A 102,688-nucleotide genomic window follows, 5' to 3' on the forward strand; every position below is an offset into this window, starting at 1 on the left:
AGGTGGCATTTTGTTTCTCCGTTAAATAACTTGTCCTTAACCCTTTACCGCACAGTGGCTCATATATGAGCCAAACCATAAAAAGCATTAATACTTTAAAGTTTGAAAAAAAAAATCTAGTTTTGTTTATACTTTTCGAATTAAGTAATATAAGGCCCATAAATATCATTATAAAACGCCATCTATAATGATTTGGGCGAGCATAATTATCTGCTAAAGTGGCCAAACTGGTGATAGGAAGGACGGAGCATATTTGAAAAATTGAAAATTGAATAAAAAATATAAAACAATGAGTAAGAACTAAATATGCCAATAAAGGATATAATGTGATTATTATTATTGCTAATATATATTTTTTTACATTTATCAAGTTTAAGTCATTTGAAAGTGGCATTAAGTGAATGGATCATATATGAGCCACCGTGCAGAAATGTTCCTCTCTTGTTGGTCCATACATGAGCCATCATGCAACAAGGGAACAAATTCTCTTTTTTTCTTATTATCTACACCCGTTTTTTTTTTACGTTTACGTGGGGAATGGTATAAATTTAGTTTTAAATAGATTAAAAGGCCTTTTAATCTATTTTATTGAGACTCATACAGTTCCAGCGCGTAGTTTTTACGTATAATTAATTTAATTTAAATTTTTTTTTGTTCGTTTTCTGCTCAATGTGCCAAATATGATCCAAACCGGAAAACCCAAAATTTTCCGACTTTTACTCAAAAAATTGAAAATTCCTGAAACACGTGTCTTTTTATTTAACATAATCTACCATATACATTTTTTTCACGCAAAACAAAAAAATCATGCGGTAAGGGGTTAAGGCCTAGAAATATCTGATACAAAATTGTTTTTTTCTGGTTAAGAGACGTATACTGAACTCTCCAAGTATAGATTTGGTACTTTTAATACAAAGTGAACAACTGAATCGGTTATTTTAAGCAGGAGATAAGTCCATTTTATATAATTTTTTTCGAGAGAAACAAACTGTTTCAAGTTATTGCGAGTTCAATATAAAAAATTGCCACACGTAAAAATAGTTTGGTGAATATTCTTTAAAAAAAAAGTTTTTCAATTTTTTTTATTTCGCCTGAAAAAAATTAAAAATTAAAGATTCAATTATTTTGCACACTTTTATATAGGTTTAATAGAGGCAGAATTATTGGTTGGGAGTCGGACTCTCCCATAACTTCCATAAGCACGCGTTTTCCGGTATTTTAACATCTACTCACGGACAAATTAATTCTTTAAAAAATATAAATTCTCAAAAAATTTAAGGACCTTGAAAAGTTTTTTAAATGTCTTTGTTAAGACTTTCTATAACTTACTCAGTTGCGATGTTCAAGGTCCAATGCAAGATCATGAAATTAAAAAAAAAATATTTTTTTGTGTGTTTTAAACATGTGACAGATGAAATCAAGAAAATTTTTAATGACGAATTCACAGAGACCTAAATCAAGAATAATTTGGCTGAAAAAGAACATTTTAGATTACTCGTACATTTATCATTTTACATCAATCATTTGATTTTTTCTCACTGAGAGATTTTGAATGCAATTTTTAATTACAAACATTTTTAAAAAAAAAAATATTTTAAGCAAGAAAAGCCTATTAAGCCAAGCCATGCATAGTAATAATTGTAAGAAATTGCCTTTATTTTCTGTTTGCATTTTATTTTCTATTTCAGATCGTATTTCAACGGTAAACCATTTTTACCTATTTCTAAGCCAGTACCTTTGTACATTAATTAATTTATATGAATTATGGCCTATATGCAACACCGAAAATAAAATGCTACAAGAAAAAAAAAAAAAACAGTGAAATTTTCTCGATAGAAAATGAAACTCATCAGTAGCTATACTGCCCATCAGAATATGTAAATCAAACCTTCTAATATTTTCCCATATTTTTTTATAAGGTTTCTCTCAAAGAATAATTCGCTATAGGAAACTATTTTTTTTTTGTAAATCGCCCATCGTTAATTCCGTTGGAAATTATGTTGTCCATCATAACCATTTTTATTTTTATCCTCATTAAGTTTCACTTTTAAACAACAACTATGAATCCTAAGGTTTGTACATAATTTTCCCAGTCATTACCGTGAAACGAAACAGTGTGATGGCACAACAACCATGCGATATAGGTTTAGTGGGGGCTTAAAAGAAAAATAGTGTATACTCTTTTGAAATCCAATGTTTTGTTGAAAAAAAAGATTAAAACAAAAACAACAAAAATAAAACCAATTCTAACCACCACTTTAATGTGTGAGAAACAACAATGGAAGAAACTGAGCCGCTTTGTCGCGTTCTGTATATTGCAAGCACCAACCATGACTCCTCCATGTGCTCCATAGTTCTCAAACTATGCACCCCCACTTCTTCGCGGCGACCACATCATCGTGATATCGGACGGGACAACGCATTAGCATAAAGCCAGGGAAGGAAGAAAAAAATAAAATAAAGGTTTTTCCATGCGCCGCCCATTTTCTTGTACCCTTTTGGACGCGCTTGCAATTGGCTGCAGGACACTGGCTGTGCGGTCATGTTGCAGTTGCATTCCCCCTCCCCGGTAACGACCTGACCGACCACCACCGCTTGCTCTCTTCACTGCGTCCGCATTAATTGATTCCGCGAAGGTGTGAGCCTTTGTGCAAGAAATATGTTGTGTTCTCCTTTTCCATTGCTTTTGGTTTTGAAGTCTATACGCTCTGTTATTATATTGCTGCTTGGGGTTTCGGGTAATGCACTCTGACAGGTCGGTCTTTGGGTCTCCTCCAAATCAGAGCCAGCTTGGTGCAGCTTTGATTTCAAGATGCTTATCTCTTTCTTTCGTCGTGGATTGTTGTCCTTTCGTACCTATTGTGGGGGGAGCAAACAAAAAAGTGCAGAAGTCTTGGTCTCGGCAAGTCACCCACTGCGCGAGAACTCCTACTGCTGGGGCACCAAAACAGTGGTTCATAGATGTGTGCAAGTAACACAGAGCCTGGCTGGATGGAGCGCACAGCTTAGGGCTTCAGGCTTTCAGCCCATGCCAATGTCACGACTTTATCGATGGAAAATCGCCTCTTGTGTTGGAAAAGTCATGCTTTTCGTACCCCCAAAGATGTTTTGCTGCACATCGGAGATCACCTTTTTTTGTTGTTGTTGGGTGTACTTTATATATTTTCTTTAGCTACCAGCAATTACTAGTGTTCCTCACCCAGCTAGAGCTAGAGGATGCTGAAGATATGTTTTTGTTGAAATCAGGATCCCAAAGGCAGCTTAGAGATTTAGTGCGCCGATAATGCACCCAGCATCAGCTTGAGGGAGGCACAATAAGTGTTTTGGCAACAACATAACTCTGAACTCTTTTAGTAGAGCTCCTATTTTTTTCTTTTTGGCATCAACATAGATACTTCATAGCGCATTAGAATTGAAGCAAGACAAGGAATTTTTAACCAAAGTTGTCTTAGCACTTGCTTCGAATAAGAAAAGAAAAACAAAACTTGCGATTGGAATCAGTTAAGGTATACCAACTTGTATATAGCAGCTTTTTTTTAGCTTCAGAAGAAGGCTGGCATTTGGCACTGATGTGTATCTATCAATCGGTTACAATTTACAAAGGCATTCAATATGTGTGTGGCCTAGCACTGCTTGTTTTGGGTGAAATATTCTTTCATCATCATTCATTAGATACAATGTGACAGAGCGAGGACATCTAGGTTAACACACAGTCAATTGTCCATCTTTGGTGTTACATTTGTGTATTCTCACATTGCAACAGCATTTTTATAAAGATTTGAAGATACATTATTTAAGATAAATGACAAATTATTTAGGTTGAAGACTTCGTTTCAAATTTTAATAAATTGTCATTCATTTGATTTTGTGTTTTTATAATAAATTGATCAAGAAATTCGTTTACTTTTTCGAACAATTAGTACCTAAAATCATTAGCTGCGTTCCTTTGGAAATATTTATCTACTTTTTAGTACTTAAAGCTGCTTTGAACTACTTTTTCAGTATAGCAAAGTAGATCAAAGTAGTTTTAAGTACTAAAAAGTAGATAAATATTTCCAAAGGAACGCAGCTATTGTAATTGACACCCGTCTTGAAATCGTTTTGAAAAAATCCGTTTTATTTATTAAAGATTTACAAAAATATTAGTTTTGTAAGCCTCTTAAATAAATATGATACTAAACAAGTCTTCACAAAAAAAGGTTCAATTGATGATTCCTTGAAAAGTTGACCTTTAATTCACACTATTTTGTCTAATCATTTTAATAAGTATAGCTGCTTTTATCTGACCAAAAGTTCAAAAACTTTTTAATTGAGTTATAAACATGTTTTTTTTTTTTTTGGCAATTTTTTTTTTCAAATTCAGAATTCTTGAAAAATTCATTTATTCAAAAATTATTTTTTTTTTAACCGAAAAAAAAAATTGATAATAACAGCTATCAAATTAACATTTTTGTGTGACAAAAGTCGTCCAACAATTCAAAAATATCAATTGGTGGATAATGAAAACTTCACTTTGACTATTCATTTAAGTATTTTCTTTAAAATTATATTTCTTTTTTTTTTCTTTTTTATTAATTTAAATATTTTCTGTCTTTTTTCTTTAAAATGAAACAAAACATTACTAAGTGAATATTCTTTATATAATAATGGTGATATTATTTTCTCTATACGTGATTTAATTGTTTTATTTTTTTTTTAAATCGAAAACGTTTAGAAAAAACGCAACGCTCTCGTCTCGTCGTCTCGCAATATTGTGAATCAAGCATTTATGTAATTCATACATTTTACTTCGAAAAAACACAAAGCGCCTTTAAATAAGCACAAATTGAGAGTTTTTTATTTAATATTTTTCAATCATTTGGAATGAGAAACAAATGAAAAATTCATAGGATAAATCGATATAATAAAATATCAAAAAAATTCAAAAATGTGATATTTAAAATTAAATATCATCCTTATAATAAAAATATCGTTTTGATATTTTAATTATCATAAAACACATTTTTCCAGCATTTTTTGCTAATATTTGGAAAATGTTAAATAATTGATACTGGTTTTTTTTCGGTTTAAACATTTTTTTTTTTCTGGTAAACCTAAATTGCTTCCCCACCCTTAAATTCTGTTAAGTAGCTTTTAGCACTTCTGAGCATTCAAGGACCTTTTTTCTATAGAATAAATGGAGTTGAGTGCAAGGCCGTAGTCAGGAATTTTTTTTTCGTTGGTACATATTTGATTTTTCAGAATAAAATTTTTAATATGAAGTATTTAAAGGTTATTAAATGAAGAAAAAAAAATTTTGTATTTGAATGTCGAACTTTGACAAAAAAAAATTTATATATAATTTTATGTTATCACCCGCATCCACATAATTCCATGTGGGTCCTTTGTCCATCATGTGCATATGGCATATAAACTTAGGGTATTTTTCGATGCTGCATCTCATGGAACTAAACAAACACAATTAGACTTCCCTGAAAAAAAGTTTTGGCCGAAAAACACTCTATAGTTTAAAAATAAGAATCGTCATAGGTCATAGCAAGTTCCGGGGATGGTTTTTTGAAAAAAAAATCCATATTCGTTATCTACTATCTATTGATGTCCTTTCAATGTAATGTGAATTTTTTCTCTTCTGAAGTAGAAGTCACAATTAATTTGTCCAAAATATTTTGAAAGGTAAATTTATGTTATTTTTTTTTTTCAAATTCTATGTTTGAGGGCCAGTTTTTTAAAACCTGAACTGAAATACAGTTTTTTTTTTTTTAATGTATTAAATTTTAGTTGTCGTTTTGTTCAAATATTTTTTGTATGTCAATTTATGAGGAATTTGCTTCTGCCGCATATAATTCTTTTTTTTTTATATATTATTTAATTTATAAAATTTAAGTAAAGTTTTTTTAAAAAAAATTGTTTGCGATCACAAAAATTTTGTTTTTAACTAAAAAAAAAACAATACGGCAGAATTTTTAACCTAAAGAGGACTTGTTTTCAAGTTACATGCATACTTGAGACATATTGTATGATATTTATATTACCTACCTAAAATTTTGATAATAAGTAGCTTATTCGGTTAAGCTAACCCAAGTAACAATTTTGGCTGTCATAAGGTCTATTTTGTTCGATTCGACAAGCTATAGTTTGTATACTTCTAGTTTAAGGCTTACTTACGCAAGTCAACTATTTTGGAAAAAAAGGTGGTCTCCTTAAGGCTATCTATAATTGTTTAGAAGAAGCCTTGTAAATATCAGTCAAAGAAGGCTTTTATTAAACCTGTTTGAACCTTGTATTTTAGAGTGACAGAAGGCTTTCTATAAGACCTGTTCCAAGAGATTCTTGTAAGAATGCAATGTTTTCATCTTGTAAGTATGCAATGTTTTTCACATATAAGTATGCAAAGTTTTTATCCTGCAGATATGCAATGTTTGTAACGCATTTGAAAAAAACAATGCATTTCAATGTGAGGTTTCAATTACCTCCCTATTTTCAACTCATGTTTAATGTTCGAGCATGGTCTAGTGGTAAGGTGCTGGCTTGGATACAAAAAAATAAAAAAAAAAATAAAAAATACAAAAATACAAAAAAATACAAAAAAAATACAAAAAAATACAAAAAATATAAAAAAAAAAAAAAATACAAAATTGCTTGCTGTGGCTGTTCTAGTTTTTAAGTATTTTTAATTAGTTTGTAAGTAGTTTAAGTAGTTTTAATTAGTTTTTAAGTTTAAAAATAAACAAAAAAATGATCAGAATCCAAGTTTTTTTAGAAATTATTTCTTGGAAAAAATAAAACATTGAAATATTATTTGAATTAAATTAGTTTTAAGGCGAAAGACATTAGTATTAAGAAAAATGAAGAATAACTTAGAGTGCCCGTATAGGGCCAGTAAGTTAGTTGTAAGTAATTGATAAGTAGGCTAGTTTTTATGAATTTATGTCTAGCTTTAAGATAGTTTTAAGATGATGAAAAATAAAAATGAATTTAAAATTGAAAAAAAAGGTGCTGGCTTGGTATGCATAGGTACTTGGGATCGTTTCCTGGCTGGGCCTTGTGAAAATAAAAAAATTTGTTTGTTCTTTTTCAATTAAAATAATATTCCTTCCATTTCAGAACAACAGAAAAAGCTGTGGAATTTCCAAAAAAGGAGAAAAAACAAAATTTAAATTAAAATAAATAAAATTAAATAAAAAGTATAAAATCGAAAATAGAAAAAATCAAAAGAAAACAAAAATAATCAAATAAAATTCAATAAAAATATTTTTTTTTGTATGCATAAAATCAACAACTTATAACAGCCTCTATAAAGTCTTATTATAACATCCTACGCAAGTAATCCGGTTCGTGCATTAGATAAACCCTCTTAAAGACGACCTCCATAAGTCCATTTTAAGCTGTTTGTCACAAGCTATTAACTTGTGGATTACCTGTGAAGGAAGGTCCTATGCAATTTCGGTAAACTGCGCCAAAATGATTTGTATAAGACTTGTCCTTCTTGTTATGCAAGCCAAAAAATAGCTTGCATTGACCCTTATGAAAGCTAAATTGTTACTTGGGAATAGCTTGGGGGGTATAGACCAATTCGCGTTTTCAAAAATGGCATATTTCGCCATTTCGGGGGTGCTGTCCTCAAAAACCAGGACTTAAGCTTATCTATCACCCTTCTTCAGTATTTGAAAAATCAGCTTTCCCATATTTCGTTCCACAAAATGCCTGTTTTTTACTTACCCGTACAAAAAAAAAACAAAAACACTCAGTTGACTTAATTCGTGCTACATAAACTCTTTTTTTAGAAAACTTACCATAGTAAAACCCATGATTTCTTCTAAAACTTAAAAGAAAATCGGAAAACCAACTCACATTTTATAGGAATTTTCAATTCTATATACCCATTACCTGTACTTAAGTAATTGGGGGAAATAAAAATACAAATAAATCAATCTCCTTTGCTATTCAGGCTATCAAACCCAGTACCAAATTTAGGTTGCTTTATCTCATTGATTTTCTTCCAGTTTTTATTTTTGTTTTTATTTTTATTTTGTTTTTATCTTAATTTTTATTGTTTCTGTACAAAAGATACTCGGATCGGAATACTAAAAGATATATCATGACTTGATAACGATTCTTAATGAACTGTGTCCAAGAGTAAGCAAGCAATGCGGCGGCGGGCGCGACGGTAGAATGAGTTTTGGTTTGATTTGGGTGGTAAACGGGCTCTCAGTTTCTAAAAACAACAAATCAAATATCCTAAGGATAATCGACTTAGTTAAGCTTTTGAGTAAACGTTCCACAAAGTCCCGCACTCCTCAACGAATCTCTCAGATATACACAAACACAGCTAGCTACTCGAAAGATATATTTTATATATGTATATATTTTGCTTATGGTGGTGGTGGAGGTCGTGGGTGCAATATACTTACCAACTTTAACACAATAGACACCCACAAGTATCTATTCATCGAACATTGAGAGTGGTTGAAGAGGTCCTGGGCTTTGAAAAACAAGTGAATATATATATATTTTATTCTGTTTTTCTTTGCTTGATTGCAGACTGGAGGCGCACTGGCACACTGGTGTGGCTGGAAATCCGATGTGGGAAACAACTTATACCCCCCTTCGGGCCTTTCAGAATAATCAAGATCAGGATAATTGCAGTGGCGAGAGTAGGTATTGGATTTGTTTTCTGATGTCTGTGGGTTTGATGCCTATAATACTATATATGTCCTGTCCAAAGTTAAGATTTGTTTACGAAACCAAAGAAACCAAAAAAAAAAAAAAACAACACGAAATAATAACAAAAAGGACTCATCCTTGAGGGGCTATTGATACCCAGGGAAAGCAAGCAAAATTCGTACGTGTGTTTGTGAATTGTATACTGTTAGGTATCTATACATATTTGAAGACATCATTAGTTGAATAAACGTTCTTAATTTAGCTTTGATTTTAAGTCTGATAAACAAATCAAAACGAAGGAGGAATACACAATGTGAGAGCTATAAGTTGTTTCCTTTCTCTTGTCCTTTCAGATTGTTTTTTGGTTTTTGATTAGTGGATTTGGATTCACACAGGATGATTGCGATGCGATTGTGAGTTAGAGGGTTTGGGTGCTTTGCTGTGCTGTGTATATATCCCTTTGTGACAAATAATCAAATTAAACCTATGAGACGTGGTGGTTTAAATAGGATGCAAATGAATTTGTTTAGTGCAGTGTATTCGGTTGGTCATTTTTGTTCCCTTTTTTGTTTTGTTTGCTCTTCATTATTTTTGATGGTATAGTGAAATTGACATTTATACAAACCATTCATCTTATTTCAAAAAAAATACAAAACAGAATTTAAGATAAACCAAGGAAAAATTAAAAGTTTTCAAAAAAAGTTAAATTTTGAAAAAAAAAGCTTATTATACCATTTTTGGATATTTTTCCTAATTTTGAAAATTGTTTGTTTTTCTTTAGTTTATCTAAAATTTATACGATATTTATCAATAAAATATCAAAAGAATTTGATTTTGCTCATAAAAAAGTTACAAGAAGTAAGTCATTTAGAGCTGCAGGAATATGGTGTTTTATTTCATCTCAAAAGTTCAAACGCTCACAACAGAAAAACTGTTCGATGAATAAATCTGTAACTTTGCAAATTAATTTCAAGTATTTTAAGCTTCTATAATAAAGCCTCACATTAATCTTATAAACGATAGAAATAAAATAGCGGTACATTTTCTAAAAAAACGTAAAAATGCCTATTTTGATAGCTTTTCTAAATTAATCTCAAAAATAAGAAAACATTTTTTTTTTAACAAAGCAAACTTAATTTCTTTGTAGAAAATTAAATGAAGTTTTTAAATGTGTCCTTGAATGTTTTGTATAGTGATCCGTTGTTGAGATATTGATAAACAAAGTCAAAAATATGGTTTTTGGTTTGATGACTGATATTGCAGTCTAAAAAAAAACGTAAAAGTTTGAAACAAAATGAATCTTAAAGTTAAATAAATAGCCTTTTTAAAAAATTAATGTTTTTACCAGAAAAATTTTCCCACTTTCTTAAAAGAAAAGTAAAAACTAAAAAAATTTGAAAATTTTGGTTTTTGAACAGTTCCAACGATTAAGCTATTTTACCGAAATAAAATATTTTAACATTCAATCCTAAAACTAGAATATCTTTAAAATGCTTTTTATTTTGTCATGATACGATCATTTTTTACTGAGATACAGGCTATGGAGTATCACTAAAAAAAAATCACAATTTTTTTTTGTTCCTTTAATTTTTTGGGCTAGTGTATATCCTGGAAAATTGCTCATTTTTGGTGAGTGAATTTCCTGAGCATTCTTTTTCCTTTAAGCTGCAATTTTGAAGATAGCTGCACCCTTGTCCATCTTGGCATATCACAGATACAGTCTATCGGGGAAAAACTCCAAGAAAGGAAAAGCGCTTGGTCCAGACCAAATACCCTAAGTCCTAGGAGTTACCTTCTCCAAATCTACAAGGAAAATGAAAAGGACACATTAAACTGCGAAAAGTACCGATCTGATGTCACATTTCACACACCACGAAGATCGTTGAACGGATCTTGGATGGCGAAATATAATACGGCTGTCTGAGGACCAGTGCGGGTATGTCTCAGGTAAATCAACCACAGATGCCTTACAGAGTTTAAGAATCCGAATGGAAAAACACCGTGATTTCTCAATGGATCTGCCTATTGTGATAGTTGATTTCGAAAAGGCTTTCGATAGACAACCACGAGATCTGATATGCGTTTCTGAGTTAATCCCGGGATTTAATTAAGGAATATGTATATTAGACAATATATGTATGTAGAACTTACGTAAGTTTTAAAATTTCGTTTGAGCAAACGGCTCTTTATCTATTTATTCAATATTATTTAATTTTTATAATTTCATTTTGAATTCTAAACTAAAAGTGTGGTAAGGTTATGGGAGATGATGGAAAATGTTTTATTGTTTAGAATGATTTATTAAGGGACATTTGCTGAATCGAAACTTAAATAATTTATGTTGAACATAAACTCTTTTTCTCTACTTTTTCCTCTGAGTAAACTGTCACATAAGGATTTATTATGTAGAACTTTAATGCTTCAGTTTCGATTCAGCAAACGGGTCTAAGAGCCATTTGCCCAAATAAAACTTAAGAATCTAAATTCTATATTAATCTTAGGTATGTGACAGTTTACGCAGAAAATAATAAAAACATAATTTTTTGCTGGTTTGTTGAGCCTCTTGCCTTGAGCCTCTTGCCCGGGGCCTCGCGCAGCAACTCAAACTAAATTTTAAAAATATAGTTTTTTTGTTTTTTATATTTTTTTGTAATTAAAACTTTTAATTAACTTTTAATTTAATTAATCAATATTACTTGAATATTGCGCCTTAAAACACTCGAAGACCGGCTTTTATTCGCATATCAAAGATGCGTTCTTTTTCTAAGACAAGACAAACTTAAACGTTTTTTTTAATGCCAGAGAATTTATTTTAAATAAAACACATGGTTTTTTGTTCCGAATTTAGTTATATTTGGTTATTTTTGGCCCAAGTCTGATCCCAATTTGAAAAATTGTGCTATTTTTCGAAGATAGAAGCCCTGCCAAATTTTGTTCCAAACATTTTTTGGGGCAGAAAAATGTGTTAATTTTGTAAATCTTTCAATATAAACTATTTTAAAACTTAAATGGAACTCGTCAAACATGATAAAAAAAAAACTTAACCAAACGACTAGACTCGGCTTCACAGCACATATAGGTACTACTTATCAAGGACAAAGGGCTTCGCAAAGACCTGCCGCGCGCAGCCTCGCAATGGGTAAGGCCGCCGCTACCTCTTGCTACTGAACATACATTATGTACGTTCATTTGATCCATTATAGCTTCTAAACCACTTATTGTAATTTGACAAATGAAGAATCTTTGGAGGCGTCAAGGTCATCCGCTTGTTATAGGATATATGAAGTCACATTAAGTTGAATATGGTGCCAATAAATCGTCGCCGTAAAGCAAAATTGTTCTAAGTCACAAAGAAGCAAATTTTACAGGGGACGATTTTTAAGTTTCAAATTGGTTTAATACGACAATTTTCTGCTCGTTTGCCATTCAAGTTATGTTTTTTATAAAGTTTGTTCTTTTCTCTTGAATAAAATATACAAGTTTACCTCATTAGTAGGTGCATACTATTTTTAAATATTTTTTAAATCTAATAACCTAAAATTGGACATAGAACAATTCCTATACAAGTACGTTTTTTCCTTAAAAAGTGGACTTAGAAAAAAATATAATGGGACTTAGAACAATCAAGAATACTCGGGCTCATTTTCAAAAGGTTACTTCCATGTTCTTATTGTTCTATGTCCCATTAAATTATATTATCTGCGGAATGAAATTTTTTTGACAAACACGGTTTTCAAATTCGGAAAGAGCACCCTCAAATTAGTAAAACTGCATCGTTAACTCATTTTCGATAAAAAGTGGATTTAGAACAATTTTGCTTTACGCCGACGAAATGTAAATAGGTTTTTGGCCACGTTAAATACCCCAATACAACTCTGTGCTTCGTATTGCAAGATCATTTATTCGAAGATTAACACCTATTTCTTTGATGTCGTGAACCAAATTGAGAGGCTGTTATGATGACTGATGACATATAGCTGCAATAAAAGTATATTTCGGCTTCTTGCTTTTTTCTACAATTCCAATAATTGTTGCTTTCGTTGATATATCTTATGTAACAGCGGTAAAACCTCATACAAACTTCGGTTTCTGTATTTAACAAGTGCAATGCAAGAAAAATTGGTATAAAAAATTATTTATTCCATGAACACACATAACCTGACATTTATTAAAAGGCTTTAAAGTTCTTTAACGAAAATGACAGACTAAAGCTTATAATTCACAAGTGAATTAAAATTGATTTAGACTTGCTGGTGAGTGTTTAAAATTGCGCCCACCGCTGCCGCCATTGTCTATGAAGTCATGCTGTCAGTCATTAGTATATGGTTACACACCTTAATACATTTTTAATCACCTTAGCCGTCACTCAAACAAACTTGCAACATAGCTTTTTTTTTTGCTCTGCTATTATTTCGTTTGATTTGAACTGACATTGCATGCATTTAACACACCAAATACGTGGTAGATAGATATAGTGTGTGGTCAATAGGGAATACCTATCGAAATTTCCTTATACGCGCCCTGAAAGAGAGACGCAGACCAGCACGAAATTTTACACCCTTTTCCGTAACTAATTGGCTTGCGTGATGCACCTATTTATTTGTGTATTAAAGGATAATGCGCATTCCTATCTCCATCTGTCTGTCTGACCACAAAACTCATGTTTTTGTGTGTTCTTTTTCTTCCGACTTGTCAAAGATGCATGTTTGACCTCCAAGAACAATGTCAAGAATAAAAGGTCTTCTCTCTTCGAGCTGTATGCCATGTGTGGATGTGGTTTCTGTGTGTCTCTTCTTCCGGACATATGCTCCTCTCCAAAATGGATAGATGAAAAAGGTACCAACACCGGTTGGATTTTTTTTTTCGTATAGGATCTTTAATTTAATTGATAAATTTTCGAAGGACGATGTTTTGATGTTTTTGTTTGGAATGACATTCAGCAATTTATGATATCGCTTCGTAATTTAATTAGAGGCCATAAATGTCCTCTTGTCAAAGTCAAAGGCTGTGTGCGACTTGTGTTTTGATTTCAATTGGATTTTATAATGAGAATATCAAAATCCACCCCCGCGTGTGTCAAAGTACAAACATATACCTTTTAAACAATTGAACAGCACTCGATACGCGCTGTTAATTCGTTATAAATTTTACAACTTTGTCAAAACAAAAACAACCCTCTAGTCTTTATATCATCGAGAGACTAGACAATTGAGGATGGTTTATTTGAAATGGTTAATGGCGACTTTGAGTTCCGCCAAATAATGTCACTTTCCTTTCTAAAGAGAGTAGTAGGAGTATAAAGGTACTCGAATATATACTAGGTAGGTTTTGTGTGTGTTTGCAATTCCTTTTGACGATTAATGATATGACATGAATAACAACATGGGTTCTATTGAGCTTCCTCTTGGAGAGATTAAAATTCTTTGTAAACGAATGATGGGCATTCGCATTCTGGAATTCTGCCATTCACCCCCGCAAATCGACCTATGCCGAATGGGATTCCATTAAAAGTATAATTTTCTAAGGGTCAACGTCATTAATCGGTATTGATTTCAAACGAAAGGCAGGCATTTGTTTTGTTATAGAGGCTTACAATAATAAAATTGTGTTTTGAGTTTACCTTTTGAATTGAGACCTTTTAGTTACAAAAAAAAAATATTACAAAGAGAATTTTACGCGTACCCATATTATAAAGCAATTTCTGAAGTGATCTATAAAAACAGAATCGTGGATCTGAAGTTATATTCATTGTAGTAATAAGTAATTTAAAGTGGTTTAATGAATTGCGAATTGAGAAGTCCCTTTCGCAAAATAAAAATCATATACCTACCTAAAAATATTTTAAAACAAATAATATTTCAAAATCAAAAGTCTCGTTAGTATCTTAGGTTAAAGGATATTATTTCTAGGAAAAAAGCAAAAAAAAAAAAAACATGAGATAAGCACAAAAAAAAAAAAAAACATGAGATAAGCACAAAAAAAGTACAACAAGGCCTTATAGTAAAATCAACCAGTTTATTCATTTAAAATTTGTCCGAACGTTTTCGTTTCCAACTTTACATTTATTACAATTTACCGGACAAAAAATTATTCAAGAAAAACATAATTTTTTTGTTTTTAATTTTTGCTCTGATGTCTAATACTGATTTCACAAAATTGTATCATTTTTTTCACCGTTGTTGGTGTTTTTTATATGTATCGCACGCAGTTAGTGCACTAAACACTTCTGATTAAAAACACATTTTTGTCCTATATTAACATAAAGATTTTTTTGAAATAGTGTAGATCATGTTTCGCATGGTCAAAAAGTATTTAGGCCAAACCTTATGGGTTTTCTGTGATAATTTAAGAACTGGGATACTGAAAATATACTACATTATGTTAACAACGGCAATACAATTAAAGCGTCGCGTCGGTCGTCATGATTGTTCGTTCGTCTTAATTTTGTTCTTCAGAAGCCAATACTGCGCTTAATTTTGGAACTTTGATTAGTCATAAGATCATCGAATCCAGCAAGGAGTGGACAAGTTACAATAATTAAACCATTTGAAAGATATTCGAGGTAAAGGTAAAAAAAATTTATAAAAGCATGGTTTTTCAAAATTTTCTAATTCACTTAAAAGTCATTACTATTATATTAGCAGAATATGTTCTTGTAGGATCTTTTACAAAAAAGGTTCTTGATATTAAATCGATTGCTTTAACCATTAAGAAGATATTCGTAACCAAACTCTAATGGCCACTGATTTGAATGTTTTTTTTATGACTAGTTTTTTTTTTTAGATGTTTAGAGTATTATAAAATCAAAAATAAAAAGATAATCGATTTTTTTGACCCATTATAAACATAGAACCAACAGTAAATTTTCAAACTTTCCTCAGTTAAATCCCATCTCCAAAGGCTCCAAAGGAGGCTTAAATCAGCGGCGATGCACAGTATGCAACGAAAGTATAGGAAAGAAAGACCAAGTATAGTTGCTCTTTCCTAAACAAAAGAGCTGAACATCGAACTTTATTTTCTTAAATTTTGTTTATTCTTCATTAAAAAAAAATATTTTCCCTTAAAATACGATTCATGTTCGCAAACGATTAGTTTGAAAGGGATTTAAATTAACTTAAGCCATAGTTTCAGACACAGCATATTTTATTTAAATCTTATTTACCTATAATTTATCTTTTAAAACCACTTTAAAAAATAAATAAAAACTTTGAAAAATCATATGTATTTTTAAAATCTTTTCCTAAAAAATATTATATCATATTTTTTTTGGGTTAGGGTCAAAATTCAGTTTGAAAAATATTTATGACGGTTAAATAGCAAACAGTTAGGAAGGTACCAAATTGAAATTACATTGATGAGGTATTTTTGGAAATATATGCCTACACTAAAGAAATGAAAAATTGGGATTAACACAGAATTGACAGAATTATTTTGTTCAAAAATATGCTGCTAGAATTTTGAAAATTAGAATGGGCACGTTCAGGAAATATTAGGGACTAGATATTTAGGCAACGTCATTTTCCGAACGGAAATTTGAGCAAATTGACTAAATTAGTTTGGATACGCCATTATTGTCAAATTTCGAAATTTACTTGAAAATTTTATAGAGCGCATGGGGCAGACACCAAATTTCAATTCATTTTAATATTAGTTACAACCGATAATGCACTTTTCACTCGTTTTTCACACAAATAGATTTAATTCTGTTACCGTAATTCTATAGTTAAAAATAATCAGCTGTCATGTTGACAAAAAAAACTTTCCTAAATATTTAGGTAAAATTTTCTTGCCTAACTTTCCAGTCAGCTTTCCAATAAAATTACCTAAATTGGAAGGATTTTTTTTGACAGCTGACCAATCAGAGACCGAGAAATTACCTAAATATTTAGTCCCTAACGTTTCTGAACCTGCCCAATGTAAGAAAACAGAATTTGGGAAGACAGAATAGAAAAAAGCTGAATTTTGAAAAACAGAATTTTTAAGTCAGAATTTTGACCCGCTCCCATTTTGTTGTTGTTTGAGTTTGAGCAGTTTGAGCAGGTTAAACCTTATTAAAAGATATTATTTTATTATACTTATGTAGGCAGGAATTAAAAATCATCAAAGAGATTTTTGGACGACTTGAAAAGTTTGACTTGTTTGACTCGTTCTAGCAGACATGCGGTGATTAAACTTTCGCAAATTTCTATGCGCTTTCAAGTTCATCCTTTAAATGATATTCCCGCCATTAATCTTAGATCAATATTTGCTTGTTTAACATTCGTACATTTTCAAAATTTGAATAAATCACACAACAAATTTGTGGTGTGATCTTGTAAACAACATCAAAACCACAAAAGTCTTCTCGATACCTATGTCTCTTCTCTTTTCAACCAAAATATTAAACTAACTGCTACAAAAACATATACCTCCAGCCTCTACCATATCATTGCTACAAATCTTAATATTGCATAGGATTGTTCTTTAGCCGACAGAACGCGTTGCATATTCTCCACAATGTAGGTAGAAAGAAGGTATTCCTAAAAACAAATAAATTCCAAGCCATGGTCATTCCGGGAACAAATTTTGCACGAACATTGGTGGGTTATTGCCATTGTTCTGGCTGCGATTGCGACTCTGAGTTCGATCGACGGCGACGACGTAGTCGTCGTCGTTCTTCTTTAAACCTGACGTGGAACAAGTGGAGCAGTGGCTCAGTGCCGCCATGGCGCCACTTTATATTTCCCCTGTCCGCATAAATCAAGACCACCTACAGAATTGGAGCCAGAACCCTCCTGGCCACAGACTCGCTTCTCTACCATCATCTCTTCTATACTCTTCTGCGCTACTCGCTGTGTGCTAAATGCTAAATGTCAGCGTGCAACTCTAAAAGTTGTCATTTCTTCACCTCGCAAATTTTCGGTAGTCGTCGGGCATCAGAGGTTGTTATTAAATCCTGTTTATCTCTTTAGTGTGTTATGTCCCGCTCCCGATGAAAACATTTGTTGATGTTGCACGTACAACAAAATGTTACATGTGAAGTGGCAGGAGCTCACATTGATGTTCGACACAGTCACGTGAAACTCTCTTATCAGATAGAAAAGACCTGGCCGCAAAAATGTCAGGCCCAACTTAACGACCAGGATAACCAGACCGAGGTGTGGACAAAATGATGAAGATGCTGCAACTCGGAATGGGAAACTTTGACCGGACTATCATAAAAAAAAACCAATGGAATTAGTTAAATTAGCTCTGGGGATAAAATAAATGACTACGACCACGATGACGACCAACAAAGTAGGTCTTATGTCTTTTGAGTTTTTGACAAGAGAAAAAAGAAAATAGCGCAAAAACAAGGATCTTCCGTTTTCTTTTTGATTTCTGTTTTTTTTTTTTTTTTGCTGTCGGATGAGCAAAATATTCTTTTCTCTTCTGTTTTAACTGTTCTACTGTTCGTTTTGAAACAATAGCTAGAGAGGAAGATGGTGAATGTTTTTCCTTAGCGGACGGATAGCATTTGCCATTTTATGCTCCAGAAAATAGCCATAGAAAGTATGTCCCTTTTATAAGTTCCGGTTAAAACGAACCATGGAGGCAATTTAGGTTTTTTTTTTTAAATAAAATCGGTTGTGAATTGAAAGCATTACAATCCGGAAGATACCTTACACGCATCGGTTATTTTTAAAGGAGTCTTATAATGTTGCTTGTAGAATGTAGATATAGTTTAAGGAGACCAGGGACATTTTTCAAAAGGATTCTTTTCACTATTCCTTTAAGTTATTAGTCAATTTAATACGCAACAAATGCTGTAAAAATTTGTCATACAGTTCTTCAACAGAAAACAGAAACAAGAATTATTTGGAGCAGTTACCTTTTTAGGTCTTTAAATCTGGTAACTACGATTTTCACTTATTAAACTTCGATAAGGGTCATTGTGAAAATCGCCCACACGGTAATATCGGGAAAACAAATATTCGTTTCGAAAACAATTTTTGAAAATTGTTATAAATTCAAATTTTTTCAGAAACTTTTTTTTTTAAGAACTTGATTTTTTCAATTTTTGAAACTCAACTGACCCTTTGTTATAAAAATGCAGCCAGCGTCATTTCAAATTCTTATTTAAGCCTGTTTTCGAATTTCGTTTGCGATTGGGCCTAATGGATAGCACGGATCTAAAACGAAAGTCGGCTTTAAAACAAACCTTAACTACTTTTCGTGTGCTGATTCTGAATCCGAAGTTAAAATTGCACTAGCTTGACACGTTTTTGAAATACTCATATATGGTAACATGTCAAAAACGCGGTTTATTGTACCTTTGAAGTCGAATTACATCACCTTTATACAGGGTGTCCCAAAAGTTAACGTCGAAGCGAAAACGGTAGATAGGGTAGGTGGTGAAAAATAATAAAAAAAAAATCGCAGCCATAAATTTTGTGAGTTATGGGGATTTGAAAAAAAGTCGACAAAATGGTCACCCTGTGAGGGTTTTTCATGTGCCGTGACTACAAATCTAAATTTTTCACATTTTTTCCTTTTGTTACGGAACCTTGAATAACCCTGCTACCAAATGCATTCAAAAATTTTAACTCAGCTGCATCAGTTTTAAAGCAAATATTACTTTTTTGCCCAACTAAGTAACATTTTACATGACTCTAATTCAATGAAACGTAGTATAAAAAAATGCACTACGATGTTTCAGCAAGTTACCTTAAAAGTTGGTGTGTTCAATTCTCTTTTCAAAATGGTATAACATTGTTGAGAATATTCCATAAATAACCGAGATAAAATTTTTTTTCTTAAGAAGTCCGACTTTTTTATGAGGTCATTTTTCCATGTTATTTAAGTTTTTGTATTCTGAAAGGTTCTTAAAGGAACTATGTATTACGGAAAAATATACTTTGTAAATTAAACATAAAATAGAATTTAATTTTTAAGACTTCATAGCGAAAATAGTGCTGAGTAAAGGCTAATACGTAGATGAAGCGAAACGAAATATTTCCTATCTCTAAGGTCGACAACAAAAATGCCAACAAAAGAATATCATCGAGCATTCTGTCAAAGTTAAATTAAAAGAATTCCAAATCCAATTTAAATCATGTTACTCGATCAAAAAAAAAAAAGAAAATAAAAAAAAACATGCACAAATTAATTTAATTAAAAATGAAAAACCTTCAACACAACTCTTTTGGATTAGGAAAAATGTGCAGGACAGTAAAAAGTGAGTGACAAATGAGTGAAAATGATCCAAATAATGGAAAATTTCGTTTCTCTCAAGTTGTGTACTAGGCTGAACACTCGTTGGCGTACCTATTTATTTTTCGAGGAGAAACTTTTCGTTGGGCATTGAAAAAAGTTTCTAGAATTTTAGTTAAAACTAATTTGGAAATTTTTAACCCATTTATTTTGATAGAAATAATAAATTAAAAATGTCTTTGGATCATTTTAAGGCTAGGCTTTCGAGTTAAATATGCATAAAACAAAAAAAACGGTGTATTTTTTTTCAGAAATGCACTGATTTTTGGCTGAAGAATGTTTTTATGGCAAGGAATCATATTCAGCAATAAAAATTCTTGAACGAAATTATTCTATTTTTACTTGGAGAAAAATGATAACGTTTTTAAATCAATGATCAAATTGTGTGATAAATAAATCCTCTTTTGCACATTCTTACATTAAATGCAGTTGTAGAAATTTTTTAGATTAAATACATTTCTTTATATACCTATCTTCCATTCCTCCTAGAAAATATTTTTCGTTTTCAAACATGTGAAAGGGTAGAATGTAGTAAGTCACTGCCATAATTATGGCAACTTAATTAAACAATCTAACCATACAATTTAAATCACTTACAATAAAACAAATATGGTTGTTGTATCAACTACAATAATAAAATAAACCGAGCTATAAAAAATGTAAATTCTAGTACTTTATAGGTTGTTATTTGAGATGCAATAATATCGTTAAAATTGTAATAAATATTGACTATAGTAGACCATTTTTTGAGATTGATACATTATACATATGTCAAAAATTGAAAGCAATCAAACCTTTTCCATTCTGTAGAGAAAGACTTACGTCAAATCTGCGTAGTTCTGCAAAATTTTCTTTCATGATATACTACAAAAATATCTGTCGTTTCAAACCCATTTTGCTATATTTCGAATATTTTATAATTTGGGTTTTTTTTTCTCAAGGTCTACTTAACTATAGCTTAACATTTATAGAGCTTATTTACAGCTGAGATTCTTACTGAAAACAAAGATATTTTTCTTAATAAAATTACAGTTAACCAATCATCATCATTCAGAGCTATTGTCTGTTTTTTTTTTACGCAGAAACTGTAAAGCTATTTAGCTTATTCCAATTTCAAAACCATTAATTTTTTTTATCCAGTACATTATATTCAAACTCGTATAAAAGTGAAAAGTTCTGGTGTAAAAGTTTTTAAAAATAAAACGTCCAAAGTAATTTTTGTTGGTATTCCTTAAACCGGTATTTTTTCTCAAAAATATTCAAATCTGTTTGTACAACTTACAGCTACTTAATCGCTAAAAAAACAAAAACCTTTTTGATTAGTAATTATGTGCATTTTGTATTATAGTTGCAACTTTTCTCCCTGTGTACCTGAAATTTAAAAAATTAACAACGAAAATACCTATATATTTTTTTTACTGTTTTTCAAGTCAGTGAAAAAAACTATTAACAATGCTTCTCTAAACATCAGTTACCAAATACAACGAGCCGGTTTTCTAATCTTATCACTACACAGCGTTACACAAGCTTCAAACACTGCATCTTTTGTCAATCAATATGCTTGCCATCCTAGTTAAAATTATTCAAAATATTTCTTTCATATGGATTTAACACAAAATTATTAGAATAATATCATTTCGATATCATAATTATTCAAGTAGTAAATTTTTCAACATTGAATCTACGTATTACATTATAAGTTTCGTTTTTTTCTCTCAATGTAGGTGAATCTGAGATAAGGAAAAATGGTAGGATAACAAACAGGAATGTGTTGAAGTTTTGTTTATGAACTTAAGTATTTACTACCAACGTAGTTACATGGTGTGCCAACCCAACCGATACAAAATAAATATGTACATAAGATTGTTTGGTCATCCGTAGAAATTTTATATCCCCAGATTATTTTGCTAAGAAAAAAAAGTTACGCATTCGCCACAGTGACTCGTACATCAAGCGATTTGCCACTTGAATGATCTAAATGAGAAAATTCATCAAATAGGCAAAACTAATATACACTGAACCAAAAAGGTACATAAAATTATTGAATTTGTTCATTAAATTAATGTAAAAATTCATGGGAAATGAGCCAATGTACAAATTCATTCAATTTAAGAATCTTTTTATGAACAAATTCATAAGGGAATGAATCTTTATTAAAAACTAAGAATAAGTTCTTAAATTTTAAGAATTCTGTTCATAAACGAATTCGAAAATTTTTGAACATGTTTAAGAAAAGTTTCTTAGATTTTAAGAAAAGTTTCTAAGTTTTTAAGAAAAACTCATACAATTTAAGAATTATTTCTTAAATTTTTTTTTTATAATTTAAGAATAAAGTTTAAGAAAAGTTTCTTTCAGTTAATGATTATTTCTTAAATTTTATGATTTTTTTCATAAATTTCATAAAAATTTAAATAAAATTTTGCTTAAATTTAATGAAAAAAATCATAAAAACTATGAATTTTTCTTAAAGTTGTATGATTGTTTTTATAAAATATAATACACTTTTCATTAAAATGTATGCATTAATTTATATAAATGCATATAATACATTACCATTCCAAGCCTTTAATTTGTTCCTAAAAAAAATTGTATTGCAGCAAAAGAAAACAACCCAAAATCTAAAACAAAAAGTGAAAATTGTTTTTAAAAATAAAAGAAATTATTAAGTTTAAACATTATAAAAATGTTTTATTGGTAATCACTATCACTATAAATTTCACTATAAATTTAATTTTAAATTTAATTTTACTTTTTTTAATGGATGCATCATCTGGAAAGATAGGAAAAAGTTTGTATTAGTAAAATTACTATGTTATTATTTGGTTTAAAAAATCGAAATAGAAGGTTAAATTATCTTTCACCTTATTGTAATCGGCAGCACAATACAAACACAATACAAAATTGAATAAGTTGGGGAAAGATAAATAAAAAAAAATTTAGGTTCCTACATCATATAGAATAGTATAGAAAGTAAAAAAAAAATTTAAATATTTAGAGAAATAAAATAAAATGCAACACTTACTAAATTCTATGTTGTTTTGCTTTAGTTTTCAATTACAGGATTTGTTGAAAATCGATTTTAATATGATTTTTATTTTGTGTTGATTTTCCCCCTTTGCCGGTCCAAAGTTGAAGATTACCTACGTACGTGCCTCCTTATTTCACAAAAATATCAAATTACGATTTTAAATTTAAAAATATGCACCTATACCTAAAAAAAAAAAAAATAAATAAAATATATTTAATATATAAAAGAAAGCAATTTTTAACATTCTATGTTTTTATACTTATCTGATTATATGGGAAAGAGGCAAGGGGAACCAACAATATTTAACACTGAAATGTACTTATACTCTTCAAAATTGTGTACTTGGTTATAGAGTAGATGAAGTCAGTAGAAGAGTAGATAGAGTAGAAGAAGTCAGTTTAATAGAAACTATAACATTCCTTCACTCATGATATTTTGAAAAAAAGGTTCAAACCTTATAGCCCTCCTGATAGAAATTTTCTCTGTTCTGAAAAAAAGGTCTCAGGAAACTACCTATAAGTTCTAAAATGATCTTAAAACATTACTCTTCCATCTAACAATTCTGAAAAACTGATTAATTAAAAAAAAAAGTTCCTAAAGATCCTAAATTTTGAAAAACTCGATCAATTAATTTGTAGGAAATTTATTGCAATTTGCAAACTGCTGTAGGCTACTGAAACATTGGTCAAAGCAAAAATTCACAATTATTCAACGAAATTTTGTGTTAGAAAGGTTTTTAAGAAGCCTTTTTGTAAATCAATTGGATTGATTTTTTTGGTTTTCAACGTAAGTATGATTTTTTTTAATATAGGCAATCAAAGCAAAACAAATGTACAACTTATATATTTGATTGAACCATTTAATACTGATACACTTCTTTGAGTTTAAACCCAGTTGGCAAGCTTACTTATTGATATTATTATGACGCTTTCTTTAAATCTTATCACTATTTATTTTTACGTTTCTTACGTTCTTCATACATTCTTCAACCACAATGAAACACTATTTAACATGATAAGATACCCCTACCTATAATAGTTTAAGTGTATCTCTTTACTTTTTCCAAGATATCAAAAAACTTATCCATTGAGTTCAAATAAGCACAAAGAACCACATTTACTGTTTAACTATTGCTGAGAAGATTACAGAGTAAAAAAAGTACGTCTTGTGGACTTTTGTTTGCAAAAACATAACAAAAGATAAAACAAAAATAAAAAACAATTTAAATAAACAACAACAACAACAAAAAAAATAAAACAAACTCAAGTACATATGTGCTGACGGTTACAGCGATAAGCAAGCTCGAAAAAAAACGTGCCCTTATCGACAATGTATCCAAATTCAGTCGAGAAACGCAACAAAACAATAATGAACTGTTTTCGCGATCGCAATGGAAGTCGCAAAGATCTCACCGATCCACAGAATTATAGTGAGACATTTCGGAAATACCCATTGACCAAAAGTTCAAGTCAAAAAAGGATCATCTATCAGTGCGATGGAAGTTGTGTGCAGCAAATTCAAGAGCTCTCTAGGAAAGTTAGCTTTCTCGAAAAACAACATTCAGATGACAAAACATACAGAAAAGATCTGGAAGAAAGAATTATTGAATTGACTAAAAAATTGGATCGATCACAGCAGTCTTCGACAAGATCAGAAGAATTGGTAAGAAATCCAAATATCCCTTCAACAAAAATGGGAAGAACTATGAGGAAATTAGCGAATTGGTGCAACAACAGACCTACGATTGAAGCTCTCAAAAAGAACAATATTTTCCAAGGTAATGTGAATTTCAAAACTTTAAGAACTAAACCCACTTATTGCATGTTGGATTTCTTTTAGATGAACCTTGTTTTGATACCGAACTTGAAAACACTCTTAAACACGAAGTTTTTACAACAATTCCAAAAATAGTAGTAGACTGTGTTGATCTAATTGAAAGTCAATTCAAAGCGTCATCGTACCCAATCGAAGGGCTTTACCGAGCTTCTGGAGACTACACAAAAATTCAAGCACTTCGATTTAGTATCGACTCGAATGATTATGATTCATTGAAATCGGTGACCAACATTCACACACTGACAGGAGTTTTAAAGCTGTTTTTGCGTGAGATTAAGAGCCCCCTGGTTAAAACAAATGAGATCAAGACTTTTATTGGACCATCTAATAAATGGAGTAAGGATATTTTTCGAAAACCTTTAGTGAATTTGTCTGATTTTTGTTTATTTGTTTTTCTGTTTAAAGTGCTTCAAACAATGACGAAAAAAGTTGAAATACTTCAAAATCTGGTAAAAACGTTGCCCGAATGTAATCGTGACACTATGAATTATCTATTCTCTCATTTTCATCGTTTGACAAAAGTTCCACTGCAAAATGTATCGTCAGAAGTGTTGGCGATTTCGATAACTCCATCGATTTTGCATACAGCTTCGAGAGAATTACAACCACAGGATCTTCTTATTGTTTTGAAAGAAACAGAAGTATTTGCAGATTGTTTGGGTCTTATGATTGACCATAGTACTAAGATATTTGGGTGAATAATGACTAATTTCCTGTGCTGTGACATATTTTTTTCTTTCATAATTTTTCTTACAGAACACGAATTGATGATCGCAGTCGCAGACGAAATGGGAAGTGCTCAAGTTTTCGTAGAAGTTTATCTCAGCCTTGTTTGGTGGTTTCAAAAGTCTTTTCATCGGTTTAGATGATGAGACAAAAAGGAAGGAGAGAATTTATTGGACTTTGTGTTGTAAATATTTTGTTAAAAAAAAAAAGATTGTGTACTAAGAAATGAACAAAGATTTAAAGAAGAAAATGATTAAATTGTTGAAAATTTTTCTTGTAATTTCTGGTTTTAAAATTTAAATTGGAGTGAAAAATGTGAGGTTTTGAAAAGATATTAAAGACTTTACTCATACAAACTTTCAAGTACAACGTATTGCTTTTTTCCCGAATCTGATTTCTTTTTCTAAAAAAAGACTTTTTCTTGAAAATATACAGGCTGTCCGGTAAAGAATGGATAAGCCTAGAACAAAAGTTTAAAGCTTGCATGTTTTTTTTGTTTTTGTTTACGTTTGTGTGTACAAAAATAACGACCACACTGAGATAACAGAAACAAATCGTCTTTGTAGGTCAAATACCTCGTAACACAGAAAAGTCGATTTTTTAGAAGATGCAACAAACTAAGTAAGAAATGTTTGAGGGCCAATACAATTGATTACACAAAGCTCTGAAAATATGGATTTTAGGCAAACAGGATCTTTTTCATTACCCAAATCGACTTTTTCTGATTTCGAGGTATTCGATCTAAAGCGACGAAATATAAAATGGTATGGAGATAGAGACTTATTAACTTTTTATTCAATTTTTTACCAATCCGCAATCTTTTTTGGTAATCATCACTTTTACAAAAAAGACAAACATGTCCTGACTAAACCCCTAGCCCTAGAAAAATGGTTTATACCTTTTTGAAAAGGGTACCTATAAATAGAACCTCATCAGCCTTACATTAAGGCTTTATCTAAAAAAATGGCCTAATAAGTCAACATATACCTATTTCAAATGAGAAAAAACTTTAACCCTCTTGGGGTGCCATCTAGCGTCAAAATAAAAATCTGAAAAATTAGGTGATTTTTTTTATTATTTAGAAACAGTTTTTCCACTTAGGAACTTGATTCCCGAAAAAAAAACCTAAATAACGAACGCCCTAATATACATACTATAGAATAGTGCAAGTTTTGGTTTCGTGGCAACAAATTTTCTAACTCTTTTTCAACCGAGGAATAATTTTTGAAACAAAAAAAAAGACACATTTTTTTAAATTTATGATTTAGCTCATGACTCTTTCATTCAACTTGAGTTCCATATCTCCCAACTTTACTCTGCCTTCAAAAATTATTTTGCTGTTGTGAAATAAGCTTCCGCGTTTGACTACTGTGTCGAAATGATTTTTATTTTTTTTAGATTTTATTTCTTCAAGATAAGATAAAATCTTTTATTTTGATTGAAAATATTCTGACCTATTTCACATACATATCGATATAATTCAGAACTTTGTTGCAAAATTTATAAATCGTATCTTGTGACTCATGGAACAGATTACCTAACGGATTTAAACTGATATCGATAACGTTGTAAAATATTGAAACTATACATTTGCAAATTTTGTTTCAACATTGCAAATCAAAAAGAAAATATTAAACATTTCTAAAAACAAGGATTTAAAAAATATTAAGTACCAAATTATATAACGGTGGTTATGGGAAAATAAACATTTTTCATTTTCTCGACTAGGGGGTCAGTTCCCAATCTGTGAAGCTGTGAAGTGATAAAAATAATATCATTTCAATTTTCACTGCGTTTTTGAATTTTATCACTTCACCACAGGCATCCCTTATGCGAAAATTTTTTATATGTAGTAAAAGATTAAAAAAAATAAGGTTTCTATTAATAAAAAAAAATTAAACAAAAAAAGGTAATATGATGAAAATTATAATTTTGCACACCAATATTTTCGAAATTCTTGATTGTAAAACATAAGTTCAGTAAATTTTTGCATGTTAAAAAACCAAAAATATGATTGCCAAAGATAAACAAGAGTATTTTTTTGTTGTGTTGGCAAATAAAATGATGTTCTAAACTTATTTATTCTTGACCGTTTGACAACAAAGCTCAGCTCAGTACTGATTTGAAATAAAACACGGCTATAATTTGTTTTGAGTGTAGGTCTTGGACGAATACAAATTTAACGGATTTCTGTACCTATAGTTGAATAAAATTGGCAAGTTATCAATACCTATTATTTGGACTTTTAGATTTAGAAAGAGCGATATCGCTAAATTGTAGTTAATATTCCCAATATCTTAATTATTTTTTAAGCATTATGTTCAACCAATTGTTCATATGATTATGATTTATTTGTCAGCAATGTTAATCCAATCTTGATTTCCACATCAAACTTTATACGCATGTTTACAAGCAAAAAACTAACGAATAAAGTAAGTAACATTGTCGCACTTACTTGCTTTTTGATGGTCAAAAAAGATGCAGTTTATTTCCCTTATTAAGATAAGTTTTTAGAAAAATAAAAAAACAAATTGTCAGAGCCGTTTTTTTAAATAATAATATTTTGAAAAAAAAATTAAGTAGAATTAGTGTATCATTTTGTAATAGTTAAAAAATAAGACATAAGACCAAAAGTATTTTTTGAACCGTTAATAAAGCCGCCTCTCATAGAACCATTTTCTGATTTTCTTAAACGATTTAAAAATTTAAATATAAATTTAAAAAAAGTTTTAAAACAAAATCAATACCTATGTATTTTTTGCAATATAATTTATTTGGCAAATGATTCGATCAATTTTTTGAAACCTTGCTCTTATTTGTCGATTTATAATTTCTAAAAAAAATGACATATAAGATTTTTAAATATTTAAAATATTTTTTTTTTAATATAAACCTCTCTACCGTTTTTTAAATGTTTTTTTTTGTCTGAAATTTTGTGTTGTACAAAAAATTAAGTGGCATACTTTGTAAGTTAAAATCTGTTAAAAGGATGGTTTTTTAATGTAGAAACAAATTTTATGTTTTTATTGTTTATTTTTTGTTTTTGTTTTATAAAATGAAATTAAATTTGTCCCTTGATACTCTCTCAGCTACAGTGAAAGAAAACAATGCATATCTTGTTTGAAATAAATCGATTTATTGTTTAGGCTGTAAGTTATATAAGCGTCGTAAAAAATTATTTATTTGTTAATAAAATAATAAAAATAATATTGAAATTCGACCAATTTTTGCATTTAAAAAAATTAAACCAAATTGAACATGAAATGTTATTTTTACATTGAAAATGTTATTTTTACATTGAAAATGTTTAATAACACTGGTCGGCAACGAAAAAGGAGCTAGAACAAAACCATACTTTTCTAAGAGATTATTGCTGAGTCCGAATCCGAAGTCAAAATTTCACTGGCACATCACGTTTTTGAAATATTTGAATATTAACATGTCAAAAACGTGTTTATAGGTACATTTGACGTCGAATTACATCACTGTAAAATTCTTGTTTTCCAAATCTTCTTATGCAATCTTAAAACGCAATATTTTATTGTTCTAAATATATTTACTTTTTTTTTCAAATTAATTTTTGCTAAAAGAAATTTATGATACTCGTATCTCAAAATCTTACTATACCTACATATCATAATGAATGGTTTTTTTTATCCAAATTCTGGTTTGCGACTTCTGATTTGGATTTTAAAAAGCAACATATTAAGGAAAAATGTATTTTTTTTGATATAACATCAAAAAGAAATTAATTGAAAATAAGTTTTTGAGAGTTTTTAGTGAAAATTGTTTTGAATGTAGCTCAAAAACTAGATGTGATAGAACAAAATTGTAAACAGTTTTGAATTCAGCACACTTAAGTTAATTCACCTTACATAGTTCCTGCTCCCGACTTTTTTTTTTGTTTTTGCCGTTTTTAAAATCTAAAATTTCAATTCAAAATATTTGTTCACGAAGTCTTTTTTTTTAATTTAATTGTTAATGCACAATATTTACGATTTGCAACAAAATCTTCCTGAACTTGAACTGTTTTGACCAAAAAATATGAACAATTTTCAAAGCAGTTCTAATTTTAATTAAGATAATTTTTTTCATGAAACCAATACATCCTCCACAAAGTCATAAAGTAGTTAAGGCAAACGTACAAGTGTCCCTTCCCTTATCGATTGAAAAAACTTCTTCTCATCTGACTGTGAGCTGAGCAGAGTTCAATCCATATCCGATAGCAACTCTGATATTTATAACAAGACTAATTACACAAACACATGTCTTGGCTATGGGGGCTATTGCAAAGGCTATATCAGCAACGCAACTCAAGGTATACGAATGTGTACAAAAATAATAATAATTTTTAGTTGGTACATCAGTCAGTTTGACTCTATACAATTTGTTTATTGAAAATCTTTCGTCAGTACGAATTCTATTCACAATGGGTCTGGTCTTAATTTTTATCGGAGTACTTATTTTAGTGCATTTTATCCAGAAATATTTTTATATCTTTGCAAGTGCTTATAAAATTCCTGGGCCATGGTTTATACCATTCGTTGGGAATGCTCAATTCTTATGGAATTTACAACCAAAGGGTGAGAAGAAGTTAAAATTATAATCGAAAGTGTTTAAAATATTAACCAACAGCACTTTTTAGAATGATTGATGAATTAAGGCAAACATATCAAAGCACATTTCGGATACTTTTGGGTCCTAATTTGTGGGTCTTCTTGCACAGTCCCGAAGAAACTCGTGAGGCACTCAACGAAGATTCTCTGCTGAGAGCAGATACTTTTCAAAAATTGAATGTTTTGTTAGGAAATGGATTGCTTTTGAGTGAAGGTACATTTATAGCTTTTGTTTAAAGAAAGCCTTTAAAATATGAAAATGTGTTTCTTAGGGAAACAGTGGTATAACCATCGAAGGTCACTGGCACCAGCTTTTCATCCGAATGTGTTAGCAGGCTTCACAGATAGAATTTACCATCATTCCGATGTTTTTGTAGACAAAGTATTGAAAAGAAAAGAACTTGAAGTATCGGAATACATTTTTCCATGCATGTTGGATACTATTTGTGGTAAGTTTTGCCAATTTCATGGTCATCAAATTAATATAAAAAGATTAAATTGTATACAGAAACATCAATGGGAAAGAATTTACGAACACAAGAGGAGGAATGTTCAGCTTATGTTCATGCTTTTCATGAGTAAGTTTATTTATGTAGATTTTAAGAAATTATTATTATTATCAATCCAAGGTTATTTGTTCAGTTATCATTCATTTATTTGAAATAGCTAGCTATTATCGGTAGCAACCTGTTGGACAAGCAATGTCTTTCTTATATTTTTTTTTATTGTCGAAGTCAAAAAAAAAAATATTTATGTATTTATAGAAATTGACTTTTGTCATTATAATCTTCATATTGATATGAATTGATATATTCCACATCAGAAAAGCTTTATTTTATAGGGTAGTGCAAATATGTGTATGCAAATTTTTATGACGGATTGAGATCACATCAATTAAAATTAATTAATTCTCATTCCCATTTATTTTATGCAATGAAAATCGACGCGTTGATATTCGGTTACTGAAAAAAAATGCCAATAAGCAAATTGAAATCAGTTTGCGCAAATAGTCCCAACTACATTATTATTGTTTTCAAACCACAATAACTGGATTTGATTTTGATAATTTTTTATGTTTGGTATAATACTTGGTGAATTACGATGACTATTGAATCATAATTTAAGAAATTAAGCTTAAAGTTAAAAATGTTTTTTTTTTTTTTGCACATTGCCTTGTCTTGTTGACTAATTTTGATTTTTGTGTGCAGAAAAGTATCTGCCGAAAAAATAAAATGCACAACTGAGTCGCTTGCAGGGTTTCAAAAAATATTTTTTTTTGATATATTTCTTTTCCATTAAGTCAAAAAAAAGTAAAAATTCAATGCAAAATGTTTTCATTACCTAAATTTTTTTCATAATATTCGCCAAATTTCTTACATTTATGGCTATGTACATTAGGGTGTCCGTTATTTCAAAAAGTGATGTTTTCGGGGGAGACACCCCCTAGATCGAAAGTTTAGGGCCTAAATAAAGGGAATTTAGCAAAAACAAATTTTTTGGAGGTCATTAACCCGTGCCTCTAGGGTCATACTTTTCCCATACATATTTGTATGGGAAATTTTTAACTTTTACATAAAATCTATTTTTAAAATGTTTAATAATTCTGGTTGGAAAACTGGTACTTTAAAAGATCACATTCAAAATTTCCCGTTAAAACATTTTTTTTTATACTTTATTTCGGTTTTTAAAATTATTAGCTGTTTTCGTTGTTTTTGCTTTCACCTATCACATAATTTTAAATGCAGTTTTATTGGTTTTTAACTCTTTTCAAATATTGCATTCAAAAATTTGTGTATAAATCAAAAATTTTAATTTTTTTAAATTTTTTTTGGAAATTTTTGCCGTTTTTATACAAAAGATATGTTTACAATATTTTTATTGAATTTTGTTTAAAAATTATTCACCTAAAAAATGACATCAAAAAAGTTGCAAACAAGAAAGGGTAAAGTATTTAATAATATTTATTTATTATAAAAACGGCAAAAATTTCAAATAGAAATTTTAAAAAATGAAAATTTTTGAATGCAATATTTGAAAAGAATTAAAAACCAATAAAACTGCATTTAAAATTATGTGAAAGGTGAAAGCAAAAACTACGAAAACAGGTAATAATTTCAAAAACCGAAATAAAATATAAAAAAATTTTTAAACGGGAAATTTTAAATGTAATCTTTTAAAGAAACTATTTTGCAACCAGAATCAACAAACATTTTAAAAATAGATGATTTAACTCGAGAGAAAAAAAAATTTATGTATGAGTTAAAAATTTCCTATACAAATTTGTATGAGAAAAGTATGACCCTAGAGGCACGGATTAATGACCTCCAAAAAAATTCCCCTTATTTAGGCCCTAAGCTTTCGATCTAGCGGGTGTCTCCCGAGAAAACATCACTTTGGGAAATAACGGACACCCTAATGTACATCTATGGGCTTAAGTTATTTATATCAACCATAATATTAAAGCTTAAGTAAAGCCAAATAGTCAACACTGTAAGAAATTGGACCGAAATATATTCAAACAAAGTATTTAATGAAAATATTATGCATTGAATTTTTTTCAGTAAAAATTTGCAAATTATTTGCATTAAAATTTTTTTTGTTTCAGTGGATTAGAGGAGGTTATCAATTCGTCTGTATTTTTTTTTATGGTTGTTACCTCTTAACTTTGGACTGGGTGAACCAATTTTGACAATTCTTTTTGTGTTCGAAAGCTGGTACCTGCAGTGTGGTCCCATTTCAATTCGTCCAGTTCTGACTGTAGAATCGATGAGGAAACTATAAAATTCGATCCGTACCCTTCTTTGTCTGTGTTTTTTATCTTTCTTACATTTTTCTAAAAACATTTTTCAACCAAATCTTGAATTTTAAATGCTTAGTGGGTATTTTATAGCCTGGTGTTACAAGAGAAACTTCAAGACCTGCATTTAGTTATTTTTCAGTCTCTACATTTGGTACAAAAGGGTAACAAAAAAGTATCAATAACCTACATAATATGTATTTATAGCAATGCAGAAAAAGATTTTATGGCAGAGTTGTAAAGAATTTTAAGGTAAACAATCTTTTCTCGGAAGTTTTTTTTTCAAAATTTTGATAAAAATTTTTTTGGATTGTAGCTTTTTTAATATTCAGAATATCGAAAAAGTTTTACATAAAAGATGCGAAATTCAGTTGTCTACGGTTGTTGTATAACCAACTTTTACCTAAGATGAACAGAAGTCAAAATATTTAATAAAAACCTAAAATCCAAGATGGCGGCCAAAATGTGAATTTCACGAGTGTGAAAAATCAATGTTATGATATTCAGCCAATTCTCTATTGAATGAGCAAAAAAAAATTGAGGTGTTACAAACTGCTGGTTTACCCATATATGGGTCTCACAGCTGAAAAGGACCAAGTCAAAAAAAAGAAAAAAATCTATTGCCAAAATCTGCGCGAAGTTTGGCTCTACTAAGGTCACCATAAGATTCAGTATTTACTTTAAATCGTTATGTGTCCGAATTCACTTTTTGTGACTTGGTTCACTTCAGCTTTTAGCCCTCTATATGAACATCATAAATACACTGTACTATACAGAGTGTCGCAAAAGTAATTTTTCAAACGAAATGAAATAAAATATATAATAGGCCAACTTGAGGGCTTTCAGAATTTGGTAACTTGTTCATCCCAAATCCCTACGGTTTTCAATTAAATGCAGTTCTTGTGAAATTTTGAAAAATCCCTACTTTGTAACAGTATTTTGTTTCCTCCACCCATAATTGATTTTTGGTTTTCACAATTCTTTCATTTAAGAGTAGCCTGATAACTGAGAATAATTAATTATTCAAAATATTTTTTATTTCACACACCATTTCGCTACAGATTAATGAATAAAACAGATCCAAGTTTCATAAAACATCTATTTCTGAAACTTATTTGAGAGCAACATCCCGAAAAAAATTTATATGTGTGACACTGGTTTATTATTTAAAAAAAACTTGTCTTATTATTGCAGTTTTCAAAAGTATAAAAGTTTCCAGAGTTGAAGTATAAACAAGAAGATATTACATTCTCAATTCAACAAAACAAGGTTTTTCAGAGCGGAAAAAACATAAAAAAAAAAATAATTTGAACTGTTGTTTGTTTATTTATTTTTGAACAAATGTATCCATTTTTGTATGTGTTTTCGCTGTGAAAACCACTGTTTCTCCAAATTTTTCAACTGTTCCAGGCAGTTTATTCGTTTCGTCTATGTATACCGAAATTAATTTGCTAGGTTAATTTTCTATTTCTTTTTCGATTACCAAATTAATGAATTTTTATGTTTTAATTTCGAGCATTTCGTTATTTCACATATGTATTTAAATACTTGGACTCTTGATAGAATTTTTTTTTTTATTTTATTCTAAAAAACTGTATTTTTTTCTAGTGCAAGTGAAATACTATTTGAAAGAATGTCATATCCGCTTTTCTTCTTTGATTGGATTTTCAACCTCACACCATCTTGTAAAAAACTTCAAAACGCCATTACCATGATTCATAATTTAACAGATGAAATCATAAAAGAAAAAGCCGAAGATCTCAAGGTGCAAGGCAATCAAACCGTTGGCAAATACAATCGAACTTTACTCCATATCTTGTTAACAACCGAAGTAGACGGAAAGTCAATGTCATTTCAGGAAATCAAAGATGAAGTAAATACATTTTTGTTTGCGGTAAGATGATTCCACTTTTTAAATAATTTTTATAAAATCTTTTTTATTCTAGGGAGTTGATACAACAGCAGCTGCAATGAATTTCATTTTGTACTGTCTCGCCAAGTATCCCGAATGCCAGGAGAAACTCTACAATGAAATTTCTTCCGATACTGAAAGCAACTATCCAAACATCAATGAAATGAAATATCTTGATATGTTCATCAAAGAATGCCTCCGATTTTACACTATTGTCCCTCTGACTGGTCGACAAGTAACGAAAAAGATTAACATTGGAAATTATGAGATTGTCCCCGGAACAACACTTTGGATCAATATGTATGGATTGGCTCATGATGCCAAGCGATTCCCAGAACCAGATAAATTTGATCCCGAACGTTTTGGCAGTGATGGACCTGAAATTCCACCATATGTATTTCTGCCATTTTCTGGTGGGCCACATTCATGCATTGGCAAAAGATACGCTATGCTGATTATGAAAATTGTAACTGTAAGGACTTTACAAAGGACGAAAATTCAACTGCAAAATCCCAATGAGATATTGGAATTGAAGGCCGAAATGGTATTGAAATCAACAAGTGGTATTAATTTGATATTTGAGAAGAGATAAATAGTTAGAATAAGATCAAAAGGTTTTTTACTTAGTTAATTTAAGTTTATATAAAATTCGTTTTAATTCATTAGAAATTTTAATAAAGATATTACTTTAAAGAATTGCTGTTTTCAATATATTTGTATGATATAATCCAAAATCAAAATCTCATTCATAATCTAAAAACAACTTCTCATTTAATCTATAACTCTTCCACGGAAAAGACGATATTGGTGTACAATGTACACTGTGGCGTATACGCGCTTTTTTTGTTTATTTTTTACTAATCGGCTCCAACCAATAATGCAGTCTCGGTGTTGATTAAAAGGTAACTACTCGAGGCATATGATTTATTAAACTGGGTTTTGGTGGGTTGATGGATTCCAAAAAAAAAATTCTGTTACATAACGTTTTTGAATATTTCAATTTAAAAATTACCGTTTTGAAACTTTTTGAAAAAAAAAGTGCAATCAATGCATTTTTAACACTTTTTATGCAGCAAATCGACACGAAAACACGGTAAAATTGTGTACTGAACTCGAATCCGAACTCATACAAATTGTATCACGTCCCCATGTCCCTGAGCGTTTTAATTTGTTTTAAATGAATTTGCGACGTTTTCTAAAAGAAGTTATTTTTACTTTTAAAATCCGTTTAAATCTTTTTAATATTATGTGTCTCTTTTCGTCTCTAATAAATCTTAAGTTGAAGTCAAGACATTTAGTATACCTTCTGTATACAAAAAAGAATCTTGTGTTAATTTATCTTTTATAGAAAATCTCGAAAATTTCTTTTCCGATAGCTTCCAAAATTTGACACAACAATCTATTTGCATTCTTAGTTTATAGTTAAATTAAAAAAAAAAAAAAAAACCATTTCATTATTTTTTTTAGAAATGTTTAAAAACATTTTTTAACTTGTGTTTTTTCAAGGTTCAATATTTAAATATAAAATTATGCTTTCTTCATTCAATAACCTTTGCAAAAAGTTTGAAGTTCTATGTAGTTGTTTTATTCATAAAAAGCTCACATATTTTGAGCTTTAGTTACTCCACTTTAAGCTTCTTTAAGGGTTCTATTGTGAACCTCCATCGGGTTTTTCTTCCCTAATTAGAAAAATGTTTTTCTTTTTTAAAGAAAAAAATATTCCACATACGTCACAGTGACCATCTTCGTTTAAACTCTAAAAATGCATAAAAGATTTTCTATTAAATTTTCGTTGCAAAACCATCATCTCAAGCGTTAAAATGCATAACTGCAAATCAATTTTAAATAAAAACACAAATATTTATATTGAATTAACACATCGACTACGAAAATGTATATTTAATGTTTTTTTTTTTTTTTTTGTTTATTATAATTTTTTTTGTTTATTATTATCATTCCATTTTTGTATTATTATTTATGTTCGTTTTGTGTTTTTTTTTTTCTTCTTTCAACTTTAATCTTATTATTTTTTTTAATAATCAAATACAAAACATTATTCATTATTTTATTACATAGCTAAACTATTATATTGTATTGTATGTAATAATAATTCATTACATCATTTTGGCGCACTGTTTACATAAAAAAAATATATTCCACAAACGTCAATTAAATAATTTTGTTTTGAATTTATAATTAACAAAAAAAAAAATAACTAAAATAAAATAATAATACAATACAATTTAAATTTTATAACAACGTTTTATTTTTTTAAATTTATAATTTCATCAAATAAATATGAAAAATAAGATTGCAAATAATTTTGCCTATTTTTTTTTTATAAATTTTCTTTTTATTTATAAATTTATATGGCTATGTAAATTACTTAAATAACAAACAAAATTATATCAAAAAAAAATTTGTTCTTAACATTCAATTTTTGCTTTTGTTTTTTTTTTCTTCGTTTTTTTTTTACTTTTTATTTTGTTTATCAAAAATCACAATTGGTGCTGCTTATAAACTAATATTGTTGTAGTACATAATAATTATGTAAAGTTGTATGATCATCAAATTTAAACAAATTTAAAATTACTTATATAATTAAATGGTAAATAGTTTAAATATGTTGTATAATTTTTTTGTTTTTTTTTTTCTTCTTTTCACCATCAAGCGACTTAGCAAAAAAAAAATGCGTAAACATAGAAGATGATATTTTGAAAAATATGTAAAAAAAAAAAACAAAATTCAAAAAATTTAACTTAATAACTTTATTTTGTTTTTTAATTTTGTTTTAGTAATTTCTAAGCACATTTAAAGCTACGAAAATGTATATATGCATATTTTGTTTTGTTTTTTTTTTATTTAAAAAGTGTTTTTTTGAGTCATAACATAGCTTGATCTTAATTTCAGATTATGAAAGTTATGAGTTCGAGTTTTAAACGGCCTTTTATTTGTAAATATTTTAGGCGATATCGAGACATGCAGTTGGTCTCCAAAAAATAAATTTGGAAAACCATGAGATCGAATCATAGAGAGCGCCTCAGTGCCATATATTGGTATAAGATTACAATTTTCTTATATTTTTTCTCGTTTTGTTTTCTTTTTAACTGAAAAGCGTTCGAAAAATTGGGAATCGTTTGATTTTTTTAACTGAAGCTTATACCACTTAAGTTAAATTAACAAAAATATATATCTTACTCAAAACTGGCATTTGAAAGACCTGTGTTGTTATTGCAAAATCATAATAAATTTTATAATCAACACTTTTGGCATCTCTACTCAAGATTGGCACTAATTCGGATCATACAAAGTGATCCCTTTTATTTGGCAACATTCTGATAAGTTACTGTTTTTGTTTTAATGAATCTTCAAGTTTTGAGTGCTTTTTTAAGATTACGAGACATATCTTGTCTCAAAGAAATAAAAAATTCAATCTCAAAACGATTTTTTATGAACCTTTTCTTAATTTGATATTCAGTTGCATTAAAAAAATTTCTCGTTTAGAGTCGTGTTATTTAAATATACATTATTTACATATATTTCTTTTTTAATTTCCCTTTTTTTTTTTGAAATTCTTACCTGCAAGCAGTCTAAATATTTTAAATCTAGGCTCTGAGATGTTTTTGTGTGTGCTCTAGAGAGGCATACTTTTTAACACACGTGTCGCCATCGTACGACTATAGAAATTCATCTCAAACTCCCGCTTTATTGCTTATTGGATCTAGTCTGAGCGAGCGAACGAACGAACGCACGAACGGGGAACAGCTTTTTTTTTGTAACAAAATTTTTTTACATACCGAAAATTATTTTGCTGACACGACGACGTATTCGTTTGAATTTATTTTTGTTGTAATCAAATCCATTTTAAGGAGTACCGCCGCTTAAGTAAATAAGAAAGATGCCCATTTTCTGTAATTATATAAAAATGGAATCATTCTAACTGTCTGGCCATCATCGAGAAAATGGAATTTAAGTTAAGAAATAACCAAATTTTTTTTTGTAAGTAATTGTGGCATGGTGTGTAAAGAAGGTACCACAATATAAGAAATAGTATATTTTTATGTATGTATAATTTATAAAGCCTGATTTATGGATGTAGATCCTTAACTATTCCCAAAAAGACTTGATTTCGTTAAAATTACAGATAAAATTGGGCTTTTTTAATGTAAATTCATAAAAGTCACATAATACAACTTGGAAAAGTTCATTGTTCCGTCACCAGGTTCGATTAATCATCAAATTCAAATTGAAAGGAAACTTAAGTTGCTATAGAGTTTGGCGACAAACAAATACAGAACATTAGAAATGAAACTGTATAGGTCTGAAAGAATTTCAAAATCAAAACCACTTACTTCAAAATCACGACCATTCTTTAGGCGCAACAAAGAATGCATCTAAAATTTTTACAATGATTCCATGAACGAGAAACTCTTTGCCTACCACAAAATGCATTGGTCCCAATTACAAGGATGTGTTCGAAACCCACAATAGCGATATGATGATGAATTGAACACCAAAGTATTGAGTCAGGAGCAAGCAGGAGTAGGAAATTCAATCAAAGCAACACCTCAAGCTTTTATAGAAGTGATATGCAGCGGGTTGCGGGAAAAAAGCTTGAACAGAAACTCTTTTAAATAGCAAATTGAAGCATTTAACTTATAAAGAGAAAGCAATTCTCCTTTCAATCATGATCCCATCCCGGCGCCCAGCATGAAAGCTTCGAAAAGACTTAAGAACAACTTCGAAGCAGTATGTGGCAAACCAGCGCGCGTGGCTTTTTGGAAGTCAAATAAACCATAGATCAAATCATCTTGTGGCTCAAGTCGATCTTTTCATACAATTCAAGGCCTCATATAACAAAATACGTCCTTCGAAGCTATTTTGGAAGATCAGTCGAAGAGTTACTCTAGGAAATAATTTCGTTATTCAAAAGACGAAATGTTTGCTCTGCCTCTGCCAAAAAGTTTTCCACACAATCCCGCTTAATGGCGCTAAGAAAAGAAGAAAAATTCTTCAAGGAATTCAGACATTCATATTTTCTAGGACGTTAGTCAGCGTCTTGAGCCAAGAGTTTTTAAGATCTCAGGTCCAATGTTTCAGATGAAATGTAAGTAACATTAACTTCAAAGAAGAAGCTAAAGCCGATGCTTGGACGTTTAAACTGGTCGAAAGGAGACATAATTTTGAGGATCCTGAATGTTCGCCGCAAATCAGGCAAGTATCAGACAAAAATATATAAATTTGACTTTTTATCTTCTACTTGTATGTACAGTATCTTTGCTTATCAGGTAAGAACTATATTTTGTAACAGACAATATTCTCCAAGAACAATAAATTAAACATAGAATGTAACTTAACATGAATAGTAACAGATCTTTTAAATTAATAACTTGCCAGAGCACAAACTCAATACTTTATTTTGATCTCAACATTAAATTTTTTGTTGTTAACTAAGCTGACTCAAAACACTTATTAGTTTCTTTTTTTTTACAATTTAATTTTAACCAACTATTTTATTTATAAATTCAATTACATTGTTTTTTTCTTTTAATTTTAATTTTTTTTATGTTTTGATTTTCATTTTGCAGGTAAATCTACGTTACAGTTATAACAGCCAAGTGGATTTTATCCCTATGGAGCGTATTCTATACAATTTTATTGATAAAAATAATCTTAAAACCAAAAAAAAAAAAAAAAATACAAAGAGAAAGTTACATACTTATGAGGGGAGTTGGGACAAGTGTGAGAGGCGAGCTAATTTTGGGATTTGTGTTTATTTTAGGTTAAACAAAAAAAAAATGGTGCGTAAAAAGGACAGAAAATATTTAAGAAAACTGAGGAATTTTTTTGAGGAGTTCTTGGACATAAGTTTTTCTTTCTCCTTTTCTTAGAAACAATTTTTTTTTTTTTGAAAAATAAGATAAAAAAAATGACTTTAAAAATTTAACTGTCATGTTTTACGCGGTGGTGTAGGAGGCGGTGGCCTCATGTCTTTGGGAATGTTTTCGTAGGCTGAAAAATTATTGGAGTGAGCAATTTGAGTAAGCCGGACCTAGGGGACATCTGCTTACCTGTTTGATGGTGATGATGTTGTTGTTGCTGATTGCTGGCATTCGATGCTGCCGTTGCTATAGCTGCTGAGCTATCGTTGTTGTGTTGCTTATTGGCAAGTAAATTTGCCTCGTTGACTGGATACCGCATCGGTTGTTTTGGTGCTGGTTGTGGTGGAAGATTTTGTTGTTGTTGTTGCTTCAGTGAATTTGGCATATTGTCATTTTTACTGGCCAAACTAAGGCTAGATATTGCTGGTGGTAGAGGAGAACGCTGGCAATCATTGCCTATTTCACCAGTATACCTGGAAAACAGAGGAATAATAATTTAGTATATATTTTTTTTGGTCAAGCTTATAAGCACATGCATACAAGGTGCGAGAAGTATCATTTTTTACTGAAATGTATTACAATTCAGAAGTAAATTAATTAAATAAATAAGTCAATGATTTTAAATTGAGAGTATAATTTTGTGTGCAAATGGGACAATTAGATATTCAACGGTCTAACAATTGCTACTTAAAAAAGCGTCAAGTTTGGATGCCACGCTCTGTGTTGAAAATATTAAGGTAACTTATATTTTCAGGCTCGTCTAACGGAAATTCCAAGGCAAAGCGCAGGGAAATTGGGAAAATGATCATGTTTTGGAATGGAGTATTCGAAAAATAAAGAAGAATAAACTTGAGAACAAGTCTAAAAACCTGTTACGAAAAGTTCGAATCGAAGAAAGTTTGCTTAGAGATGGTTAGTTTCAAAATTGTATTTTCTATGGGAAAGATTTTAACCTTTTTGGAATATGTCAGCTAACAAAATGATCGTGTTTGGTTTAAGAAAAAATTCGTTATCAGAAGTCAAAGAGTGCCAGAAGATCTAAATGTCTAGCTCATCAATTTTGTGAGAAAATACCCCAAATACTTAAAAAAAAGTACTTGTTAGAAGTTTCAATGCACTGTGATCTTGAACAACTTGAAAGAGACTATGATGGAAACTGATCGAGGCTGGAGATTAAGGTTTTTGACACATCCTCTGTATTGCCTTTACTACGCTTTGATTGTTTGGCTGGAAAAACACCAGTTTCTTTGATAATGTAAGCTGAATATAATTCTAAAAGCCGCTTTTAATTTGTTGTAATTCAACAAGATGACAGGTCTATAAAGATTAATAAGAGTTATCTCGAAAAGATCTAAAAAACAGTTCTGCTACCATACGGTAATAAAAAATTCCAAGGTTTTTGAGGTAGGCGATATTTTCTTTTAGTAACATTTATTCTCTCGCACCTTGTGTAATGTACTTAAACCACCAAATTTTGATGCAAATAGATAGTATTTCAATATTACTGTTGTAATTGTTGTTTTTGTCACTTACTTAATATTAGTGTATTCCCTGCCAACTTGTAAACTCTGTTCTTCAGCGCGTTTCCTTTGAATTAAAGTTTGAATATAGTGCTGGACAGCATAGTAGACAAATTTATATTGTGCTTCAGTTTGTACTAGACCAGAACGTTGAGAACGAACCATTTGGATTGTGCGTTGAATATCAATCTCTGTATCTAAACCTGTAAATGTTTATATATTTACATATATTTTCCATACAAATTTTGTAATATTTCCAAATAAATTTACCTTCTCGATCGATTTGATCTAAAATCATATCGATAACAATAAATGTTCCTGTTCGGCCAATACCAGCCGAGCAATGGACACAAATTGGCCCCTAAAAAAAAAGACATAATTTAATATTGTTCTCAATTTTAAGTAAGAAGTATCGTTTAACTTACAGGTTTATCTCCTGCTTGAGTCAACTGACTTTGTTTAGTGTTGACATCTTGAAGGAAATTCAAAACACAACCTGGATCGGCGGGCACTCCATGATCGGGCCATACTTGAAAATGATAATGAAAGATTCGACGTTCGGGTTTGCCACGCCATGAGAAGAAAAATTCCCGCAACGTGTAATCACTGGTTGAGCTCTCTGAAAGGCATGTTATCTTGGCATGTCCCCATTCCTTGGTGTTACCCTCACTTGGCCAATATTTAGCACATTTATTTTTACCTTAAAATCAAAACTATGAGTAAAAGAAAACCATACAAAGACTTCAATTATAAGATAATACCTCTTTCATACTCTTTGGTGGTCATAACAATAACACGTGTATTTTCTTGCCAAATCATGTTCCAGAAATCCTGTATTGTATTCTGTAAGCATCCCTGAGTGGCGATATAAGTCTTGAACATATCTCGTTCGTCTTTTCGCGCAGATGTTAACGATTCACTACGTTTGTGCTTGTGCATCGTATCAGATTTCTTATTACAGGTGGTACAGTTATTGTACGGCAAGATAGCCGTTTTCATGGCACATTGTACGCATGTCTTGTTTAACATTTGACAATTTTGACAGTTCTTTTGCATGTAGGCGGCTGTACATGCCGGACACGATGAGACCGTATTTAAGCTTTCCGATGACGAACTCATATTGTTCATATCACCGTCGGTGGGTAGGCGAATGTAATTAGCATTGATGTATTCGGCACCGGCGATACTGCGATCAACGTCACCAAGTTTAACACGAGTATGATCATCTGGAAATTGGAAAATTTGTTTTTCATATGATTTTTTTAAGGAATTTGTTCTTTTTGAAACTTACATGGAAGAATATTTTTGTAGCGATTTTTGTTTCGGTTTTCGTTCTTATAGCCTTCACGCCGCGAGAATGTATCTCTACTATCTTGCTGCTGCAGCGACTCAAACTCTTCCCAGAAACCACCCTGGAAATAAGACAAAAAATATAAATAAATTGTTTTTATCGAGAAGGACTTTCAAAAATTGAATGGGCCAGGATTCTTAAATTCATTTTCATTAATTTATGCAGTCGAAACACGGGATTGAGTACCGCTTGAAAACTATTACTTGTACGCTGTTTAGCCTAATGACGTAGATTAAAAAATGTAGCATAAGAAACCGGAAACATACCTAAATCAATTAAGAGGTTTTTGGAGAGGGCTTAAAGTATGGACGAAATGTGAGCCGATTTATAGGCGGTCGCTCACAATTTAAGTTGGATCGTTAATCGCACGAATCTTAATAGGTTGCAGACTGGAGATCTCTTTCACATTCTGTTCCCTTGATAGAGAAAAGTAATGAAGTTCTGAATCTATTATTCAGAGAGTTCGTTGCTTAAATAATGCTTTTCAAATAATTGTAGGTCAGGTGAGAACAATTAAGTTTTAACTTCTTATACTATTGACACTTAAAAGACAGAAGATTTATTCGCGGTTACCAACTGAATATCGATCATGAAAAGGAATTTAGCTATCGTTTCATACGATTTTGGAAATAAATTCCGAGAGAAATTCAAGATCGCGAAATTAGTTCCGTCAAAAAAAAGTATTCCAAGGGAAACAAAATTCTTCTGGAGATTCACGATAGGGGCGATTTTTTGAGGCTGAAATTTTTTTAGATTTAAGCATTAATTGGGATTGGTTAACACTGGTTTAAGCCCACCACTTTAAATTGAAAAGTTTTTTGATGTAGGACTAAAAAAGAAATGAAGAAGAATTTTGTTTCCTTATGTAAATCATAAAGGGTTGTTATTTTTTTTTTTATAGGGGAGTCTTGCAGTGCTGGTGTGCAACCGACTATGTCCTGAAGGTTAACACGCATTGCATTTACATGCTTTCCTAAGTTGGTGACAAATTTGGTCTGGAAAATAATGTACATAAGTATTGAGAGTTGCACCAGAGTCTCATTAAAAATTGCTAAATTAAAACCAGGACCATCCTTCGCTTTTCAGCTTGTAGAAGGCTCTTACAGAATCTTTTTTCTGCTGAAAACAAATCATTGACTGAATTCCACCGTAGGTTTTATTCAATTCAGATCGGTTTGGGTTCTAATGCTGAGTAGTTTCGAGTATGCCAATAATGTCTCCTGGCAAGTAACATCAATAGGCCCAAACAGAACGGTTAGAGAAGAAGCAGATATTGGAAGGGGATATAGTTTTCCTTGAACCAAAATAAAACCTCTTTTATCGTCAAAAGATCCGCGGTTCAATGGTAAGGTAGAGGGAATGATAAATTAAGGGCTACTAGGAATGTCAAAGTACACATACATCTAGTTGCCATATTTTTACTTAAGCTGTTTAAGCCCGACACGTCAAGATAAAAGAGATTTGAATAATAAGTATTTCCCTAGACAAAATCTTTACAAATTGGCTAATAAAGTGATAACATAATAAAAGCTTTTTCATAACGTCAACACGTGAAGTAGTTAAACAAGTCGCTATTGTACATTAAAATATCAAAAAGTAATTTATGTAAGAAACGCGTATAAATTATTCCGTCGTCACTAGGCAAACATTTAAAGAAAATATGGTTTTAGTTTACTTTTTTTTTGTTGAAAGCTTTAAAAGTTCCTTACCTTTACCAACTGATCTACCCTGGCATTGATCCCGGCTGCCGCTATTCGTGTTGCATTGAACGGCTGCCTCAAATGCACAACGGTACCGCATGTCTCCACCATTGGATTCCGTTTATAATGTTCGATTAATTCACTCAACGTTGAAAAGGGTTCGCCTCCACCAACATCGTATTTCTTATCCTAAAAAAAAAAGTAATATAAATTTTAATTTAATTAAATTCAAAGTCTAGTTACAAAACAACGTTTTATGAATTCAAGTCACAAACATTATTATTATCAAAAAAAAAATAAGTAATAAAAATATTTCTCCTCCGTGCCTTTATGCAGTATGGCAATGCGGACAGATGGAGACACAAAAACAGTGGGGCACTAATAGTGTGTCTATATTTCTGTCCATTCCAAGGTCAAAACGAACGCGACAACAACGACTTCTACTGTATATGACAGCGGCCAACAGGGACAGACACTATATACACACATACACACATTTGCTAACAACTTTTCCACTTAAGGAAACACAGCTTGGAAGGTAACTTGGTTCTAGACTACGACACAAAACAAAAAAAAAAAATGCTAAAAATAAATAGCGAAAATTATACTCACTTGCCATCGAATCATTACATGCGTTACTTTGTCATCTGTCCGCACTGAGAGTACAAAGTCACCGGGCTTACTTTGAGATTCCCTCACGAGAAACGAGCCGTTCTTTCCGCGTTCCAGAATCAGTTTTTCAGCTTCCTTTCCGGATAGATTCCCGTGAAACCACCTGCGGGTACACCAAAGAAAATTAATATTAATTTTTGTTTTTTCTTATACTACAACGAGTGTATATGATTTATTGATTTTTTGCTTAACGTAAAGGAATTAATTTTTTTAATAAAAGAAGAGCAAGTTTAGAACAACATTCGCTGTGTACAAGTAAGCGGTGTCGATTGATCACTGTTGCACCAGATTGAAGGTGTTTTTCCGCTTACTGTTCGACTCAAATGGGGGTAAATTAGTAAGTAACTCTCCACTTCGTTGCGTCGTCGTCATGTCGTTCTCTGTGTGTAGAGTTTAGTGGGTCTGGTTGACTTACATTTGTATTCACAAAGTACTTTAGAGAAGTATCTCTAGTTCGACTGAGTAAACAATAACAACGATGTGAGAACTCGTTTTTCCACAACACAGAAGTTGTACACTACTGTGCAAAAAAAAATTTACTTTATATTAAATATATTTTCGGACGAGTTGAAGGCGAATAATACTGAAAGTGATTATGGAAGAATTACATTTTGTCATTATTTGAACTAGTGAAGGAACAAAATTTAACTTCAGGCAATTCATTCTTACATTTTATTTTTAGTTAAGACTTTCTAAATAATATTCATTTCTGAAAAACTTTTTCTTGGATTGTTTTATTTGGAATATTGATTGATGATGATAATACCGGAATCACCTACTCAGTACTAAAAAATCGACATTTTGTCCGAGCAAGGTTTAAGGAATATTTGAGTCTGAGTGAAAAATCAGTGCATTGACGAATCTAAAGCAAAATGTTCGTGTTTATCGGCCTTATCACTTTTGCTACGATCCACGCAAAAATAATCACGGAATCCGTTCGTAATGGAAAATTTCATACAAATCGCCATTACGATCGGATTTGTGATTATTTTTTCGGGGATCGTAGAAAATTTCCGATACGAATAGAATTCATGATAAGCTGACTAATTTAGGAAACGGGATTTAAATTTTTTTTTCAGTATTTTGCAAGAAAACGAGATTTTAAGAAGTGGGAGTCCGCTCCCGCATTGTAGCCTTTAAATCAACCTTTTTTTTATGTTTTTTACAATGTTCATTTACGTTTTGTTTTCTTAAATTGTTTACACATCAACAGCATTGATTCGGTTAGGGTACTGTTTTCGTTCCATACAAAAAGTTGTAATGCAAGAGCAGGGATGCGTCTATGAATTCACCTATTGTTTTGGGAATAACACAAGCCTACAAGGGTTTTAGTGCCGAGAGTAGACTATACTTTTCCAAAGATTTTTCAGTGAGCTGAACTCGAATCCGAAGTCAGAAATGTTCTACTACGTACCGTTTCTGAATTATTATCGTTAGAAATTAAAAAAAAAAAAAAACGTTTTTGTGATTACTTTATACTCTTAATTGGAGAAATACATACGTAAAAACAAAAATCGTAATGGTTTCTATGAGAAGTGTTTCTCTTCTTTCAAAACCTGTTTAAATCTTTCCGATATCTTTTCTATTATTCTTTGAAAAAGTATGGTTTAGTCTCGGCACCAAAAAAAAATTTTTGATTTTGAATAATGAGTAGTTAAGATATTTAATGATTTTTTGCCATTATTGTATTTCAGTATTAATAGTGTCAGGTTGGGTGTAGTTATGGTTTGAAAAAAAATCATGAAACAACAAAATTAAATACTGAATGAAAAGACCTATTTGGTATAAAATGAAATTATAAATTTAGTAAATATTTATCAGCAATCCATATCACGCATTTACTTGAATACTGTCATAACTCAAAAATCACTATTTTGGAGTTATTAATGCAATTGTAATTGGAATAAATAAATCTTTAATCCTGCAGAAAATCATTTCTTAACTTTAAACTGGACACTCCCCCATCAACACCATGTCCTTTCAAAATGTGTTCTCGGGATAGTGTAGTTATTTTGTCCAAGGCAGCACACTTTACAGCTACCCTATAGGGAAGAAACGGTCTAATATCAAGTGGTCAGTACGAGGCTGAAAACCCCATTTTAAACTGATGGATTTTTTGTTACATGAGAAGAGGGCGATCACAGGGTAACATTTATCCGACAACTTGGGATGGAAGTTTGAAAGAAAATTCAAGATTTCATACATATCTGAGATGAAAGTGTATATTTTTTTTTTTGTGGGTGGGAGAAGATGGTTCTGAATGATGTTAAATCATAAAAAATGTACACTCGTGAATTTAACAGCACATTACTGTACCAATAAATAAGAAAAAATATAAACAATAATTTTGCATCCAACATTTGTCATCAGCCAGTAAAAAGCTACTGTTTTTAATATATAGTCCTCAGGACAAGTAATATTTATTGGATGATTTAATCATGTAAAATAAAAAAAATACAGGAAAGAAAACACCTGATTGTCCACCCACTATTACCAGAGCGCAGTCAGTAATTTTTGAGTCATATTCATGTCATACAATTTTATGCATGCCAATAATGACTTGAGTGGTTTTATGTGGGAAAATAATTATAAATAAATAGCCACAAGGAAATCATTGATCGTGATAGATAGGGACCAACAAAATTTCTGATTCATTTTTTTTTTTTTTAATAGTGACGCAGATAAAAATATGTGTCGTTCTAAGGTTACTAATTCTGATTATGGGCGATTATAAAGAATTTCGAGGAATTTGCATTGAATTCCAATAAATCTCTCATCCGTGTTTAGTCACCGTAAAAAAAACTTATTGCCTGCCAATAAAAATAATAAAACAAAATTGCTATATTATTTATTACACACCATAATTTTTTTTGTTTATAAATCAGCATACAAAATTGGGATGAAAAAAAAAATCAAATACTTGAAGATATGATATAAAGATTATATGACTACATTTGACACGTTTTTTTAAAGACAAAATATTTAATAGAAGTACAAGTACTTAAGATTTATGTATAAAATATGAACAACAACAACAAAATACTAATAATTAAATTCAAGAATTAAAAAAATTGTGTCATAGCAATTAGTAATTTTTAAAATTGCGCATCCAATACTCGTGTGGTGTTGCTTTAAAACAAAAACAGAACAGGGGAACTTTATTGTCGTGTCGCGTCGTTTGGCTTCAGTAATGTATCAACAGGAAATGCGAAGTTATACTTTACTTGAACTGAGTTTACCTTGAAAATTGGTTTAAATAGGATAAATACAATTTTTCATAAGACTTGTTTATCAGTTGCTCAAGTATACAACTCATCATCACGTTGTTAATTTTTTGTTTTTTTGTTTTAATTTTTATATAAGTTTTCTATGGAGAGAACAATTAAAATGCTTGCTTCTGACTCTTAATCAGATAATTTAATTTATTTTTTTTGTCCTACATTTTTTTGTTATAATTCGCTTAAAATTCCGGTTTGTTTTTTTGTTTTAACTCTCAATTAAATTTAATAACATACCATTATTCCAGAATTTTTTTTATAAAGATTAGGAGTAATTTAATGCAGCAAATTAAGTATTTTAAAATAATTATAAATGCGGCGATCAATAAAATTCACGCTAAACATTAACGCCACTTATAGATAGATATGGTTTGGTGATGAAATTATTGTTTAGATTTAAATTCTTGCCAGAAAATTACGTGTATTTTGACATTTTCTGGTTTCTTTTGAGTTTTTTTTTTTATTTTCACAGTGAACCGAAAGGTAGAATTATTTGGGATTGATCATCAAATTCTGACATGCGATGAAAGAATGATTGATCAATTTTTAAAATTCGTGACATAGCTTCTTCTCAGTAAATGAAAGAAATAATATCATGAACGATCTGTGTAGAATGCTGAAACAAGTAACTCTACTCACTTAATAAATCTTATTATTTAAATAGTTGGGAAACTCCTATCTTTAGTTTAAAGGCGGTACAGAAACGATAAGATCCTATTTCTTATGAAGAGTGATGATAGTAGGTACTTGTTAACGCGGTTTTATTCTAAAATTGTATTTATTTTATTTTTAAATTTTTGGATCATTGGAAACTTAGTTATTATTTATTTATTTTTTATTCGCAATGATGAATAGGGCTTTTTTGGTCACATGTTTTCTATGCAAATATAAAAATCATTTCAGAGTTTTTTCCCAAAGCTTCTTTAAATATTTTTTTCCATTCTTCAGGGGAAATTATTTATTAAGTTGTCAAAAACAACCTAATAAAAATAAATGATTAAGTAGCAAAACAATAATATTGTCAATCTGTTTGATGATGACATTTGTAATTGTTTTAAGAATTAGCACGATGAATTATTTGATATAAATAACATTTTTACATTATTCATGCAAGTTTCAAGTTTCTGATGCATGATTTTACATTTACTAGGAACAATTATAATTATATCATTTCATAGGTAGGGCATGTGTAAGATTCGAAATCAAATTTGAAGAAATATTTCAAGTGCATATTACGAACAGATGGGAATCATTAAATTGTTTTGACACAAAATTTGTCGTTTAGTGGAAGGGAGATTTGTCTTAGTGGAAACTTTTTTTTTCTTGTAGTTATAGTTATTTCAAAAACTGTTTTGTTGGTGAACTTTAATTTGGAATTCCTTACTAGGGTCTACCCACATTCACAAAATTGTACATTTTGACGAAAAACAAACAAATAAAGTTATTAATAATCATTTTTATCAAAAAACAAAACCGACTTGCATGGATCAAAACGTTTTATGGTTTTTCTAATAGTTCCTATGGTCAGCCACCAGCTTTCAAATACAAAAAGAATTATAGAAATTGGTTCACTCAGTCCAATCTTATGAGGTAACAAATACAAAAAAAAAAAAAAAATACAGACAAATTGAATACCTCCCCCTTTTTGGAAGTCGGTAAAAAAAATAGTAATATAGGATTATGGATATATATTTTAGGGCAATTTTAGATGGATCTTGTGATAATAAAATCAAGCAATCCGACTTCCCTGAAAAGAGTGTTGTCTATATTTTACAAGAAAAAACATATATTGTATGAAGAATGTAATTATAATTACATATGTGACTGAAATCAAAATTTTAACCTCAAATGTTTCCGCCAATCCACCTTATTCTGTATTGGAGGTTATAGGGGATATAAATAACCTTGTTTCAAAAAATGGGAAAGTAAATGATCCGCAAAAGCTTCAAGGAACGATCGTGAGTTAAATGTTGTATTCTGCATTCGGAGGTCTCCTTACGAGAATTTTTGACGCCAATCATTACTATACAACTTCGTCTGTTGGCCAGTTTAAATGTTGTTTTGCGAATTGCAGGTTTAGAATGCGCACTTTTGCTCTTCCGGACAAAAGGTCGGATAAGTAATGGCTATAAAAATAATTGCCTTGGGTTTCATTTTAATTGGAACATCCAAATTAGTGCCTAAGTTTGGTGTAAGATAATTTAACTATAGTGTCCGAAGATGACATATCCTGAATTTATGAATTGGTCACTGGAAAGCAATTCCGATTCGAACAATGTGACTCAAAACTTTAATTTTAATCAATGGCATCAACTTAAGCAACAATTAAGTCTAATGATGAAACTACTATCACCTCAAAAAAGGTTTAACATTCAAGAAACACGCCACACTATGTAACCAATTATTACAATTTAACTCAAACCATACACTTAATCAATGCGTCAACTTTGTTTTGATGCGAAACATTTAAAATTGTTTACCACTTAACCATAATAATTTGAAAACATTACGTCCTCCTGTCTTAAATTTTATGCGATCGTTTCATGTGTACATCTAGATAGAATATCTAAGTTGGGATATTTTTCCAAATTTGCATAAAAGCTAGAACATTAAAGTAATTTTTCTCAGAACATGACTAATGAGTAATGAAACATACTTTGCTGCTCTTTATGTTATATTAGTCATGTTCAAAATAAACAACGTAATTTTGTGTTGCTTTTGGCTGTTGACCAATTTTGGGTTGTCTCCCTTCCGGTCTCGCTAACTTTGTTTTGTTCTTTGCATCATCATCATGTCGCGCAAAAACCTCAATAAGTTCCATACAAAAGAACATTTACTGTACGAACATATGGTGTTAATTGGATGAGAATTTTTGGTTTAAATATACGATGTAAACAACAAATAATCATCTTTATTTTTTTGTAGCTTCTTTTATAGGCATTGAAAGTTCATAAATATTTTTGTTTACTTTTCGAACTTAATGAATGTTCAATATTTTGTAAGGTTTTAACATTTCTACGATGTATTTCCTGAAATTTAAGGTTCCTATCCAAAGAAAAAAATGAACTAAAAGGTCTGATAGCACCAAAGTCAATTGTTCATTAGTGTCAACTACCCATCCTTCTACCCTTTAAGCTTTACAAGTCCTTTTCATATGCGCATAGAAGATTGTTAGTAATGAATTATGAAACTTATTCTATTTCTTATTTAGATAGGGCATAGCAACAAAAAAACAAGCTTATGCTTGTGGATATGGTAATGTATGTTCCCTCATAACTTCAAAACTACTTATCATCAATTAACAAATCTAGTATCTTTGGAAGCGTATTGCTCTTCTACTGGTTATAGAGCATGTGACGTACCCTGAAGAGGCAAAAGTCATGAGCCAAACATTTTTTTCGTCAATCAGGAGTACAAACATCGCTCCTGAATGAAGCGTTCATTAGTCAGTATATATATTTATTAATTGGTTTAGTTTTGCTTTTAATCAAGAAGTTAACTTCTTCCAACTTTTATATTAGGTCACGTGACACGGCGGTAAAAGAATACTGCAATTACCGACTTTAAGTCACTTAGCCACTGTTATCAACTGTACAGTCAAAATATTAGCTGACTGGTTTATCAACAAGCCTATAATTTGTACCACTGTGATAAAGTTCTTAAACATAAAACATGTCTTATGATATAGCTAAGCTTTTTTGCAAGTTGTTCTCATATATTTTTTTTCGATTAGAGGTCATTGAATTGAAATCTAAAAGCTATACTATCGAAATTCTTAAACCCTTTTAAAAAGCTTTAAAGGAGCTATTTAATATTAATAAAAGATAAAAATTGATTTATGCTTAATTTGTAAGTCAATAACAAAACATTGTACAAAAAATTTCTATACGATATTGATATGGTCAGGGTATAGACTTAACTTAAATGATTAGCATTTAAGAATGGAAATGACTTTATTTATTATTGACAAAAGCTTTACACTTTGTAGAACATTTAGTTCTCTAATTTGCATATGTTAGCTAGCGTCTTAAAAAAAATTAACTTGTTTTGAGAAGAAATATAAAGCAAGCCTACTCTACTAAACTAAACATGTGTGTACATTTTTTTTCTTTATTTTTTTGAGAATAAATTTGATAAAAATTTTCCATATTTGGTTTTGTTTACACAAATGTGTTTGATTTGTTTCAAGCAGTCATGTGCACTTTCTGACAATTGAATATTATTATTATTATTGATTTCACTGAAAGGCAAAAAACATGTATTAATTATTTGTTTATCAGAATGTTGTCCGGAAACAAACACGTCTATTAACTTACTATATACAAATTGTATCAAAAACAAAAAACAAAGTATTTCAGGAAATTATAAAAAGAAGGTAGGTACTAAGACATCAGACCTACATTATATGACAACATTTTTAATGAAATTATAGGGGAATAGAGGCTGATGTGTGATGATAAATGCGACTTATGAATGATTTATTTAATTTTTCAATTGTTCAACAATGACAATAGATTAATTTGTAATTGGTCTTTTTTATAATTATGGGAAAATAAACACGTTTTTAAAGATAAGCTTGTGACATCTTGACACATAAGATGATGCTGTGTTTAGTAAAGCCCGAATAAAACATTTGGCAGAGGCAAAGCAATTAGTTTTTTTTTAAGTGACTAAAACCCGTATTGCTTTGCTAAAAAATTATTATTCATTGCATTCATTTATTTAGACTTAATAACCCTCAAACTGAAACCTGCAAGTTTGATCAAGGGAATCACAGTCGAAGCGAAGTAGACCGAATAGAAAGAAGTGAGAGCTTTATCTATGTATATCTTATTTTAATTGCGACTTCTCTTATAAAACGTGACTCTGCTAGAGCCCCTAACTTTTAAAGTCCCTTAAGGACGTGTGTGAATTGGATTAAATACTTAGCCGAGGATACATTTTTGACGATATTGAGGTGAAATTAATTTTCAGCTGTCAAAAATGTATCCTGCTCTGGGAGGCGGTTAAGTTTTTTTTCTTCAGGGAATACATTTTTGACAGCTGAAAATGTATCTTTTCAAAAGTAGTAAGATAACGATATTGACAAAATTGCAGAAAAAAAGGATAGAGACCTATTTTTGTCTACAGTACACTGTCAAACCCAATTTTCGTTACATCGTTTTTTTTTTCCTATTACCCAATTCTTCAAATCAACGAGCGATAAGTCTATAACAGTCGTGTTTTATTTTCCCCGTGATCCAGATCAGATCATTGTATTTGTTTGCCATACAATAAAAAAGCAAAATCCTGCTTTTGTTGTAACGCTAATAAATGCAATGATCACACGGCTAACATAAGCTCTAACCATTATGGTTAGATGGCCTTTATCTCAATTTAACAAAAATTAATATAAACTACATCATCAAAACCAGTATTTGAATCCGATTGAACTTTATATGGTCTAAGTAGAGTAAATGTTCTAAAAAGTGCTTCCAGAAATCCAATAGAACACACATATTAATGTTTAAAGTCGTTGATTTAGCTAATGCAACTGTTAAAGTTGGCTGTGAAACAGGGCCTAGGTTCCATACGTACAACGCCAACACCAATAAATAGAATTTATTACTTTATGTTGAAGCTTGTTCGAGGCCACGTTGCAAGATCGATGACCTCAGCCAATAGCTAGATTCTAGATCTGGGCCTACCACCCTTCAAGAGTGTGTGTCTGAGGGGCTCTATTACTGTGAGTCTTTCGCCGCATAACGGATGGAGATAGATAGGCGGTTCGGCTTATCTGTAGGAAAGACTGGGAAATCATCACTCTAGGCGGAGAAGGGCCTTTTCAGTTTTGTAGGATCAAAATCGAAGATATAGGGTAAAGCACGAGAACCAGTTTTGGTTCCTCAAAGCTAGTTTTGATTACATTTTAGGTGAATTGGATACCTAGGAGGCTAGTTTTTAGTTACTTAAAACAAAAATTAAGAATAGGGACTTGCTCACGTACACTGGAAAAGAAAAATTGTATTTTAAAATTACGATTAGTTTATTAGTCTTGGAATTCTAATATGTATTATTTATTTAAAAATGTGCTGTTTAAAGTGCAGGTTTTGCAATGTAATGTATTTTTTTTTAAACTGTCAATGGTAATATTGTAATATTTACCACAATATTTTTTCAGTGTAAAAAAATTGTTTTCCTTATATAATACATATGTACATAAAATTGAGTTCAAGACGGTACATTCATACAATATGGTTAAAAATAACGAAAAAAACACTTTTTTTTTTAAGTAAACAACAACAAGACGACCTTGTTACCAAAAAAAAAAAAAATAATTCTAGTATATCGGAAAACAAAGACCACTGACATCTGTCATTAAATAAATACATGGGTATTTTTTTTGTATTAAAATAACTTTCGGTTATATTTATCATTATTTTTGATTAATAACCTTATAACCAGACTTTTGTTTGACAGGTACCTACTGATATTTACATAAGTTTACTCGTGGTGAAATTCCTTTTGAAAAATAAATAGTGTTTTATTTTGTTCAAGCACGTGTTGGGTCTTTTTTGGAAAAAACACAAGTGCAAATTCTTAGGAATTAAGTTTAATTTTAAATATTAACCAAAAAAATAAACACGCGCCAGTTTAACCAAATTTAAACACTTTTCGTTAGCAACAGACAGACTGACTAGGAGAATTAAAGTTTTTATTTTTGTCACTTTTTTTAAGTCTTTGTACAATTTTATGTTTGATTAAAAACTTATTTACCAGGTTAAGCATAATGGTGTTAATAAGCCTCGTAGCACTATGTCGCAAATATTTAAGTTATACAAACATAGTTTTGTGACAATTTGTTTACAAGCTTTTATTATTTGGGATAAAATTACCAAATAAGTATTACAGTCTGTTAGTTTAAGCAGCCTTATAAAAGCTGAACTTTTGTAGCCTTTATATTTAAAGACATTTTTATACTCGCCCTGGGCTTCAAAATAAAAAATATTCTATTTTGAAAAGTAACATTTGGTGTACTCCAATTTTCGGATACTTTTCTTTCAAAACACCTAACCCGATTTCACCCAAAATTTTTGTATAAAAAAGGTCTCTAATAGCCTTAACATATGTAAATTTAAAAAAAAATTTAATATGAGTCAAAATTTAACCGGTTCCGTAGCTCGTATGTCTTTCATATTGTGTTGTGTCGTTTTATATTATTTTTTTTCTAAAAGTATACTTTATAAACAAATTATTACAGACAATTTTCAAATGCAACAAAATTAAGTTTTCGGATGGAGCAGAATAATAACGTTTACAACTTTGTTCCACTTTTCAAAAAAGCACTCTAAATTATGCCATAAATATTTATCTCATCGTGTACACATGTTTTTATGTCTTTTTTTTAACATTTAAAATAAAACAAGAAATGTATTTATAAAAAGTTTAATGATTGTTTCAGAAAAAAAAAAAAAATCCCCGGAAAATTGAACAAAGTAACCCCACTTAATGCAAAACGCAAATTAATTTTTTTTTTATGTTAAAACGTTTTCATGTAACTGGAATGTAACTTAAATACGTGTATTTGAATCATTATTTAAATATTTATTATCTAATAAATATGAAGCGATGTTAACCGACCCAGTCAAAAGTTCTAAAACAATTTAAAGAATAAACAGGGTTATAAAAAAATTTACATTTTGAATGCATTTGTCTTCCATTAAACAAAAAATATTTATTGCAAGGGTAAAATTTGAAAGCTAATGATGATAAGGAAAAAATATATACTACGCACATTATGAATTAAAATTTTATGTTTAATGCAGAATATTTTTGATTTTCAATTATTTTTTTTATGCAAAAAAAAATTGTTTATTTGCTATGCTATGATACAAAGAACTTACATTTGCAATAAATATTTTTTTTTACTAATTCATCAAAAGATACCATCTTACAACCCTGAAATACCTACAATTACTAATTGAGGATTGAATTTACCTACAAAGTAAAGTCTCAAACGAAAAATGAGATGGAGTAAAAATGCGGTTACAACTTTTAAAAATGTATGATTTGAAATTGAGGATCTTGCATCAAAAGGGTAACAAATCGCAGTAATTATTAAGTTTTTATTCAATCTAAATTAAGGATATGCCTAAATTTAAAAAATAGAGCTGATTCAAGGCCCTTAATTGTACGCTTTAACGTTATTTCCTTATAGTCCAGTGCATTTATGATGTTCATATATGGGCGACCCAGCAGTTTGTACCACCCCAAATTTTTGGCTGAATATCATTACTCTGATTTTTCGCACTCGTGAAATTCACCCTTCGGCCGCCATCTTGGATTTTTGTTTATGTTGAATATCTCGATTTCTATTTATCCTACATAAAAGTTGTGTAAACAAAAAACGTAGGCAATTAAATTTCGCGTCTTTTATGTTAACAACACTTTTTCGATATTCTGAATATTAAAAAAGTTTCAAAAAAATGACAATTTCAACGATTTGAGCACTTTTTATCAAAATTATGAAAAAACGTATCGAGAAAAGATTATTTGCCTTAAAATTCTCTACAACTTTGCTATACAACTTTTTTTTGTATCGCTATAGTTAATAAAGTTATTAATACTTTTTTGTTAAAAAATAGTCTTTTTTTACACAATGAAGAGACTTAAATATAAAAAAATTGCAGGTCCTGAATTTTCTCTTGTAACATAAAGCTATAAAATACTCATACTTATATTTCAAGATTTGGTAAAAAAAAATTAAGAAAAAAGTAAAGATAAAAAACACAAACAAAAAAGAGCATTTTTAACAAAAAAAAAATGTATTAATAACTTTTGTATTTATAGCGATAGAAAAAAAAATTTATAGCAGAGTTGTAGAGAATTTTAAGGTGAATAATCTTATCTCGGAAGATTTTTTAATAATTTTTATAAAAAGTGCTCAAAACTTTAAAATTGACACTTTTTTCTATTTTTTGATGTTTTTTTCATGAACTTCTTTTTTTTCTTGTCTCATGAATTTGATTTTCCAAGAAAAAATTGACTTATCCCTTTAACTCCGCGTCCAAAAAACAAAAACACATAGATAGAAAGATATTGGGAAAAGTATCACAAAATTACGCCAAAAGAATTGTGTATATGGGCAACCGGAAATGATTTTAAAAACTTTCAACTTCGAACATTCATTCCAATTCTTAAAAAAAATGAAAACACACATCCACACCACACTTACTACGTTGATTCATTAATTAAAAATAACAAAAAAAAAGTAATAATAATAAAAAATTTCTATATAAAATCAATACTAACGAATAAAAATATAAAGTCCTCCGCAATTCCGCCAACGCTGTTGATATTATTAAATTCTGTGGCATACTTGGCATATTATTGACTAGTGCACTAATTTCTTCCGAGCCCATAAATTGATTCATCTGATTGTGCTCTTCATCCGAATCCACCGAACTTTCACTATTACTTTGACTAGATCTTTTAATAATTTCATTTTTGTTGTTGTTGTTGTATGTTTTTGGTTTACAGCACTCCATTGGACGTGTACTTTTAAGTCTACTACCACTGTGTTTGAAATTCACCGAAGTGATAGTGTTTGATATTTTTTCAATATATTTGTTAAACATTTTTTTTTATTAAAATATTGTTTTTTATTTTTAATAGTTTATTTTTAACACAAAAAAAAATAAAATAATTATTTTTTAATTATTGACTTGATGGGCTTTGTAACGGTCTTATCAACGACAATAACTACAACTTCTGTTAAATGCTCAAATACAAATCCAGAAGACATTGTTTTTTTTTTTTTAATAAGTTATTTTGTAAAAAATGTTTAAATTAATTATTTTTGGACAATGGCACAAGTCTTTTTTTTTTTTGTAAAAAAAAAATTGGTAAAAGGAACTTTGATATAGAACAACGCAATTATGTAAAACGCGATATATCAAATCAACTTCTTTCACTTAAGTTTTCTAGATTACTGGCTTTCTAGCGCCCGATCTTCCGTGTAAGTTGGATCGTATGAAACGTTCGACTAAGCTTAAACCACCCAAAATGTTATTGTTTTATTGCTTCGTTAATTCTACACCAAGAGAACGAGAACGAGAACAACAAAAACAAACCAAACAAAAAAAAAGCAAATTAATTGTTTTTTGTCAGACACCGCAGAGCAGACCAAATCAAATATAAATGTACCCAGTACCTACCTACACACAGATAAATACTTAAACGAACTTACAAAAAAGGTGTAGAGAAAAAGTGAGCAAAATGACACCTGTCATCGAACCACTTGAGCTTCATCGTTTAACTCCGACTCTGACTTTGACTTACACAAACACAATAGAGAGAGAGATATTGTGAGTTTGAAAGCTTTTCTTAGAAGTTTTGTCGGTGAAATGCGCAGATCATAAAAATATTATATCTAAAAGATCTATCAAAACACGGGGCTAGTGATTATGACTTTTTTATTAAGATCGTGCTCCGCATTTGCAATCAGTGTTACTTGCGTAGGTTGCGACTAATTGGTCAACAAAAATGAATATCAAACCAAAGAACAAATAAAGACACAAACAGCTCAACAGTGTCGCTGACCGGTGTGGTAGAGCCGGTGTGCGGAATGGTCAAGTTCAAGACCGATAAATAATTACATTGTAATTTAAAAGTTTTATGAAAGAAAGAAAGATACGAAGAGGTGTCAAAACCTTTTGAATTGATTAGATTCAATACAATGAGGTGACAAGGGCTCGGCTTGTCCAAAATTCAAATGATTTTATTTCGAATTGCCAGTGTGACCAGCCTTCATACTGTTGTTTCATATGTAGAAAAGGGAAACGAATAAACAAGCTTATCTTTAAGTTTTACTTGTTGCACTGAATAAGCAATGAATTTGTGATAAAGATTCAACTAAAGTTTGAAAAAGAAATAGGTTATTTCCACTGACCCAAATATATATTATTTAAGCTGAATTTGAATGAGCATTTGCGTTTTCGATTAAGAAGATTTTAAAAAATATGTTCGTTTAGTTCTAGCTATTATTCTAGTATTTGCAACGAAATCGCCAATTTGGAGCGATATTTTGCAACAACAATTTAAAAATTTTTGACATTTTCACTTTAATGCGTCATTTTACTTGTTATCGGTCCCTCTTTTCACTGCGTCGATCATTATTCTCCATCTGTTGATTAGAAGCCTAAACCATCAATTTCCGTCGCACGAGATTGCATGAGTTCCTAAAACTTTGAAGCCGTTTTTCGCAAAACTACAATTTTGCAGTTTCAAGTTTTTTGAGTTACCGTGTAATAGCAGACTTAGGAGAATTTAAATTACACAGCCACACAAAAAAACAAATAAAAAGTTCTGAACTGGGGATGCGACTATTTTTTTGGGTCGCTGAAACCGAAGTCCATTCTGCCCCATCACGATAACCTCAAAAAATGTCACAGCCACACAATTTTTTTATCTGAGGAGGATGCGACTATGGTAATTATGTGTATGTTTTCCGAGTCGCTTAAACCAGATTCGAAGTCTATTTTGCCCTATCATGCACTCAGAGACCAAAATAGTTATTATCGGGATAACTATTAAAATAGTTAAAAAAATTGTTATTTTTGACTATTTTAATAGTCAATCGAAGTAGGTACTCGTATTCTCCAAATTAAGGGGGGAAATCCCTCTGAAATTTTTTTTGTTTGCATTATTTTTGTTTTGCCTAGTAAATTCATTTATGAACCGAAGAAACTATTTTCAGTGGTCTTAGCCTTAAATGAAGCCTCAAAGTCCCTAAATAGTCCGAAAACCCATGCGCTCCGAACCTACCATAGTACGAAAACGAAAACTTTAAACGCATTTTTTTCGAAACTAGTTTTTTTCCGCGCCGTGCAATGTAACTCAAAAACTAATGAAGCTATAGACTTGAAATTTGAAGCAAATTACTCCTTAACTTATTGGCCACAACATGAACCTAAAAGTTGAATAAAATCTGTACATTAAATATTTTTTTTAACTACTTCTTTGTAAAAAAAACATGGTTTTTTTCGTTTTTTTGATTTCTAATTTTTATTTTTCATTTAAAAAAAATAAATTTAGGTTCATGCAATGCGTACTAATATCATCTAACGGAAAAAAATTTCCTTTTTGATTTAAGATGATTTCCTGGACCTGTGCATTGCACGGCGTAAACTAGAGTCGTCAACTTTGAAAGGCTCCAGAGCCGCCATTTTGTAATTTTTTTATTTCAAACAATTTTTTTTTTCAATTCTTGATAATGTCAGTAATATCTTGTCTTTTTCCAAATTTCAATAAGTGCTTTCAGTTTTTCATAAAAAAAATAGTGAAAAAGGTGTCGTCCGGAGGGATTTCCCCTCTTAAACCTTTCGATATTTCGATATTATCGCATTAAAGAAACAGCAATGTCAAATAAACACGCTGCTAGCTTAAATTATTTTATTTTCCCAATAAGAAATTCACATTATGTCGTCGGTCGATATGATACAAGAAATGCAAAAAAAAAAGAGTTAATAATTCAGATGTTTTTAGAAAGGCCTTTTTGCATAGAATTATATAACTACTTCAAATATTTTCATAGATATTACAATAAATTCATCATAAAATTAAATCAAATGACTAAGTAACATTAATTTTAAGAATTTAGTACCGTACCTTGATGTTAACAAACAAATTTAAAAGTAACAGAATTTCCGGGGATAAGTTGAATATACGGGCGTATTCAACACTTTTATTTGTAAATCTAAACTTCTTCTATTTGATAGTTGAATCATTTATTTGCAAAACATGATAAGTCCATGATTTTAAATTTTTCAGGAGAAGAAAAAAACGTTCTATTTTCTTTTGATATGCGTAGAAAAATTTATAAAAAATATATTCTGTAGAACTCTTGCCTAGCTACAAAATACCGTTTCGTTTTTAATTTTTGGAGCGATAGCTCAAAAGATAAAAAATAAAAACGCTTTTGGACTTATCATACTTTGAAAATAAACGGATGTTAAATTAGTTTTTAAATGGATATGCAATTTTGCTTTTAGCCCCAGTCTATCAAACAATTGTATTTGAGAATAAAATACAATGTCCGGACTAATTATTTAACTTTAAAGTAGCTTTAAACTTAAGATTTTCAGCCATTAATCTAATATACCATTTACGCAAAAAGAAGCTGTTGTTTATTTTCAAAAGATGATAAGTCCGGGACTTATTCTATTTTTGATACTAAAAAAATATTTCGCGTAGCTGTAAAATCGGATATAGATGGAGTAGATACTTCATATTTTAAAGACAGGCGTGGTTATCCCTGGAGTACAAATTTAGTCAAAAAAACGAATTTTGAAAAAAAGTGGACTTATCATGTTTTGCAAATAAATGGTTCAGTTATGCAGAACAAAAAATAATAACCATATAACTCTAACTGGGAGGTGTTTGTACTTGATCGACTGAACAAATTATAATGTTGTTTGCAGAAAAACACGAAAGGGTACTTAATAATTTCAATCGCTCATTGTAAATAAATCTTGAGTGCTCGAGAAATTGACTAGCCACTTATTTGTCCCTTTATAGCAAATACCTAAACAAAATCAGGTTCATTTTTATTGTTATGTGAGAGGTTCCCTTTCGAAAATTAGAAATATTATATTTGTTCTGTTGTGTTTCCACTAAAAATACAGTTGTAGTAAGATTTCTTTTAAAATTCAATTAGTATGAATCTAAAATTAATAAATCGGTCACACTGTTATTAAATAGCTTCTTAGTCTTGACTGAGTCATTATTATCAATGGAGAGCCCCCACACACAAATACATAAATAAAATTTGTAAAACGAAAAAATAAAATGCATATAACCGGAAATGCCGTATAAAGGATTTCATTTGAAAGCAGATCAACTAAAATGAACAAAATCTGTAAAGTCAAAAAGAGAAAACAAAAAAAAAAACAACAACAAAATCAAAACCAATACCAAAAAATCCTGTTGTAGAGCGCTGACCTTTTTTAATGACAGTTTCCGTACGATAAATTTATTTTTATCTGGGGCTTTCGATGGGGCGATCCAATGCGCGACTTAATAATCATCCGCATGCGATTGCTATCGTGTTTTAAGTGCGTCAATAATACAAAGCTGTGCTTCTAAGAATATAGCCTGTTGTGTTAAAAATATGCCCTAAGTTGGACAAAATTAGAACTGAGCGGTAAAATATATTTTTAAATTTAAAAAGCTGGTTTCGGCTTTAATATTTTTTGTTTCGTTTTGGCAAATAAATAAAAATAAAAAAAAGAGTTTGAAAAACCGCTAATTCGTTTACGTTATTTGACATTATTACACCACAGGCGGTTGGGTTGTTTAGTTTCTTTTTATTTTGTTTTGTTATTTTGTATTGATGCAAGGAATGGTAAAATAAATGCAGACCACCATAACAAGTGATAATTATTTAAATGGGTGAAAAACCAATTACCTTCTTTTTAACAAGGAAGTGCGGCATATTTTGTATTAAATAATGATAATGAGACTAATGATCTTTTAAATCTATATGCCAGAAACAGATTAAACAAATCTTATGACGTCTGTCGGTTTGTCCGGTGACGCTTTGGTTATAATATAAATTAATTGGGTTTCATAAAGTCTTTGTTAAAACAACTAAAAAGCAGACTTAAATAAACCCAGACTTCTTGTTTAGTTTTGAATTTAAATAAGAAAGCAGGTTAATTGTCAAAAAGGCACTTGGTTGGTTCCGTGGATTGTACCATACTAAAATCATAAAACGAAAGTTTTTTTTACAATTTCTTTTCACAAGTTTTTTTTTAATTCAAAGGACAGACAAACAGGACAGCCCAACTTGTTTGCGAACTATAAGTTCCAATTGTTGCTATTTGGTAATTTTGCTATAGCACCGAAGTAAAGTTGCCGGCCGCAAGGCTTTTTGAGAGCTGTACCACAGCCGCACCTCGATCAAAATTTATTTATTACCAAACCACTGCCGAACCACAGCCGCATCATGATATCAAAAATTACTAGTTCAGCGAACCACAATCGCACGCAACGTGGGCAACATTTTTCCGCCAACCTGATGTGTTTCCGCGCTCAGAAAAAGATTGTTTTAAAAAATCCAATTCCTTTTTTTGCTGGTTTTTCTGCTTTCTATTACTGCGTTTCAAAATTCTGTAAATTCAGAATAATGCATTTCAAGGTTCTGGTAATCTAAAATTCTGTAAATGGAAAAATAAATTGGTTTGAAAAGAAAAAAAAGTGGAAATAACATACATATTACGTTTTTTATTTCTTTTACAAAGCTTTGAAAACCAGAGACTACAGAATTTTTAAAAGCAGAATTATGAATTTACAGATGTTGTTTAAATACGGAATCTTAGATTAACATAATTTTTAAATGCAGGATTCTAAATTCACAGAATTTTGTAATACAGAGTAATTATCATACAGAATTTTTATTGCAAACAAAGATGCAGAATTTCGGAATATAAATTTTTCTCAAAAGAAAGATTAAACTTTTATTTGTTTCAATCTCGTAGATGTTAAAAATCTTTGTTTAAAAGAAATTTTTGACAGACAAAATATTACCTAATAGTCTAAGAGCCCAGAGCAGATTTTGGGAGTTTTTGGATAACCGAAAATGGGTCATATGTATGTGTAGGTAATAGCGTCCTGATGAAGAATTCGAAAGTCTGGCAGGTTTATTTCACGGCATTCTATGGTTTATGGGGAGTTGAAAAATGCATTTTTTCCGATTTTTGTGTCGAGTATATAACCACTTTAATTCATATAGAGCCGATAGAGGGCGATACCTTGATTGCAAAAAGTTCGGTCCCAGACGTTTTATTCGCGGCATTACCCCCGCCAGACGTCCTTGAAGATTCGCGAAATGGCGATTTTCATACAAAAGTCAGAATATTATTTTTTGCAAGATATATAACCGTCTGGTGGTACCTATTAAGAAATCACCACTACCCCTTGATAGAAAATAAATTAGTGCCAGACGTTTTAACCACGGCATTACCCCCGCCAGACGTTCTTGAAGAGTCGCGAAATGGCGATTTTCGTACAAAAGTCAGAATATTATTTTTTGCAAGATATATAACCGTCTGGTGGTACCTATTAAAAAATCACCACTACCCCCTGATAGAAAATAAATTAGTGCCAGACGTTTTAACCACGGCATTACCCCCGCCAGACGTCCTTGAAGAGTCGCGAAATGGCGATTTTCGTACAAAAGTCAGAATATTATTTTTTGCAAGATATATAACCGTCTGGTGGTACCTATTAAAAAATCACCACTACCCCCTGATAGAAAATAAATTAGTGCCAGACGTTTTAACCACGGCATTACCCCCGCCAGACGTCCTTGAAGAGTCGCGAAATGGCGATTTTCGTACAAAAGTCAGAATATTATTTTTTGCAAGATATATAACCGTCTGGTGGTACCTATTAAAAAATCACCACTACCCCTTGATAGAAAATAAATTAGTGCCAGACGTTTTAACCACGGCATTACCCCCGCCAGACGTTCTTGAAGAGTCGCGAAATGGCGATTTTCGTACAAAAGTCAGAATATTATTTTTTGCAAGATATATAACCGTCTGGTGGTACCTATTAAAAAATCACCACTACCCCCTGATAGAAAATAAATTAAGGCCAGACGTTTTAACCACGGCATTACCCCCGCCAGACGTCCTTGAAGAGTCGCGAAATGGCGATTTTCATACAAAAGTCAGAATATTATTTTTTGCAAGATATATAACCGTCTGGTGGTACCTATTAAAAAATCACCACTACCCCCTGATAGAAAATAAATTAGTGCCAGACGTTTTATCCACGGCATTACCCCCGCCAGACGTCCTTGAAGAGTCGCGAAATTGCGATTTTCATACAAAAGTCAGAATATTATTTTTTGCAAGATATATAACCGTCTGGTGGTACCTATTAAAAAATCACCACTACCCCTTGATAGAAAATAAATTAGTGCCAGACGTTTTAACCACGGCATTACCCCCACCAGACGTCCTTGAAAAGTCCCGAAATAACGACTTTTGCATGAAAATCGTTATTTCGCGACTCTTCAAGGTCGTCTGGCGGGGGTAATGCCGTGGTTAAAACGTCTGGCACTAATTAATTTTCTATCAGGGGGTAGTGGTGATTTTTTATTAGGTACCACCAGACGGTTATATATCTTGCAAAAAATAATATTCTGACTTTTGTATGAAAATCGCCATTTCGCGACTCTTCAAGGACGTCTGGCGGGGGTAATGCCGTGGTTAAAACGTCTGGCCTTAATTTATTTTCTATCAGGGGGTAGTGGTGATTTTTTAATAGGTACCACCAGACGGTTATATATCTTGCAAAAAATAATATTCTGACTTTTGTATGAAAATCGCCATTTCGCGACTCTTCAAGGACGTCTGGCGGGGGTAATGCCGTGGTTAAAACGTCTGGCACTAATTTATTTTCTATCAAGGGGTAGTGGTGATTTCTTAATAGGTACCACCAGACGGTTATATATCTTGCAAAAAATAATATTCTGACTTTTGTATGAAAATCGCCATTTCGCGAATCTTCAAGGACGTCTGGCGGGGGTAATGCCGCGAATAAAACGTCTGGGACCGAACTTTTTGCAATCAAGGTATCGCCCTCTATCGGCTCTATATGAATTAAAGTGGTTATATACTCGACACAAAAATCGGAAAAAATGCATTTTTCAACTCCCCATAAACCATAGAATGCCGTGAAATAAACCTGCCAGACTTTCGAATTCTTCATCAGGACGGTATTACCTACACATACATATGACTCATTTTCGGTTATCCAAAAACTCCCAAAATCTGCTCTGGGCTCTCGGTCTATAAGTATTCAAATAAAAATTTAAAAAATTTTAATCCTCGAGGTTTTTAATTTTTTATAACAAGATACAAATCTATGGAAACGTTAAAAAGTTACGACCGTTTTTCTAAATTTGAAAATTTCATTCATATTTGATTCAATCTGAGCTAATTTTATCCTTTATATGCTCAATATCTATAACTAATGGGAAGACAAAAACCACCAATTTAATAAGAACATCAAAAATTGCGTTTTTTCTCAAATTTTTTATAATGTTTTATTTTTTTAAACAACTCATATCGATGAAAATTTAATTTTCTACAATTAGTTACTTGAGTAATAATGAGGAATTCGGCTTGGCTTTCCAAGTAAAATGAATCTGGACAAAAACTAGAAAAGTAACAAAAAGATTCGAAATTGTTTATCTTTACAAAAATAGTCTTTAAACTACTCCATAGACTTTTAAGAAAGAACAAAAATTAGAAGAAATCATCTCGAAAAAAAAGTTGTAATGTGATTTGTCAGTTCCTGGGTTAAAAAAAAATGAGTTATATTTAAGTTATAAAACAGTGTAATCAATCAAATATCGACATCGAATATCTAAGAGATGTAAACCTAGCAACGTATAGTATAAACAAAACAAAGAATAACAACAAAATTACGTCTATCTCTTATCTGCGAAATTTCAAAATACTGAACTGGCTTTCTAATTCTAAGATAAACTCTTCGTTCGTGTATTTTTCTCTTATTCAAACTTGGAATTCTAACAGATTAGAAAAAAAAAAAAAAAAACAATCAGCCAAAGTTCAACTGTCCAGTGCAAAAATATAGAATGTAATAATTGCTTTTTTTTTCTCTCTTAGAGACAACCAAACATTCTTTCGATGCTTTCTTTTCCGCATTATAAACTTCCCATGTAACATTACAAGCAATGAAAACTATCAAAAGAAAGTGAAAGGATTGCATCTTTTTATCCGCTTGCCTCGATGTACATTGTTGCTAAACGTCAATAATTAGAAAGTTTAAATGTCATCACGAGGGGAAAAACAAAAACAAAACTGATTCTATTAACACTGAGAATTTCTAATGAAGTCATGTAGCAATTATGATTTAAAGCACATAAACTGTTCTAAGAACTTTGTATCTATTCATATAAGTAACCACGTGCTGTGTTTTAGAACGTTCTTGCTCAACACAAACACAAAACAGCTAGCTACCTGATTTAAACTCGAGCCAATACGGTTGGAAGGAAATTCATCATATCAATGCTAACTACAACGAGCCGGAAAACTAAAACCTCTTTATAAACTTGTGGTTTGGGTAATTGACGTAAGATAAAGACGCGGCTTGTTCGCCATACGAATACAAATTACTTCTTTAAACTCAAAAATAACCAACAGATCCGATCAAACAGATCAACAGACTACGAAGAAAAAGTACTTAAATTCCTACAGTCAGATGGTTATGAATTGAATTTAGGAAGCACTTGAAAAGTCAAATTCTCAATGTCACAGAGCCTAGTAAACTTTGGTAAATTCGACCAATAAACAGTTTAAATACAAAAATCTTTCTTCCAAAACGCCGAACTATATTCTTCGAGTGGTTTCGAATTTTATTGTTTTTAAATGAAATGTCAATTGCAAGATGTGCACTGGATACTAATATCATTGTTATGAGTATTGTTTTCGCTTGTATAGTGTAATCGTGACTTTTGGCACATACTCAAAGTGAGTTAAGTCCGTATTGCTCCTCCTTTTCTGTTATTTTTGTTCGCTGAAATTAAACGATTTTTCCAGACTTGGTTATGATTTTAAATTGATATTTTTATCCAATTCAAAATCTACGTAAATTTCATTCTGAAACCGCAAACAAAATATTCGTGGGGAACTCCTTAAAATTATGCGACCACAGCTTGGGACTGCAAATGAGTGTGACCATCTTGTTTTGCTGTATTTTCCGTTTCACGGCAAGTTGATTGAGTTATTTAGTCATTATTATTTGCTTGTTTTCCATCTTTGTTCATTTTGATTGCTACTTTATGAGTTGAGTATAAGCAATTGTACCTATATTTAACAAAATAAAAATAAAAATAAATTATCGTATAGTGGGGTTTTGTTGAGCTACAAAAAACAAGTAAACTTAATATTCTTTACGTTGCTTTATTTTCAATCACTTTTCAATGCCAAGTAATGTCGCTGCTCTGACATTTTAACTGACTAACACCTCCCATATTTGACACAAATGTATACATTACAATTTTGGTTTGGAAAATGCTTTGACATCTGAGTGAAAAAAGCTAGTACAAATGTAGTAGGCTTAAGGTTTGTGCACTGATCTGAGACCTGATCTTGATTATGACCTTAATAATATTTATTTCCCATTCAATGAACCGGTAGTAAATAATTTAATTGCATGACTGCAACTGTTTACTGAGCAACGACGGTGGGAGATTTATATAATTTTTATACAATTAAGTACTTCGGAAAACGTAGAGGACATACATTTTAAGACTCGAAAAAAAAGTATCTCTGATTTCTGCAAGTTAAGTTGCTTTCCGGTAGGTACGTGTTGGAATTTTTGGTTTGTTTGTTGACGATTGAAAATAAATTGAATTCTTATTTAGTCGAAGTTGGCGGCGTATTGAAATTATGTTTAATAGATCTCGATTGCGGTTTCTGTATATCGACATCACATGACTGCAAACATCGGAACCATTCATTCAAATTTAAACACTAAACAATTGGAACCAGGTCAAAAAAAGTAAAAAATAAGTTTTGAACTCTGTTAATAGGCCACCATGGAACCAAAAGGTTTATTACATTGTCTCTTTGAACTAATAGATTCTGATTAGAGAATCATATTATGAAAGGATATATGTATGTTAGCTTTTATTAAAGTATTTAAATGGTTGTTTAACTTCTAAATTTAGCGGTTCGTAAGTACCAAATTATTACAATTCCAAATTTAAGGTTACATAACGATCAATTAACTTAAACTCAATTGAAAATAAAGCAACTTTTTTATTGAAAAGTTATGACATTTTATATAAAAGGTTTGTGCGTGAAATTAATCAGTTACGCAGATAAAAGACCAGTAGAGTAAGTATGACCGCCTTACAATCTGAGACTTTGTAAGTTTTCCAGCTAAATTTAGAAGAGATTGTCTGAGATAGTCGTTAGTTAGCATACAGTGTAAACATTTACGTAAGCCTTAATTAAAACCTACATGTGTAATCCCAGCCACAGACATATTTGGTTAAGAACTTGCCTTTCTTAATATTTTTTACTGAAAACATGAATGCACCGAGAATTTTTGTAAACAACAAGTAAGAAAAATAATTCAAACGTTTAGAAGCAAAGGAAACAATAGCAAAACAGGTTGGCTGTTTTCAAAATATGGTCTCAAATGATTTAGTTTTGACCAGCCTGTAGTAACACAATCGGCGGAAACAAAGTTTTGCTAAAACTTACCCGGTTACCACCTAAACCTAAATAAAAACGGACCTAAGCTTTAATTTAAAAACCTCAACAATAAGACGATGCACAGTGGGGAACCTTGTATGGGAAAGTGGAAAAAACTGCGTAAAATCTAAACTACTGGACTTTTTTTGATGAAATTTTCAGGAATAATAGGAAACGCCCAGCTCACTAAAGTGAAAAATAGCTATTTAAGTTGAAAAAAAACTCGAAAACTAGTACTTTTGCATGAAATTTAAAGTAACCAAAATATACTTTTTAGAAGGTTTTCGTTATGTTGAACTCGAATCCGAAGTCAAAAATAATTTATCAGCTCCTGTTTTTGAAATATTACTATTAAAAAATGCAAAAAAAAGTTGTTTTTTTTTACTATTTCGGACCTTAATAACTGATTTCCTTCTTTCAAAACCTGTTTACATCTTTTCGATATCTTTTTCACTGCTTAAGATATCTTGAGTTGTTTGGAATGTTATATCTACCATAGAAATTATACCGTCTTTATGATACCGCCTTTATCTTACTACATTTTAAGATATCTCGGGAAATGAAAAAGATATCGAAAAGATTTAAACAGGGCTTGGAAGAAGGAAATGAGTTCTAATAGAAACCGTAACTAAATAAGTTCAAACAATATTCCTTATATAAAAGAATACGGTCCGAAATAGTAAAAAAAAAAAAGTTTTTTTGCATTTTCAAAAACGGGAGCTGATTAATTTTTTCTGACTTCGGATTCGAGTTCAGCACATCGAAAACCTTCAGAAAAGTATATTTTGGTTTCAGCAAAAAAAAAAATTAATTTTGTAAACCAGTGTTACATGTTAGGTAGGTACTAAAAAAAATTAAGTCAGGTTTAAAATGCATGTAATTTCAACTTCAAATGGTTCTAGAAGACGAATCCGGACGGTTCCGGATGAGATTTTTGCAGGGAATTCTTACTTAAAGCCTACACTATCCGGTGGAATCAACGGGACAATGGCAGCAAATGGCGGTAGTACTTGAAAATCTAAAAGTCTAAAATTAATAGCAAATTTAAAATGTTTGTTGTTTAAAACCATATTTTACCTTATTTTTTCGCTCAAATAATGTATCGATATTATTTATGAATATATTTTTATCTAATTAGTAAAAGAATCAGTCTAAAAAGTTAAGATTAGAGTGTGAACGGAACGTTTAAAAGTACCAGAATTTTTATCTTTTTTTACTCATTTTCAACTTTAAGTGTTTAATTCGACGTTTAAATATATTTTAATTGACAAACGGTTATTATTTCTTGGTCTAACAACTATTTAACTATAAAAAACCTATATTGAATCTTTAAAATTGTCACTTTCGAATAATAAGGTTTTTTCCAAGTTTTCCACTGTGCGATAGTTCCTGGAAACAGCCCTAAAAAAACGAGGAAATGTCTTTTGTTTGAAAAAAAATGCGGTCGGGTAATTATGTCAAATATCAAAATGAGAACAAAGCATAAATGTTGTCTGCGAGAAGAAATGGTAATAGGAATAATTGATAACAATGCAGGATATTCAGTTTGTCAGCTTCTTTTTAATTTATTGACACTACTCGTAAGCATTGAAAATATGTTTATTATGTATTCGTAAAATGGATAATGGAGAAGACATGGGCCGCGCGGAGAGCGTTTGAACGCGGAGAAACGTTACAAGTGTAAAGTTTTAAGTAATTTTTTGATGTTGGTTATGCAATAAAATCGAATATTGCTGGCAATAAAAGCGAATATATCTTTTGATTTGGGAAATAAATTCTTTTACAAAAATTGGGATTCAAATGGATAAAATGGTAGTAATAGACTGTTCACATTAGCTGTGTTTTTTTTGGCATTACTATCCGTATCTGCAGTTGGCGTTTACATGGATTACAAAAACAACATGCAGCTGACGATAGGAATAGAAGCTAAACCAAGCTTGGCATAGAATTTTGACGATGTGTATAAAAATAAATTAACGTTTTCCTTTCTCTTGGTTCTAGCATATACATTTTTGTTCAGTGTTGATATTTGGGAAATCCTACTGCGGATAGCTTTGCCAAAAAAACACGCCTATTGTAACCAATTTTTTGGTTCATTTTTGGAAGTAAAGTCGATAACAGAAAATGGTAGAATTCAACATTTCCAATGTGAAAAGGATAATAATGTCGATTCTATCTTATTTGTTTTACCTTAATTAACGGCACCAAATTTCAGTGATGCTGGAATATTGGAATTTCTCCATGTGCCTTGCTGTGCTTTGAAATCATTTTGAATCAAATATCATTTTTGTTCGGTAACAAAAGAAAACTGAACAGTGAAATAAAGTTTTTAATGCTTTTTAGGAGTAATGTTCCTTTCGAAATAATGTTAGCTCAGGTAGCATAGTAATGTTTGAAAATGTTTGATATCGAGTCAGAACAGACAAATCTTTAATAAAAGACAAAGAAAAAAATAACTTGTGTTTCTTTAAATAGAATTAAAATAAATAAGCTCAGTGATGTTTATATTAGCAAAATATAAGGCTATGGCGCAATGACTCTATCATGCTCGATTAAAAGTCATGTTTTTATTGTTTTGATTTAAGTTCTCATTCGTTCTGTGAAATTTAAAAATTAAAATGGATGATTGTTAAGGTGCCTAAATACGCCGCTTATTTTTGTCGGAATAAAGACACTCATGGGTTTCTAATAAATGTAGAAGTATTAATATAAATCGAAGTTTTCGTTTCATATCATTTTAAATAAAATTATGTCTTCTTTTTGATTTCGCACTTTCATACTTTATGTAGGTTAATGTAAATATGTACAGGAACTTTTTTGCCGTGACAACCAACAACGCACGTCCCATTCTTTGGGCCATCAAAAAAACTCGAGTATGTAAAAGTCAAATTTGTTAGTTAAACGCATCGAAGTAGAACGCTTAGCTTTTTTAAGTGGAAGAAGTAGTTAATGTCAATGTCAGGTTGTATGGAGTTTTCAGCCGTTCAATATTTTTCAGCAACATGCAAAGTTAAGCATTAGGGTGTGTCACTTTTTTATGGCCGAAAAAAAGTACTCTAATTTTGCAATGTAATAGTGGTTAAAACTTTTATTAGGGTCTAAGGTTTAATAATATGTAAAAAAAAAATCATAATATCGTTCGTCTTTGGCTTTCTCAAATCGGTTGAAGTTGTTAGGAAAGAAAAACGATTTTATATGAAAAAATGTTTTTTCCTTCGCATATTATTTCCCAGCTTCTTTACTAAGTGTTCAATTCCAACATATATAAGCTTAAAAGTTTTTTCTAATAAAGATATTATATAATAGGTATATTTGTTTCTGTATTCAAACGGCGCAATTAAAAAAAAAAACATATATTTCAAAAATCTCTAAAAATTCAAATTTATTCGATTTCTTCCTATATTTTGAGGGAGCCAAATTTATTAATTAAAATGAAAATTGTAAACGCAGGATTTATTTTTGATAAGTAATGTAACCTTTAAAAGCTATTACATTTGAAAATTCCATACTTTAGCATTTTGACACACCCTATTAAGCATGGAGGCGACGATCTATCAGCGACTTTGAATAGCAAAGTGTGACCTTGGTTTCAATAACAGCTATGGACAAAGAAATAGCACACTTTTGAATTTTCTTCCAAATATTGGATTTATTTGGGACCTTTTAACTTATATATTATTCATAAAATAAATAATTATAAATTATTTCATTTCAATTCAATTTTTAAAAATTATGATTTGTAGAGAATACCCTTTTATCTTGTGGACAAGGAAATATCACACATTCCGAAAATCATAAATATAATCAAATTTTAAGTTAGTAACTTCTTAGTAGACCACGGTTTTTCAAAGTTCCTTGACACCTCTTTGGTAAACTTTCAACTAACGCCTGGTATTCACTTTGTGGAGTACGGTACCACGCTTCTTCGATTCTGGCCCAAAGATCGTTTGAATTTTAGAATTTTGTTTCCCCAAGCTTAACCTTGACATCAATTTATAAATTTTCTATGGGGTTAAGATCGTGAATTTGAGATGGCTTGGTGCAAACATCGATTTTTTGATTTTTTCGTCCGAAAACCTGCTTAACCTTGACATCAATTTATAAATTTTCTTTGGGGTTAAGATCGTGAATTTGAGATGTCTTGGTGCAAACATCGATTTTTTGATTTTTTCGTCCGAAAACCTATCTTGTACTATTTTTGATGCATGTTTGGGTCATTGTCATGTATGAATATCTAATTAACTGGTGAGAAATATGGTACTTTGGTATTCTATTGTAATATTAAGACAAAAGAATTTATCAATTCTGCCATCCACCTAACCAATGGGTCCTTACCATCCCAGGAAAATGCGCCCCAGACCATCATATCCTCCTAATTTCACCGTCTTAAGATAATACTTTGGCTTGTCCTTTTAACATTTAGGGCGATGGACAATCGGTTCCAATGCGGTTAACCTTTATTTCATCACTCCAAAAGACTCTCATTCAAAACTGCATGTTTTTATTCAGATGTTTTTTTAGCTAATGTTAGGCGATTTTCATGTGTCTTTTTATATCATTGGATTTTTCTTGCTTACCCGTCTATACACCTCAGCATCATTAAGCATCCTTCTTAAATGTCTGCTTGACACTTTTTTCGCAAAATTCAAAAATACTTGTTAATTAAATAGTAGAAATAAAATAAATGCATTTTCGTCTACAACTTTTGAACGCGCATTAAAAATTTAACGATTAAACAAATGTGTGCTATTTCTGTGTCCACTAGCAAAAGAGACAGAAGAAGCATTATATTGCTAATGGAAATAAATATAGAAAATAACGGTACTTTGAAGATATTATTGTCTCCATCACTTTATTTCGACAATATACTAAAAGAAAAAAATTATAAAAAGCATTCCTAATATCTAAAACTTAATTGGACACATATTTAATTATAATTTGACTAAACGACTTTTCTTAATTTTTGGAATATTTACAAGCCATAACTTCAAGGGCCTTCTGAAGAACCTTATGCCATTCTGACTTTAATAGTAGGATTCAGATTACTCTTCTACTTGGTATGTGCTGTTGTTCAAACTCAAAAGCTCTAGTTATGTCTAATGATTTCGAGCCTTACAATTTCAAATAACAAGTTGTTTATAATTAAGTATTCTGATTTATAAGATTGCTAAGCACTTTGTGACATCAAAATCTTTAACTTGCCAACTAATAAATTCAATACCAATATTATAATGCTTGCAAAACAATCAGTTTACTTACCTCAACCATCTACAAATACAATTAACTAAAAACGTAACTTATGTACAAACTAATTACATACACAATCAGAAATAATGACCAAAAAAATCTATCTCTAACAGTGACGCAAATATTCGCCCTGTATCCATGCCAATTTGTCTGCTATCAAAGATTTGTCATAAGTAGTTTGGTTATCGCCCCAAACAGTTAGGCTAATCACTTTCATATTCTTTGCTGTTTTTTTTTTTTTGTTTTATCAACCGCCCGCCAGTTAGGCTGCCAGATTTGTTGCTTAAATTTTTAAGTGTATCGCGATAAGTCGTCGAAATCGCTTCGGTAGGGAGAGGGGAGGAGGGTCTTACCGCATAGAATTTCAAAGATAAACAAAAAAACAGACTTACCGCTCAGTTGTTGGTTCGGCACATATCAGCGGTTGCTTCAGTTCGATAACTTGGCCATTTTTCTCTTTCAGTTCGCCATTCTCCATGTAATATTGGACCAACTCCGGCAGGGTTGCAAATTTCTCACCTAAAAGATCAATTCCAAGAAAAAAAAAACCCGTTTAAGTATACCAAAACTGACCAAAGGAACAAGATTTATTAAAACATCAAACTCTACCTCCATAGAGATCAAAAAAATCTCCATTGTTTTGAATTTTGATATGGGTAACCTCTTGTCCACGCCTCACGGAGAGAGTAAATGCTCCCGGATTGGAGGAAGACAATCGAGCTAAAAAGGAACCATCAAATCCTTGTTCCTGAAGCAGTTTTTCTGCTTCTATCCCCGTTATTGTTGGATGGAACCATCTAAATGCAAAAAAATATACGAATAATTAATGAATTTCCATTTCCAATGGCATTTTTTGTCTCTCATTTTCATGTTCCAAGTTGTTCTAAAATGATGGACGGATGTGGGGAATAATTTGTGTATAATGAAAGACACACAACAACGTGTGGGAAAAAGAAATATGGGCGAAAAAAAGCATTTTTTTCAGGCTAGCAAAAAGGGGATACAACATTTTGGGGTGAAACGTCAGGCCAAACCAGCCAGCAGCCAGTAGAATAAAGAAAAAAAAAAAGACTGACCTAATTTTGCATCATGAAACAAAGGCTGTTTGAAAAGTTAGATTTTAGGGTATCTTTGGTGGTTTTTTGGGAGCAGATATAAATGGTAACATGATTGGGAAATAGTTTTGCAAATTTCTTACCTTCTGGATGTCATTTTTTAAATGGATTTGTTGGTTGTAAATATCGATAAATTTCTTCACCTGACACAACTTTTCCCACTTTTGACTTGAGCTTGAGTGGTGTTTGACAACTGCGAGATGGTGGTGTGCAGAAAAGTGACATTTTTTTTGCAAAGCATTCAGTGCGAATTTGTTGAATGTGTTCAGATAATGAATGGGTGCGTTCTCAAATAGTGTGTTTTCACAAGTCGATTTTGTGTGTGATTAAATGCATTCCCAGCAAACGCAGAACTACAGAAAAAACCGGTGAAATATGTACGTAAAAGAAGTACTTCTTTTCCACTGAAAAAAGATAGGAGCTCGGGAAAAAACTCAGTTATATACTTTCTGTATATAAGAATACGTGAAGCAGCTATCTCTTTCTTGCATGCAAGATGAAATTAATTTCCCCTCCATTAATAGTACAAACAAATGTACTTCAAAAGGGCATCAGCGAAGCACTTCTGGAAGTGGTTCTGATGTACATTTTCCAGTACTTTTTTACCTACAGAAAAAATCACTGAAACTTGTACTTTTAAAGTACTTATTTGGAGCACTTTCATTGGTTTATATCCGTACTGCTAAAATCCATAGGTATTTTAATTTCATCTGAAAATAAAAAAATCTTCAAAACAAACAAACAATTCTTTTAAACAACTATTATTTAATATTTTATTGGAAAAACACAAAATAGTTTTTTTTGAAAACAAAATACATAAAAAAAGATCCTTGGGCACCCGACTGTGGCCTGGCCAGTTGAGAAAAATGAAAAAGAAAAAAATACTCTGCAGTCTGCACTTTGGTGGTAGTTTTTGTATCTTGTTTTGATTTTTTTTTCTAAATTCTCAAGGCTGAAGCTGCTGTAAACTCAGTCAATGATGTCTGGAATTGATCGCCACTAAAAGACAGAAAAATCAACAACTTTATAATTTATCAATTTTATAATCAGCATACCTTTACTTTCCAAATCAATTGGTGGTGGTTTTTGTGTCATTTTTTTATGATTTTTTTTTTTTCTAAATGCACAAGGTTGAGGCTGTGCATTTTGATGTTGGAAATGGTGGAATTTATGTGGCGTGTCGAAGAATTTATGCGGTAGATTGTTTTTTTTAGAAAATAGTTTTCACAAATAACACTGAGAAGATTATTTATTTTTTCAAGTTAAATTGTTCTATTTATCTATCAAATGGAGCACAGAAATGTTTTTTTTTCTTAACTAATATGTTGCTGTGGCTATCAAGGTTTCACTAGAAAATATAAAATGCAGGAAAAGTCAAATCAATGGCGCGCCGCCATTACAAAAGAGACAAAACTTTGTGCATTGCATACATGGCACTCTTTTCCTCCCATTTACCAAAGAGTTTATTTTTTTCAGGAGAAACAAAACTACAATATTTTGAGGGGAGAAATTTTGGTAAATAAGGAAACACATGCACCTACAAAGTATAGACTTTGTTGGTGGTTGTAATTTCCCCTAAACTACTGAGGTTTGGTTTGCAGGGTTGGATCCAGAAAAAATGGAATCGGGAAATATTTTTAAATAGACATTTTGTAATGATTTCATTCGATATGGAGCACAAATGCTATACCAGCGGATTATGAATTACTGAAAGAATCTTTTCTTTGAAACGAAAATTTTCGAAGGGACTTTTGCTAAAATTTGAATTCCCTGATGCAAATTCATTCATTCATCGTTCCCCTCTGTTGAGTTTAATTTTTTCAATTATTAAAAGATGAAGATAGGTACATTTGTGTAATTTGTCAACTGACATAAGGGCAAAAACCCATGACATGCGTCGCATTCTTTTTGGACGATTCAACTGACAGCTCGATAGAATACACACGTTCTTATGATATGGGAAACGACAAACGACCCATACACGAGGGAGTTGGCGGAAGCAGTTTATGGATGAGTTCTCAAAAGAAAGTGTGTATTTTAGGTGTGTTTTTTTGTTTATCTATATAGATTTTGTGCAAAAAAACGACATCGAGATTTTTGAAATCAAAACAATTTACGTGTTAAATACAACAAAAACTTTATCTGTATAGATTTTTGAAAAATCCAGATAATTATCCAGATTTTACTTTCTCTCGATAAAAACAGTAGTGCCAAGGTAGTTTAATTGTTGTGTTCATATAGAAATATCTGAAAATATTAACAAAAAAAAAAGCGGAGAAAACGAGGTTTGAAAAAAACTCTCATAGAAAAAAATAATCAAAAATTTGTTTGACATGGTTGCATTGAAATGTTAATATCTCGAGATATACGCAATGCACTTTTCAGATAAAAGTCTTAAATGGATCCTGATAAGATTGTTGAACAGATATGTATATAAAATTACCAAAGTTTTTTCGAAAAATTAGAAATAAAAATAAAAAAGTTTTCACATTTGATTTTAAGAAAATCAAAAAAAATTCAATATGGCTACCTTCAAACGCTTATAACACAAGAACGACGCAACTAAAGTTAATGGTCATGGTCTTAAAATGTAGCTAAGAATATCCAGATCATTTTTGGTTTTTTGTGGAAAAAAAATTTTTTTTGAATCCAACATGGATGCCATATGAAAATTTTTGTTTGCATCCAACATGGATGTAATGGCCTTCCCACTTCGGAGTTAAAATAAAAAAAAAACAAAAGCAACATTTTTGACAGACAGCTGCCAAAGTATATGTACAGTGGTGCCAAATGTTTGCATGGATTTCAAAAATCTCGATGTCGTTTTTTTGCACAAAATCTATATAGATAAACAAAAAAACACAGCTTTTATCGAGCTGTCAGTTAAATCTATCGAGATAACGGATGCGACGGATTCAATGAGTAAGTTCTTTCACAGCACTATTCTTCTTCTTCTGTTTTGTATTTGATTTTTGGTTTTGATATTGAATAATTTAGCTCTGACATTTTTTTTTGACATTTCTGATATTTGAACTGATAAAATTTTTGATTTCATTCATGAATATGCTAGGATGGCCGTGTGCGTAGAGAATAGTGGACTACAACCACCAAGCAGATACGAAGTCCGATTCCTGGGTGTGGTAAAAAAATGATATACTTTTAAAATTATTAATGGAGATACTTAAACCTAATGGAATGTTATATATAATTTCAGATTAAAAGATATAACTCGTGACTTAAAATAAAATCAAAACCAAAAAAAAAAAAAAGAAAATTGTTTTTTGTTTTTGTAGTTGTTTTTTTTTCTATTTCGATAAGACATGTATTAAAGAGCCTTACAAGGTCTTCCGAAGCTATCTGTCAAAACTCAAAGATTCGGTAGAGCTTCAGTAAAGCTTTTTTTAAGCTTCTTATAGACCTTATAATTATATTCTTATAAAGAGTCAAACCCGACAAACAATTTTTGTTCTATAAAGCTTTACAGATGCAATTGTTGCTTCTGTAAAGCATTATAGAAGCAAAATTATTAGTAGGGAACTTATATAACGTTCTCCTCTTTCCAGGCCAAACAACCTTACTAAAGTTAAAAAGAAGCTGAAATGTAGCTTGTGTACCAAACCGTTTTTTCTTCTGAAATCGGTGGTAAAGATAAGGTTTGGCACTGATTCAAGGTCCATATATGACAAAATAGTCAAATCCACGCTTGAAATAAGCAAACACATACATCCTCAAACTACTGAGGTTTGGTTTGCAGGCTAAAAGAAGCTGAACCACGGATTAAATATTTGTACAACTGGCCCTGTAGTTTTTATGAACGCAACCCATCTAACCACTGAATGTATTCATTTTTTATGTATACCTTTTTAAAATTTTACTGAATACTTTCATCAGTATTCTTTCAAGATGACATAACCCAGCTGACATTTCACCACAAAAAAAATCTTCCGGCAGCCAATTTTTCTTATAAACTTTCAATTATAAATAAATTAATCAACAATGAAAAAAGCAAAAATTAATCGCATTACAATTCTTGACAAACTCCACCGAGGGGCAGTTTATGCCTGCGTCGGTGTCACATTGTATGGAACATTTTTACTAGGCCTCCGAGTTCATCGTTTCTTTACCGTTGTTAAACCAGAAAGACAGCGTCAAGAACTCAAGATGATCGAAGAAGGCACACTCGAAAATGTCGACAAAACACCCGAATTAAAATACTAAAAATTGTTTATAAATTATTTTTTATTATTTAGTTTTTTAGCAAATAAATAAAATTTGAATGTTCTACAAGTAAAACTCTTTATTTTGTTTACAACATATTCATAATCATATCTTCGAGATTCTTGCTAGTCAACTGCGACTTTATGTCAGCTGGTGGAGGGGTTGTACTCAGCCAATACTCCGAGGCAGCTATATAAGTTGCCACAGCTGCACCAACCATATAGGCTTTTGTTGTAGAACTTTGGAATATCACACAAGTTGCTATGCACAATCCCAGATAAGTCAAGAATCTCGTCATATTGACATATTGCTCACGCTCTTCCACCGTATTGTCTGTGCATTTTCCCTCGATGAGGGTGTACCCTTCGGCACATCCCTTGCACATATCTGGACCGTCTCCTTCGCAACCCAGACAGGATCTGTCGCACTCCAAGCAACTATAGGAGCCGTCATTGTTCACACAGAACTGTTTGCCTGTGCAAATGTTTTTCTTCACAAGACATTCGTTAATGTCACTGCAGCCATTGGTGGGATCCATTTGCCACCCTGGTTTGCATGAACGGCAACCTTTGGGACCTGCAGAGGTGCACTCATCTTGACCACAAGCATCATGGCAATGAGAACACAATAATTTCGAATCGTCTTTGAAAGCAACATAAAATGACTTTGCGCACTCTCTGCAATCTTCGCCCGTGTAACCGGGATTGCAGGCGCATTTGCCATTGCCTTTGCGAGTGCCAGCTCCTTTGCATTTGCCATTCTTATGACAATCCTGACATTCTTCACAATTTGGACCAAAATGATTCGGAGGACAACAAACTTCCAACTTGTAAATACAAATCAGAGTGAATAAGTCGATGTCCTCATTGGCCAAATGGTTTTTTAATTCATTCGCATTTGTATCTCGATGTTGTAGACATTGATTATGTCCACGATTAACATCTTGGCAAATATTATCATACACAGTCAGGATTTCATCCATGTTTGCATTGGAATTAATACCTTCTCTTGTACTGTATATAGAATTTATGAAAACATTGCAAGCTTTGCAAGGCGGAAGAACTATAGCTTTTAATGAGTCTTGTTCGTCGGATGTAGTTAGAGCACTGTGTGGTAGAAATACAAAACAGATTAGAATGTAAAACTTATCAACTATCATTTTGTGCGGTTTTTTGAAAAACTTTTTTATAAATTTTTGTTTGGGTCAAGACGACAGGAAGTTGTGCAAAATTTTAGGGCGAAGTGGGGATGTGCAAAAAAATCAATAATAACGTTCAGGTGAAAAGATATAAATTAATTAAATAGAGGAATGAAACGGGAAATGAAATACTGTCATCGATTTCAAAGAAAAAAATCAGCTTTATCAGATTGTTGTGTTCCATTGGTTACTCAGATCAATATGTTCATGGTTCGATTGGAATTTTTACCTAGAATTTTAACCAGATTTTTCATGTATGTACTTCTGTTTTCATTAATTATATATAGGTATAGGTAATTTTTTTATGGGGACTTTTCACGAGTCGATTTTTGCCGTGCGGAGAAGCTTTTCGACTCGTGTGAACATAAGTCGCAGGCGACCAAAGTGACAATCCCTATAGAAAAATCGTAGTCGACCGACATATCGTGCGGCTTAAAGGCTTGGCCACACCGGAGGGTATGCGGTAGCGGTACGGGTAGAGGTAACGGTACTTGTATGAAAAAAATTCCAAACTGACATATCAACGTTCAGATGTGGAATTTTTTTCATACAAATATCGTTACCGCTACCCGTACCTCTACCGCATACCCTCCGGTGTGGCCAAGCCTTAAATCGACTCTTGAAATAATCTCATTCGCGCTGTAGTGAAACCAGGCTATAAAACTTTCTATTAAAATAAAATAAAATAAAATAATAATAATAAAATTAGAGAAAGAAAATTATTTTTCGTTTTTGTCGTTGTTTTTTTTTAATTTCGATACGACTTTTGTATTAAAGAGCTTTACAAGCTCTTCCGAAGCTATCGATTGAGCTTCGGTAAAGCTTCGTTTACGCTTTATATAGACTTTATAAGGTCATTCATTGTTATACAGTAGGGGTGTGTCACTTTTGTATTTGGAAAAAAGTACTATAATTTTCAAATGAAATAGTGGTCAAAAGTTGTATTAGGGTCTGAGATTTAATAAAATGTAAAAAAAATTCGTGGCTCGCTCAAATCGGTTGAAGTTGTTAAGAAAAAAACGATTTTATATGAAAAAATATTTTTTTTCCTTATTTCGCAGCTTCTTTACTACTATAGTATTCAATTCCAACAAATATAAGCTTAAAAGTTTTTTCTTGGAATTATCTTTCATGTGAAAGTCTAAAAATATTTAATAAATTTTTTTTGTATCCAAAAGGTGCAATTAAAAAAAAAACAAAAATCTCTAAAAATCCAAATTTCTTCGATTTCTTCTTATATTTTGAGCGAGCCAAAGATATTAATTAAAATGAAAATTGTAAACGCAGAATTAAATTTTGCCAAGCAATGCAACTTTTAAAAGCTATTACATTTGAAAATTCCATACTTTTGCATTTTGACACACCCTATTATACAGGGTTCAACTTGAATAACATTCTCCTTTTTCCATACCCAACTTCATCACTTCAAATAGTAGAAATTTCAGAGTCAGATTAGGTAGTCAATTTCGAAACCAAAAAATTTCCGAGCTAGCTTCTTTTCAATGTCAAAACCCAAACCGTAAGCTTCGTTACCAAGAGATTTGCTGTTGTGATTGTTGGGTTGTTAGTGTGGGACAGCCTTTATTTGGACTTTGCATTCAAATTTTTACTTTTTTCACTTCTACTTTTGTTTTTGAAAAATGTTTGGTTCAAAATTCATAGAAATACAAAAAATTCAATGCAACAAATGAAGTGCAAAGTTTTATTCGTTACTTTAATTCGTTCTACTTTTTAATATTCAATTCGTTACAATTACTCATCTCTAATTGTTTTATTCCATTACATTTCGTTTCAACTTAAAAAAAAAAACCACAACCATCTTCACTTCAATCTGTCAAACATCCCCATCGTTCTTTTTAACAAAAAAATTTCCACGCAAAAAATGTCGGCCCTCAATTTAACCGTGCACGTTCATCCCGTGGTTTTATTTCAAGTTGTTGATGCTTACGAGCGTCGTAATGCTGATTCCCATCGTGTAATTGGTACTCTTTTGGGTAAGATATTAATATTTCCCCCCCACACAAAATACAATACTAAAATCTCTCTCCACCTTCCACGTAGGTTCGGTCGACAAAGGTGTCGTGGAAGTTACTAATTGCTTCTGCGTTCCACACAAAGAACACGATGACCAAGTTGAAGCTGAACTCAGCTATGCCATGGATTTGTACGATCTCAATCGTAAAGTAAACAGCAATGAAAATGTTGTTGGTGAGTAACTTTTAAAACATAACCTCAAAATGCACCTCAAAATGTATCCTAAAACAATAATTGCTTGCTGACAGGTTGGTGGGCCACTGGCAACGATGTGACCAATCACAGTTCTGTCATTCACGAATACTACGCTCGTGAGTGCAACAATCCAGTTCACTTGACCGTCGACACATCTTTAACTGGCGGCAGAATGGGTTTGAAAGCCTACGTTTGCATTCAATTGGGAGTTCCTGGAGGAAAGTCCGGTTGTATGTTCACTCCCATCAATGTTGAGGTACAGTGCTATGAGCCAGAAGTTTTCGGTTTGAAACTGCTTCAAAAGACAATCAGTGTGTCGAGTCCAAATCGTCCAAAGACTGTCTCTCCAATGCTCGACTTGGCTCAGATCTCTGAAGCTTCTACTAAGTTGCAAGGGCTTTTGGATCTTATCTTGAAGTATGTGGAAGATGTGATTGCACGTAAGCAGTTACCCGACAATGCTGTTGGACGATCGTTGTTGGATTTGATTCATTCCGTGCCAAATATGAGCCACGAACAGTTTACCCAGATGTTTAATGCTAATATCAGGGATTTGTTGATGGTGGTTACTTTGTCGCAATTGATCAAGACACAATTGCAACTCAACGAGAAACTTACTTTTTTGCCTACCAACTAAGATTGAACAAAATTTTTATGTAAGAAAAAAATAATAACGGGTAAGCATTTAGTTGAGAGAAAATAAACGTTTGAGTACTTCTGTAATTTGATTTCAATATTTTACTGACAAAAAAAAAAAAAAAATGCATTTATTTATTTTTCTGAGTATTAGCAAAGAAAATCCTTTACTTTCTGCCCTATTCTGCTATTCGATTCATGTGAATCGAAGGATTTCCTTCCTTAATCACTTCAAATTGACTTTGAAAAACTTCTAACTTTTGATAGCAAAGTTTTGTTCCCGTCTGTTTTAGAAACTATGAACAAAAAACAATAATTGTTTAAATTTAGTTTTAATCGCCTTTTAAACGCTTCTTATTATAGACTTACACGTGAATCGAATAGCAGAATAGGGCTGTTTAACTGAATTAGAGCCGTTTGCTGAATCGAAACTAAAGCATTTATGTTGAACATAAATCCTTATGTGACAGTTTACGCAGAGGAAAAAGTAGTGATTAAGGGCAACATAACGTCGGCTTAGATTGCAAAACTGCTAACTCCATTAAAGTAAATTTTACAAGAGAGAGAAAAAACTTCTCAAAATGGTTTTTATCAATTTATAAGAAAAATCCAAAAATGCAATTTTGTGTGTTGAGTAGTGCTCTTCATTTCTATACGAAAGCAGATTCAAATAAAATGCACGACTGGGGTCGCACGTACTTGCTCTTGCAGTTTAAAACCCTTTTATGTTAGTTTACTTGTAGATTTTAAGAGCTGCCTCTATATAAAATTAAAGAAATTTTGTTGATGTTGGGGAAGAGCCGACATTAAGGGCAAAATTTTGTTAAATGAAAAATAAAAGGTTTTTTTATTTAACTTTTTTTGAAAAAAAAAAAAAATAAAGATGCAGTTTTATTGCAATTATTGCTTTGAATATTACGTTTGTAAAGTTTAATCAAAATCGTTAGAGCCATTTTCGAGTTATTTGGTATAATTTGAAAAATTTGTATGGGAGGTACGTTTTTTTTTGACTTTTTTGAGAAAAACTAAAAATGCAGTTTTGTAGCAATCGCTTTGAATATTACGTCTGCAAAGTTTAATCAAAATCGTTAGAGCCGTTTTCGAGTTATTTGGTTTGAATTGAAAAATTTGTATGGGAGGTACACTTTCTAAGCGAGATATAAAAAAAACCAACTTTCAAAATTCCATAAAAATCATCTGTACCAAATTTGAAGAAAATCCGTTCACCCGTTTAGGCTGTGGAAATGTGTACAGATGGACGCACAACCGCACAGACGTACAGACGCACGGACGGAATTGCGAGACCCACTTTTTTTGGAATTGGAATTCTCCATCATCGTAAAAAAACCTGGGGTCGAATTACGGCATACGATTACGATCATACGTTAACGTTTTGACTATTTCTCTCTCTATTTAATTATTAGAAAACGATAGGGACACATAGCAACCATTCGTTAACGAACGTATGCCGTAGTTCGACCCCTGATTGATTAAAACCTCAAATTTTTTTTCGACACGAAACCAATACTTGCCCTATAGTCTATAGAGCAAGTAAAAAAGTAGTAGTTTCGTATCTTTTTAGTATTTTTGTAAGTTAGCAGGTTTTCTTCTGTTAGCAATGCAGAAAATATTGGATTTGTTATGAATTGTTTGCCAACCCAAAAACGGGGTAATTCAGGAGGAATGTGCCAAGAAAATATTCATAGAGGAGTAGGAAGGGGGGGGGGGGGGTTGGTATTTCCCAGTCCTATAGACAGGACGGCCAATTTTCTAAAAAATTGACTTAACTTGGAAATAAATAATAAATATTACAAATCAGCTGTTACACCTACTATAAAGTGGTGTACCTTTTTTTTATCCAAAAGCCTCGTCTATTTTCTTGTTTAAAGCTGTTTTATGTAATAGTTTTTGAAAAATTAATTTTCAAAATCAAAATTTGGAAAATAAAATAAAAAAAAAAATTAATGCAAAACGTTAATTCCCTTCGAAAAAAGAAGGCTTTTTTCATCATCTCTCTCAGCCTCATGTTAACTTCAGGTGATTTGAATGTAGTTGTTCTTACATATTATGAGAATAAGTATTTTTATTTTTTATTTATTAATGAACTTACTGTTGATTTAAGAAGTTTTGATGGAGTTAGCAGGAATTCTTTGGTAATAATGGAGTTAGCTGTTTTACTCATCACGCAATTTGGCTGACTTATAAGTGGAGTTGAACGAAAATTTTGATGTCAGACGATGCGCCTTCCTTAGACCTTTCAAACTGCATACCTAGCTCAATTTTGCCCAAAAGTGGAGTTAGCAGGTTTACACTCTAGGCCGACGATAAATTATTTAAGTTTCGATTCAGCAAATGGCCCTTAGATCCTCTCCAAGTTGTGAAAATCATCATATAATTAAACGGCGAGCATAGTTTTTGTGGTACAAATTACCGGGTCCCCAAAAACCGAAGGGGCATAAATTATACACGGAACGAAAGAGAATGACGCGTAGATGTGCAGAATCACATTTTTTTTTACTTTTTATTAACCGAAATAACGAAATTAAACAAATTAAAATTCGATACAAAATAAAAAAAAAAAAAAAAACAAAAACAACTGGAATTCTATTGGAAAATTTCCAATCGACTGGAATGAAATGTCATTCATGACTGAATGAATGAATGAAAGCATTCAGCGAAAATCAAAAAACATTAAGGTGGGTTCACATTGGTGCGTTGTTTTAAGATCACATGTAAACTATGGTTAACTTTCATTGTTTTAGTTATCTAAGTTTAGAAGTAAGATGTTTGTCAAGCCTCTTGAGGCTTAATGTAATAGCTGACTTTGACAGTTCCTTTACCATTTTACCAAGTTTTCACTTCTAGACGTTTACATTTTTGAATAAAAGTCACTAATATTTTATCGCCGCATGGCAAAGCGTTTTTCTTATGAGGTTCAGGGAAAACTAACAAAAACGTCTTTTTTCTTCCTTATACCTTCCAGCAGAAAGCTTATTTTTTCGTTTGAAAAACAATTTTTGTAGTTTTTTTCAAAAACAAATGGAGTTTGAAAGAAATAAATTTTTTTAACTTTTGTAAATTTCCCACTTTTTCACCTTTTAGGTCATTGTTAAGCCTTAAGGCTTTAAAAGTATAACTACAACGGCAACTTTTTGCGAAAAGTCAAAAAGTGATAGATTTCAAACTCATTTTATGACAGTTTTTACGACGACAAAATAAAAAATAATGATGCAAAAAGCTTATTTTTTGGTTTCCAAAAAAATTTTTGGTAGTTTTTTCCAAAAATTTTTACAAAAACAAATATTGCTAGAATTTAATTTTGTAAATTTCCCACTTTTTCACTTTTTAGGTCATGGTAGTTATGGCTTTAACATGAAAAAAACGTTGTTGCGCGAAGTTGTTGTGAACGCACCTTTAATAAATGTGAACCTATCTTTAATCATTAATAAGTATCTGAACGCATTCATTAAAATTTTAATGGAAACCTTACCACAAATATCATTCCAAACTGGAAGTGCGATAAATAACTTTGTATATATATTTCTATAGTACTATCATGGAACGGAATCTGGTATTCTTTCATGTCGCCACTTTTTTGAGGTGGCGCTAGTGAAAAATTTTGTGGAGAGTTAAAATTGACAGCTAAAGAGAGAAAGAGAGAATGAGATTTTATTTTTCGACAACATTTGTGGCAGTGAAGAGATGAACACGAATTTATTTTTGCATTTTAAAAAAAGGGGAAATTAAGAACACGTAATCAAAAAATATGGGAAAAAAACTCAATACATTCACAATCTACGTTTGGTAAAATGGTTGAACGGTAAAATGAATTTATTTTTATTTTTCTGTGTGGAACTTTTGATTTGGGATTTGAAGGCTAGCCTTGAAGGTTGCAATGTATGTGTATGTATGTAGTAGTTTAGTTTTCTTAAAGTAATGAATTTTTTGGGTAAAAGGAGCAGAAGTCTTTAATTGTGTATTCATTTTAGTGCAATTGCAATTTCACTAACATTTTAAAGGGGTGTTCACATTAACAATGAAATTGTATTAGCGCAACGTAAATACCTACAATTTCAGTTAAAGCAATCATTTTTTTAAAGTCTGATAATAATGTTGATTTTATTTGAGACACAAATGCCACAGCATTAATTTACACTGAACGATTAATAAAAATTTACAAAAGTGAATAAAATATTCAATTTTAAAAGTATTTTTGGGCAAAAAGTTGAATTATTGCTCATCGATAAGTGAACAATTTGTGCAATTTGTGTTTTAAAAAACTAAATTGAAAAATTCCTGATAAATGAATGTACCTAGATATTTTGTAAAGAATTAGGATTTTTAACGAACTAGTTTTATTTTTTATGGGATAAAATGAATTTTATAGGTATTCATTGAAATTTTGTTGTCCTATTGTAATAAAGTTACATAACAATCGGAAAGTCAACATTTTTTTTAACATAACAAAAATTTAACTGACCAGAATCGAAACTTTCTGCATCATTTTTGCAATTCTTCAATTTAAATAGTTTTGAAACATTTAACTTAGTTTAAAAATAAATCAACTTTTTTTGGTATAGCGTATTCTTTTCCACATCACCCAGATAGTGTTGCCGAAACATCCAAATATTGACTACAGTGTTGAAGTTTTTTTAGTAGGTATCAATATTAAGTATCGAAATAACGATGTATATAAATAACGATGTTTTGACAACACTACACAGAGGGGTAGAATACCAGATGCGTTTTTTTTATCGAGGTTTCCCCAGTAGGCCTAGTCCTCGTTTTATTGCAATAAAATAAATAAATAAATAAATTTTGTCAAGGACTAGAAAGGTATATATATAATATATCACATGCATTACTTCATTTTTGGTATGTGTATGAAAAAAAATAAATAAATAATATAAAAAGTAAATATGGTGTTTTTTTTACAGAGGTATCCCCAGTCGACCTAGTCCTCATATCATTGTTACTTAATAAATAAACATAAATAATATAAAAGGTAAATATGGTGTTTTTTTTATCGAGGTATCCCCAGTCGACCTAGTCCTCATTTCATTATGACTTAAAAAATAAATAATAAATAATATAAAAAGTAAATATGGTGTTTTTTTTACCGAGGTATCCCCAGTCGACCTAGTCCTCATTTGATTCTTACTTAGTAAATAGTTAATAAATGAATAAATAAATATTTTCAAGAAGTAGAAACATATGAATGTACGAGTGTATTGAACATGCATTAATTAATTTTTTTGTTTTTTTTTTTTGTTTTTTTTTTGTTTTTTTTTTTGTTTTTTTTTTTTGTTTTTTTTTGTTTTTTTTTTTTTTAATTAGTTTGTAGCTAAAATGGAAATAAAGACTAAATTTAAGATCAAATAAATATTTTATTTATTATTTATATTTCTTTTAACAGTATAATTTATAAAACAACAATATTAAACATTAATATAAAAATTTAACTGGCTTTTTCCCCGTGCCTTTGAATTCTAAATTGTTTTTTCTTAAAGTAAATATTATAAGTCCAATAAGTATAAATCTTGATATTAATTCTTGATGCGGTGGCTTATTTTCCTCTGGATTCTCGATCGCTTCTTTGCAGCTTGGTAGATATCTTTTAATGCGGTTGAGGATGGTTGGATTCCAGGTTTGAACTAATTTATCCTTAAATATGTTCACCTTTGCTTCATTTTCAAAAATAGTTTGTACTTGGTTTACAGTTTCTTCGAAAAGTATCGAAGGAACTGTAAGGTTTCCAAACTTTGACGATGGAGCAATAGTCGCGTATGCTCTTAGCTCAAGAAGAAAAGTTTCTCTTCTCTCCTGGTCTACTTGGTCTTTCATGTACTGATTGCATTTTTCACAGCTTTCGAGTTTCTTTTTTAATTTTGTTGCAGCAAATCCAGCATAATATAACTTACCTGCATTCTGCAGTTTTTCTGAGCAAGTGAAGGCATCGATTGCGCTATAATTATGTTCCGACTGCACCTGAGATTTTCTAAGTCCGAAGTCAATTATGCCACTGTCCAAGTTGATGAGGTTATTTATATAGCTGGTGTCGTCATCCACATCCATATTCATATTATTATCGTCTACATCCATTTTGTCCGCATCGTTATCATTATCATCATTCCCATCATCCTCATCATCTTCGTCCATATTGAACTCTGCTTGAATTACAAGTTTTTTTCCCAAAACTAAATTCGATACTCCGTCTTGAATGACAAAATCCATTTCCTTCCGTTCTTCAGCTAATTTTTTGTCTATCTCTTCAAAATCAACTCCCTTGAGAAGTGTTTCCGCTGCAGCATCGTCGTACCCCGAATGTGCAGCCGAGCACATGTTTTGAAATATAATTTGCTTGAGGTTTCTTATGAACCTCCAAGCAGAGGGGTTTTTCTCGTAGGATCCTCTATTGGACCGCACCATCGAAAATAAATTTTCCGCCACATCAGTATTGAGGTGAGCAAGTAAAAGATACTTCTGGTTGTTGTCTCTCTGTTTTTGGTATGTCCACATCTGCTCTATCCCCATCAGTGTTTGCTCCCCCTCGTCGGGTCTCCACCTTGTTGTTGGTGAGGGGGCTTACACTCGAACCTTAAGCAGGCTAGTTTTCCCAGCTACCAGCTAAGGTTTGAGCAAACTAAGAGAGGCCCACCCCTATGAATATATGGAAGAATTAACTAAATGAATACAACCATAGCGGGGATATACGCTAAACGGTCGGTAGAAGTCACGGCTGCCGGCTTAGGCTTTGCCTCGCGGTCTCAATACCGAGAGGAGGAGTCGCCAGTGACAACATATTTTCATATTAACTTTTACTTTTTATCTCACCTGCTTATATTTCTAAATCTTTTTCTTTTATCTTTTTCTTTTTTCCCTTTTTGTTTTCTTTTCTTTTCTTTCTCTTTATTTTCCTTTAGAACTGAAACATATAAGCAGAGTAACGAATTTTTTATTGATACCAAAATGGAAAAAGCAACGAAACTTCAGCTAACTGAGGAAGAGGAGAATTTACTTCTCGATCCGTTCGCAAATCTGGACATGGAGGACGGAGCCAGCGCGATAGACGTCGATGATAGTGCCAGCATGATATCATCCGTTGCGAGCTCCAACTTCTCGAACTCGTCAAGGCGGAGTAGAATCTCTACCTGTAAGAGAACAATCCGGAGGTTAGGAAAGCTGGACTGGGGCCAGATGTCCGAGGAAGATAGAATGAGGCTGCACAATGCTCGTGCCTTCATGGACAGGGAGGGCTTGGGAAAAGCTAGACTTTCACCAAACCCCCCCTCTTCAAAAGGTCCGAGTATTAAGACCGTGATGGGACCACCTGCTCCCCTTGTTCCAAAACAAGGGAACGGGGACATCCCATCTACGTCAGGTGCTATCGCCTCGACAGCAGATGAGCAATCGTCTGGAAGGGAGAAAACGGACCTGATCGTGAGGACACACGTCGTTGCGTCTGACAGCTCATCAGCCAAAAAAGTCGTATCGTCTGGCGGTGCGAGTGTTAAAGCAGATGAGAAAGGCACAAATGGTGAGGGGACGGATAAGATGGGGTGCAAGGATAACTTGGTGGGCCTTAGCCCACAGGTTACCCAAAACACCACCATCAAATCTGTAACCGAGGGGACGGGTTTAATGGGGTGCATGGATAACTTGGTGGGCCGTAGCCCACAGGTTACCCAAATCACCACCATCAGATCTGTAACCGAGGGGACGGGTAAGATGAGGTGCAAGGATAACTTGGTGGGCCGTAGCCCACAGGTTACCCAAAACACCACCATCAAATCTGTAAACGTAAACCGTAACCTTTCTTCTGCCAAATCAGGCCTACCGCCTGGTGGTACGACTGGTAAAGTTGGTGAGTTAGACAATAATGTCGAGGGAAAAGGTAAGGTGGGGTGCGAAGCTAACTTGGTGGGCCGTAGCCCACAAGATAACCGAAACACTACCACCGAACCCGATCCCGCAAACCAATCGATCAATTCGACGTTCCAGAGCCTAGCTACGGTCATACACAAAAAGACCAGGGCTAGAGCATTAGATGAGAATGAGATTCGTCGCCGTCAGAATCGTAACGCTGAGAGGATTGTCCGTCGCTTTGCCAAAAGGTCTCCCGAGTCCCTTACGGCAAAAGAGCGAGTAGCACTGGACAAATCAAATCAACGTTTACGTGCAGCGGCAGAACAGAGAACTGCGGGCACTCCTAGCACCTCCAAAAGAGCTAGGAACGATGCCAATTCACCCACCAGCTCTTCGCCTAATAAGACGAAGAAGAAGCGCAGAACCTCTCAGGTTAGCGTAAAAGGCCACCATGTCGCCATAGCCGATTATGGTAAGCCTTCACGCAAACTGACTGAAGACGAATGGCATCTCCTTGAACTAAGGATCCTGGAGCAAGTCAATGAGGCTATCGTCAAGAGCTGGACGGTTCCACTCTTCGGTAACCTTAAGACTGTCCATGGTTTCAAAGTGATGCATTGTGAGAATGATATGACTCTCGAATGGCTTCGGGAGTTCATACAAAAAACGTCAGCTCCATGGCAAGGCGCCGAATTGCGTCTGATCGACGTAAAGGAGATAAAAGATCTCAACAGACCTCTTGGAAGGCTGTTAGTCAAAGGCCCGACCCTTCCCAACGAACGACTTGAGAGATACATCCTATCTTTGAATAGTGATCTCTTGAGCAGAGAGTGGGAAGTGGTCAAGAATGAAAGAACGGATGATGGCACCGAAGTGGTGGTAAGATTGAGCCACAAATCTTTACCACTCCTGAGGAAGGCTGACTTCAAGATACGCGTTGGAATCACTAGGTGCAAACTTAGGTTGATTCGCAACGATAGAAAACAGGTTAGTAAAGCGATGAACTTAAACTTTATTATTTAAATGGAATTGAAAATTTTACAAATCAATCTTCATCATAGTAAAGCCGCAACCGCTAACCTTGTCTACCTCATGGAGAGTAGACAATACGACGTAGCCCTGATACAGGAACCCTGGGTTGTAAGAGGGAATATCAAGGGTCTACAATCTAAAGAACTACAGCTGTACAAGTCTAATCTTGACAGTCAAAATAGTAACCCTAGAACATGCATAGTAGCTAAGAAACAGTTTAATCTTTTTCTTCTAACTACTTACAGCAACACTGACCAGACCACGGTAAGATTGGAGCGAGATGGGCTCCCAATGCTCATCCTCTCGTCTACTTATATGCCGTATGACGGTACAGAAGGACCACCAGCAGATATCACTGAAACGTTGGTATCTTTTGCAAGTAAGAATAAATTTGATATTATTTTAGGTTGTGATTCTAACTCACACCATATGCAATGGGGTAGCACTGATACTAATACCAGGGGCGAGTCCCTTTTTGAATTTATTATCGAGAAAAACTTGCTCGTAGCTAATAGAGGCAACACCCCAACTTTTGTTACTAAAACACGGGAAGAAGTTCTTGATATCACCTTGACGAGTAATTCAGATACTTGCCAATTAGAACAATGGAAGGTTTTAGATGAAATCTCTTTTTCCGACCATCGCTTAATAGAATTCTACGTCCCTGATGCTGCCCGGCACATTAAACCTTTTAGGAATAATAGGCGTACCGATTGGCATGTCTTCAATAGGGAATTAGTAAAAAACATTAGTCACTTAAACATTGACAATAACCTAGACACAAATAGTCTTGATAAACTGACAGAGGAATTCACAGGAATTCTACGCGGTGCATTGGACAAAAGCTGTCCTCTCATTGCCGCTGCGAAGAAAAACAGTAAACCACCCTGGTGGACTGTTGAGCTCACTACCATAAGAAAAGAAACAAGAAAACTGTTCAACCTTGCTAAACGCACTAGAACAGAAAGTGACTGGGAATCTTATAAAACCAGTCAGAGAAAGTTCAAGACAGAAACTCAACGAGCCAAACGTAGCTCTTGGAGAAACTTCTGTAGTACTATCGAATGTACTAACCATTCGGCGAGACTAAGGAGAATTCTCTCCAAGACGAATACTTCTATAGGGTCCCTAAAGGGGCCTGATAATCGATGGACAGAATCCTGTCAAGACAGTCTTAAACTCCTGGTGGAAGCCCACTTCCCAGGTTGTAACTCTGAATTGGACAATGATTCCACAAACTCTTTGCACTCAATATGTGAAATTCCTAGAGAAATTATTACGAAAGAAAAGTTGATCTGGGCCATCAACTCCTTCTCTCCTTATAAATCTCCAGGCCTAGACGGCGTCTTCCCTTTGATGCTGCAAAAAAGTAGTGAATTCATTATTCCTTACCTGATCACAATATTCCAAAATAGCCTACAATTGGGGTATGTCCCTAAAATATGGCGTGAAGTCAAAGTTGTCTTTATACCAAAAGCTGGTAAATCCAGTTACACAGAACCCAAAGATTTCAGACCTATCAGTCTAACTTCTTTTACACTCAAAACACTTGAAAGGTTAATCGATATACATATCCGCAGTTATTTAATACCGGAGACTATATCACCCTTTCAGCATGCATACACAAAAGGTAGAAGTGTAGAGACAGCTTTACACTGTGCAGTCAGAACAATAGAAAAGTCGCTTGCGGTTAAAGAATACACCCTGGCTTCATTTCTAGATATCGAAGGAGCATTCAATAATGTCCATAATAGTGCCATTGAAAAAGCACTCACTGACCTTAAAATAGAAGACACGATCATAAAATGGATCGTATGCATGTTGAAAAACAGGCAAATCAATAGTGAATTAGGTGGGTCACATATAAAAATGTACGCATCTAGAGGAACCCCACAAGGTGGTATTCTATCACCTCTTCTTTGGATTTTGGTGATGAATGAGATTCTCATCAAACTAAATTATAGCGGTGTTAAGGTTATAGCCTACGCAGACGATCTAGCTCTTCTAGCGACAGGTAAATACCTAACCACTGTAAGCGAACAATTAGAAAACGCATTATCCAAGGTCAGTAACTGGACCAGGAGATGCGGTCTTAAAGTAAACCCCCTAAAAACAGAACTGGTACTTTTCACAAACAGAAGGAAAATTCCTCCTTTTGCAGTGCCAAGAATTGATGGCACCCCACTTAAGATTTCGGATAAAGCGAAATATCTTGGAGTGATCTTGGATAAGAAACTTAACTGGGGTCCAAACATTCAAGAAAGATACAAGAAAGCCACGTTTGCTCTTTACTCATGTAATAGAATTCTTGGCAGAAACTGGGGACCAAATCCCAAAATAATCATGTGGATGTATACCGCCATTGTCAGACCCATTCTGACCTATGGCAGCTTAGTCTGGTGGCAAGCTCTGGAGAAATCCACGAACTTGAAGACCCTAACCAAAGTACAAAGAACAGCATGCATTAGTACTACGGGGGTGATGAGGTCCACTCCAACCGCAGGCTTGGAAGCAATCCTTAATCTCACTCCCTTAGATCTATTTGTAAAAGAATTAGCGGCAAACAGCGCCCTACGACTCAGTCAAACCAACATTTGGAATACTAGTCAAAATGGCCATACTACGATCCTTTCGAACTACGTTGGCAACAACGTAAGTACAGATTACATGACCCCTTACTTAGACTTCAACAAGTCTTTTAATGTCAGTTTCCCTAACAGACAAGATTGGGAAAACAGTATACCTTTCTCAAATGAGTCGACTATCGCCATCTTTACTGATGGTTCGAAAATGAACACTGGGGTTGGTGCAGGTTTTTACTCAGAAAACCTCAACCTTGCCAGTTCTTTCAGGCTCCCCGATCACAGCAGTGTCTTCCAAGCCGAGATATTGGCAGTGAAAAATGCTGCTAAACAAATATCCATGATGGCGATATCACCTGCTGACATCACCTTTTTCATTGATAGCCAAGCGGCAATAAAAGCAATTTCTGCCACCTTAATCAAGTCAAAGCTTGTTTCTTGCTGTCGCGAAGAGCTTAGGGTTCTTGGTACGCAGCATAATGTAAGACTCTGCTGGGTTCCCGGCCACAGTGATGTGTTCGGCAACGAAAAAGCGGATGAGCTTGCAAGGGAGGGCTCAGTTCTTGATCCCTCTCTCATAGACCATAGCATCAGAATCCCACAATGTGAAATAAAGCGAAATATCGTCAACAATATTTCACAAAAAACTAATGAAAGATGGAACCTCCTAGAAACCTGCGGTCACACCAGGAAACTATGGCCGAACTTCGACGAGAAAAAATCAAATAAGATCTTACTACTTAGTAAACCTTCCTTAAGATCCCTAATAGGCGTCTTAACGGGACATAATCTACTAGGATACCACAAAAAGAAAATGGGGCTTAGTACGGATGATCTATGCAGAGGCTGCGGTAATGAGGACGAACAGGAAAACACTGTTCACTTCCTCTGTCACTGCCCAGCACTCTGTCGCACTAGGAAAAAATTCTTAGGAAACTACTTCTTCAATGAATTAGAAGAACTATCGGAACTCTCAGGCAATAGCCTACTGAACTTTGTCAAGTCCTCCAAATGGCTTGAACAACCATAGCATTCATAGGTTAACACTTTTTCATGAAGTTACAATACTTCAGGGTATCACAAGGGATCTACATTGATCTAAGTGTGACGGTAACAAAATCAACTGTCAGCCCATATTACCTAACCTAACCTATCAGTGTTTGCTGCAATCCTTTGAAGCAAGGTGGAATTTTGTGGTATTTGGACGTACATACCCATGTTGCAATCCATTTTCTTGCATTTATTAATGAGTTCATTGTTTCTGTGGAATCAGAAACAACCTGGGCATTAGGATTCCTTGAATGAAGCTGTCCTGTGTTCAAGTGGTCGAAGAGGTCATTCATTCTCTTGAAAAATGTAGCTGTGGAGTTTGCAATTCGTATCTCTTCGTCGTTCTTGAAGCAATTTACGCTTATTGCATATTGTATGCCTGAGGCAACTGTGGCACTAAAAACTTGAGTGGCATATTTGACTTTTAGTTTGTCATAAGTGCCAGGTTCTACATGACTTTTCGTCAGCTTGTACAGAACTTTAAATGTTCCCTTTGAATCCTCTTCAAAAACCTTTACCAGTATTTTCCAATCGATGATATCCAGTCCTGCATGTATCTGGTGTTGCAAAAGTATATTCCGTATACTTTTGAAAAGGTGGGGGTAATCGTACAGGAGGAAAATTTTTTGGTTCTCTATTTCCACCCAGCATTTATTCTCCAGTGACTGGGTTGCGGTTAATATGTTGTATGCTCTTATGTTTGGTCCTCCTTGGTCGCAAGTTGTGGCAACAATGTTAAGTCCGCATTTTATTACTCCTGTAATAATGACTTTCAACATTTTACTCAATGTTTCTCCCTCTGGAGATCCAACATAGTAGCAAATAGTTTGTTTCCAGTTTTTGTTGAGTCCTCTCAATGTAAAAACTAGAATTTTATTCGCAATTGTCTCTTTCCGTCCAAACTCTCCGTAGTCGGTGAATCCATACACTAAGTCGTCCTTCATGTTGTACTCTAACTCTCTCTTTATAGACATTTCGTCAAAGAGCAGTACACATTTTCTATCCATTGCCGTCATGGCTTTAACTTTTTCGGCGAGCAAATCCTTGACTCTTTGGGTGAACCCGGTAGGTAGACGAATTTCCGAATGCCATCGGTAAATAGTGCTTACCGATGGCATTTTAAAACCCGTACTCACCATAAACTGGTAACACGCTGGAGACTTATAGAAGAATTTAAGAAATAAATCTTTTTCTTCATGTTTCCAGGGTGCTCCCTGTTTATGGAAGAGTGCATATGCAGTTGCAGATGCATATGCAGGTGCTGATGCACGTGTAAGTGCAGATGCAGGTACAGGAAGTCGCGAAGGTTTAGATTGGTTCGGGTTGAATTTAGTTATTCCGGCGTTCAGTGTTGGTGCAGATACAAGTGCGGGTGCAGGTTCACATGCAATAGCAGATGCAGATGCAAGTGTAGGTGCATTAAGAAGTGCAGGTACCGGTACGGGTAATCGCGAAGCATTCGGTTGTCGCGGAGGTCGAGGGGGAGGTGGGGCATATCCGGCATTCAGTATTTCGGCACACGAATTATCTTTCACGAATTCCGTACACTTACAAACCGACGGAAAAGTAATTGGCACGGCTGTCTTTACAATCTTTGTTCGCCATGATTCTGGCCTTCTGTCTCTCACATAGAAGTGCTTTACACACATATAGGATGATGCCGGAGGATCCTTTATATGTGAAGCACATCCATGTTTGATCCAAATTGGCCTTCTATAATCAGTGGGAACTTCGAAGAAAGGCAAAGTACGACTTCGCACGCTTAAACAATTTTTATAGCAGCACCGACTCATTTTGTAGTTAAAAATTAAGTGAAGGAAAAAACCGATAGAATTAAATAGATGCAACGAAAGAATTTACCGAAAAATTAAAGCTTCTAATTAATCAAAATTAATAACACGTAAATTGAAATTGAAAAATTTAATAAATGCCTAAAGAGAAAATAATTTTATGTTTATACGTTGATGAATTTATATGAATGAAAACCTATATAAAGTATAATTTTATAATTGTGTATTAAAGAAAGTAAGCGATCCAATAAACAAATATACAAAAGCGATGAAAGGATTAATTATGAAAGCAAATAATGTTGATTATTAAATAAGTTTAAAAGCAAGTAATGTTATCAAGTAAATAGGATCAATAAGTATGTATTGCAATATATTTATTTAAATAAATTTAGTATGAAAGCAGTTAATGTTGGCAGGCAAATAAATAAAAATAAAAAAAAAATAAATGCACGAAATTGAAGAAAAAAGCAAGTAAAGTAATCGATAATTAGGTATATGAATATATGAATAAAATAAAAAGAAGCAAATATTATAGCACTACAAGTATTAAAAAGTAATATGAAACCTTATTGAATAAATAAATATTAATGCAAAATAAAGAAGTAGAAGATTCGTTTAATTATAAAAAAAAGTAAAGAGAAATATGAAGCAATAATTTAGAGAAAGTTAGAAAAATTATATATTAAAGTAAAAAAAAGTTCTTTTTAGAACTAGGTAATAAGTGAGGAACACCCTATGGATCGTATAGTTTTAAAAAAAACTTGTCGATTCCAAATATGCTAAAACTCACTTAAATATGGTCCAAATAGCAATTAATTGTCTTTTACGTTGGCAAGAAGTTTTAAGAAAAACTTTTTTCACCTTGCAAATAACACTACTCACAATTTAAATCACTTTTTAATTTAAACCACAACCAATATCACAAGCAAGATCACAATAGAAATCAACCGCACTGTAAGCAAATCACAGATTTTCTGATTTTTAAACCATTTTTTTCTTTCACTGATTCAAAAAGGGCGCGAAAAATTGTTCTATAATATGATTTTCATGTATTGTCCCAGTGTACGCCCATTTCTTATTGTATTACATCAACTCCATGAAAAATACCGTTAGGTTTTGCAAGGAGAAAATCGTCCTTGCAGACATTATTGCCACTTTGGTAAATTTATTTCATAATTAAAACTTCAAAAATTTGATATATTTTATTTTTATTCAACATATTTTGTTTAATTAACATTAAAACTACATTTTAAACTCATAAACCACATGGATTGATACATTTGGGTGAGTTTCAACCGTCTTTGAATGCTTTTACGAACCAAAAACAGGATATTTTGATATAAAGTCGTCTTAATGGTTTTTAAAAGATGGATAGAAAAGTTCCTGATTTCATTACGACATTCCTCATTGCTAGAAAATATTGTGAAAAGATTTTTCAAAAAATATATTTGAATTTTTTAATGGTACCTACCTGCATACCTAAGTGCTCCAAAAATTAATTTACGTCTTAACTTTAACAATAAATGTACATATTAACATGAATTGTTTCAAGTTCATACGTTTTTATACATTTACCAATTGAAACTGAAATAAAAGCAATAATATTGAAACAAAAAAAATCTTTTGTCAATAAATTTGCTAAAAGTAATTTTTCCAAGTAGTAACATTACTCCATTCTGTCTTTTTTTCAGTTTCTTCATTCCTTGCTCATTTACACATACAAACACACCAAACGCCAGAATGTAAAAATGAATATTCCCCCTTATATAAAAAGGAAGATAAGCAAATGTCTCTGTCTCATACATTTCATACATGCCTTCTCACGTTTCTCCTTTCGTATAAAATTCCCCTTCAAATCTCTACAAATTCTGCTTTTTCAAGTCACCACCAGAGTTCCCACGATCGTTCCTCTCCACGATAGTACTATAGAAATATATATACAAAGATGTGAATGACAAATTTGAGTGAAGTTGGTGGAAGTTGAATGATTGAATGATGGACTTTGAATGAATGGAACATGAAACAGGTTGAATTGAATCGCAAATGCAAGGTGCAAACACAATGCATTAAGGCGAATACACTTTGCATTTTCTTTTTCGATACTTTTTTTACGTAGTTGAGTAGAGTTAAAACGTAGTTCAACAATATCTAAATCAGGTTTAAAAAATATCAAAAAGTAGGTATATTATATATACCTGTGTATTTTGTCTTCAAAAAGTGTAGTTAATCGCAACAACAAATACTCAAAATAATGAAACTATTTTGGTATAATTGTGTTTAAAGTTGTTGCAAATAAAAAAAAAATAAAGAAATTGGCGCTCGAATTTCGAGGGCGGGGTCGGCTAGTGTTAAATTAAAATCGAAAGCTAAGAACCTTTTTATTATTCCCTCTACACACCTAACGCATCCAATGGATTCTTATTTCTTGACTTAACGCAAAGTTTTTCGTTGAATCTTATTCCCTAGTCCCATTAAATTACTTCATTTCCATTTAGATGACTTTGTTTTCTTCCATTAGCTCTAGAATTTTTTTCGGATGTCTGGAAGAAATGTTTCTAGTATCCATGTATCTACTTGGGAGAAAAAAGCAAAGTTTAAAAATCATATTCTCAGTCCAGCTCGTAATTTCGAATCTCAGTCTCTTGGCGTTTAAGACTTTTCGGACTGAGATTCAATGTCCATTTGTTCTACGTGTCAAAGGCATTGTTGAATAAAAGATTTAGAATGAAGAGTTTTCATAAATCTAACGCAGGATGTCCTTTTGGGTACGTCAGAGTATTCTTCAATTTATTCGCCAGCAATCAGCATGAGTTTTGGTATGCATTTATGACAAGACAAGAATTTTGTTCGTCTAACTGCATGGCTGAAAATTTATCTGTAACGGCACCTCCAGGAGAATTTTGTTTGCCTGAAAATATATGTTTTTATCCGGAGTTTATAATGGGATCATGAAACTATCTATGAAATGCTATCTTAATTCCACTAGAAAATGTATTGCCGATACAACTAAATTCCGAGGAAAATTTTTGAATATTATGTTTTCATGTTTGAATTTTTTAGTCATGATAGCCACAAATTTGGGGATTTTTAAAGTGTTGTGATAGTACATTACCATTCTGTAGTCCTCATTTTAATTGTTTCGTTTGAGTGTCTTGGGAACGCAGTAAGCATTCTCTTATCATCTTGATAAAGCGTATCAATTTACAGGAATATACCACAACTTAACACAG

The 102,688-nt window shown here is 31.9% G+C and overlaps 6 protein-coding genes across 10 annotated transcripts; 4 read left to right on the plus strand and 2 right to left on the minus strand.

The window, feature by feature from the left end:
- The first annotated feature begins 24,007 nt into the window (after positions 1–24,007).
- LOC129918811 (WW domain-containing protein tag-325) lies at positions 24,008–25,708 on the plus strand. Its single transcript, XM_055999552.1, has 4 exons — positions 24,008–24,701; positions 24,764–25,096; positions 25,166–25,454; positions 25,517–25,708. Exons 1-4 carry the CDS (start codon positions 24,254–24,256, stop codon positions 25,623–25,625), a joined length of 1,179 nt encoding a protein of 392 aa, XP_055855527.1. The 5' UTR covers positions 24,008–24,253; the 3' UTR covers positions 25,626–25,708.
- Positions 25,709–29,810: 4,102 nt separating this feature from the next.
- LOC129918810 (probable cytochrome P450 311a1) lies at positions 29,811–35,493 on the plus strand. 2 transcript variants are annotated; one of them, XM_055999550.1, is made up of 6 exons: positions 29,811–30,069; positions 30,122–30,316; positions 30,375–30,551; positions 30,611–30,680; positions 34,508–34,793; positions 34,846–35,492. In XM_055999550.1, exons 1-6 carry the CDS (start codon positions 29,916–29,918, stop codon positions 35,401–35,403), a joined length of 1,440 nt encoding a protein of 479 aa, XP_055855525.1. In that variant the 5' UTR covers positions 29,811–29,915; the 3' UTR covers positions 35,404–35,492. The 2 variants fall into 2 exon arrangements, with proteins under 2 accessions (XP_055855525.1, XP_055855526.1); XM_055999551.1 differs by having other exon boundaries at positions 29,904–30,069; positions 30,132–30,316; positions 34,846–35,493.
- Positions 35,494–38,319: 2,826 nt separating this feature from the next.
- LOC129918807 (tyrosine-protein phosphatase corkscrew) lies at positions 38,320–77,062 on the minus strand. Of its 4 annotated transcripts, none has more exons than XM_055999544.1 (12): positions 76,941–77,062; positions 76,352–76,539; positions 76,135–76,261; positions 45,877–46,039; positions 45,274–45,453; positions 43,505–43,625; positions 42,975–43,439; positions 42,639–42,913; positions 42,484–42,574; positions 42,227–42,416; positions 40,883–41,166; positions 38,320–38,720 (listed from the first exon to the last, which is right to left on the minus strand). In XM_055999544.1, exons 1-12 carry the CDS (start codon positions 76,952–76,954, stop codon positions 38,665–38,667), a joined length of 2,154 nt encoding a protein of 717 aa, XP_055855519.1. In that variant the 5' UTR covers positions 76,955–77,062; the 3' UTR covers positions 38,320–38,664. The 4 variants fall into 4 exon arrangements, with proteins under 4 accessions (XP_055855519.1, XP_055855517.1, XP_055855518.1 ...); XM_055999542.1 differs by having other exon boundaries at positions 38,320–40,823; XM_055999543.1 differs by lacking the exons at positions 76,135–76,261; positions 76,352–76,539; positions 76,941–77,062 and adding an exon at positions 58,506–58,851 and having other exon boundaries at positions 38,320–40,823.
- Positions 77,063–80,832: 3,770 nt separating this feature from the next.
- On the plus strand, positions 80,833–81,150 carry LOC129918816 (uncharacterized). The gene has a single exon (XM_055999557.1). It carries the CDS (start codon positions 80,854–80,856, stop codon positions 81,073–81,075), a length of 222 nt encoding a protein of 73 aa, XP_055855532.1. The 5' UTR covers positions 80,833–80,853; the 3' UTR covers positions 81,076–81,150.
- Positions 81,135–82,338, minus strand: LOC129918812 (cysteine-rich with EGF-like domain protein 2). The gene has a single exon (XM_055999553.1). The coding sequence runs from the start codon at positions 82,232–82,234 to the stop codon at positions 81,164–81,166; it is 1,071 nt and encodes a 356-aa protein (XP_055855528.1). The 5' UTR covers positions 82,235–82,338; the 3' UTR covers positions 81,135–81,163.
- Positions 82,339–84,102: 1,764 nt separating this feature from the next.
- LOC129918814 (eukaryotic translation initiation factor 3 subunit F-1) lies at positions 84,103–85,225 on the plus strand. The gene is made up of 3 exons (XM_055999556.1): positions 84,103–84,267; positions 84,335–84,481; positions 84,556–85,225. Exons 1-3 carry the CDS (start codon positions 84,156–84,158, stop codon positions 85,137–85,139), a joined length of 843 nt encoding a protein of 280 aa, XP_055855531.1. The 5' UTR covers positions 84,103–84,155; the 3' UTR covers positions 85,140–85,225.
- Positions 85,226–102,688: the final 17,463 nt, after the last annotated feature.

Source organism: Episyrphus balteatus, chromosome 4 (assembly GCF_945859705.1).
Source record: "Episyrphus balteatus chromosome 4, idEpiBalt1.1, whole genome shotgun sequence".
NCBI classification, from domain to species: domain Eukaryota; kingdom Metazoa; phylum Arthropoda; class Insecta; order Diptera; family Syrphidae; genus Episyrphus; species Episyrphus balteatus.

Excerpts from the sequence above, each read along its gene's own strand:
- LOC129918810 (XM_055999550.1), top strand. The coding sequence starts at position 29,916 with ATGGGTCTGGTCTTAATTTTTATCGGAGTACTTATTTTAGTGCATTTT. Across the intron at positions 30,070-30,121 it reads ATGGAATTTACAACCAAAGG|CACTTTTTAGAATGATTGAT; the intron begins GTGAGAAGAAGT and ends ATTAACCAACAG. Across the intron at positions 34,794-34,845 it reads TAAATACATTTTTGTTTGCG|GGAGTTGATACAACAGCAGC; the intron begins GTAAGATGATTC and ends TTTTTATTCTAG.
- LOC129918816 (XM_055999557.1), top strand. The coding sequence starts at position 80,854 with ATGAAAAAAGCAAAAATTAATCGCATTACAATTCTTGACAAACTCCAC.
- LOC129918814 (XM_055999556.1), top strand. The coding sequence starts at position 84,156 with ATGTCGGCCCTCAATTTAACCGTGCACGTTCATCCCGTGGTTTTATTT. Across the intron at positions 84,268-84,334 it reads TGTAATTGGTACTCTTTTGG|GTTCGGTCGACAAAGGTGTC; the intron begins GTAAGATATTAA and ends CCTTCCACGTAG. Across the intron at positions 84,482-84,555 it reads CAGCAATGAAAATGTTGTTG|GTTGGTGGGCCACTGGCAAC; the intron begins GTGAGTAACTTT and ends GCTTGCTGACAG.
- LOC129918807 (XM_055999542.1), bottom strand. Across the intron at positions 76,262-76,351 it reads TTTTTTTGATCTCTATGGAG|GTGAGAAATTTGCAACCCTG; the intron begins GTAGAGTTTGAT and ends TTGATCTTTTAG. Across the intron at positions 41,167-42,226 it reads AGGGAATACACTAATATTAA|GTATACTGGTGAAATAGGCA; the intron begins GTAAGTGACAAA and ends TCTGTTTTCCAG.
- LOC129918811 (XM_055999552.1), top strand. The coding sequence starts at position 24,254 with ATGTATCCAAATTCAGTCGAGAAACGCAACAAAACAATAATGAACTGT. Across the intron at positions 24,702-24,763 it reads AAAGAACAATATTTTCCAAG|ATGAACCTTGTTTTGATACC; the intron begins GTAATGTGAATT and ends GATTTCTTTTAG. Across the intron at positions 25,097-25,165 it reads TGGACCATCTAATAAATGGA|TGCTTCAAACAATGACGAAA; the intron begins GTAAGGATATTT and ends TTCTGTTTAAAG.
- LOC129918812 (XM_055999553.1), bottom strand. The coding sequence starts at position 82,234 with ATGATAGTTGATAAGTTTTACATTCTAATCTGTTTTGTATTTCTACCA.